At 53.8% G+C, this 113,140-nt stretch overlaps 3 protein-coding genes across 9 annotated transcripts; 2 read left to right on the forward strand and 1 right to left on the reverse strand.

Annotated features, from left to right (window-relative positions):
• Positions 1 to 9,739: 9,739 nt before the first annotated feature.
• LOC149744603 (galectin-7-like) lies at positions 9,740 to 12,077 on the forward strand. Its single transcript, XM_089902913.1, has 4 exons — positions 9,740 to 9,849; positions 10,267 to 10,355; positions 11,074 to 11,275; positions 11,902 to 12,077. Exons 1-4 carry the CDS (start codon positions 9,835 to 9,837, stop codon positions 12,013 to 12,015), a joined length of 420 nt encoding a protein of 139 aa, XP_089759039.1. The 5' UTR covers positions 9,740 to 9,834; the 3' UTR covers positions 12,016 to 12,077.
• Positions 12,078 to 12,183: 106 nt separating this feature from the next.
• On the forward strand, positions 12,184 to 36,504 carry CAPN12 (calpain 12). Its single transcript, XM_089902916.1, is given in 22 exon segments — positions 12,184 to 24,720; positions 25,020 to 25,089; positions 25,273 to 25,396; positions 25,554 to 25,682; positions 26,561 to 26,729; positions 28,064 to 28,138; positions 28,211 to 28,296; positions 28,367 to 28,441; positions 29,065 to 29,211; positions 29,213 to 29,226; positions 29,308 to 29,410; positions 29,412 to 29,526; positions 29,975 to 29,985; positions 30,182 to 30,323; positions 30,326 to 30,408; positions 30,586 to 30,628; positions 30,722 to 30,781; positions 31,307 to 31,364; positions 31,745 to 31,815; positions 31,907 to 31,969; positions 32,513 to 32,591; positions 35,223 to 36,504. Coding segments are annotated over 22 exon segments (2,124 nt in total). The 5' UTR covers positions 12,184 to 24,483; the 3' UTR covers positions 35,393 to 36,504.
• ACTN4 (actinin alpha 4) lies at positions 36,026 to 108,754 on the reverse strand. Of its 7 annotated transcripts, none has more exons than XM_089902885.1 (22): positions 108,503 to 108,754; positions 64,552 to 64,666; positions 64,249 to 64,368; positions 61,037 to 61,123; positions 59,964 to 60,051; positions 57,984 to 58,062; positions 56,702 to 56,783; positions 54,792 to 54,877; positions 51,461 to 51,553; positions 49,525 to 49,755; positions 48,751 to 48,898; positions 45,148 to 45,298; positions 42,492 to 42,600; positions 42,186 to 42,326; positions 41,914 to 42,096; positions 41,684 to 41,818; positions 40,418 to 40,597; positions 39,565 to 39,711; positions 38,638 to 38,718; positions 38,264 to 38,329; positions 37,515 to 37,673; positions 36,026 to 37,382 (listed from the first exon to the last, which is right to left on the reverse strand). In XM_089902885.1, the coding sequence occupies exons 1-22, from the start codon at positions 108,662 to 108,664 to the stop codon at positions 37,224 to 37,226; spliced, it is 2,802 nt and encodes a 933-aa protein (XP_089759011.1). In that variant the 5' UTR covers positions 108,665 to 108,754; the 3' UTR covers positions 36,026 to 37,223. The 7 variants fall into 7 exon arrangements, with proteins under 7 accessions (XP_089759011.1, XP_022441440.1, XP_022441439.1 ...); XM_022585732.2 differs by lacking the exon at positions 54,792 to 54,877 and adding an exon at positions 55,864 to 55,949 and having other exon boundaries at positions 108,503 to 108,753; XM_022585731.3 differs by lacking the exon at positions 38,638 to 38,718.
• Positions 108,755 to 113,140: the final 4,386 nt, after the last annotated feature.

The raw sequence follows: 113,140 nt of genomic DNA on the forward strand, positions 1-113,140 counted from the left end.
TTGCTGGCTCTCCCCTCCTTCAGAAATAACTGGGGCGAAAAGTACTAAGTGTACCATGGTGTTTGTAGGAATTGAAAATCCCAGGCTCTGTCCATGTCAGCTTCTTGGAGACTTTGGGTTGGTTTTCATATACAGCGAAGAAAGTTCAGGGGCTGGATTGGTTTTGTAAATTAGTTTACCAATGAGGAAAATGGCATGTTTTAAAAATCTGACCTTTTTTTTTGGCCCTGCTGTGCTTGACCTGTGGGAACTTTTTCCCCTGATGAGGAGTTGAACCCGGACCCTCGGCAATGAAAGCACCGAATCCTAACCACTGGACCACCAGGGAATTCCCCCAAATGTGACTTTTTCTTAAGCTAGGAAGTCCGCTGGAAACCTTACAGTTTTATTTATAAATATAGTAAATTGTATCGATGCAATCACTTGCTAAGGAGAAGCACTTGCTGTCATATTTGATTCCATTGATAAACTGAGTTCATTAAACCCCTTTAAACATTTTAATCAGAATGCGGGATTTTGACATGTTGAGTTTGAAGTATTTCCACTGTCTCTCCAAGGCCAAAGTAATCTTGTACATTTCCGTCTTGCTCTGTGAAAACACTGATTTGCTGTTTCTCCTCCTCTTCTTCCTTTCCTTCCGCTGAGCAGTTGGGTGCTCCAGCTGTTATGCTGGTGAGTAAGTGTTGCCTCTGGGGGGTGGGGGGCCCACAGGGCGGGGTGAGGGGGCTGAGGGGGCGCCCCTCCCCCAGGGCTGGGTCAGCTGGGGTGTCAGAGGGAGCCGGTGAGGAGGGTGCTCAGCAGAGGCTGGCCCTCAGGAGGCGGGTAAGGAGGGTGGCGGGACAGCAGGGAGCGCAGCCCCGACGTGGGAGGAGGTGTCTGTGCAGGGGTGAGGGTCACTGAGAGGTGCTGGAGCCCAGCGGGGGAGGGGGGCTTCCGCAGGGGGAGGAAATGTCGTGTGGGTGTCAGTGATGGAAGGCAGTCCAGAGCTGCTCTCTCCCTGTCAGAGGACGGACGTATAGATGTGGACCAAAGAAGTGGGCCGTGAACCCTGTGACATCGGGCTGGAAATGGAGGTGACCGTGTGAGCTAATAATTACAAGATTAAATTTATGTTAACATTTTTAGGTGTGATTTGTACTGTAATTATATAGGAGAATTATGCTTCAGAAATGCACACTGCAGGGACTTCCTGGTGATCCAGTTTAAGAGCCCGCGCTCCCAATGCAGGGGGCCCGGGTTTGACACCTGGTCATGGAACTAGATTCCCCCCTGCTGCAACGAAGACCTGGTGCAGCCAAATACATTTTTTATAAAATGCACACTGAAGTATTTAGGGGTGAAGTGTCATGATGCCTGCAACCTGCCTTGCAGTGGTTCACAGAGAGAAATGGCAGATGTGGAAAATATGAACGTGCCTGGGAGCCTGGATGACACCTCTGCAGGCATTCACCGTCCTCTTCTTTTAACTTTGCTGTAAGTGTGAAAATTTTCAAAATGGTGGGGGGATAAATCAAACTTGGGGTTCTGATTTTACAGAATCCGGACTACCGTGGTTCCCAGAAAGAGCATCCTCTCCAACATCCCTACCCCCCAGATGAGGCCTTGGAAAGCAGTGGAGACAAGAAGAACCTCCCTGGAGGCAGAACCAGAACGAGTCTTTGATCTTCATGTCCAGTGGGCTTGATCTTTGCTATGGACCAGTGTCTGCTGCACGTTGCCCTGTTTCCCGTTTCCTGCATAAAAATGCCTTCACCGGGCTTCCCTGGTGCGCAGTGTAGGGAGGCCGCCTGCCGATGCGGGGTACGCGGGTTCGTGCCCTGGTCCGGGCGGATCCCACGTGCCGCGGAGCGACTGGGCCCGTGAGCCGTGGCCGCTGAGCCTGCGCGTCCGGAGCCTGTGCTCCGCAGCGGGAGGGGCCGCAGCGGTGAGAGGCCCGCGTACCGCACAAAAAAAAAAACCAAAAAAAACCCCAAAATGCCTCCACCTTAGTTTATTGGGTGTCTAGGGCCAGCCTTGGCTGGGCGTGACAAAGAGGACTGTGTGTGTCTTCCACCAAAATCCTGGCCTCTGGGCTGGGCACAGTAACCAGATGGGAGCTTAAGGTTGTCTCCACTGGAAGGGGAGGTGAGTGGTCTGGGTAGGGGAGGAAGAGTACAGATGAATATTATTGTAGACAAAGGGCTGCACCGTGACAGGGAGCACCAGTTGACCCTCCAATATCCATTATCACTTTCTCTCTTAATCCTGACTCAGTCCAGGATGGCCATGTGGCTGTTGCATTTCCGCGGGTTCCAGTTACTTTTGTTGTGAAGCCAATTACCCCAACGCTTTGCGGCTTAAAACAGCCATTGTGTGTGTGTGGGCTCATGGCTTCTGTAGGTCGAGGGTTTGGACAGGGCACAGAGGGAATGGCTCGTCTATTAAGCTTCCATGATGTCTGGGCAACCTCTGTTACTGTGGAGCTGGGATCATCTGGGTGACCTGCACACAGCCTTCCTAGGAAGCCTGTGTATCTTCAGAGTAGCCGGACTTCCTTCATGGCAGCTCAGGGCTCCAAAGGCCCGCGCCCTTTCAGCTCACCAGATGAAAGCTGCCTCCTCTTTTCTAACCTGGTCTGGGAAGTCATGCCAAACATCTCCATACTGCACTCTACTTGTTGTGAGTGAACAACTGAGGTTGGCCTGCGTTTAAGCCTCCACCTCATGGTAGCAGAAGTGCCAAAGAATCGGTGGAGGTATTTTTGGTGTTAATTTCATACTTTTGTTATTTTTTTTAAGATTTAATTTAATTTTTATATTTTTGGCTGTGTTTGGTCTTCGTTGCTGTGCGAGGGCTTCTCATTGCACTGCGGTGGCTTCTCTTGTTGCGGAGCACGGGCTGTAGGTGTGCGGGCTTCAGTAGTTGCAGCACACGGGCTCAGTAGTTGTAGCTCGCGGGTTTAGTTGCCCCACGGCATGTGGGGTCTTCCCGGATGAGGGATCGAACCTGTGTCTCCTGCACTGGCAGGCGGATTCTTAACCACTGCGCCACCAGGGAAGCCCAGGTTCTTTTCTTTTTTCTTTTGCTGTACGCGGGCCTCTCACTGTTGTGGCCTCTCCCGTTGCGGAGCACAGGCTCCAGACGCGCAGGCTCAGCAGCCATGGCTCACGGGCCCAGCCGCTCCGCGGCATGTGGGATCTTCCCGGACCGGGGCACGAGCCCGTGTCCCCTGCATCGGCAGGCGGACTCTCAGCCACTGCGCCACCAGGGAAGCCCCGCAGGTTCATTTTTATCAGAGGACATTCCCAAGACCGTGACTTCCCCCCGCTCCCCACTGCCCTTGCCGGCAGACTGGAGGGGCGTGGCCGTGGTGCCCAGTGGGCACACACCCCCGGCTCCACTCCGGCGCCCTCTCCTGGAGGACTGAGGGCGGTGCCCTGGGCTCATCCGCAGGCTCTGTCCCGAAGCCAGTCCGAGAGTGACAAGAGCCACACCTGCAGGTCTGTTCCACTGACCAGCCGCCCAGGACCGAGGTGGGCCCACGGACCTTGGTCTGCATTGTGTTGGCTGCTCGTTCTTGTCTAGGTTCACAGGCCAACAGCCAGTGTCCTTCCTTTCCTTCTCATCACCGCACCAGCGGCTCACTCCTACCTGCTGCCGTCACAGGCCTGGCAACCTCGTGTTCCGGGGCCAGCCAAGAACTGAGACCCCAGCAGGCCCCTAGTTCCCAGTAGGCAAACTCCGCTTTAAACTACTGCTGCCTAGCCGTGTTCTCGAGGCTTCAGAGCCGGGAAAGTGCGGAGCGCATAGCAAGCCGTGGAGCCCTCAGCCCGGGACCCGCGATGCTCCGCGCAGGCGCCGGAACCTCGCTGCATGGCACCCCCAAAACAAGCGAGCTCTGCGCCCACCTGTCCCGCGGACCTGGGCGCACCTCCGGCCACCGCGGCCCAGGACGGAGGCGTGGGGCTCAGCCGGCCGGCGGCGGGCGCTGGGGCGGGCGCTGGGGCGGGCGGGGACCCGGGCTCCAGCCCCGAGGCAATGTGGACCCGCCAGGCCCACCTCCGTTCCCGCTGCCCGGAAAGCCTGCCTCCCATTTTTTGTCCCACCTCCAGAAGCACCTGGTGCCATGGATTCCCGAGCTGTTTGGTGGCTCTGAATTCAATGAGTTTCTTCTATAGTTTTCCAACTCCAGCCTAGGTTTCAATTTCTGGGATTTACTAAGAGGTTACCACGTATCCAGTACCTAAATTTGTCTTCTCTCTCCTTTTCTTTGGCCCTGAGGGTTGACAACTTTAAAAACTCATTTAAAACATACTGGTTAGGGGCCAGACGCCTGGGATCGTTTTTTGGCCCTGCATTCCCTGACTGCGTGATCTGAAGACAGTTGCTTTTCTTGTTATGTCAGTAAAACAGGGATGACAGCAGTCCCTACCTCCTAGATTCGATTAGATGACAGTGAGAAACTAAAGGGTGAATTCTGATCAAGTGCCTAGAGCTGTGTGACACACACCAGGATATGCCATTTGCATGGGAGTAACTGCTGCTAGTGGGTTTTAGGAAGGGAGCCACATTCAAATGACACATTCTCCAAGTTTGATGTGTCAGCCACATGCATTCAGATGACATTTTTGCCTGACCAAACTCGATCTAGTGTTTTGAGTTGAGGAGCTGAGCTCCTTTCCTGTTTTTCTTGCCTGGTAGGGCCACAATGTTTGTAGATATTCAAATGACACAAAGGGTCCACACATCTTTTGTCTTGCCTGACTTTGTTTTTTAATTAATTAATTAATTGTTTTATTTATTTTTGGCTGTGTTGGGTCTTTACTGCTACGTGCGGGCTTTCTCTAGTAGTGGCGAGCAGGGGCTACTCTTCGTTGCGGTGCGTGGGCTTCTCATTGCAGTGGCTTCTCTTGCTGTGGAGCACGGGCTCTAGGCACGTGGGCTTCAGTAGTTGTGGCTCGGGGGCTCTAGAGCGGAGGCTCAGTAGTTGTGGCGCACGGGCTTAGTTGCTCCGCGGCATGTGGGATCTTCCCGGACCAGGGCTCGAACCCGTGTCCCCTGCATTGGTAGGCGGATTCTCAACCACTGCACCACCAGGGAAGTCCCTGTATACACATTTAAATGTTTTACATGATCCTGGAGCCCTCATAAGGAAATAAATGCAAAGAAACAGCTAAACCTTCAAGCTAAGAACAATAAAAGCAATTGTGGAAAAGTAAATAATGTGTGGGGAGGCTAAAGGAAGATAAGAATTATTTTAACAAGGCCTGTTTTTATTGAACTCCCTAGGTCTCAGTTTGCTGATAAAAATTTTACTTTCCTTGGGTCCAAGTAGGGTGTCTTTCACTTAGTAGTTTTTATCTCCTGTTTTCAGGAGAAAAGGGGAGATTAGAATGCCCTTCCTGTATTTGCTGCTTTTCAAGTGCTTTTAGCTCAAAATAATCCTCATGCCAAAGGGGCATATTTTGTTGGTGGTGGTGGTGTTTAATATTTATTTATTTAGGCTGTGCCAGGTCTTCATTGTGGCATGCGGGATCTTCGTTGCAGCATGCAAACTCTTAGTTGTGGCATACGGGATCTAGTTCCCTGACCAGGGATGGAACCCAGGCCCCCTGCATTGGGAGAGTGGGGTCTTACCCACTGGACCGCCAAGGAAGTCCCAAAGGGTAATATTTTGGGTGGCATATTTGTCACCCTTCAACACACACACACATATTTACAACCATCTTCCTTTCTCTCATCAGTCACAGAGGGCAAGTATGACTCCACTCATACAAGGTACCCAGAACAGTCAAATTCACAGAGACAGGAAGTAGCATGGTGGTGGCCAGGGGGTGCGGACAGGGGAACAGGGAGCCAGTGTTTAGTGGGTACAGGCTTCCGTTGGGGAAGGTGAAAAAGTTCTGGGGATGGATGGTGATGAGGGTTGCACAACAGTGTCAATGTACTTGAGGCCACTGAACTGTATGTTTAAAACAGGGTTATAATGGTAAATTCCATGGTTTTCTATTTTAACACAATTTTAAAAAACGTTTTAAAATAATCCTCTCCAAGAAAATCTCCAACTCATGCAATCATTACTTCAAACGGATGCTTCCGTTTCCAGACCGATGTCACAGGGTTCACGGCCCACTTCTTTGGTCCACATCTATACGTCCCTCCTCTGACAGGGAGAGAGCAGCTCTGGACTGCCTTCCATCGCTGACACCCACACGACATTTCCTCCCCCTGCGGAAGCCCCCCTCCCCCGCTGGGCTCCAGCACCTCTCAGTGACCCTCACCCCTGCACAGACACCTCCTCCCACGTCGGGGCTGCGCTCCCTGCTGTCCCGCCACCCTCCTTACCCGCCTCCTGAGGGCCAGCCTCTGCTGAGCACCTCCTCACCGGCTCCCTCTGACACCCCAGCTGACCCAGCCCTGGGGGAGGGGCGCCCCCTCAGCCCCCTCACCCCGCCCTGTGGGCCCCCCACCCCCCAGAGGCAACACTTACTCACCAGCATAACAGCTGGAGCACCCAACTGCTCAGCGGAAGGAAAGGAAGGAGAAGAGGAGGAGAAACAGCAAATCAGTGTTTTCACAGAGCAAGACGGAAATGTACAAGATTACTTTGGCCTTGGAGAGACAGTGGAAATACTTCAAACTCAACATGTCAAAATCCCGCATTCTGATTAAAATGTTTAAAGGGGTTTAATGAACTCAGTTTATCAATGGAATCAAATATGACAGCAACTGCTTCTCCTTAGCAAGTGATTGCATCGATACAATTTACTATATTTATAAATAAAACTGTAAGGTTTCCAGCGGACTTCCTAGCTTAAGAAAAAGTCACATTTGGGGGAATTCCCTGGTGGTCCAGTGGTTAGGATTCGGTGCTTTCATTGCCGAGGGTCCGGGTTCAACTCCTCATCAGGGGAAAAAGTTCTCACAGGTCAAGCACAGCAGGGCCAAAAAAAAGGTCAGATTTTTAAAACATGTCATTTTCCTCATTGGTAAACTAATTTACAAAACCAATGCAGCCCCTGAACTTTCTTCGCTGTATATGAAAACCAACCCAAAGTCTCCAAGAAGCTGACATGGACAGAGCCTGGGATTTTCAATTCCTACAAACACCATGGTACACTTAGTACTTTTCGCCCCAGTTATTTCTGAAGGAGGGGAGAGCCAGCAAACTCGGCCCGCTGGGCATCCCTTTCTTTGTTTTCATCGCAAATGAACTTGGTGGCTCTTAAATGCTGAGGAGTGACGGTGTTTCCTGGGGCAGGTGGAGGGGGACTGGCTGTTTCAGGGGCTAAAACTTGATTGGGGTGGTGGTTGCCCAGGTCTGTGTATTGTCAAGGCTCATGGAAGTGTTCCGGTAAAACCTGGATGATTTACGAGCGTGACCTACAGCTCGAGAAAACAAAAAGAGTATTGGGAAATAAGGACATCCGCCACTTATTTAGAGGTGAGACAAAAATGCTCCTAAGCATGTTATTCCAGAACTGATCGAAGATAACCAGCACAAATGAATAAGAATCCATCCAGGATGCCCATATCTGACTGCTGAGAAATGAACTAGCAATCAAGCTGGTAACACACTCAATGCAAACATATGGCCAAACATGAAGGTCAGGTCAGGACTTGCAGGTCGGCAGCATGTGGGGAAATATCCAACCACAATGAAGAAATCGGGGAACAGATGAGCTAGTGGGATACACAGCAATATACAGAATGAGGTACAGAAAAGGGACGCCCTTAGTGATCAGAGTAATGGAGTCCATCATCCTGGGAAACTCTCCACCCGAGCAGATGTTGGTGTTACCACTCAGACCCCACTGTCCTCTCTATTGAAAGTCCCGATGAGGTGCCCTTGGCACACAGAGCGGCTCCAGCCCGGGCCCTGGCCCATCCTTGCTGTGAGGCCTTGGTGAGAGGCTGGCCCTCTCTAAGCTTGCTTTCTCCTCTGCCAAAGAGGGGTGCCTGCAGCCCCCAACCAGATGCCTAAATGCAGCTGCCCAGCCTCCCTCTCCGAGGCCCTGGCTCCTCCAGCTGCCCTAGCTGTGTGGTCAGGGGCCTGGAGGGAGGCTGGGACGCCTGCGAGGCTGTGGATCAGGTTCTGAGCCTGCTTGTCTCCACCCAAAGTTTCCATTCCTGGCTCTGCCCCAGGCCTCTTCTCCCTCTGCTGGGTGGGGTGCCAATGGGGGTGGGGTGCGGGGAGTAGGGCGGCGGAAACGGAGAGGGGGCTGCTAGGAGGGGCTTCTGCCCAGCTCCCCACCTCCCCGTTCCCTGTCTTCCAGAACCCTCTTTCAGCATTCTCCCTCTGACCCCACCCTTCATACCTGGATTCCTCTTCTGGAGTTTTGGGCTGTGGGGAGTGGAAATGGGCCTGGGTGGAGGGTCCCACTTTTTTCTCTTCCTTGGTCTGGCTGGGGGGCGGGTCGTAGGACACCCCTCCTTCCCCGCCCCTTGTCCTGAACATCGGATGGGAGAGAGGAAGGGTTCTGGGAGGAGGAGGGAGAGAGACTCGAAGGAGAGAAACAGGAACGCGTCGGGGGGTGGGGGGACAGAGACACAGGACAGCCAGAGAGACAGAGAGTCAGAGAGACTAGGGCATCCTGGAGACAGAATAAACCAGAGAGAAACTTCCAGAGATCAAGAAAGCCAGAGACACAGTGTCCGTGGTTCTGCACAGCTGTGTTTTTTGGGCAAACCGCTGCTCATTTCTGAGCCTCAGTTTCCTTATCTGTCAAATAAGGGGGATCAATGGCCCTGCCTCAGTGGCCTGTCTGAAATCAGTGGTCTCTGGCTCATGCTAGAAAGGCCGGAGGCTTCGTTAATGGCAGCTGTGTTATCTTTCATTCCTTCTTTCACCCATATTTACAGAGCACTTATGTGTGCCAGGCACTGCACTAGACACCAAGGAGACAGCCTTGACCATCAGGCAAAACACCCTGCCCCTCTGAGCTCCCTTTTCTGTTATTATTGTTGTTGCCATGGTTATTATTATATTCCAGAAGCATAAACTGGAATGTCAGGGCAGACACGTCCTTAGCCCTAGTCAGCAGGTCCTAACCTGGCAGAGAGGGTCCAGAGTTGCAGCCCACAGCTTAGCCTCTCAGGACTCGAGTTTTCCATGATGAAATGGGCACGAGCGTGTTTTCTCTCCGCCAGTCACCAGGAAGCTAGGGCTGGAGGCATGGTGGCTCAATGAGCCTTCTCTGATTTTTTTTTTTTTAATAAATAAATTTATTTATTTATTTTTGGCTGCGTTGGGTCTTCGTTGCTGCACACAGGCTTTCTCTAGCTGTGTCGAGCGGGGGCTACTCTTCGTTGCCGTGCACGGGTTTCTCATTGCGGTGGCTTCTCTCGTTGCAGAGCACGGGCTGTAGGCCCGCGGGCTTCAATAGTTGTGGCACACGGGCTCAGTAGCTGTGGCACGCGGGCTCAGTAGTTGTGGCTTGCAGGCTCTAGAGCGCAGGCTCAGTAGTTGTGGTGCACGAGCTTAGTTGCTCTGAGGCATGTGGGATCTTCCTGGACCAGGGATCGAACCTGTGTCCTCTCCCCTGGCAGGTGGATTCTTAACCACTGTGCCCTCAGGGAAGTCCCTATAATATTATTATTATTATTGTTAACTGTTCCTATCATTATTAGCTCAGAGGAGAGGGACCTGGGAATCCTCAGGGACTGCAGGGGTGTCAGAGGCCCTAGAAGGAGGGTGCTGGCCAGCATGGCCCCAGGGCCAGGGTCTGTGCCAGGTGTGGGTGGTGGGTGTGGAAAGGGGTGACGGTGAGTCACCAGGGCCAGCCACGCCCTGCTTCTACTTAAGGTCCCAGCAGCCATACCCACCACCACCACTGCCTGTCCGCTGTTCCAGCCATGGCAGGGATATATGTGAGTGCTTCAGGGGTGTGGAGGTGGCGAGGTTTTGGACCCAAGGCTGCACTGGAATGGGGTAGGGGCTGGGGCTTGGCTGAGGTCTCCTGTTTCACGGAGAAAACGGGTGTTCGGGGGTGCTATGACGTTCTGGGCTGTTGTTTCTGGGTTGACCCAATCCATCCCATGCTCCCATCTCCCCCTTGGTGTTTCCCCCTTACTTTCTATCTCTCTGAATATCTTCCTGTTGATTCTTTGTGTTCCTCTCTCCAACCCTTTCCCTATGCCTGGCTCTCTTTCCTTTGCCTCTGTGCCCTTTCTGCTCTCTGATTCTGCTGGTCTGGGTCCTGGTCATGTTCTCCCCGGCACTGACCCATGTGTCTCTCTCCTCTGCCTCCCTGATCCACTTTGGCCCCCGCACCCCTGGTGCTGCAGAAGGTGCCCTACAGGATCTCGCTGGTCAACGGCTTCGAAGTCGGCACCGTGTTGAGAATTCGTGGTGTTGTCCCCAAAAATGCTGACAGGTAAGACCTCCAAGCCTCTGCGGTAAGGGGTGGGAGGTCTCCAGGCTCAGCTGAGCCCACTTCTTACAGCCCAGAGAACAAGCCCCAGGCCAGCTTTGCCCACCAGGATCTTGGAATCTCCAAGCTATTTCCCACCTTCTGGAATCTGATGTCTTTACTCATTTGTCCCAGGACAGTGTACCTGGGGTCCCTACAACCTTCTAAGAATCTGGGAGTTCCAGGGCAATCCAAGGCTCTTACTTATAGTAAGACTTCCAGTCTGAGTCTGAAGCAACTGTGGAAACACAGCCTGTGAGTCAGAGGTGCCCTGGGCACCTGGGAGGCCTCAGCAATCAAACCTATGACTTCCTGGGTCGGGAGCTTCAGGATTTCTGGGAATCTACGATGCCTGGGAATACTGGGGTCCCTGGTATTGCTCCCGGCCCTCTGGGAATTGGGGGATCGGAGGCACCCCGGTCTCAGGACCATGACTCCTCGGCAACTCCCAGACTCCGGAAATGCGGGGAACCCAGGCCGTAGTACAGTGACCCTTGCCTGGGTGGATGTGTATCCAGGTCCCCAGTTGGTTTCTGGATGTCCTGGAATCTGGGCTCCTTGGCCTCCAGTCCACCACCCCTCCTTCACTGGCGTGTGGCTCTCAGGTCCCCGTGGACTTGGATGTGCTTCGGCAATCGGTAAGTCCTTTCTCTGACGCCCCCTCCCATCCGCCACCTAACAGGTTCTACATAAACCTGCTGTGCAGTGACGAGCCAGACAGTGAGATCGTCCTGCATTTCAACCCCCGGCTGGATGAATCCTCGGTGGTCTTGAACACCCGGAAGTGCGGCGAGTGGGGCTTAGAGGAGCTCGGCTTTGGCCCTGCCTTCCAGCGTGGGGAGTCCTTCGATATGCTCCTCATTGCCCAAAAAGAAGGCTTCCAGGTGCGTCTCTGCCACAGGGGTGGCCGCCAACACCCAGGTCTCTTCCCTTGGCAAGGCCAGGAAGGCCCTTGTCGGAGGTGGGGAGCAAAGGCGCGGCCGAGGCTGGGCACGGCGTCCCCAGTCCCTCACCTCCCCTGGCGCAAGCGCACTAGAGGGCAGGCGTATGGCGGTGACAGGGACGCGAGAGCACGAGCCCAAAGGGTGGGTGTCCAGCGGGGAGGCGTGGACATCCCGGACCCTGTTCCCTGTCCACTGGCGCCTGACGTAGTGGCTCTGGGGCAGGGGAATGGATGGGTTGGGAGACAGAACCCAGAATAAGTCCCAGCAGGGAGTGGTCGCTGTAGACCCTCCACCACCCAGGCCGTTCTCCACTTTCAATCTGTGCGTCACAGTGAGGCGGTGGACGCCGGCACCGTGGAGACCACATCCACCGCCAAAGCTTAAAAAGCACCCCCGTGCCAGCAATGAACTCATTGAATCCTCACGGCAAGGGCTTAGAATCAAGAGCAGCCCTTTTCCTTAATGCGGGTTTGCGTGGGTGACGAGGTCACGCAGCGTGGGTACGAGTCGGGAATGACCCCGCAGTCGCCTCGGGAACCATAAACCGTGTCTCCTCGCCCCTGCAGGTTGTGATCGGGGACACGGAATACCACCACTACCGCTACCGGATCTCACCAGAGCGGGCGTTCTGGTTCGAAGTGGGCGGGGACGTGCAGCCGGAGTTGGTGAAGATCTTCTGAGCGCTGGGGACGGGGCACAGGGGTCTTGAGTGACAAATAAAGTCTTAGCCTCTCATCTGTGAGCCTCCTGTGTGTCTGTGTCTCCTTCATATAGACGAGGATAGCAGGCTCAGGGAGGTGAAGACACTGATTAAGGGCCACACAGCGATTGCGTGGCCGGGGCGGGTCCGGGCCTGGATCCCCGAGGGCACTTTTTGTCCCTGGAGGCCTGAGGAGGGTCACGATCTGGCGGGGGTGGGGCTTTGGCTTGCCCCCCTGCAGCACTTTGCGAAGCAGCCAGGCGGTCATGCGGTGGGGGGCGACTTTAGGGAATTTGCAGGGGCCCAAGCCATCCCTTGGCGCCCGCTCCGTGGGTGTAACGGAACCCCCAATCGGTACGTCTGCAAACAGGTCTCTTGGAGACCGCAGCATCGCGGAGAAGATGCGTGAATCTCCGGCTCCCCGCGCCGATGCCCGAGGCTTTATCCCTCTCCGTCGCTTCCCCGGCCTCCCGGCGCCTGCAGACAGGTGGCGCAGGAAGGGGCTTGGAAGCCAATCAGGGCGTCGCCGGCCTCTCATCTGTCCCCGAGTTGGGACAGGTCCCGCCAGTTCGCGCCCCGAGGCAGACGCATACTGCAGCGACACGGGACGCGTAGGGCCGTGCTCCCGTGACCCCGCTGCTGTCTAAAGCGCCGTTCTCACACTTCTTCCTCCTCGGCTCACTCAACGGCCCTGCGACCCCGGCCCTACCCGAGGGATTCTGGAGGGGGAACGGGGAGCGGGGTACATACAGAAGCCCAGTCAGCCCTGAGTGCCATGTGGGGATTTTCTGGTTTCAGGGGGGTGGTTTGGTTGTCCCTAAAAGGCCACTCGTGGGAGAGGAGCCCAGACCACGGGAGCGCCCCCGAATCCCGCACCCACAAGGCACTCGCATCGTATGTGGTTCTCAGCAGCGGACGGAGAGGGGGGTGGAAGGTGCGTGCCAGCAGCGCACCACGTGTTGGAAAGCCCGGAGCCGCGCCCCTGCCGGATGTTTCTCGGCCTGGAACCTTGCGAAACCAGTGACATGTTTCCACCTCCTGGCCGCTGCCAACATTGCAATCTTGGCAATCTGTGCAGGAGCAGGGCCCTGTTTTCCTTGGTTTCACCTTAAAGAGAGGTGGAAAATCCTGTGGGACCACCAAGCCTGGGCGCCAGTTCGAGCCCTTTCAGGACCTGAGCTTTTTCTGTACTTTGCAAACCGCCTATAACTACCTTTCCCCATGCTGGCCCTTCTGAATATGTTTCTGGGCGGCAGTGGAATGAGGGGTCCCCTGCAGAGACCTGAGAAAATCTGGCATCCCTTGGGACTCCAGGGCTCATTGTTAAATGAATTAATTTTTATTTTATGTGTGTTTTCATGTAGTTACTGAACATTAAAAAATGTTTGTAAAGATAATATACTATACAGTTCGAATTTCAAAAAATACAGTGGAAAGTAAGGCACTATTGGCACAATCACAGAGGGGGTTGGATTCTGCCGTTTAGATGGTAATGATTCATCGGTGTTAATTTCCTGACTTTCACCTCTGTCTTACCGTGTATATAGTGGAGAATGTTCTTATTTATACAAAATACAAACTATTTGGAGATAAAGAGGCAGCGTGTTGGCAACTTATTCATAAATCGTTCAAGAAAAAACTGAAGTTTATATTGTACTTAAAACTTTTTGTCATTTCAAGAAATATATATATACATTATATTATAAATGTATGATATGATCTTATATGTAGAATTCCCTAAAGATTCTCCCCCCTCCCCCATTGCTAAAACTTGAATGAATGAATTCAGGAAAGAGGCAGGACACATAGTCAACACACAAAAATCAGCTTCATTTTCCTACACTGAGACTTTGTTTTTGTAACAGAGAGATATATATACTGCTTCATTCATTTTGCTGGCTTCCCAGGACTCCACTGCAAGGAGTAACACAACTAAAGTCACTTGAACCCGCTGGATGTCTACTGGTGTCACATCATCTCCTACCTACAAACTACACTTCAGTGAGTTTCCTTGGACCTACCTACAACAGCCCAAAGCTTTTACCTTTTTAATAATCTCCACTGTTATTAGAAAATATATGCATAAAAAAATAAGGAAAATATATGCACACTTATTGTACGGTTTTGAATAAGAATTTTTAAATCACCCACAATTTTACCACTCTGAAATAATCACACAATATATTAGTGTGTTTCTTTCTAGTCATTTTTCTATAATAATTTATCTACATTGTACATTTTGGGGAAAACTGGAATATATATATTTATATACCTATTTAGCTAACATTTCCTGAGTCCCTACTATGTGCTAGTCACTGTGCTAACCATTTGTTCAATCCTTAAAATGACTCTCTGAGATACTTTTTTTTTCATTTATAGAAAGACAATATTTTTTTATTTTAAAAAATTTTTAAATTTTTTTATTGAAGTATAGTTGATTTACAGTGTTGTGTTAATCATTGCTGTACAGCAAAGTGATTCAGATATACATATACATACATTCCCCTATTTATTTACTTATTTATTTATTTATTTGGGGCTGCATTGGGTCTTTGTTGCTGAGCGCGGGCTTTCTTTAGTTGCGGCGAGCGGGGGCTACTCTTTGTTGTGGTGCGCGGACTTCTCATTGCGGTGGCTTCTCTTGTTGCGAAGCATGGGCTCTAGGTGCGTGGGCTTCAGTAGTTGTGGCATGAGGGCTCAGTAGTTGTGGCACGCGGGCTTAGTTGCTCTGCGGCATGTGGGATCTTCCTGGACCAGGGATCAAACCCGTGTCCCCTGCATTGGCAGGCGGATTCTTAACGACTGCGTCACCCGGGAAGCCCCCTGTTTTAATTAGATTGTTTGTTTTCTTATTATTCAGTTATGAGTTCTTTATATTTTCTGGATATAGTCCTTTGCCAAATATATGTATTGTGAATCTGTAATATGTATTCTCCTCTATGTAAACACAGACTAAAAACAAAAGACGAATTTTTTTTCATTTTTTAAACTGTGCCTTTCTCAGAGCAGAAGTGTTTAATTGATGATTTCCACCATATCAGGGTTTTTTTTTTTTTCTGTTATGCTGTGTGCCTTTGTGTCCTATTTAAGAAACCTTTGGAAATTCCCTAGCGGTCCAGTCATTAGGACTCGGCACTTTCACTGCCAAGGTCCAGGTCCAATCCCTGGAGCGAGAACTAAGATGCTGCAAGCCTCTCAGCATGGCCAAAAAGAAAAAGAAAAAAGAAAAAAAAAGAAATTTTTGTCTACCTAGGGTCACAATTTTAAAAATGTTTCCTTCTAGCTGTTTTATAGTTTTAGCACATATGCTTGGGTCTATGATCTATTTTTAGTTAATTTTTTGTATGGTGTGATGTAAGGGTTGCGGTTCACTTCTTACCATATGGACTTCTAGCTATTTCAGCACCACTTGTTGAAAAGATTGTCTTTTCTCCCATTGAATTACCTTGGCTATTTTGTCAAAAGTTAATTGACCATATATGTGTGTGTTTATTTCTGGCCTCACTAGTCTTCTAACTCCTTGGTCTTTTTGTTTACCTTTATGCCAATATGACACTCCTGATTTCTGTAGTTTTATAGTAAGTCAAAAATCACATAGTGGGCTTCCCTGGTGGCGCAGTGGCTAAGAATCTGCCTGCCAATGCAGGGGACATGGGTTCGAGCCCATGCCATGGAGCATGCCACATGCCATGGCATCCCACATGCCATGGAGCAACCAAGCCTGTGCGCCACAACTACTGAGCCTGCGCTAGAGCCCCCGAGCCACACTACTGAGCCCACGTGCCACAACTACTGAAACCTGCGCGCCTAGAGCCCGTGCTCCGCAACAAGAGAAGCCACCGCAATGAGAAGCCCGCGCACCACAACGAAGAGTAGCCCCTGCTAGCCACAACTAGAGAAAGCCCGCGTGCAGCAACAAAGACCCAACACAGCCAAAAATAAATAAATAAAATAAAATCTATTTTTATAAAAGTCTATAAAAAAAGTCACATAGTATAAGTCTTGCAACATTGTTCTTTTCAAAATTACTTTGTTGTAGGTCTTTTTTGTATTCATACACATTTTAAATTTTTTATCAGCATTTTTAAAATTAATTAATTAATTTTATTATTTTTAAAAATTTATTTATTTATTTATTTTTGTCTATGTTGGGTCTTCGTCGCTGCACTCAGGCTTTCTCTAGTTGCGGTGAGCGGAGGCTACTCTTCGCTACGGTGTGCGGTCTTCTCATTGTGGTGGCTTCTCTTGTTGCAAAGCACGGGCTCTAGGCGCGCGGCCTTCAGTAGTTGTGGCATACATACGGGCTCAGTAGTCGTGGCTTGTGGGCTCTACAGCGCAGGCTCAGTAGTTGTGGCACACGGGCTTAGCTGCCCTGCAGCATGTGGGATCATAGCTCCCCGACCAGGGATTGAACCTGTGTCCCCCACATTGGAAGGCAGATTCTTTACCACTAGACCACCAGGGAAGTCCCTTGGAGTCTGTTTTTAAGGAACTCACTCTAAGACACAGGGCGATTTAAATATATGTTTCATTTAAGTTAAACTCCAGGGGCCATCAGTTGGCCTAAGGTGGAATACACACTTCCAGAAGAGTCAGCCAGCCAAATAGGCAATTACCTCAAGGGCTTCAACTATCTTTGAGAAACACCAGAGACTTCACTAATTAGCATGATGAAAGTTAGAAATGGCTTTTCATTTGCGTATTGAGTGCCTTATTAATAATTAACATAGTGGGTGTTAAAAATGGCCTGTTATTGATGAAATTGGTAGCTTGCAGTGTTGACTAAAGTATTTTAGACACTTTCCACCCTTGTTTGAATAGTGTATAAGAATCTAGTAAACTTTCATCATTTTCCGTAAGGTGAAAAAAGACACCTACAGATTAAAAGCGATTTAAGAGGCATGTCAGTCAACTTCAGTGAATCTACCTTATTTGGGTCCTGATCCAAATAAACTACTAATAATTTTATTACATTTATGAGACAATTGGAAATGTGGATATTTGATGATATTAAGGAATTATTGTTAATTTTCTTCGTGTGACAATGGTATTCAGGTTATGGTTCTCTTTAAGAGTTTCTATCTTAGAGAAATACATTGAAATATTTACTAAGGAAATGAAATGATGTCTGGGATTTGCTTCAAAATTATACAAGAGGGGTGGGGTAGAAGTGAAGCTGGATTTGAGTTAAAAATTGTTGAGCCTGGCTGATCAAGATACGAGGGTTCATTATATCCTTCAGTCTGCTTCTGTTTGTGTTTTAAATTTTCTGTAACAAAAGGTACTGTTTTTAGAGAACAGTGTCATACTGTGGGTATTCTTCTGAGGCTTGCTTCTTCACTGAACATTATGTTTCTAAGGGTCACCCATGCTGCATCTGCAGTTCATTCAATTTTCACTTCTGTGTAGTCTTCCCTTGTATGAATATGGCACAATTTTCTCATTTTGCTGACAAAAGATATTTGAGATGTTTTCAGGTTTTTGCTATTACGAACCATACTGCTATGAACGTTTTTGAACATGTCTCCTGGGATACATGTCACATGCGTTTCTTTAGGATACGTATACTTGGGAGTGGAATTGCTGGGTTATAGCATAGGTATTTGCTGAGTAATGCCAAATTGTCTTCTAAAGTGTTTGTACCAAGTTACACCTCTCCATCAGCACTTCTGTTGCTCCACATCCCTGCCAACACTTGGTATTTTCAGACTTCTTAACTTTCTTCCTCATCTAGTGGGATAATGGTATTTCATATGGTTCTAATTAGCATTTCCTTAGCATATGCATATTAGCATATACTTGTTCGGCAACTGCTTATTCATGTTTTTGCCCGCTTTCTATTGAGTCAACTTGTTTATTTACAGGGGCTCTTTGTATATTCTGAATACTGACCTTTTGAGAAGCAGTATAGTATAATCAGTAAGCCAGACCACCAGATTAAAATCCTGAGTGTGCAACTGTGAGAGCATGGCCACAACACCACACTTCCCTGTATCTCAGTTTCCTCATCTGTAAAATGGGGTCACTATAAACCTTACCTTTTGCTATGGGCTGAATGTTTGTACCCCTCCCCACCAATTCGTATGTTGAAGCCCTAACTCCCAATGTGGTGGTAGTTAGAGGTGGGGGCCTTTGGGAGGTAATTAGGTTCAGATGAGATCATAAGGGTGGGGAATCCCCATGATGGAATTAGTGCCCTGATAAGAAGAGGAAGAGAGGGAATTCGCTGGTGGACCAGTGGTTAGGACTCAGCACATTCACTGCCGGGGTCTGGGTTCAATCCCTGGTCAGGGAATTAAGATCCCACAAAAAAAAAAACAAAAAAAAAACAGATGGGACATAGAATTAAATATAGTGAAAAACTATAGATCTTCCAAATGAAAAAAAATAAATAAAAAAGAAGAGGAAGAGACACCAGAGCTCTCTCTCTGCCATGGAAAGATACACCAAGAAGATGGCCATTTGCAAGCCTGGAAGAGAGCTCTCAGCAGAACCTGACCATGCTGACACCCTGATCTGGGACTCCCAGGCTCCAGAACTGAGAAATAAGCATCTGTTGTTTGAGCCCCCAGTCTGTGGTCTTTGCTATAGCTGCCAGATCATATTTATGATCTCTTGTGCACAGTCACAGCAAGTGCTCAGTAAATAGTAAGCATTTGTTATTATATGTGTAACAAATACCTGCTCTCTATGGTGGGTCTTTTCATTTTCATGATAGCATTTCAGGCAAAAAAAAAAATGTTTTTTTTAATTTGGCTCAAGTGCAGCCTTAACTTGGTGAAACAGGAACACTCTACTTTGCTGGTTAGGTAAGGAAGCAGGAGTAGAAGCCGAGTAACTGGCACCAGACCCCTTACTCCATGACAGTGAAGGATTCCTTACTCCACAGGGAATTGATGTCCTCGACATTCCGGCTAGCGCACCGCTGCAGAAATCATGCCAACTGAATTAGGAAGGTTTCTTTTGGTTGCTAGTGACATAAATAAATAAATAAAATAATAAATGGGAAAAAGAGAGGAGAATTATTGACTCCGTTAATGTAAAAGTCTGGTTTTGAGCACACCCGATTGAGGGGTTGTCTGCTCGCGGGAATCTTGTCACTGGCTCTGCTTCCCTCAGCGTTGTCCTCACCCTCAGGCAGGGTCTCCGGACTACACGGCCAAGGTAGAGCTGAGCCACTCGGGGCTTACATGCCGTCCGCTTAGCGGCCTCAGGGAAATAGAAGCCCTGTCCTGACTCCCAGGTACTGAACAAGGGGTGTGACCGAGGGGCGTGCCCAGGGGCTGCGGTGCTCTGATTGGCTGTTCTGAGTCACATGCACTTCCCTGGAGCTGGAGGGAGGGGCCAGCCCTACCAGAGCCACAGGGCTTGAGAATAAGGGGCCCGTGGGTCCCCAAAACATAATGGGGGTGCTGATTCCGGAAAGAGGTCGGGGGTGCTGGGCTCACAAAGCATCTACTACAGTAACATCAATGCGTTCTTCTTACCTTGGCTGGGGAAAACATATTTGGGACTCCGGATTCAAGGAGTGATGTGGGGAGTGATAATCGAGAGAACACTTGCTTGTGGGTTGTGAGCAGAGCCCTGAAGCATGGCAGCCGGCAGGCAGCTAGGAAGAGCAGCAGCCTGGAGGGGCCTTGCAGGAGGGGCCGGGGAAGGGGCAGGTAGGAGGCCAGGGCATCTGACAGGATTTTTACATCATTGCGAGATGTCAGGTTTTACTAAAAGCTTCCTCCTACTGTTAGTGGTACTTTGGGGCAAATAAAGGGGAGAGGGCTGTGACCTCGCGGGGTGAGAACATGGAGAACAGATAATGGGATGGTGGAAGTGACTGTAGAAATGGCAGAGACAGCAGCCAGAGCCGGTGGTGATAGGTGACCATAGATGGGATCACAGGACGTAGTCATGACATAGAACGTTCATTGAGCAACTACTGTGTGTCGGGCACTGTTCTGAACATGTCCCACATATCAACTCATATGTTTCTCACAACAACACCCAGAGGTAGGTCTTATTATTACCCCCATTGTAAAGATGAGGAAGCTGAGGCACAGAGAGGATAAGTGACTTGCCCACGACACACAGTTCTAAGTGGCAGATCTGAGATTTGAACCCAGGCCCTCTGACTCCTAACCCTGTCACCTGCCTCACATGGAGGGTTGGTCTTTGCAATTCTATAGGAAGAAAACCTGTTTATAACCTCCTTTTTGTGGCCACACAGCCGGGAGGCACAGACAATATCTGTTGGTCCATCTGGAGGGAAAGATCCCAGAGGGCTGAGGGACATCTAGTATCACAGAGGAGACAAGGCTCTGCTGGGGCAGGAGACCCCCCTGCTGAGCGTGGAAGGGCTGTGGGGATAAAAACTGGTGAGTTTTGGCCACTTGAAACCTATTTCTCCCATTTCTTCCAATGGCTCTGCGGTAGGAGACAGACAGGCCCCCGGATGAGCAGCTGCAGCTGGTCTCCTGCTGATGCTTTGAGATGGACACCAGCGGGAGCACCGGGCCCTGATTGGGTGCATTCTTGTGGATTTCCCAGCCCAACACATGCGCAGAGAAGGCCTCAGTCTAGGGGAAGGACAAAAGGAGGGGGAAGAGGCCAGCTGGAATCCATCTTGGCTGAGAGGTGGGCACCCACCACAGGACGAAATATGGAGATGATTGGCCAGAAAAACAACCCAGAAAACTGCCCCTATATGAGTGACCTAAGCCACCCCTGTTGCTTGCAACTCACTCTGAGTTTGCCTGTGTCCTCTGCCACACGCACGTTGTTTCTTCAATGTGTACTTTCCTCCATTTTAGACAGTCCTCTTTTAATCACCACCCTCCACTCTCAGGGAGGAAACCGAGCCTCTCCTGCTCTGTACCCCCGGACCAATCCCCAATCCTACCTCCCTATGCTCTTTCATCCCTACCTCCCTATGCTACCTCCGTATGCTCTTTGATCCGCACCGGTACCCCAGGATGAAAATGCTAGTCCTGCTGAGGTAACCCATAGTGGGACTTCCTATCACCCAGGATCAGGGAGAATATGCCCTCTTAGAGAAGTGGCAAATGGCGAAGGCACAACCAGAGTACATGTGCCCTTCTGACTCAAGTCCAATGCGAACAAAGGCTGGGATGATTTTCTGAAGACCCTAGTAGATTCAACCCCTAACCCTGGACTTTGATTTAACTTGGAAGGATGTCCAAATAGTACTATCTACCAGCTGTACCCATGAGGAGAAACACAGGATTTAGACAGCAGTCCAGGGGTACGCTGATCAGCTCAGCAGGGACCAACCTCACATTTATGATGTGGGTGAGGACGCAGTCCCAAATCAGGAGCCCACTTGGGATTATAATTCCCTGGGGGGGAATGAAGGCCAGGAACCACATGGTCCAATGCCTATTAGAAGGAATGAGAGAGACTTCCCTGGTGGTCCAGTGGTTAAGACTCCGTGTTCCCAATGCAGGGGGCGCGGGTTCAATCCCTGGTCAGGGAACTAGATCCCGCATGCCGCAACTAAGACCCAGCGCAGACAAATGAATAAATGAATATTAAAAAAAAAAAAGAAAAGAAAAGAAGGAATGAGAAAGTGCGTCAGAAAGCCAGTTAACTATGAAAAGGTCAGGGAAGTGACCCAAGAGAAAGAAGAAAACCCAGCTCTCTTTCAGGGACGGCTTGTGGAGGCTTTTAGAAAATTTACTAACACAGACCCCTCCACTCCCGAGGGTCAAGCTCTGCTGGGACATTTTGTCAGTCTGCCCCAGATATTAGGTGACAACTCCAAAAGTTACAATTAGGCCCACAAACCCCTATGCACCAACGCTTAGAGGTGACCTTTGGGGTATTTAATAATCGAGATCAAATTCAGGAGGAGGAGAGAACTCAGTGTGAGAAAAGGCAGGCCAAGGCTCAAGCTAAACAGGTAACAGTTGCTGTCAGCCATGCCTGGGAACCTCAGGGCAACCCAAAGGGGACAAGGAGTTTCAACCATCAGTCTCGAGGTAAAACCAACAAGAGGGAATGCTTCAAATATATGTCAACTGGCCACTGGGCCTGCAAATGCCAGGAGCGCCCCCAGGCCATGCGCAGCCTGCAAAGAGACCGGTCTCTGGAGATGGGCGTGCCCTCAGTCCTGAAGGGGAAAGGTGGCTCTGCTCCAGATGGCCATGCTGGACAACTGAGGCGGTCCCAGGGATTCTGGTGGCTCCCCCATGCCCCCTCACGAGCTGTCTATCTCTGTCGAGGAGCCCCAGGTGGTCCTTGATGTGGCAGGTAAGAAGATCGAGCTTTTAAATTGATACGGGAGCCACTTATTCTGTCTTGATTTCTCATGCTGGGCCTCTTTCCTCTAAAAGTTGCACAGTTAACTGGTGTTGACAGAAAGCCTTGAGCGCATTACTTCCCTGGGCCCCTCGCTTGCCGGTTCGAACAGTGTTTGATCTCACATGCCTTTCTAGTTGTTCCTGAGTGTCCTGCCCTACTACTGGGGTGAGACCTTCTGGGCTCCCTTGGGGCTATATTAGGGTTAAGGGTGGGCCTAGGGCAGCCCTTTATCTTGACCCTGGCTAAGGCAGATCAATGGGAAAAGCAAGGGCCTACTCGAAGGCTGATCTTCAGCTCTTGCTTTTTTAACCTGCTTGTTAAGTTTGCTTTTTCCAGGTTACAGCAATTCAAGATGATGGTGATGCAGGGATTGCATCCACTGCCTGAAACCAGTCCTGCCGGAATAACAGAAGTTGCCCTGGGGCCCCTAACAAGGCAAGGTAAGAGCTCCCTGGCCGCAATTAAGTCGGGTCTGTGAACCCAATGTCAGCCTGAAGAAGCTACAGAAGATGAACCATTGCCCTTCATCCTCCCAATAAGATTTTTTTGAGTCCACATCTCTCAGGAGGGATTTGAGGTAGGAGATAGGCCCCCGGATGAGCAGTTGCAGCTGGTCTCCTGCTGCTTCGAGATGGGATACCAGCGGAGGTATTGGGCCCTGACTGGGCGCATTCTTGTGGATTTCCCAGCCCAAAACATGTGCAGAAAAGGCCCTCAGTCTAGGGAAAGGGCAAAAGGAGGGAGAAGATGCCAGCTGGAATCCATCTTGGCTGAGAGATGGGCGCCCACACCAGGACCAAATATGGAGATGATTGGTCAGAAAAACAACCCGGAAAATTGCCCCTATAAAACAACCTAAGCTGCCCCTATTGTGTGCAACCTCTGTTGCTCTGCCACGTGTACTTTGCTTCTAATAAACGCTTTTATCTTTTTCGTAATCTTTGTCTCTTTGCTGAATTCTTTCTTCAAAGAAGACAAGAACCAAGGTCCTTCTTCCAGCCACTCCACCACCAGAATCAGCTACAGCATCCTTTTGGGGAAATACTATTCTACCGAACCCTGAGCCACAGGTGGGCAGGATGGGGTGTCATAGTCACCGGTGGGCCTTGCCCCAGCCCAGGACAGGTAGGTGCAGAGCGGCCCCTCCATGGTCAGCTCTGCCTGGGGCGACCAGGCTGAGGTCTGCCTTGTTGGGGAGGGGAGAGATGGGGGTCCCACTTTGGGTGACTGAGGAGTTACAGGGACAGGGAGAAAAATGGAGAGGGACAGACAGTGAGGCACATACAAGAAAGACACAGAGAAAAAGAGACACAGGAAGAGATATAAAGAGAGAGATGGAGGGACTTCCCAGGCGGTTCAGTGATTAAGACTCCATGCTTCCAATGCAGGGAGCATGGGTTCGATCCCTGGTTGGGAACTAAGATCCCACATGCTATGCAGCCCGGCCAAAAAAAAAAAAGAGAGAGAGAGAGAGAGAGAGAGAGGGAGACAGCGGGAGATACAGAGAGAGATACAGATACAGATAAACAAAAAATGGAGAAAGACAAAAGGAGACCAGAGAGATGGACAGAGACAGTGAGGTCAAGATAGAGAAGAGAGATAACAATGGCAGGCAGAGAGAGAAACTGTCAGATGGAGAGACAGAGAGAGAGACAGCAGTAAAGATAACTCCCTCCAGGATAAAGCAGGCTATAAAAAAGGCAGATCAAAGGCACTAAAAAAAAAAAAAAAAAAAAAAAGATGCCTCTCTCCCCACCCCTGCCCTTCTCAACCCCACAGAGGGAGGCCTGCAGGGACAAGCTGGCAGAGATGCACCGCCCACACTGACCTCCTTCTAGGCACTCCCACAGCAGCAGCCGGTCCTCCTTCAGCTCTGCCCACCTTCCCTCCTGCTGCTGGCCAAGCCCATTAAGCTGCTACCCTAGCCACAACTGAAGGCCCCACGCCCTGAGGAGGAAAACACTGAAGAGGCATCCTTGCTCCCCGGCACCCCAAACCATCAATTAGTATTAACGAGGGAAGGTTCCTCTCTGCCTAAAGACCCCCATCTGGGCTCAGATGGAGGGGAGGCCCCACCCCCATGACTCAGGAGGTTAAAGGGCCTAGAGCCGGCCTATGAGCCCACAGTGTCCGGATGGCGTGTGGCAGCAAGAGAATCACCATCCAGCTGGTGAACCAGGAGGCAGGGCCTGGAACCAAGGGCCCAAAGCCCTCTCGGGGCCAGAACTACAAAGCAATCCGAGCAGCCTGCCTGGATGAGGGGATCCTGTTCCGAGATCCCTATTTCCCTGCTGGCCCTGATGCCCTTGGCTATGACGAGCTGGGGCCCGACTCGGAGAAGGCCAAAGGGGTGGAATGGAAGAGGCCCCATGTAATGTGTGGATGGGGGTTGGGCTCCTGGGTCTGAGGAAGGAGGCTGGGGGCTGGGCTCCTGGTCTGAGGGAGGAGGTGTCACTGTGGGACCAGCTCAGAGCAGGTTCAGCAATCCTGGGTCAGGGGAGGCCCAGGGAAGCCAAACGGCTGCCCACAGGTTTTACAAGCCTCTCATGGGGTTGGAGGCGCTCATTACTCCAGAGCCGCGAGGGCAGGAGGGGGCCCGGGCATCTGACCCCCCAGCTGCTTCTTCCCTCCCCTTCCTGGCTGAGGTCTGGATTCCCCCATCTCCCCCAGGAGTTTTGCGCTAAGCCCCAGTTCATCTGTGAGGACATGAGCGGAACAGACATGTGTCGGGGGAGTCTGGGTGAGACCACTGAACCCATGCTGAGCCCCCAGATCTGGCAGGTTGCAGAGGGGAACCCGACAGCTCCGCCCTCAGCCTCCCCCTGCCCTGTCCCTGCCCCTCCCTCTCCCTCTCAGGCTCTCCTTTCCTGGTGCCTCGGTCTCCCTCTTTCCACCCTCCCCCAATCCCAGCCTTTCCTGCCAGGTAACAGCTGGTTTCTTGCAGCCGCTGCCTCCATCACTCTGTACCCACGACTCCTGTCCCAGGCGGTCTCCCCGGGACAGGGCTTCCAAGATGGCTACGCAGGCGTCTTCCGCTTCCAGGCAAAGCTCGGTTCCTCTGTTCATGCCTCAGTTTTCCCCAGGGTGACATGGATTTCATAGCTGACGCTGTCCCCATGGGGCTGTAATTTCCTGACTGGTACAGCAGGGTCAGGCGTCAGAGGTTGGGGCCCAGCAGGGTTGGAGGTGGGAAGCCGAGCCCAGGCCCCTCCCCTGCTGGGTGGACGTCGTGGTGGACGACAGGCTGCCTGTGCGTGAGGGGAAGCTGATGTTCGTGCGCTCGGATCAGAGGAACGAGTTCTGGGACCCACTCCTGGAAAAGGCCTACGCCAAGTAAGGACCCCGACGCCACCAGGGGCAGCCCCAAGTCCCAGCCAGCAGGCCCCAAGCCACAGGGGACGCCTGGAGCACCCCCGACTTCTGGGATCCTCTAGACACCCCACCAAAGATCTCAAACCAAGGTACAGCCCACAGGACCCTCATGTCATACCATCGCCTGAGGACCTCCAAATCATAAACACCTCCCTGATTTTTTTTTTCTTGGGGGGGCGTGCCTTGTGGCATGCGGGATCTTAGTTCCCTGACCAGGGATTGAACCCGCGCCCCCTGCATTGGGAGCCCAGAGGCTTAACCACTGGACCACCAGGGAAGTCCCCCTCCATGGATATTTCACACAAAATATTCCTAGATACCAACCGAACACTCTTAATTCTGAAGGAGACGGAAATCTCGTATCAGGCCCCGGAGTCACCAGATCTAAGTAATCCCCTTGGGGGACCTGTAACCTCAGACAATCTCTCCTGATCCCTTGAGAAACCCAAGACACCTCTAAAATATTGGGTGTAATCCTGGGACCCTTAAATCTTCACTTTTCCCCATTCTGCAGCTCTGAAATCCCTGACAAACCCCCTAGGGATCACCCCCCAAAGCAGACATCTCCCACAGACTCAAAGTGTCAGACACAGACCCCAGGATGCCCAGAATTCTGACAGAGCTCTTCTGTGACCCCCAAATCACGCAGTCCTGGTGGCCCCAAGAGCCACCAGCCAAATTTCTCAGGGCTTACCAAGGGCACCCTCCTTAAGAGTCTGCAAATTTGGGGGACAGCCCTTGGGACCTCACAGCATGAGACAGAGGCCCCCCACATTCCCATGGTTGCCCAAGATACTCGCCCATACCTCAGACACCCCACCCGAGACCTGCTTCCACAGGCTCCATGGCTCCTATGAGGTGATGCGAGGCGGCCACATGAATGAGGCTTTCGTGGACTTCACAGGCGGTGTGGGCGAGGTGCTCTACCTGAGGCAGGACACTCCAGGCCTCTTCTCTACCCTGTGCCATGCCCTGGCCAAGGGGTCCCTCGTGGGAGCCACTGCCCTGGTGAGAGAGTCAGACTAGACTCCCATGAAGACCCCCGCCAGGACCAGAGTGCAGTCACAGCTAGAGAGGGGTGGTGTCCTGTGTCTTTCTCGCCTCTGCTTTCACTGTTGGCTTATTGTCTCTCACAAATCTAATTCCAGCAAGTCAAAAGGGCATTTATTTGCTCTCATGACTAATTAAGCTTCAGGCACAGCTGGATCCAGGTGCTTAGTGGCTGTTGTGAATGTGTTTTTCTATTCTTGCTTCTGGGTTAGATTCACTCACAGGCAGGCTTTCCTCTCATGGGCACAAAAGTGGGCCCCACAGCTGCAGGTTCCTCCTACTGCCCCCGGGGGATGTGTGTGTGTGAAAAAAAAAGTGCCTCTTTCTGAGAATTTCAACAAAAGTCTCAGGACTGATTTTTCACGGGCTCAGTTTGGGTCATATGTCCATCTGTGACCCAATCACATATTCATTCACTGAGTCAGTCTAACTCATTCGTTCATTCATTTATTTAATCCTCTACTCAGTTACTGAGTGTCATTTGCATTTCTCCACCTCTTTTCCTCTCTGTTCTGTATCTTTCTCTGTCCCTGTGTCTCTATGTCTCTCCTCTTTATTTATATTTTTAGTAAATTTTTTAAAAATAAATTTATTTATTTTTATTTTTGGCTGTGTTGGGTCTTCGTTGCTGCACGCGGGCTTTCTCTAGTTGCAGTGAGCAGAAGCTGCTCTTCATTGTGGTGCGCGGGCTTCTCATTGCGGTGGTTTCTCTTGTTGAGGAGCACGGGCTTCAGTAGTTGTGGCAACGGGCTTAGTTGCTCCACAGCATGTGGGATCTTCCCAGACCTAGGGCTTGAACCTGTGTCCCCTGCGTTGGCAGGCGGATTCTTTTTTTTTTTTTTTTTTTTTGTGGTACGCGGGCCTCTCACTGTTGTGGCCTCTCCCGTTGAGGAGCACAGGCTCCGGACGCACAGGCTCAGCTGCCATGGCTCACAGGCCAGCCGCTCCGCGGCATGTGGGATCTTCCCAGACCGGGGCACAAACCTGTGTCCCTTGCATCAGCAGGCGGACTCTCAACCACTGCGCCACCAGGGAAGCCCGGCAGGCGGATTCTTAACCACTGCGCCACCAGGGAAGTCCTATGTCTCTCTTCTTTAAATCTGTTTTGGTCTCTTGTCTCCATCTGCCTCTCTCTCCTTCTCTTGCCTTCACTTGCCAACTCCCAGCCTCTCTCAGAGCCTGGTGCCATTCAGTTAGGTGCTCTGGGTGACTCCTGCTTTGGTGAAAGGAGGTGGGGATGCAGAGGGGAGCCCTGTCCCCTGCTATGGCTCACTGTCCTGTCCTCTTCCCAGAGTGATCGGGGTGAGTACCGTACAGAAGACGGGCTGGTGAAGGGACATGCATATTCAATCACAGGCACACACAAGGTGAGGAACCCCCAGGGTGGGCTGGCAGGGGGTGTCCAAGCACCAAGCCCCCACTGACCACGTCTCCCTTAGGTGTCACGGGGCTTCACCAACGTGCGTCTGCTGCGTCTGCGGAGCCCACAGGGCCGAGTGGAGTGGCCTGGGGCCTGGAGTGATAGGTGGGATGGATCTGGGGTGGGTGGGTGGCTCGGTCCCACCTGCCCACCCCTTACGCCTCGGTCTCCCCAGATGCCCATGCTGGGACGTGCTCTCCGCTGAGTGGCGAGATGCCTTGCTGGTGAAAAAGGAGGGTGGTGAGTTCTGGTGAGTGGGGCAGGGTCCCCGGTCTGCTTCGGGGAGGGGCGCCAGGCCAGCAGGGTCAGGGAGGGGGCAAGTCCCGCTTGAAGGGACATTGGAGAAGTTCATGGGGGTGGGTCCTAACGGGGAGAAACTGTCCGTGTCTGTGGTAATTCGGGAGCTGGGTTCTATTTCGGGGAGTCGAATTAGAATTAGGAGTAACATTAGGGAACTTGGAAGCATAGTAATCTTTGGAGGGTTGAAGGGGGATGGGTAATATTTAGGGCAGTTGAGGGAGGCTTGGTGACATTGGGGCATTTCTTGAGATTTGGCAATATTGAGGGGCTGAAGGATACTTACTGGTAATAGAGAATCTGAGGGTCTTGATATTTGGGGGTTGAAGGCAATTTGACCATATCTGGGGGGAGTTTGTGGATCTTGGCTATTGGTAGGGCATTTCTGAGGACTTGGAGAAATCTGAGGGAGCTGGAGGGCTCTAATTTGAGGGTCATTTCTGGAGACATGTATTATTTGGGGGACTGAAGTGTACTTGGCGACATTTAAGGAATTTAGGGGCTTTGTGACTTGGGGGGTCATGAGCTATTTGGGGCAGGGGCCAGGCCAGGGTCTGACTGCCGGCCACCGTCCAGGATGGAGCTGCAGAACTTCCTCTGCCACTTCGCCACCATCCAGGTCTGCTCGCTGAGCCCTGAGGTGCTGGTCCGCAGCCCAGCTGGAGGCAGCAGGCACAACCACACCTTCCAAGGCCGCTGGGTACGCGGCTTCAACTCTGGCGGGCCAGCCTCGTGCCGGTGAGGCCTGGAGGGGCCCCGGAAGGCAAGCAAGGGGGGCCGCGGCAGGCTGGGTAACCCTGTTTCTTTGTCCTTTACTAGAAACCTTCTGGACTCACCCCCAGTTCCGGCTGACGCTGCTGGAGCCTGACGAGGAGGACAAGGGGCCCTGGGAGGGCTGGGGGGCAGCAGGGACGCGGGGCCCCCACTGGGGGCCGCACCCCCAAATGCACTGTGCTTCTGTCACCCATCCAGCGCAACCGGCGGCGCCTGAGGGCCCAGGGCCTCACATACCTGACCGTGGGCTTCCACGTGCTCCAGGTGGGACGCCGGGCTGGAAGAGGCAATGGGGGGAACACAGAGGCATGGAGGTGCAGGAGGCCAAAGGGGGGATATGAGGGGGTAGAGGATGGGGGCCGAGGGTCAGAGTCAGGAGACAGCTGAGGAAATCGGAGGTGGGGGTCAAGGAGACACCGAAGGGCTAGGGAGGGCGCAGAGGGAGAGGCTGGGGGTCAGAAGGGTAGAGGGGTGAGGGGTCAGAAAGGAGACAGAGAAAGGGCTGGAGGAAAGACTGAGGATCAGGGAGGGGACCGAGGAGCAGAGGGCACAGATGGGAGGGAGGGGTCCGGAGGGGCTGGGGCAGGGGCTTTAGAAGGGGTGGGATGGGAAGAAAAGGGAGGGAGGGGTGTGGAGGGAGCCGGAGCGGGGGGACTCTGAGGGGTAGCTGCCTCTGCCTGGCCCTGACTTCCCTTGCTCTTCCTTCTTACAGATCCCAGAGGAGGTGGGTATCAGGTAGGACCCCAGATTCCATCCATCTCTGAGCCAGCCCCAGCAGCTGGGACAACCTGGGGGCCTGGGACGCGCTTGGGGTGATGGGTGACCAGTGAGTTTGGACAGGGCGGTGTGGAGGATGCAGTGGGTCGGAGGCTGGGTGGGGTGAACTTGGAAGGCGGTGGTCACGCCGCCCTGCCCCCCCGCTGCTGGGACTGTGGGACTCCCCGCGCAGTCGCGAGCTCTTGCGGGGCCTGCTGCGCGCCGAACGCTCGCCCTTCTGTGCCCGCCGCGACGTGAGCCACCGCTGCCGCCTGCGCCCCGGCCACTATCTGGTGGTACCCAGCGCCCCCGCGCCGCCCGCGCCGCCCGCGCCGGCGACGAGATCGACTTCACGCTGCGCGTGTTCTCCGAGAGCCGCCACACCGCAGTGTGAGCCGGGATCCCCTGCTCCGCCCCGGGATCCCCTGCCCCGCGCCTGGGTCAGCCCAGCCCCCCCAGGATCCCACCTAGACCCCACCCGAGCCTCAGCTGAGACCCCGTGCGGCCCATATCCCCAGCCGCGGGGTGAGCAGTCCCCTCCCCCCATCTCCCGTCTGTAATTTGCAGGGAGATAGATGATGTGATCAGCGCCGACCTGTGTGCCCTCATGGTGAGGCGCTGCTCTGGGAAGGGGTGCGAGGGTGTGTGTGTGCTGGGGGGCGGGGGTCCTCTTGGCCAGAACTAAACACCATCTACCCCACAGGTCCCCTACATTCCCCTGGAGCTAGAGATGGAGCAGCTGTTTCAGGAGCTGGCAGGAGAGGTGAGGAGATGGGGCAGGGCTAAGGGGGTCCCTTCCCTCCCCTCCCCTCGCCATGTACCCCTCCATCCCTTTCTCCCTCATCCTAGACATCTCATTTTGCTTTGATTTCTCAGTCTGTCTGTGCTTAAATCTCATGAGCTTCTTTTCTCAAAATGCTCACAGCTCTTCCCTGCCTCAGAGCCTTTGCTCAGTCTGTACCCTCCCCCTGGACTGCTTTCTCTCCCTTCACAACCCCTGCCAGGCTAAGGCCTTATCTTTCCAACGTGCCCTGATCCTCCCCCAGGCTGGTCAGCTGCTTGTCCTCTGTGGGCTCCTGCAGCCCAATTCTTCCCCATTGCAGCCCTGACCACTCTGGGGACAGGTCTCACTCCCTTCCAGGACCAGGAGCTCTGAGAGGGCAGGCCTGGGCTTCTCTCAGTCCCTGCCGTGTACCAGCACCACCCAGCATACTGTCTGGGCGGCCCAGGGCTGTTTGCTGAATGACTGCCCGAGTGCAGGCTCACAAACCGGCTCTCTCCTTACCAGGAGGAAGAACTCAATGCCCCTCAGCTCCAGACCTTATTAAGCATTGCCCTGGAGCCTGGTGAGTTGGGGACCAAGAGTGGACTCCAGAGCCCCCATGTGTGTTAATCCACGATGCTTCTGGGAGTCAGGCCATGGGAACCCTGGGCTCAGCCTGCTGGCGTCTCCCCTGTAGCCAGACCTGTGGGTTCTGTGAATAGGACCCATGGCCAAGTCCATGGCCACGTATAAGCCCATCTTCCTTTATGGAAGTGTAACTGTCCTGAGCACAGACCCAGAGCCCCGTGCCTGGGTTCAAATCCCAGCTCTACTAGTTTCCAGCAGTCCCATGGCTTTCTGCACCTCAGTTTCAGAAAGGATTGTTGAGGATAACAATAATCCCTAGCACTTACACTGACGGCCGGTACGCAGAAAGTACCTTTTTTTTTTTTTTTCCTGTAGCCAGGGCCCATGCACGGACTCCCAGGGGAATCGGGCTCAGGACCTGGGAGCGGCTGCTGCAGCGTTTTGGGGTATATGACGGGGGGGCATTGCCTGGGTAGGGAGGGTGGCCTCCTCTTCCCTTCTGGGGACATTGACCTTAACCAGATGCCGCATCCCCAGCATGGGCGAAGCCTCGACCTGTACCACTTCCAGCAGCTCTGGGGCCACCTCCTGGGGTGGCAGGTAAGATGGGGGCTGGGCAGGGCACCTCCTTCTGGAGGGAGAGGCACCTTTACTAACATGGGCATAGGTGCTCTGTGGGTTAGCAGGGCCCCAGGGGAGAAGGGGAACTTGACCACACCACGCCAACCTGGAGGCATCTGGGTGGGATATCCCTGCCCCATACACCCCTTTGTTGTCCCTCTACTTATCACTGGGAGGCGATAATTCCCCGCCCCGCCCCTGCTCTGGATCCCTGTGAGGAGATGGTCCCAGGTCTCCCCACACTGCAAGTGGTAAGCCACTGTTCACTGAGCCCTCACTAAGCCCTTTGTGGTTAGAATATCACCTTGTCCTCACAACACCCTTGTTACTGCTGGTACTGTTATTCCCAATTTACCGAATGGGAAACAGACACCCAAAGTGGTTAAGCTGCTTGCACAGGGCAGCCAGGAAGAAAGGGAGGTGGGTGGGAACTCAGGCTCTCTGGCTCCAAGACCCACTTTCAGCCTCCTTCAGGGTGCCTAGGGGCCTGGGGGTGGGACTGACCAATACCTCCCTGCCCAGGCCACATTTGACAAGCTCGATGAGGACGCCTCTGGAACCATGAACTCCTATGAACTGAGGCTGGCCCTGAACGCAGTGGGTATGGACAGAGGTCCTGCGGGATCCTGGGGACAGATCTGCTCCCCCTCCTCCCCTGTACTCCTCCCCCACCATCCACAAAGCCCACACCTCAGTTGCCCACTCTTGGCAGGAAATGGGTGACCCTGAGAGAGGCCCAAAGGGGAGAATCCTCTGTGTGGGGGGAGGAGGGCACTGAGGGAGGGAGTGCGGCCCTCCTGGGAGGGGAAGGGGGGGTGGGCGCTGGTGTCTGAGAGGCCCCAGCTCCCAGGACCTCATGGTAGAATGTCCTGGACTCCTGGACTCCTTGGGTGGCCCTGGGTGCCTGGAGCCTCCATTTCCCTCTCTGTAAAATGGCTAATACACAGGGTGGCCAGGAGGAGCCTGTGGAATGGAGCCCACAGGGTTTAGTGCTGGGGAATGCAGCTTCCATGACAACATGCCAGAGTGCCCAAAGGAAGGCTCCCACTGAAAGGCTGAGTTCTTCCAGGAGACGTAGAACAGCCCCATTCCATTTGTGTGGGAGCACAAAAATCCTAGCCAATGAACAGAGGCAGAGAGCAACTTTTTCCCTGGGCTCTACAGTTGGAAAAGTGCGTGTGATCTGTCCCCCACCCCACCTTGCATGGACGGGGTGTGGTCTGGGATCAGACACAGAGCTCCGAGACCCCCACCCCCACCCCAGGGCTCACCTGCCACAGCAAAGGGAAGGGTGAGACATGGGGAGATGGGGGGCTGGGGGGTGATGTGACCCAGAGTCTGAGAGGCAGGGGGAGACCCTGAGGGGGGAAGTCAAAGGTGCAGGGAGGTGCAGGAAAAGGGAACTCAAGACAGGGGGGAGATGGAGTCAGAGAGAAGATTGGGAGATGTGAGCCTGAGAAACAAGAGTCCCAGGTAGGCAGAAGCAGAGGCGAGAGAGGGTGGCGGAAGGTGGAAGGCTGTACTGTTCACGCGGTATGCCCGAGTGCCTGGTACAAGCCTGGCGTTAGTCTAGGCAGAGGAGCGCTCTAAGGGGCTGACGTGCTGATGGTACAGACACAGAACAAGCAGAACGTCTAGCGCAGATGGTGAGAAGTCCTACAGTGGCAAAAGGAAACAGGCCATGGTGCTGGGACCCGCAGAGGGTGAGGTGTGGGTTGAGACATGGCGGTCAGGGAAGGCCTCACTTGGGTGATGTGTGAGCAGAGACCGGAAGGAGTGAGCCTTGGGGACTCCGGGGAAGAGCGGTCCACATGGGGAAAGTCAGTGTAAAGGCCCTGAGGAGGCTGGTGTGGAGGCAGCGGAGTGAACGAGGGGCCCAGTGATGGAGATGACAGGGGGCCAGTGTGGCTGGAGCCAAGTGGGGAGGGGGAGGTGGTCAGAGAGGAGATCGGTGGAGGAAGACAGGAGAGCCCCACGAGGCCTTGGGAGGACAGCTCTTTAAAAATTCTTAAATATGTATGAGAGGGAGGAGGGAGAGGCAAGTCCGGGGTCAGGGACTTGTGTGTGAGCCTGGAGCTGACAGGCAAGGGAAAGGTGGTGTGTATGGTGGAGGGAATACCAGGGAGCGGGCCAGCTGGGAGCAAGGTCCGGAGACCTAGCCAATCCTGGGCTGGGGGGACGGACAGGAGAAAGAAACTGCTCCGATCCAATCCTATCCTCTGCTCCACAAACACCCCCTGAGCCCCGCTCTGCTCCAGGCCCTGTGCTGGCTGATGCTGGGGATTCAGTGGTGACCAGAAGCCCTTCCTGGACCTCACCCACCACTCACTCCCCTGCCCAGTGCAGGCGCAGCCAGACCCACCAAAGACAGTGACAGCCCAGAGGGCTCAGGGCAGGGATGTGGAGGCCCAGAGGGGTCAGGGCAGGGACGTGAGCTGTGGGACCCCAGAGGAGGGGCTTGATGCTGCTTGCTGGGGGCTGAGTGTCTGAGAGGACTTCCTGAAGGAGGCGTGTATCAGAGTAGGAACACTCTGGGCTGAGAGGACGTGGTGTTCTGGGCAGAGGGAACATCAAGTGCAAAGAAGGCAAGGCAAAGCCCAAGGTCAAGTAGAGGAGAGGGAGGCGGGGAACAGGAGATGAGGTGCAGCCTGTGCAGGCCACCAGGCGGCTTGGGACAACAGGGGCCCTGGGGAGGGGTAACCAGGAGGTCATGGTCACTAGGGCCCAGTAACCGAGGTAAGGGCTTTCACAAGGACTGGCTTTTAAAAGCCTCTGTTGGACGATTCCTCATCGGAGGTGATTTCTGAACTCCAGAAATCACCCCTGATCTGGAGCATCAAGAAATTGACTCCATACGGGGCTGACGAAAATGCTTTGCTGCACAGAAATATTCTCTAGTGTCTATTAGCAGAAATCCTGCAGAGTTTAAAGGAATAATAATACAATAGTTATGATGTGCCAGACACTGTCCTAAGCTCTCTACATATAACATCTTCACACGACCTTATAGGGTCAGGGCTATCATAGTCCCCATTTGACAGATAAGGAAACTGAAGCCCAGAGAAGTGAAGTGAGCTGCCCGTGGCCTCACGGCTGGGATGAGGCAGAGCTGGGACTAGAGAGGTGGGACCAGGCCCCCCTGGTGTCTGCCTTCCCTGGGAAGTCGGAGGGGTGGTATGACCCTGAGGTGGGGCTCCCGGGGCAGCCCCGTCTCAGAGGCGGCCTCCCCCAGGCTTCCACCTGAACAACCAGCTGACCCAGGCCCTCACTAGCCACTACCGGGACAGCCGTCTGCGCGTGGACTTCAAGCACTTGGCGTCCTGCGTGGCCCAGCTCATCTGCATCTTCCGTGAGTGTCATCCCTGGCACTGGTGGGACAGAGGGAGGATGTCTCCATGGTAGGTGGACCAGGGAGGTGGGCGCGCACCCTGCCCCTGACAGGCCACTGCAGCCAGCACCTGCATGGGGGCGAGGGGGTCGTCTGACTGACCCACAGACAGCTGAGCCTGGGCTGCAGGGAGGGGTGGCACGGGAGTGTCAGGAGTCCCCTGCCTCATGCCTGCTGTTTCCTCTCGCTCAGTGGATGGAGGTGGCCATCTTCTAGGACCTCAGCCTGGGAGCCCTGCCTTTCCCTTCTCCCAGCCCGGACCAGGGTTTCCTCTACAGGAAGGGGGCTGATGCCCTGATGTTAAGCAGTGATTCAGAGCGTGGCCTTGGGAGCCAGCCTGCCTGGAGCTGACTTCCGGCCCCCCCCACTCACCAGCTGGGTGACACTGGGCAAGTCACTGCACCTCTCTGGTAAACGGGCATGGTAACAGCACCTTTCTCATGCAGGCTGCACGAGTTAGCCCACGTTACACGCTTACAACAGGGCGTGGCCTGGAATGGGTCCCCAACAGCACTCCTACTTTCACACACTCATGGGAACAGGGATCGGGGCACTCCCACGCCCCACCTCACTCTGGCAAGAGGTGCTCTATCATCGCTCTCCTAAGAGGTGGAGAACAGATAGAAAAACAGAGGACACTGTAGGAATCCTTCTTAAAAATATTACATGTTTTATTATCCTGTCCCCAGAAGGGTGGTTTATCCAGAAACCGAGAAAAAAAATAATCGGAATAAACTCAAAAAAAAAGGGGGGGGGGGAGGTGGTGGAGTGAAACCATCCACTAACAGGCAGCTAGGCCAGCAGCCCACCCTCCGCCTCGGGGGGGTCCCCAGAGACCCACACCGACGGCAGACATCAGAGAAATCAGTAAGGGGCTGGGGGAGGGGAGCAAATCAGCTATGTCTTCATTATGAGAGCAAGAGGCGGCGAAGATATGCTGCTAGGTGAATATATATTTATATAATAAATCCGTAAGTTAATAAAGTAAATAGTAATTCTCTGAAAGGTTTTTTTCATAGTTTTTTTTTTTGTGGATTTTTGTGTGTTTTTTTTGTGTGTGTTTTGTGTGTGTGTTTTTTTTCTTTTTTTCTTTTTCTCTTTGCGGGTGGAGGGGGTCCTTAGAAAATCTGAGAGATACGCAGGTCCAGACAAAGCAAGGTGGGGGCTGGCTGGGAGGCTGGTCTGCCCAACCCCACTCCTGGTGCAGAAGAGGGGGGACTGAGCTGAACCCCCTCATCTCCTGGCGATGCCAAGTGAGGGGAGGGGACCAGGGAGCAGGGAGCAGGCTGGTCCTCTTTCCTGCCGGGCAGCTGTGGCGCCCTCTACGGGGCCCACCGCAGGCCCGGGCGGTTCCTGGACAAGGCACGTCGGGCTTTGGCCTGGATGTGGGAGGCCTTGAAGGGACCTCAGGGGAGAAGAAATGGACCAGGGGGGCGGTGAGGGGTGGGCGTTTCTAGGGCTTGGAGGGGGCCTGTTTTGCTGTGAGGATCCACTGTCCCCTCCACAGAGTTAAAAAAACAAAACAAAACAACACATCATATATATTTACCAGACCAGAAGCGCTGACCCCGGAAGCCTCCCTCACCCCCCGTCCAGGGGGAGGGGGAGATCCTCCTGGCCCACTGACAAAGAGAGAGGAGAGAGCCTGCCCCAGCCCCTCCCTGCCCACCCCACTCCCGCCCAGAAAGGACTGACAGAGAGTGCTTTGCATAGATACAGAGTCAGAGGAGCGGGGCCAGGGGGTGCCCTTGCAGCGGGGGGGTGGGGTGGGGCAGAAAAGCTCCCCCAGCCCCTCCTGGAGGCTGTGAGGAGGGGTGTTTGGTCAGGGTTTCTCTGGTGGGGGCCTCACAGGTCGCTCTCGCCGTACAGGGCTGTGGAGAAGGACTTGTAGTCGAGGGCCCCGGGCACGGCATCAGGGCCCTGGTATGGGGCCATGCGGGCGATGCAGTACTCCGCCTGGTCGGGGGGCAGCTCTCTCCGCAGCTCCTCGGCTGTGATGAAGTTCTGGGGGCGGCAGGGCGGGAATCTGGGTCACCCCCGACATGGACGCTGGCCCACCGGGCCCCTCACGCCCAGCCCTGGCCGCAAGGGCCCCTCCCCGCCGGCCGCTGGGTGCCTCCCAGGTGTCTTGCTCACCTTGTCCCCGGCCAGGACCTTGAAGGAGGCGATGACCTGGTCGGCCGTGTCTGTGTCGGTGGTCTCCCTCGACATGAAGTCGATGAAGGCTTGGAAGGTCACGAGGCCGCTGTGGTTGGGGTCAACCACGCTCATGATGCGGTTGAACTCGGCATCGCCCTGCGAGGGGGGTGGGCAGGGGACAGGCGGCCTTTAGCGGGGCAAGGTGGCCGGGCCGGCCCGGTGGCTAGAACCGGGTCAGGAGAGCAGGGCCCGACCCCAGCGCACACGACAGGCGTCGTCAGCCCGCCTCCAAGGGTCTTGGCTCCCCGGCCGACTGCCCCACCTGCCCCAGACCTGGGGCGTGCACCCTCTGCTCCTCCCGTCCCGCGTTTCTGGGAAGTGGGGAGTTGGGGAGTGGATCTAACAGGCCTACTGCTCCTCAGCCCTGGCTCGAAAGTTAGCTCCAGAGGGCGAGGAAGAAAGAAAGAAAGAAAGAGAAAGAGAAGGGGAGAGAGCTGGAGGCCTGACCTCCTCTCTCCGGAGACTTCCAGGAAAGGAGGTGGGAGGCTCAGGGAGTCATCGGAGGGACCCCAACCAGCAGATGCAGCAGAGGAGGAGGAGGGAGGCCAGGCCATGCTGCTCTGGTGGAGGAGTGTCCCCGAGGACGCGGACATTCTGGAGGCGGTGAGGAGGGACGGAGGAGGGGGAGGGACGGAGGAGGGGGAGGAGAAGAGGCACAGCAGCAAGGGCAGGCAGAGGCGGCATACCAGGCTGTATCCCGTGGAGATAAGCAGAGCCCTGAAGTCATCGGAGTCCATGCTGCCCGTCTGCTTCTGCTCGAGGACGCAGGGACAGCAGAGGAGACCGGGCCCAGAGTAGGCAAGAGGGGCCGCCCCGTGTGCACAGCGGGGAAACAGGACAGTGGCAGGGAGCGGGGGAGACAGAGGCGGCCCCGAGAGACCAGGTAAGGGGGAAGGTGTCCGGAGAGACACAGGGCAGGGAGGAGGCAAGAGAGCCCGTGAAATGGCAAACATGATGGCAAGGGGTGGGATGGCCAGAGGGAGGGGAGACAGAGAGAAGGAGAGAGAGAAAGAAAAGAGCAGTTAATGCCACAGTCCGCTGGGGCCCAGGGGGCGCGTACCTGCCGGTCATTCTCCACGTCGTAGCCCAGGCTGATGAGACAGGCCTTGAACTCCTCCGGCCCCAGCGCCCCGCCGTGGTCCTGCCGGCGTCCGAAGGCAGGTGTGCACAAGGGGCGGTGTGGAGACCAGGCCGGCACCAAGGCGGGGAGAGGGGCCCGGGTCACATGCAGAGGGTGGGGGAAGGGGACACACGGGGGAGGGAAACACAGAGTTAGAGGTGACGTGGACAAGGTGATGGCCAGGCTGGGGCAGCTGGAGGGGCGTGGGTGGCCTGGAGGGCAGTCAGAGGCCTCCTCCCGGCTCCTCTGGGCCAGAGCAGGGGTGGGAGCTGAGAGGTGCAGGATTGAGGCTTGAGTACCAGGACTCCTGGGAGGGAAGGGGGGAGCTCTCCTCACCTCCAGGATTTGGTGTGGGAGAAAGGGGATTGCACCCCCTCCTGCTGGGCTCCTGCCTAACGCCCAGAGCACATGCTACCCACAGAAAGCAGGCAGATGACACATCAGGCCCGGCAGGGCCTGGGGCAAACTGGTGCTCAGGGCCCCTCTAAAGGGGCTGCCAAACCAAATCTGACGTTTAAGGACACTGTGTGTATGTGTGGATCAGATTCTTGGGTCAGGTCTCAAATCCCTGGTGTGCTGGGACCTGTCTGTTCAGGGTTGCATCGGCAGGTGGGCGAGGATGCATAGCCCCGGGGGCAGGGCTTGGGACTCCCCTTTCTCTTCCTGAGGGAAGCTGCCCACGCTGTGGGTCGAGGTGATGCACCTCTGCAGCCCCTTCAGTGTCTGGGGCCCTGCCGGCCCCTGTGAGTGGCCTCTGATACTCAGCAACTGTGATGTAAACAAACGGACAGATGCAAAGACGCAGGGGGCAGGGTGGGAGGTGACAGTGGGGAGGGATGACAGCAAGGGGCAGAGGGAGCGGCTCACCTTGTCGAAGTGATTGAAGGACGCCCGGAACTCCTGCATCTGTTCTTGGCTGATGCCTTTGGCATCGCGGGTGAGGATCTGGTTCTCGACCTCGTTGATGGTGCGGGCGATGGTGGTGAGCAGCTGCTCCCAGCCCACGCGGATGTGCTGCGGGAGGAATGAGGGCGTGAGTGTGGGCTGGGCCGGCAGGTGGGGATGCTGGGACCACCGCAGCTGTAGCTGAGGGGGGCCCGGAGCTGGCTTCTCCTTGTGCGGGGGTATGTGTGGCCTGGAGTCAGACTCACCCTAACTTTCTCCCAAATGCCAACCCAGCCCCACACTCTGCCGTGTGGCTCATGTACACAGGGACACAGGCACGGTGCCCGCCTATTGCCTCTGCCAACCAGCGGGGTTCACGTCACACCGATGTATGTCCCAGTGACGGATGCGGCAGACAACCGGGTCCTGATACCTGTGCCAGGATCCACAGGGAAGCTTTGCAGAGACATGTTGGGCAATGTTTAACTAGCTTTCTGGGGAAACAGCCCTTCGCCCCTTTTATTTGGTGGCATCTTCCAATCTGCATGGTCTAAGTGCTGTCACCACGGACCATTTCAAGCTACCAATATGATGGCAACCAGCCCTGATGCTGTAACCTGGCGGCAGCAAGCCGGTGCACGGGATTCCCGCACATGCTGGCTGGATCTGCGTCCTCAAGTGAGGATGAAATGGCTGAGGACACACTGGGGGGCAGGTGCTGCCTGCCCTCCCAGCTCTCCAGGGAGCTTGTCTTGAGATGTGTGTTGTCATGGTGATGGGAGAGTAGTGGCCCGCAGCTCGTGGGAGGGCAGGCGGGGGGGCGCGGCAGGCTTGCCTCCATGGTGTAGTTGGTGTGCTTGTTGTCGAAGATGAGGGCCTCCTGGATGAGCTGGTGCTGCTGCTCCAGCAGGTCCAGGTTCGGCTTGTAGTCCACAATGCTGCGCTCGTACTGCTTCAGGTGGCTCAGCTGGTCCTCCAGAGTCCCATTCATCTCGATGGAGATGCGCCCGATCTCCTGCACAGAGGGTGGTGCTACTGGGGGGCGGGACTGGCAGACCCTCCGCCATGACCAGCCACCAGGAGGCGGTCTGTCGCGGGCCGCCCCAATGCCAGGGCGCCTCCAGCCCGGGGCCTCTGCCCAGGGGTCCCCTCCGGGAAGGCCTGCTGCTTACTGTCCCCTCCAGCCCACCCTCCAGTGTAACAGCAGCCACGATGCGGTTTCTGCACCAACGCTCCACAGGGCTAACCTCGCTGCTCCCCGCTTGACTCCCTGTGAGGCCCAAGACTGGGACAGACCTATTCCACAGAGGTGGAAACTGAGGCCCAAAGAGGGCAACTTATGACATTAAGAGGCAGAGCCAGGATCGGAACCCAGGCCTGGCGACTTCAGAACCCGTGCTCCTGAGCACGAGCACCCCACGCCTCGCTTCCCAGGGTGACCAAGCCGTGCAGGGGGCACTGAGCCCCGCGGCCGACCTGCCCGATCCTCTCTCGGGCTGTCGTGAGTTTCAGTGAGGCCGCTTCGGTCAGTGGGGTGCCTAGTGCACAGTGAGCACACGTAAGTGGTGGCCTGAGCCGCAGTCGGCATGGTTATAAGCCTTCCCGTGGCTGGGTCACGAGGGCAGAGTGGGGGCGCGCTGAGGGTCTGAGCTCGGACCACCTTGGTCACAGCTACACCACAGTGCTTGTGATGCGGCTGGCATAGGGCGGTGCCCAAAAGTGTCTGTTGAGGGAATGAAGTAATGGTCTTCCTCATCCTTTTAGGGGTGAGAAAACTGAGCCACAGAGGTTAAATTGTGCCTGACTCCCGATCGGAAGTCGAGGGGAGAGTCGAGACTCGAACCCATCTCTACCTGACCCCTCAGCATGGCTTCTCTCTGGATGGTGCTGCCATTTCCATGAATATGTTATTGATGCTCCTAATCCCATGAGGCCACGAGAGCTGGGTCCCAGATCCACCAGGCCCCCAAGTCCACCGGCCCCGTGGAGCACTGGGGCCCCCCCACCAGGGGCAAGCAGCCTCCCGTTCAGTGGGGGCTCTTCCTCAACTCTGCCCTGAGACTCTCCTGGGCCCAGCAGGGCTGGGGCGACTTGCCCTCACCTCCATCTTAGTCTGGATCCAGGGCCCCACGATGTTGGCCTGGCTGGCGAACTGGCGGCGGAGGTGCTCGTTGGACTGCTGCTTGCTCTGCTCCTCCAGGAGGGCGTGGTCCCGCTTGGGCACCAGCTGCTGCACCTGGGGAAGGGGACGCGGGCAGGAGCAGTCAGGGGGGCGGCCGCCTCGCCTGGCTGGTCCTGCCCCGGGCCTGCCGGTGGGTGGGTGCCGCCCACCTTCTCCCACTTGGAGTTGATGATCTGGGGGGTGACGGTGGTGTAGGGGTTGCTGCCTGACAGCTTGATGTGGTTGCTCTCGGCGATCCTCTGGGCCTCCTTGTGGATGGCCAGGATGGCCTCCCGTTCCCTGTCGGCGTCCGGCAGTGTCGACTTGAACTGGTCGTGGGCTGAGATCAGGCCCTGGGGGCAGGAAGAGAAGGGATGAGGGCATGGCCCGGCCCGTGGAGGCCCCACGAGCCACGAGAAGGGCGGGAGGGGAAGGGGCGGACCTCGATTTCCTCGATGGTGTGGACGATGAACATGTCCTGGAGGTCCTCCATGGCGCTCTCCATCCAGTTGTTGAAGGGGGCTGCCCGCTTGGCGTACTCCAGGTGCAGCTGGTCAATGGTCTCCAGCTGCTTCTCCGTTTTCTGGTGCGTGTTGGGAGGGACGGGGACAGAGGAGGGAGGTCAGTAGGCTAGCAGGAGGTGTGTATGGTGGAGAGGGGTCCAGGGGCACCAAGGGGTCAGGGGAAGACCCCTGCTCTGAGGGCAACGAGGCACAGACCTCAGTGGGGGGCGTGGCTCCCTCCTCACCTCCAGGGCTTCCCTGCGACTGTGGGTCAGAGAGCCAAGGGCATCCCACTGGTCGCAGATCTTCTGGCAGCGGGTGTTGACGTTGTGGGAGTCGTAGTAATCCAGCTCGCTGTGGGCCGGGCAGAGGGTGGTGAGATCCAGCAGGGGCAGTCAGGGGGTGCTGGACCCACCCGCCCCCAGGTGTCCCAGGCCCTGGTACCAGGGGATATCGACACTTAAGCACATCAGTCATCAATCACCCCTCTGGCCTGGGGCAGGAGGAATTGCGGGGAGAGGATAACAGAGCTTGCTGTCACTGGAAGCTGACGCAGGGCTCCCAGAGTGTGGCCCTCGACCATCCCTGCAGGCTGGTGAAATCTCAGGGGTCGAACCCAGACCCCCAGCAGTGGAAGCACAGAGTCCTAACTATTGGACCACCAGGGAAGTGCCCTGGATAATTTTCCATTTAAAGAAAGTCTAGCAGAACACACTGGTTAGAGAATAAGGCTCCGGAGCCAAGTTCCCTAGGTGTGAATTCCAGCTCTCCGATTTTGAACTTGTGTGACCCTGGGCGAATGAACTCCCTCTGGATCCCTCGGTTTTCTCCTCTCTGAAATGGGGGTGGGGTTATCATGGAGACCAAGTTACTTAGCTCGTGTGAACTGCCGAGAGCAGTCCTTTGCACCCAGTAGGTAAAAGGAGCAACAGTTACTCATTAAAGGTTGTGTATTTACTTTAATGGGTATTAAGGGGAAAATGTACAATTAGCCTACAATCTCACTGTACGCGACTAACGATATATTCCAGAAAAAAGAAGTGAGCTGATTAGGGAATGGGTATTATCATTGCAACGACTGAGGTTGGAAACACTAAGCTGACACCATAGTTCCCAGCCCCTGCCCCTTATTCCCTCTCCAGCCCCAGCATTCCTGCCTCCTGGGGTCCACACTTGGATACTCTTAGCAGCAAGGCTCCTAGGGAGTCAGTGTACAGGTCTGGGGGAACAACTATGGGGAGGAACACGACATGGGAACCAGGACACAGGGATTGTGTCGCCTGCCTGGTGAGCCAGACGGGCAGGCAGGATACAGGGGCCGGGGGAGCAGGCAAGGGCTGGAAGAGGAGCAAGGCTGTGCTTCACACGGGGACCAGGCAGCCCAGGTTCCAGTCCTATCTCACTCCCTAGCTGTGTGACCTTGGGCAGGCCCCTTGGCCTCTCTGTGCCTCAGTTCCCATTCTGTGACACAGGATTGCTGGGGAATTAAATGAGCTGGTACATGTAGAGCACTAAGTGCCCTGAGTTTTTGTCATTACCATTAATCTACGCTCAGCCGGGCTGTCTATCCAGGCTCATCCTGGCCGGCCCTGGGCCCTCAGACTCATCTTCGGGGGAACAGACAGCACCCCAAACAGCCCTCCCTTTCTCCTCCAGGGCTACTGTCCAGAAAGCTGCCTCGGGACCGCCTGTTCCCCGGCTCAGGGTAATGGGTTTCACATGGCTGTTCCCAGTGCCTGAGAAGTGGGCTGGCCTAGGATCTCCTCCAAGTCTGTTTCTCACTGGCTTCCAGGAGCTCGCCTGTCAATGGGGGTGGGGGTGGGGGTGGGGGACCTGCCTATGCCCCACCCCACAACCCCTGAGGGTGGTGGACGTCTGCGTCTGTGACCTCACTCTTCTCGGCCCGGGCTTGCCAGGTACAGGGGCTCGATCTTAGGGGAGCTGCAGGACTTCAAGGGGCGCCCCCAACAGTGCTCAATGGGGACACCGTGTCCCCGGTACTGTGAAGACCCAGTGGTACTTCTGCCTCTGGGTGAGCAAATGGGGAGCCCCCAGAGCAGCTGGGCAGTGTGGCGGGCGTGAGTCAGGAAGGAAGCCAGCCCTGCCCGGTGTGGGGCTCCACCGGGCATCAGCGCTAGGCCCCAGCCTTGCAGGAACAAGGAGAACTTTGGGGATGACTGTGACAGGGTAGGGGGTGTCTGTGGAAACGGCAGTTCCAGCCAAGGATCCTATTTTTGAGCAGACGGCTATTTTGGGAGCCCTGCCGCCCTCCAGGGCCTGTGGATTTTCCATGAAGTAATGGCCTGGGCCTCCCACTCCCTGGGCCCTGCTTGCTGCTGACCGCCGCGCTGGTGGAATAAGGCCCCCTTTCACTGGCTCTGGAGGTTCAGCGTACTAACAGTTTGCACAAGTTTATCTGACTGGGGTGGGAAGGGAGGGCAGAGGACCGACTGCCTGGGGTTCTTACAGTAAGTGTATTCTGAGCAGGAGAGGGAAGGGGCCGGGCAAAACAATGGGCTCTCTGTGCAGCCAGATTCCCTCAGGGAGCGGGGGGGGGGAGCAGTGTGGGCTAGGCCGCCCACCACATCAGGGGGCCAGGGGGTCTCCTTGGTGTGGCAGGCAGAGGAGGGGGAGCCCCAGGGACCCCAACAGCCTGAGGAATCAGGACAAGGGGTCAGAGACCCCCCTTCTGCTGGAGAATCTAGATCCCACTGTTTCTCATCTGGGGTAAAGACAAGGTGGGCAAAAGGCATCATCCTGTAAGGCTCTTCCCTGGCATCTGAAAGGAGGGTGTGAGGGTGAAAAGGGCTGGGGGACCCCATTCCACCACTGCCCCACCGCTGCTCTGGACTGGGTGCTGGAGGGGAAGCAGGTGACAGGGAACCACGAGCCCACACGTACTTGAGCTCCTGGGCGATAGCGGCGATCTGCTCCACGCGGTCCTGGTGTGCGGCCAGGTCGCTCTCGAAGGCCTCGTGCTTGCGGATGAGGGCTTTGATGTCCGACAGGGTGGCCGTCTCATAGTCCCGGTGCTTCAACATCACCTCCTTCCCTGGGGTGGGGCGGAGGGCAGGGGGTGCTTCGTCAACAGCGCCAGAGGGATGTCCAGCCAGAGGGAGGGAGACGGGGTGTGGACCCCACGCCCCGCCTTGCCGAGGATGGTGCCATGAAAGCTAGAAACTTCCAGAGCCCTTTTCCTTGCCCTTTGCAGGAATCTCTATGCCCAACTAGATCCTGGATGGAGCTGGGAGACACTGTGAGGCTGGTGGGCCTGAGACATATCCCAGTTCAAGCTGTGGGTTCTAAACTTAGTATCCTTTATTGGTAGACGTTAAGAATTTGGATTGTGCTACCAGGGCTGGAAATGTGGACACCTACCTGCGGACCGCTGTGATCTGGAGAAGCAGCTGGCGTTGCAGCCGTGCCTCAGCAGTGGGGGGAAGGGGAAGTCTGAGTCCGGACTCTTCCAGGAGCCTGACCCCTGGCACTTGGGCGCCAGGCCCCCTCGGGGTGGGAGTCCTATCACACATCTATTGCTCCACACTATCCTAAGGGCTTTCCATGTGCAGCGAGGCAGGGCCCATTGTCAGGCCCTTTGAAGGAAGGGAGGAACACTGCTATTAGTTCTGGAGCCTGGCTAATTATACACCCCAGGACAGAAGCTCAAGTGAGCCCTGCAAGCACAGTAAGGTACTGCTAAGAACCAAGGGGGAAACGCTGGCCGGGAAAGGTGACCGGGACCCCCAACCCCTAAAGCTACCTCCAGCTACCCCGGAGCGGCAGCTCAGAGACCCCTCAGCTGGCACCAGGAAATCCAACCAACAGCCGCCTGCCTAGAGCAGGAGATGGCAGACAGCTTCTCCCCACCTGTTCTTCCTCTGTAAATGCGGCCAGTGCCAGCCCAAGGTTAAAACCTCAATGAGGGGATGTTGAGAAGGCCGGGCACCAGCCAGTCCCATCTGCATCTCAGCCACCCCGTGGACAGGGCCCGGCACTGGCGGACAGGAGGTGGCAGCCTGGGAGACTGAGTGTACTGGCCCTGCCACTCCAGCCCCGGGGCAGCAGGCTCAACCACAAAGGCAAGCTTGCAATTCCCTTCTCCAAATTGCTTTCTCCCAAGGGTGGGAACCAGAAATAGTAGGTTACCACTTTTCTGCCTCAGCAGAGTTTCAGCAAGGGAGCTGCCAGGGGTGTGCTGGGAAGAATCGGGAGGAGGGGGCCACGGCCACGGCTGCCTGGGATCCAGGCCAAGGGGCAGCCAGGCTGAGGGGGGGATGGGGGCTCAGTTTTGCTTTTCCCCCAGACAATCTAAGACCCCGTGAGAAGCATCCACATGGGTGCTCACTCCTGCAGGCTGTAGGGATGGTGAGGGGACAGAAAGTGATGGTGGCTCAACCCACCCTCTGCCCCCAGCCCCCCACAGGTGAGGAGGCTGCTACAGCCGGCTTCCAGGGGTGTAGAGGGGTCGGGAGGCTGGTCTGTCCTCCTGTTCTGCATAATTGGGTGGTTCAGAGGACAGAGGCTTCAGGCCTTGGGAATGAGAGTGGACAGGCCTGCCTGGGGACTCCGGGCTAATGCAAGGGGCAGGGCCAGATGCCAAAGTGCCTGTGGGGAGGTAGGGGTGGGGCAGGGGCGTGTGGAGTTGGGCCCTGGCTAAAGACTGGGCCACTTCTCCTAAATGTCTTCAGGTGAAGGCCGGCCAAAGTGGTTCCCAGGGAAGGAGTCACACCCACACCCCTCGGCCTCAGGAGACCATCTTCTCAGGGCCTCTTGGAGCCCCAGAAGAGAGGCTGGAGGGCTGATAAGAGGCCCCCAGAAGGGAAATCCACAGGGAGGACACTCGGAGCCTAAGAAAGGATGATGGAGCTACAACACGTGGATAATGACAGGAGACAGCTCAGTCCAAGCGTGGGACACGGGTGTTGTAAAATCCACTTACATGTCCAAGGGCCCTTTGACAAGAAAGATGTCAAAATCTGCAGTTCCCTGGGCAGGGACCTCACCTACCTGGAAACTGCTGAGCATAGCGAAGAGGCTCAAGAGGTGTTTGTTGAATGAATGAATGAATGAATGAATGAAGAACAAAGGAATAAACTAAATGCCAACACCCCCTCCCTCAGGTTTGTGGGGGCAGAGCCCACAGGCGCCATTTCTGTGAGGCAGAGGGAGGTGCCTGCATCCCTGGCCCAGGCTACCTTGTCCTCGGCTCGCCTTCTGGCTTCCCCTCCTCTGCATTCCTTCCCTGGCAGAGGAGGGATCAGGGTATTGCTCTGCATCTGGAAGCTGCCGTTGGAAAGCAGCTGGCCTGAGCTAATGTGAGGAGGGCATTAGCCGGGCTGCGGCTGGGGACACAGGTGACACAGGTCCAGGTCTGCGGATCCTGCAGAGTTGCGTGTCCGCATGCCGGCAAGGGTGGAGCGGGGCAGGCTCCGTATGGGTGCCTCTGGGTGGGTCTCAGCGACTGACCAGGGTTGGGGCTGCCTGCCAAATAGCTGGGTGGGTGGGGCCAGAGGAGCCCCCAGGGGCTCAGTGAGGATCTCATGGGGACCTGGGAGGGTGGGAGGGATGAAAAACCACACTGACCAATGCAAGGAAGTGTGAGACCAGCTGGGCAGAGTGGTGGCAGGAGGGCCAGGGCAGGGAGGGCAGGAGGCAGACAGAAGTGGGAGGGTGGGAGCCCAGTGGAAGGCGCTCGGCTTTCCCAGGCGCTGGCCGTTTCCCGAAAGCTTTTGGGCCCCTGGGATCCAGAATCTCAGCCGTGCTGTGGGTCCCGACCGAGGGCCAGGGACATGATGGAATTCCACATCCCGAGCCAAGGGAACAGGCAGCTGCGAAGCTGCCGAGAAACCGGAATCACCGCTGCCCTTGTGGGAGTGGGCCCTCGGGGGAGGCACCGGGACAGGGCAGAGGTGAGAAAGAGCTCCCACGGCGGGCCACACCGAAGGGTGCGTGGCTGGTGGTCAGTGAGCAGCAGGTGCAAGTCGGGCAGCAGGGCCGGGAGGCGGCTCCCTGGCCCGTTCTAAGGACCGTGCTCAGGACCACAGACCATCCAGCACTGGCTCTTCAGTGTGAAGTCCACTGTCTCAAAGGGTGCTGGGCACGGAAGGCAGGGTGTGAATCCAGGCTGCCAGGGAGGGGAGAGCATACCCCCACGCCCACCCTGGCCCGGAGGGCCGCCATACTCAGGGGAGACGTGGCCGAGGGGCAGGGACAGGGGCCACCTCCCTGTGCAGCTGGCACAGGGTCCAGTGACCCAGGAAGAAGTCCACCTGTAAGTAATCTCTGAGGCCAGGGCAGATTGGGCGGACCTGGCCCCAAACTGTTCCTTGCTGCCTGGAGCTGGATGAATCCAAAGCGGCATTTGTGACATGCATGTTCTCAGGCAGCAGAAAAGGGGGCCTGACAAACAGACGCTATGCTGTGTGTGTGTGTGTGTCTGTGTGTGCGTACACGTGTGTGTCTCTGAGAGACAAGAAAGGAGGGAGGGAGCTGGGAGGGTCATACCGTCGGTCCAGGCCTCGTGGATGGAGGCCTTCTGCCGGAACTTCTCTGCCAGGTGGTCGAGCCGCTCCAACCTGCGGATCTCGTTCAGCAGCCACTCCTCGTAGCCCTTCTCGGCCTGCTCCAGGTGCTGCCAGCCGTTGTTGATGTCCTGTGGGGGCAGGAGAGGGCAGGGCTACCACGGGGAGCTGGGGCACACAGCAGGGCAATGCCTCCCTGAAGGTCGCCTCCCTGAAGGTCACCTCCCTGATGATGACGGGAAGGCAGCAGAAATGGGCCGGGGTCACATCTCTCCCCGGCTTTGCTGTATCTGCGTGCCTGGACAGGGCCCAGCACACAGCAGGTGCAGTCAATACTTTTGGAGTAAATGAATGAGTGAAAATGAACGAATGCCATACGGGGCACTGGGAGTCAGAAGGTGACTGTCCAGTGAATATTGTCCCTCCCCTGAGAAGGGGCCTCAAGCACTGGAGGTCCTGGAGTCACAGCCAAATGAGGGTCCAAATTCAAACAATTCCACACAAACTATGGTGTGGTTTGGGGATGGGTGTAAAAGTCTGGGGAGTGATGGGGGGAGAAGGAACACAGTAAAGTGTCAAGTGCATGCCCCACCGCACTCTGCACTCCGAAAGCTGTGCATTTTAGTTAAGAAAGACCATGCTGGGGAAATAAGCCTGTGAGTGGTGAGCAGCTGCCCCTCAGCTGCTCCCTCACAGGGAACCTGCAGCGCCACACACCTCCTGGGCCCTGGCCCGCCCTCAGCCCCCCGGCTCTCACCGAGACCATCCTGCCCTCGGAGGGCATGAAGGCGGGCCGGTTGCTGAGGCGCAGCTTGGTCTGCAGCGTGTTGAAGTTGATCTCCAGCTGGCACTTCTCCTGCACCTTGGGTGGCTTATGGACGCGCCGGTAGTCGCGGAAGTCCTCCAGCTTCTGCTGCATCTCCTGGATGGTCTTCTGGGGCACGCGGTCCTCCAGCCAGGGGATGGTGCGCCGGATCCACTCCAGGAGCTGTGGGCCCACAAGAAGCTGCGGTGGCCTTTGCAGGGGACCCTCTGAGCACAGATAGGGCCGCCCCCCGCTCATGGGCACAGGGGACCTGGATCTCCAAGGGTCCCATCTTGGGGAATCACCCCTGCTCCCCAGCTCGACTTTTCCATGATTCCCGATGGGAATCCCATGACCAGGAATTCTGGGAACACGTGCCCCCTCTGAACCACGGGGCTGTTCTCTGGCTACTTCCTGCTCCTGCCTTTGCTCTTGGCCTTCCTTCCCTCATCTAAGCGGGGCAGCCTCAATTCAGACGCCCCTCCTGGATGGCCGCCCCCGTTGCAGCCCCATGAGAGCCCGCTGTCACCATCTGCGCCGAGCTTCACACTGAGAGCCTCACTGTGTCCTGGTCACTGACTGTGCCGCCTCAAGGGCAGGGCTGACTGCACGCCTAGCTCACTCTCGGGTGGTCAGTGCCATGCGTGGGCCCTGGGACACAGAAAATTACGAAGTACAACTGAAAAAGAAAGTGACCTGTATGAGCCACTCATGTCTTTGATGGGCTGAGACCAGGGTACAAACAAGCAAACAAACTGGACATTCTAGAACAATCCTAGGAGAGGAAAATCGAGTATTGTCCAGCACAGATAGGCCTGGGGAAGTGGTTCCCAAATGCCAACCTCTGGCAGGATGAGAAAACCAAGGACAAAGGTCTCCGTGTGTGTTGACATCTTGGTGCGTGATGCTAACTGCCCTCTCTTGGGAAGGGCTGGGATGCTAAGATATAACCTTTTAACCTTTCCTAGGTGTTAGACACGATGGTGGTAACAAACGGTAGCTTTTTCTTTTAAAAATATCCTTAACTTGGCAAAATAAAAAGTTCACCACTCTAGGATGGCTGGCAAATACTTTCCCAAATTTTCCTGGTCTGTGAAATCTCGAAGTCTGGGAACCACTGGTCTAGAAGAGCAGTCAAACTACTCCTCTTGGGGAGCGTAGATGTTTTTATTTTTTTTAATGTGGAAATTTTAAAAATAAAGGGGAGAATCTAGGAGAGATGTACTAAACACCCACATTCCCAACTGACGGTCCGGGTTCAGGTTCTGGAGCAGGGCTGCCTGGGTTTGAACCTCCGTCCCACCAAGCCGCATGGTGGTGGGTTTGTGCCTGACCCTCTCTGGGCCTGTTTCCTCACTTGGAAAAGGGGGTAATAGGAGTTCCCTCCTAACAGGGCTGTTGTGGAGATGGTAGATCCTGTTCGTGAAGTGCTTGCACGGGGGCCTGCCATGACAAACTGCTGTCCTGTCACCATATCAGCTCTCGGGTCTCTCTCCATCCTACGCAATCAGTCTCTCCACGGGTGGGGCATGGGAACAAGAATTTTTAAAAAGCTCCCCAGCTGATTCTAATGCAGCCGGGTGTTCAGAAAACTCTGTCCTTGAGTTATCTTCTGTAGAAACCCAAGCTCGAGACCCCAGAAGCCAGCCAGCATAGTGACACAGCAGTCTGACCCCTTAGTCTTGTAAAATCAACCCGAAAGGTCACATACTGGCTTGGTCAAACTCCACAGCCTATATAACCTTACGACCTTTTCTAGAAAGTCTCGTTGCCATCCCTGCTCTCCCCTCTGCAGATGTCCCATGACCTTTGGCAGAGAGTAACAAGAGGTGACCTAATCTTTCAGCGCTGGCGGGGCCACCAGGGCAGGGGGGAGTGACACACTCACGTCGCTGGCCAGCCTCTCATAATCTTCCATCAGGTGTTCATTCTCCTGGTTGACAGCCAGCACCTTGCAAATCCGGTTGGCGGCAGTCTCAGCCTGGGGCAGGGGAGGGGAAAGCACACAGTCAGGGCTGCCTGGGGGCTGCTGACCCTCCCTCCTGACAGGCACGTCCCCTGAAAGCTGGCTCATCCATGGCCCACACAGAAGTCCCCAAAGAGGGAAGGAGAGGAAGCACAGCTTCAGCAAGATGGGGCCGAGTGGCTGTGTCCCGACAGGCCTTTCTGGGGCCCCCAAAGCTTACTGCTGAGGCCCCCGCCAGGGGAGCTGGGCCTGTGGGCTCTCTCGGCTTGGACCGTGGAGGTGCTGAAGGGGACTACGGAGCCGTACGCTCACCCACTGTGGGGGAAACGGACTCACAGGCCCTCCAAGAGGAGGGTTGGGTGAGGCTGGGTAGGGTCCTCCGCTAGGCTAAGGACCCTCCCCTTGGCTGGTAAGGGAGACCGCGGGGAAGGCCGAGCGCCAGAGAGCTGTGGCGGCGGGCGGGGGGGGGGGGGAGGTGCTGGCGCCCCCCAGAGAAGTCTGGTGGTCAGTGCACAGGCAGAGCATGCCCGGCCCCTTCCTAATCCTCCCCTCGAGGAGGCTGCTGAAGGCTCAGAGGGCGGAAGTCACGATCCACAGGGCGGAGGGGAGCCAGGGCTTCGGAGAGTAGGGAGCGGTGCAGACAGTGACTAGTCTCTGCCCAGAACTACAGGACAATGTCCTGCTTTGTCCTGCTGGGGGGAAAATGCAAGGACAGGAGAAGGAGGGTGAGGGATGCCACACAGAGACTAGGTACCTTTCAGGAAGCACAGAAAGGGTCCAAGAAGAAGAGTTGAAACGGCAACAGAACAGGAACAGAAATAGTGAGGAGGGTCTACAGAGTGGTGGGGAAGGAAAACAGAGAGGCTTGGGGATGGCTCCAGACCTGGCTAGCTGCAGGCACTGACGCCCAGCCTCCCACTTCCACACGCTGCTTCTGGGACAGGTGGGGAGGTGAGTGGGGGACCAGCTGAGAGTGGTGTACGCGCACACACACGCACACACGCGCGCGCGCGCACACACACACACACACACACACACGCTGCTTCATGCTGCAGGACACAGGCCAACGGCCACAGGCAGTGCTCCTCAGAGGTGAGGTTCACGAGGGCCTCGGCCAATGAACACCCGGCCCCTAGTGAGTGCAGGAAGCAGAGCCAAGATCGCAGCTTGTGGCGGAGTCGCGGAGGTGAGTCCCTGACCGCAAATCTGGAGAGACAACCGACACCCCAAGCTCAGCTCCACCGCGCTGTGCAGGCCCGCGAAGGTGCGGGCTGCTGGTCACAAGTATTTTGGTTCGCCACTGAATTCCTGGCACCCAGCTCAGGGCTTGGCGTGTTTGAGGTACTCAAGAGTTGATGAATGAATGAGTGAGCAAAGGAACAAGGAGCAAATGCTTTAGTGACTAGAAATAAACTATCAGGTGAGAACGGGCAAACTTGGTGCTAGGGCTAGGGTTGCCCTTGCATTCACCAAACAAAACAAAACCCAGAGAGCACTCTTTTAAGAGACTGGATTGAACCTCTGGGGAAAAGACAGCCACAATAATAAAAGCATTACAAGGATGTCCTGGGAAGTAAACACGGGCCGGGGCAAGCTGGGCTTGTAGCTGGAGAGGCCTGGATCCTGCACGTCCCTTGGTGACGGGCAGCTCCCAATAGGCCGGCCTTTATTTCCTCCCTCACGAGAGGGGCCCAGCTGCCTCAAAGACTCCCAAATGCTCTGACCTGGGCTTTCCTGCCAGTGTCCCCTCCCACAGATGCCTCAAGGCCTCCGGTCCCCCACACCAGAGCTCAGCTCTAAGCATGAGGGGGCAGTTTGGGCAGAGGGAAGACACTCCCTCGAGGGCAGTGTGGTGGGCAGCGAGGCTGGCTTGGGGCCCGTGGAGGGGTGAGGCCAACACAAACGTGCTGTTAGTTGGGGTTTGTGGCGAGGAATCTATCACCGCCCACCCCCACCCAGCCTTCCTGCTAGGGTGAGGGGTCCCCTCCACTCTCCCTGCCTGTGCCCCCCCACAGAACACTCCGAACACGAGCTCCGACCACCTGCTGGGGAGGTGGCACGGGAAGTGGCACGGTGGGCAGAGGCGGGCCACTCTGACTGCCGGGCCGCGGGCGGGGCGCTTAAGGGGCCAGGCACCGTCCTGAGCTCTTCACCCGCATGAGCTCACTTCATCCTCAGGACAGCCCTGAGACGGGCACTAGCCTGCTCCATGCTTTCCACGTGGGAGAACGGAGGTGAAGGGACTTATCCGAGGTCACACTGCTGAGAGGCGGCCCAAGCAGATGGCCCGTAGGAAGGCCCCCACTGGCCTTGAGGCTCTGAAGGAGGCAGCAAAGTCCCCGCCCCGTGACTTCAGTGTCCTCCTCTTGTAAATGGGGATAACGGCACCCACCCCTCCCGGGGGTGGGTGTGCAGGGGACTCTTAGAGCCTGTGCACATGGAGTCCTCGGAGCAGTCCCTTGCATGCAGTAAGTGCTCAATAAATGAGAGCTCATTTCTTCTTGTTCTCCTCCCTGCCCAACTGCCAACTGTGACACAAAATCAAGCTGCTGGGAATACACTGCTGGCCAAGACCAGACACCCAGGAGGCAAGTGGAGGGGACAGAGCCGGCCAGGCCTCCACGTGGGGGCAGCTGGGCACCGTCCTGTGGAAGCAGAGGGCTCCTGACAGGCGCAGCGGGGGACACGTGAGGTCAGCCAGGCTCGGGGAGGGCCGCTCCTGGGAGCAGACACTTCTGACGGCCCTACCTGTGTCCGCAGGGCTGCTGGGGACAGCGGCCTGACGATCTGGGTCAGCAGGAGCAGGCCCAGAGCCTTTCCTGGGGCCTTTGGGAGGGGACAGAGCTGCAGAGAGGGGCAGCAAAGCCAATGCTCCGGGCAGAGGCACAGCCAGCGCAGCAGGCAGGTGGCCGGCACGGATCACGGAAAGGGCGGGGCGGCCGAGCACAGCAGCACAGGCCCAAGCTGCGCTCTGCCATCTAAGGTGACACTGGGATTCAACTGCCTTGTCTGAGAAACCAGGCTGCCACCACCCATCTCACAGAGTGGGCTGTATTCACAGAGAGACTACCTGTGGTGTCTCGACACTGGGCCAGCACCGGCTCAGTGGTGGCAATGGAGGCCCACAGTCACAGGAACCTGCCAGACTGGGTCGGTCCTCAGGCCGCAGCCCGGGCAGGGGGATGTGGGGGTGGAGGGGTGGCAAGGGCGAGTCTCCAGCCACAGCAGTGAGGGTGCTCCCGCCCCAGCTCACCTTTTGAGCCCCCGAGAAAGCGTGGTAGAAGCAGGACACGTAAGTCATGATGGCTTTCTCATCTGGCCTCAGAGTGCCTACAATATCTGTGCAGAGAGAGAGAAAGAAAGAGAGAGAGGCAGGAGAGAGTGAAAGATGCAGGAAGGCCGGCCGAGGCCCGAGGTTCATGCGGGAGGAATAGTGCTTGCTCTGGACTGGAAGCCAGACCCTGGCTCCGGCCTGGGTGGGCATGTCTTGCCGAGGTTTTGTAGAGGGGAAGGGGGAGGGTCCGAATAAGATGGATTCCTTTTCGAACCAGGCCTGAGTTTGTGAAACACTAGCAAGGAAGCCTTGTTTAGGGCTGGAAGGATCAGGTGTTATTTGATCTTCCTGGAAACGTAAGTAAGATCATGTCCGGTGTGACCACCTACCACCTTAGCATAAACCCCTAGCGGTCTCCTGAGTCCCCAGAATAAAACCCAAACTCCGGACCCCAGGCTACAACGGTCCTACATGGCCTGGGCCCGTCACGTTTTCCGACCTCATTTTCCTCCCCTCTCCTACTCTTCTCCAGCCATTCCTTGAAAAAGCCATGCTTATTTACACCTCAGGGCCTTTGCACTTGCTCCCCCCTCTACCTGGAACACTTTTCCTACAGATCTTCACCAGGCAGCTCCTGCTCATCTTGCCTCCCCTGACAGCCCCAGCGAAGCAGCCCCCACGCTTCCCCATCCCACCATCCTGTCCCATGCTCTCGACTGCACTTATCACATGAAATTACTCTATCTGTGGACATGCCTGTTGTCTGCCTTGCCCACTAGAATGTAAGCTCCATGAGAGCAGGGACCATGCCTGACTCAGTCACTGACTGTATCCTAAGTGCCTGGAACAGAGCCTGGCACAGGTCAGGTCCTCGATAGACAGTGTGGGCAAAGACTAAATGGGCGGAGGTGCCAAGGAGTCAGGGGGTGGCTTCCAGTCGGAGAGAGACCGCTGCCGTCTGCAAGAGAAATGAGGTGAGTATGGGAGGCGAGAGGCAGCAGCGGCATTGGGCAGTGGCAGCGAGGTGGGCCTGCCTGGCCCTGCCCGGTACCTTCTGCGCTCCTGAAAAGGCATGGTAGAAGCTGGACACATAGGTCATTATGGCCTTCTCGTCGGGCCGGGCCGTGTTCACGATGTCTGCAAGTGAACAACAAGGGTTAAACTGCCCAAGCAGGGGCGGGTGGGGCTGGGGCGGTCACCCACTGGATCCATAGGCTCCCAAGGCCACAGCCATCCTGGGAGAAGGACCCTCAGAGCTGATTCCACGGCCCTTGGCGACTCCAGTGGGCTTGGCTTGGCCACACCCTTGGCCCCTCCATTCCCCATGGTCACTGGAAAGGCCAAGCCTGTGGGAAATGGATTAAAACGAGGCCACTTCCTCTCTCTGAGAGTGGCCTCAAGGGGCTGCTAGACGGTCAACCCCAAAGGCCACCAGAGGCCAGAGGCATGGGTCCTGGCTGGGGGTGGTACATGGCTGGGAAAAGGAGCAAAGCCGGAAAAGGAAAAAACACTCCACTTTGGTGGGCTCCAGACTCCGAGGCTGTGGCAGGCAGGGAAGGCAGAGGCCTTGGTTATTTGCAGGAGTCAACCCTCCTGGCGACCTCCCTCGCCCCTCCGGAGGGAGGGGTGGGATCAGTCAGGAAGGCAGGGCACCTGGGCCCAGCCCAAGAGGCAGCCCCTGAGAGCTGATCCTCTTCAAGGACCTCTTCCCCACCACCTGCACCCCTGGCTGCTCAGGCTGCTCCTGCTCTGGCTCCCTGGGTGACACCACTGTCCCCAGTTCACGCTGATTCATTCAGGCGTTCTGGCTGGCTCCGCCAGCTCCCTGAGGCTACCGCAAGACATGCCCACAAAACAGGGTGCTGACTGAACAAAAGGGATGTACTTACCCTCTGCATCCAACATCTTGGGGATGTCTAGGTATTTCTCAGCCACTTCAAAGGCATTGTTCAGGTTGGTGACAGGGTCGTCCTGGGGGAGGGAGGTGAGGGAAGGAGGAGAAACTTGGTCAGGGGCAGGATGCACAAGCAGAAGGAACAAGGGCTGGCCCGAAAGGGAGGGATCTTGGGAAGGGCTAGGACTGGAAAGGGTCCTTCAGGCAGTTCTCAGCCACCTGTGCTGCTGCAGGGATCAGTGGGGGGAGGGGCGATACCCGGGTAAAGTCAATTCCTACCCAAAGGAATGCCTCTGGAAATCTTTGTGGGGCAAACTGTGGACCGTTTCTCCAGAGACAATGCAGGCGTGCTCTTTTCTTAGAATTTCCATCCATCCCCAGACCCCAGATTAAGACCCCTGCCCTGAAACCCACACTGTGGTCCAGACCTGAGAGAGCACTGGGTGTGGGGGGTGGGGTAGGGAGGGAATGGAGTGCATCCACGTTCTAACCTCCCTACTCTAACTGCCCCGCTGCTTACAGGATGAAAGGCACTTCACCCTGACCCTCCCTCACATGCCTTCACCTAGGCTTTCCACCTAGAGCCCAATACGATTACTCACTGTGGACTGAACGGGCTAAGTGCAGGCCTGTGCCTCCCCAACCTGGGATGCCCGCTCTCTGGCCCTCAGCTGCCTCCTCCCCAGAGGCCCTGCCCCCACCGGGCCAGCTCAGGTGTGCCTTCCTTCCTCTGGAGCATTTGTCCGGCCCCATCCCCTCTCCACTCCCACGCAGCCTGAGCACATGCACAGGGCCCTGTACGGCTAGTTTGCTCTGGACGCAACTGTCCTGTCTTCCCCGCGAGGCTGGCAGCTCCTAGAGGGCAGAGCCTGGGTCTTACATGCTCTGTACAGGCAAAATACAACAGGACCCCGCACGGGACAGGGCTGCCGGCGGTGATGGTTTAGAATTCTTTACCCCTCCCCAAATGCTTCCAGAATCTAGAGGGTTAAGGAAGGGCGGCTATTAAGCATGGCCGGCCAGGCCCTACAATAACCCCAGGTAGCTGCGATGACCAAGGAGGGAGAAGGGCAGTCCCCAAGGGGAGCAAAGGAGGCGAGATCAGCCACTGAGCCTGGGGTCTGCTGACAGCTGGCACAAGGCCCTCCCAGTCTGCCCATCTGAGCACAGAGTCCAGCTTTGGATGCCAGCAACAGATGGGCTTGGGGGCGGTGGCCCGGAGCCAGGGTCAGACTCAGGGTGTCTGTGGGCCACTGAGGGGAGCAGGAGACACGTACCTTTCTCAGCTTGTCATACTCAATCAGCTCTGGTCTGTGCCGGTGGATCAGGGCATTGAAAGCAAGACCGTCCTTCCAGCTGGGGATGGAAAGGCCAAGGTTATGAGTGGAGCCCCCCCACCGTCATGGGAGGGCTGCAGGCTGTGGGCACCCACAGGAATGATTAACTCCCACTCAGTGAGGTGGTTTAGAGTATGTGCCTGGCACTGTAGGCAGACGGTGTGGCTGGCTGGCCGTGAACCTGGCTGCTGGAGCCAGACCATCTGGGGGAAATCCCAGCCCTTCCACTCGCTGTCAGTGTGACCTTGGGCAAGTCCCATAATCTCCTGCTACCTCAGCTGCCACATCCGTAAAATGGGGATAATACAGTACCTACACTTCATTGGGCTGTTGTGAGGATGAAATGAGTAAATATGTGAGGCTTTGGCCTGACCCGTGCTTTGAGTGCTCGTTACCAGGGTAGCTGTGACCTGCTGAGCGCTGTCCCTGCAAGGCCCCACTGAGCCGGGCAGGCCACTGCAGGCCCTCTGCACCTTAGCTGACCTGACCCGTGGGCTGGCTAAATGCCGGGATGTGGCTTGACACGAGGGGCTCTGTTCAGAGGAAAGTGACAGCCGGTCACAGTCCATACTAGTCACACTGGCTCTTTCATGGGTCAAGGTTAATGACACCTCCTCAGAAAGACACCCCCCCCCCCGCCCCCGACTGTGGTACTCTTCCGGTTACTTTCTATCACCTTATCCTACTTTGTCGTCTTTCTATGACTCCTCTCACTACCTGAAATTACGCTGTTGGTTTCTTCACGCCTTTGTGAACTACTGGTCCCCCTGCTGCGGTGTTACCTTCCAAGCGTGGGGACTTTATTTTGGTGCTGCTGTATTCCCACTCTTGGCATGGAGTAGGCATTCCATAGACATTTAGTGATTGAATAAATAAACGAGTAAGAAATGCACAGGAACTTCCCTGGTGGCACAGTGGTTAAGAATCCGCCTTCCAATGCAGGGGACGCGGGTTCGATCCCTGGTCGGGGAACTAAGATCCCACATGCCTCAGAGCAACTGAGCCCGCAGGCCACAGCTACTGAGCCCACGCTCCACAAGGAAAGATCCCACGTGTGGCAACTAGGACCCAATGCAGCCCGAAAAAAGAAAAAGAAATGCACAGAGGACCAGCCAGCTGGTGGCAGGAAAAGGAAGGAAACACACAGAGGAGCTCAAGGGAGGGACCAAATGCTCTTAATGGCAGAGCACAATGGTCCCCAACGTCCAGTGCCAGGGCTCCAGGAAGCCTGAGGACAGCAGGACCTCTGTGGATCCCATGAAGCCCCGTTCTTCATTCCTGTGTGTGCCCTCTCCCTGGTCCGTCCGCCCGAGGAGAGCACCAGAGGCTCAGAGAGGTGAGGTCACAGAGTCACGCCAGACCTGACCTCGGGGCCGCCCCCAAAGCCTGCAATCCTCACCCCCGGGCCATGCCACGCCACGCTCCCAGATCTCGTGTGGCACTGACCACACTCACCTCATGGACACACTCACTTCCCGCCCTCAACCGAGGAAGAACAGGCTCGTGCAGGCCGAGTCTTGTTCCTCTAGTGGACACAGTACCTTTTCCCCAACACTACATTCACTAGCGACCGTAAGGACGGCAGGTCCCTCTTGACAGGTCAAAACAAAGGAAGAGCTTTGTTGTTGCTTCTGAGTTACCTTGCTTGGGGAAAAAGAAGATTCTAGAGGGCCTGCCAGAGTGCTGGGCCTTAATGCCTTTAGCCTGGGACGGCGAGGTGACTGCTGCCTCCCCCAGGGGATGCAGGGACCTTCCCAGGGGCTCACGGGGGCCAGTGGCAGGGGGAGGGGCCGCTGAGAGCTGGCACCTCACAGACCATGACAACACCACAGGAAAAGAGAGAGGGTGGGAGGACCGCATCTCAGGTCCCAGGAAGCAGAGTGGGAATGATGTGGGCCAGGTGCTTTGGCCGGCGCTCACCTGATGTGGAAGTTCTGCACGTTGACGTTCTTGTACGGGGCCGTCTTTCTCTGGCACCACAGAAGGAGCCCTTCCTTGGCAGAGGTCTCTGCAAAACACATGAGGATGGTGAGCACTGGCCCAAAACTAAACGCTCAGAACCCAGTCCCGGTGGATTGCACTTTCGGCTCAGGCATAAGGGTCGCACAGGACCTGGAGGAGAGGCCCTTGGACGGAGCAGCAGCAGTGCCCCTTCCAGACGTGGGTGGGCACCTGCTGATCCTAACAGCACGCCAGGCCCCGAGGAGCAGTCCCTTGCCTGGGGTCACCCCAGAAGTGGCAGTGACAGGCCAGTGTGAGGGCCTGAACCGGCGCCATGTTTCTGACCCCAAAGCCTGTGCCTTTAGCTGGCAGGACACACTGCCAAACAAGCCCCTGATGCGGGCCTTGGCCTCTTCTGAACGAGCGGCATGAGCGCTGGGCCTGCCCACTCAGGGTCTCTAGATCTGGCCGCAGCTTCGAGGAAGCGGGGAGGGAGGGCCCCAGGAGGTCCGTCCGTTCCCCGTGGACAGCTCTGACTGTCCTCAGCACACTGGGAGTGCTACAAGTGACCAGACAGATGCGCTCCCTGCTGTGGCCTGTCACCGGGAGCCCCCTCTGCACACCGGCCCTGTGGCTTTTCTCATCCTGTGGTGGCCTGGACCAACCCCAGGTCCATGGAGGCCAAGGTCCGAGGGTGGGAGGCTGAGTGGAAACATAGGTGCTGACGCCCAGGAGAACGAGGCCAGGCCTGACTCTATCACTAGTTTGCTACTTGACTGTAAAATGGGGCCAATCATGCCCACTTGACAAGGGTGGTGTGAGGGTCCACTGAGATGGGCGGCTGCGGGGGGGACCCTTCACCTGCAGCCTGGGCCAGCACCTCTGCTAACCACCCCCAGGCAGGGCATGTGAGTGATGTCTGGACACAGGAAAGAGCCTCAAAGCTTGAAGACAAAAAGCCCGAAATCCTAACTAAGTCCCCCCAACTCGGGTGGAACCAGGGTGGGGAGGAAAGGCTGTTCTTTGCCCGTGAGCAGGTCCTTGGCTCTCACCTTCCACAGAGATGTCCTGGATGGCGAACCTGAGGATGATGGTCCAGATCATTCCCAGGGTCATCTTTGCGTTGCCGTCCACAATCTCTGCACACGGGGAAAGGGGGCAGAGGGCAAGAAGGTTGTTAAAACCAGAGTGGGACTCCCCAGGCGGCCCCCGGCCCTGTCCAGAGATTAACTCCAATCATCTGAAAGAGCTGCCTAGGCCTGTCCTCCACCACCTTCACTGGGAGAAGATGTCCCCTGAGCACTCCGGGAAGTGCTGTCCCTAAAGCCTTCTGCTGCCGGGCACCTTCGGGCTTCCATCCCCGTGTATTCTCGGCCACACAGGCCTCTTCCTCTCTGGGCAGCTCATTCTCTTGACCCAGCTCAACGGACCGCTCCCCGCTGAGCCTCGTCCCAGGTGTTGGGCCTCCGTTTCCAGGACCCACCACACCTTATGGGCATGTCTCTTGAGAGTCTGCCCACTTCCTTCCAATCCCACTGCCGCCACCTTCGTCCGAGCCACCGTCGTCTCCCTCAGATCCTCACGTGCTGCCTCCTCCATCCCCACTACGATCCACCCCACGCAGCAGGCACGGTGGTCACTGGAACAGGTGCACTGGATTTGTGTCGGTCGCCTGCTTTGTGTTCTGGAGTCTGGCTTACAAGGCCTGTCCTGCGTGACTCCCACCTCCCTCCTCAGCATTCTCCAGCTCCGTCCTCTCAACAAGCCAGCTCTCTCTTGTTTTAAGGATCTCACACCTTCTGGCCCGCCACAAAGCGCACGCTTCGACCCTTTCCTCACATGGCCGGTCCTTCCCAGCCTGTAAGGCTCTGCTTATATGTCACCTCCCCAGAATGGCTTCCCTGACCGTCCCGGTGCCTCTCTCCCCAGCACCCTGCTCTTCCCCTCACACACTGATATGTGCTGGTTTGTCTACTTGTTCACTGTCTGCCTTCATGATCACCTCTGCACCCCCAGCACCTGGACCCGGCCCTTGAGAAAGACACGGTGCTGCAGGAAGGGGAGAGTGGGTAGCACAAGGTCCAGCTGATAAGTGCGTGCTTTTTTAACTAACCGAAAACCAGCCTCTCTCCCAAACTTCTGGGAGTGAAAGAGAAGGGTTTGGACCACAAGTTCTTCAGCTTCAGCAACTTAAGAGAAAAACCACTTCTGCAACGCCCAGGCACCGTGTGTCTGCAGCCAGGTGAGGGAGGTGCATGCAAGCGGCCTCTTCCTGGGGCCCATGGGCCCAATGCGCCTTTGGCGGTCCTCTCAGGCCTGCCACCCCCACGCCTCTCACACACCGGATGCAGGAGAGAGGATGCGGAGAATGGAGGGGACACTTCAAGAGAGCTTGCTCACCGGCCTCGAGAACAGAAAACTCTAGGTGGGCTTGATCTGGGAAGGAGGCATGATGGTCCCCCAGAGGGTGGGGCCCAGCCTTCCCCGAGGACATGCTCGCTAGGAAAGGGTGGGTGCTCTTTTAGCCACTGGAGAGGCTCCCCACAGCGAAGCCATGGGCTGACGGCCGAGGGCAGCTCTCGGCTTGAGGGTTTCAGGAGAGGAGATATGCGTAGCTGGCCGCCTGGAAGCAGGGGAAGGACACGTCTGTCCAGCTCTCTCCCAGGGCTAAGAACCACCACGGCCGGAAACGAGGCCGAGCCTTCCCAGCGTGGGGTGAGGGCGGTGATTCATTCAGGAAGTCTACGCTGCGTTCCTCCCGAGGGCCAGGCACCCCAAAGCCGGGGACGGACACAAGCTGGAGAGGAGGCCGCAGCGCCCATACCCAGCCGCTGCCATGAGCAAGCTGGTCATGGAGGACTCAGAGAGTCCCTGTGAGGGGAGGAAGATGGCCGCTCTCATGACACATCCACCAGCTGCTTCTTGGACCTGCAGCTGTGCCTCCGACTTCCAACCCCTCTCACAACCCCCACGAGGAAGCCATGTTCCTGCAACTGCCTAGATGGTGTGGAGGGACAGGGAGCTGGGGGCGGGTGGGGACTGGGGTGCTCAGGTATCCCAAAGCCCTCAGAACGGCTCCAGTCGGCTGTCCTCCAGAGGCCCGACGGCCACGGGGATTGGGAGTGAAGCAGCTTGGGCATGAACGGAAAACATTTTTAGACTGAGTTTTTCTCCAGATGAAAACTGATGACTGCCACGGGTCTCTCCTCTAACCCCTTCTGTATTTACAGGCTAGCATCTGAGCAAAATAAATGCAGCTGTGAGAAGCAGAAGGCTGGAGGGGAGCCAGGAGGAAAGATCCATGCAAGAACAGAAAATCTCAGGGTCGGATTGAGTTCAGGGTTTTGATTTTTTTTTTTTTAAGCAAACACCAACCACCTCAACCGTGGCATACGAGGCTTGGCAGCCCTCCCTGGAGAGGTCCCGGGTTGGGGCAGAGCCTTGGAACGCGGGATGTGCATTCTGGCCTGGAGTCTTGGCCAAATTCTCGGAGCCCTGTCATTAGCGGCAATTAGTTTTCTTTGTTTTTCTAAAAGCTGGGACAACATGGATATGGGGGTGTAGGAAACCCTGCTCTGATTAATGACCAGAACTGGGAGGCCAGGCTGATGGGGAGCTTCTGGGCTCTGTCAGGCCTCGCCTGGTCTCCAAAGGCGTCTGTGAGACAAGAGCCTGCACTGGAGGGAGGGCACGCTGCTGCTCTAGGGAGGGCTCGGAGACAAGGGTCACAGTTCCAGGTACCCGCACGGGGCGCAGAGGATCCCGGGTATTCTGTCAAGAGGCCACACTCTCCCAAGCTGTGCAGCCAGCAAAGTCTGCTCACTGACCTTTGGGCTTACACTCCCTGCCCCAGAGCCCTGACACCGGGCCTCAAGCGCCCTCCCCTACTCTGAGCCCTCCTGCCTGCAGACACCAGACAGGGCCTAAGGGCGAAGGTGCTGCTGGCTCAGAGAGATGCCGTGTCACGTGTTGGTCTGTGTCCCTCAGGCCCGGCACCAGGAGGGCGAGTGAGGGTGTCCCGGGTCCAAGTCAAAGCCATTCCTCCCCCTGTGCCCCTCATGACCGGGTGAGCTGGATTTCCTGGTCTTGGGCTGGATTATCCTTTGGGGGAAGGGAGGGAGGTCTGTGGGCCCAGCATCACATCAAGGGCAGTCACTGTGGTCGCTGCTTGGTGTATCTGGGCTTTAGGCACCCCCAAGTGCTCTCTCTGTCACCAACACAACTTCTGTTCCCAAGGCAGAGGTCGGGCCCCATCTGAGCTCACCTTCCGCCCCAATGGAGACCAGCTTGACTCCTTTGCTGGCGATGAAGTCCAGTGCCTTGTTCACATTGTTGATTTTGTGCACTCTCATCTTGCCCCGCTCCGGCTTAGGTAACCGCTCCCCTGAGGGCCAAACACCGAGAAAGAGAGGGAGGGAGAGGAGCTTCAGGGCCCCCGCTGCTCCCCAGAACAGGCCCATGCCGGCGCAGTGCTGCTGCAGCTGGTAAAGGCCTCGCTCTTCCCTGAGCAGCAATGGGACGGCGGGGTGGGTAGCATCCCGTGGGCACCCGCAGGAGGGGGCCTCACCTGAAATGACCTCCAGGAGGAGCATGAGCTTGAGTCCGTCTCGGAAGTCCTCGTCGATGTTCTCGATCTGCGTGCCGGCCTTCCTCAGGTGGGAGTTGCACCAGGCTGTGAAGGTCTGGGGAAGCAGAGGAGAGCGTGGCTTGGAGGGTCGGCGTGTTCGTCAGGGCTCTCCAGCAAAAGGGCCGGGTCACAGCCCTGACCCTGCGACAGCACGGCTGCCACTGGGCCCTTGCTCAGGGCCAGGTCCTGGGCCCCACCTTTTATCAACAATGACACTGCTTCTGGTCTTTACAGCGACCCAGGCAGGTGGATCTGAGGACACTGAGGCTCAGGGCAGTTACCAGACTACCACTTGGTCAGCCAGGTGACGAGTGGCAGAGCGTGGACTGGAAGCCACGTCGGCCAGCCTCAGAGCAAGTGCTGGCCCCACCACACCCTGAGTGGGTCCACTGCACGCATCGGGCAAAGGTGCTGACGGAACCAGGTCCTGAGCACGGAAACAAGAAGCAGGGGTCCAGCTCCCGCGGACACGTTCTTCTGGACAGACACACCAGCCCTCCATCCCCCTGAGCGGGCAGAGCAGACCACAGGTCCCCACGGCCCTGGCTCCCTTCCACCTGCCCCTCCCCTCAGGTAGGAGCAGCAATTTCCCCATCACTGGCACAGAGATGACTTGGGACAGGAAAGCAGTTGGAAAACAAGCCTCCTGTAAATTCAAGGTTTGCTCAAGTCAGTCTCTCTTCGAACTACCAGTAGCCCAGTGGCAACACCTCCCCCAAAGGCCGGGCGCACAGATCCTCCGAGCCTTGTGGCACCCCTACATATGCTGTTTCCCTAGAGGCCAGACACCCTCTATTCCCTGGAGAACATCCCACGCCCCACCCTTCCACATCTTAAGATCCAGTGTATCTCAGAGGGGGCTGGAAGGCAAGTGGGAGGCAGGCACCCACCCCCACCAGGGTTAGGCAACCACATCTAAGGAGGAACTGCCGGAGGATCACAGGGCACGCGGGTGCTGGAAGGCGAAGGGGCCTTTTCAGGTGGAGAGGCCCGACGATAAGAAGCCCAAACCCCAAACCAGAGCACAGAATGCCCGAGTAGTAACCACCACTCAGCCCCCTGCTGGCTGGGGCGTGTTATCAGACTTCAGCGCCAGGGGTGCACGTCACATCAGTTGAGGTGCATGTGCCCAGATGCCTTCTGGGGAGACAGGCCCCTGCAGCAAGATCTGGGAAAAACCCCACGCCTGTTTCTCACGGGAGTCCCCCCGCTCTGCCCTCGTCAATCTGCAGGGCCCAGCGTGGAGGTGGGCCGACAGCCAGGAACGCGCAAGAGCCCATGTGCACCCGGGTACCGGCAGAGGCCATGTGGGGCTGAGGGGCTTCCAAGGAGCCTCTGGCCAAGGACCATGTGTTTTGACAACTGTCACCAGCCCTGCTCATTCAGAGACTCAACACAAGGCCCCTCCCAGACAAAGAAGCCGCCTGATTAATACGCTGCACCACAGGTACAAGGTTTCCTTCCAAACCCGAAGCGGGGGGAGGGCTGCGAACGGGCAGGGCACCCCGCCCGCCTCCCGCCAACACGAAGAAGAGTTCTTCCACCTCGGAGACGGACACCCACGTGAAGCTGTCTCCTCAGCGACGGGCACCTTTACCCCGCTTCCGCCTCGCCTCAGCCTGCACCCACCCATCCCACAAAATCAGTCCCAAGTGCGGCTCCTCTGGACGCCCCCACTGACCTGCTTGCCCCACCCCGATTCTGACTCGGACGCCCCCTCCTCGTGCAGATCTATCACAGCACCATTCTCTCTGCTTCTGCCTCCCCACAAGCATGAGCTACTTTGGGCTCTGGCCAGGAGCAGGTTCTCAGCAAGGCATCCGCCTTCCCTACCTCGCTTCCCACGCTCCTTCCCCTCTGCAGCTCTCAATTCAGACAGACCAGGGCTACACCACTCATGTGAGCAGGTTACCCAACCTTCCTAATGTCAGCTTCTTCATCTGCAACCTGGCGATGAAGACACCACCTGGGTCACGGTCAGTGTGAGGGTTCGAAGCGGCAATGCCTGTAGAGCACACGGCAGGTGCTCATAAGCGGCAGCTCTCCGCACAGCCCGTGCTTCCCAGGATCTCCTCCTCTCTCGACACCTGGCCCGCCTCTTCCACTGAGTGCCTTCTCCGTCCCCTGCCTGCCCCCGCCACCGCGCTCAACCCTTGGCATCTCTCTGACAGCATTCTCCAGTCATTTGGGGTCTTATTGCATGTGTGCGTGCTCCCAGGGATTAAGTCTCACATCACACATGCATTTAGAATGCCCAGGGCTTCCCTGGTGGCGCAGTGGTTGAGAGTCCGCCTGCTGGTGCAGGGGACACGGGTTCGTGCCCCGGTCCGGGAAGATCCCACATGCCGCGGAGCGGCTGGGCCCGTGAGCCATGGCCGCTGAGCCTGTGCGTCCGGAGCCTGTGCTCCGCAATGGGAGAGGCCACAACAGTGAGAGGCCCGTGTACCGCCAAAAAATAAAATAAATAAATAGAATGCCCAAAGCACAGCAGCCTCGGTGGTGGGCAGCGGGCGGGCGGGGAACTCAGCCACCCTGTAAAGCAGAGGGCAGCAGCAGGCCAGGCTGGGGCAGGAAGTGGCAGGGGATGCTGGGCCTCTGCTAAGGCATGTGCCTGAAAGATGCTGCGGGGCAGCAAAGTGGCCCATTACGTCCCGTGGCCGAGGATGCAAGAGGGCAGTTCCCAGAGGGCAGGCGTCCCTGGTGCTGCGCTGCTGCTGGGCTGAGATCTAGGTGCCTGGGCTGCAGGCAGAGGTGGGCACGTGTCTGAAAGGCAACCCTCTCCGCCTCGGCCTGCCTGGGTTACACCTGGGGTAACCCTTCAGGGTTAGAATGCCAGCCCCTCGGCTTACTTCTGTGTTTCCAACCAAGTGACTTGGCCTACTTCCACCTCAGCTTCCTTCTCTGTAGGATGGACTTATCAGAATCTACCTCCTGTATTTGCTGTAGGGCTAAATGGGGGGGAATGCTTTAAAACATCTGGCACAGAGCTTGGCATCAAGAGCCAGATGGACTGAGCATGCGCACACATGCAAACACAGCCACCCCGGCTGCTTCCCACTCCATTCCCAGGAAGGATGGATGAGAGCCCGTCTCTCTGCAAAGGCCCTTACCCCACGGCCATGGGTGGAGTGGTAACAAGATACAGCAGACCCTCACTCCAACCTGTGGAGGCTCTGAACGAACCTCGCCTCATTGGGTTCAGGCAGTCTGTCCTCAGAAGGTCACGGCACCGTCCACCCTGCAAACATGAGTCCCATCTCTGCACCTTTGCTCATCTTCTCTGGGCAGGAAACAAGAGCTCTGACTTGGGGCTCACACAGACCTGGATTCCAATCTTGCCTCGGCCACTGAGGCCACCTGCCGGCGGGGTAACCTCGGGCAAGCAATGAGCCTCAGGTTCCTTGTTGGTGAAATGGAGGCAATGATCTCCCCTCTTAAATGAGGATTAAATAAAACAATGCAAGTAAATCACTTATGACTGTGCCTGGCACAGATTAAGTACTCAGTGTTATACAAATCTCAGGGAAAGGACTATTTTTAAATAAATGGTAACTCTGCCCTGTACTTCTGTCTCCCTGGCTGGAAGCAGGCAGAGGCCCAAGCAGAATACAGAGCAGGTGCTTAGGGGAGAATATCCACTGGCCTGGCCTCGGCAGTGAGGAAAAGCCTGTGGATATTCTCCTGAACCTGACACACGATGGGAACCCCGCCGACAGGCCTCTCATCCCCACTCCATGGCCTGCGTGGCCCTGTTTTCTCCTCTTGGAAGACGAGGAGCATCTACTGACACCGGAGGCTCGCCGAGTCCTGGGCTCGGGGCTCGGGGAGCGGGAGTCACGAGGCCCTCCTCGGGAACGAGCCCACCGTGCGCAGCCACTGCTCCACGCGGCATGACTGGTGAGTAGGAGCTGGAGTTCCAACGGGACATGAAAAATTCATAGCTTCTTCTACTTGGCTACAAAAATAACATTCTGCTTACTCACTCCCTCTCCCTACCCAGTTTAGACTGAGATGTGTGGGGTGGGTAGTGTGGAGGGTGGCTGCTATAGATGGACGTCTCGTGGGCCCACTGTACCCCCTCCACCATGCAGATTTGTCAGAGCACGAGCTATAGGGCCCGACTGCCCGAGCGTGGCAGGCCCCACGGGCTCCGCGATGCCCAGGTCCCTGTGGGGCGGGACATATCCACTCCCACGACAAGGGAGGATTTGCTACATGCCGAGCCAGGGCCAGGCCTGGTGCTGAATCCACAGCAGTGAGCAAAAACAGACCCAGGCTGCACTCTGAGGAGCTCCCCCTCTGATGAGGAAGAGGACGGATCTCATTAACCAAGCAACTACTCAACTACAGAAGAGACACCCTTAGGAAAAGTGGTAACAGTAACAACCACAGCAGATACTTCTACAAGCTAACTATGTGTCGGGCACTGTTCTAGGCACTTCGTCAGATGTTAACATCTCTCATCCACAAAGCTACTTTGTGAGGTAGTTGCTATTTCTGGCCCATTTTACAGATGAGGGAACCGAGGGTCTGACAGGTGACATGACTTGCCCGCAGGTAGTCACGCACCTGGAAAGTTGTGGAGCTAGATTTAAAGCCAGGTACTCTGGCTCCAGCAGCCACACTCTGAGGTATCAACCTGCATTTGTCCTCTTCCCTCCCACTCCCAGAGAGGGAGCTGAAGAGAGCGTTTAGGATGCCAGGGAACAGCTCCTGATCTACTGGCCGGAAGGACATGGGCAAGTTTCCCTATGGAGAATGAGTAAGATGAAAATAAGGGAGACTTTCCAGATAATGCGAACAGCATGTGCAAAGGCCCTGTGGCAGCGAGAACAGAGCCCGGCTGGAGAGAGGAAGGAAGGGAGTGAGGGAGAGCAGGCTGTGTCATGAGGCTGGCAGGGCCACCCTCATGGGGCTGCTGCTGTGTGGGGATTGACCCAAAGGGGGCAAGGGTCAATGTGTGATGACCGGGGAAAAAAAGAGGGTAAAGGGCCTCTACGAGAAACTTGGCAGGAGGAGGAAGGCAGAGGAGCCGTGTTGGAAATGCTGACAGTTGTAACCAAGCAAGGCAAACTCAAGGTTTCAATTTCATTTGGGAGGGTCCGGAGCTACTGGCCCTCTGTGGGAGAAGGGAAAGGCAAAAAGCATCTCAAGCTCATCTGGGTTTTATTGTCAAGGTCATTTTCCAGGGGCAGTACTGATTCTGAGTGGTGGCCGTGTCCCCAGCACCTCACCTAAGAGGCGCTCGATGCAATCACCAGGCTGACAAATCCTGACTTGGAGGCCCGATTAGGCACTGGGCATGGGAGGAAGCAAAACAGACCCAGAATTTACATTCTGATGGCGGCGGGGGTGGGGTGGCCAGTAAATGCTAATTGCTAGTTCTTACCATTTACACACAGCAAGTGTTTAAAACCTCCAACCCCATGGTCACGTGAGATATTATCATCTCCATTTTACAGATGAGGAAACTAAGGCAGGGAAAAGTTAAGTGACTTGCCCAAGGTCACACAGCTATTAACACAAATATGGGGCGGCCACTCATTCCTCTGAGGGGAATGCTACCTACGGGCCTGGCAAAGCAGAGCCCGCAGAACCTAGTCAAGAAGGGCCCCGCCCAGCCTCAGTCCCCAAACTGGAGCTGAGCTCACAAAGCGAGGCAGGCAGGGCTGTTTCCCTAAAAGCCTGCCTGCCTCTTAAAGGGTGGCCTGAGCCCAGTGTGGGAGGCCAATGCTGGCCGTGCTGCTCCAGGCCTGGCCCTGCCATCCTGTGAAGGGAGCTTGCACCCAGCCCTTGACCTATCCAGGGAGGAGGGAAGGATGTGGACTCGTCTGCCTTTGAGAACACACGTGAAAAAAAACCCACAGAGAATAGCCTTCAAAACTTGCCTCTGCACACTGGCAGCCTGTTTAAGATTCTTTTCTGGTTGTTAAAATAGCACAGGGTGTAGGGGGGAGGCGGGGTGGAAGAAGAGAGGACAAGCTTGTTGGTTTGTTTGGGATCCAGTCACCACTCCCTGTGCTGAGGCCCGAAGCCCATGCACTGGGGAAGGCAAACCTCAGAGGACACCGCCCCCCCCAGCTGTTTCTGCTTTGTCACTGTGTGTTGGGGGAGGGGGAGAAGGCCTAGCATCACTGGTCATAAAGTCCTTCCTGTGTCACAGGGACCCCTCCCCGTTGCCAGGATGTGGGGTGGCTGTGTGAATGAATGATGCATATTGTTCGGGAGGTGAACTAAACAACCAGGAATGTGGCAGCAGTGGGCTTTAATGAGCTATCATCGATGACTCCCTCCCCCAACCCAAAGAGGTAAACCCTCTTGATTCTGGGGCAGTCACCAAGGAAGAAACAAACATTCGAAAGACATGGGGCAACCCAGTGGTATTCCAGCGGGCAGACTGATGCCAAGGGCAAGAAGGAAGGATCCTGGTGGGATGCGGCTAACCCAGCTGAAAAAACTTTCCTTCCCTTTTCTTCTTACCGACTACGTGTCACAAAACATGTTCTTAGTACTGAAGGGGGTGGCGTGGAGGGAAATGTCAGTTGGAAGCTGGAATTCCACTAAACCCCGACTGAAGGGAGTCTTTTGCAAAGTCAGTTTGGACCTAGAAATGGGCTCACCTGCGACCTCAGGCTGGGGCAAGCGTGCTGGCTCTGATTATTAGCACTGGCGAAGGAGAGCTCCTGGACCAGGGTTGGGGGCTGCGCTATTTCTACCCGCCAGCAGATGCTCACATGTGGATTCCATTGACTCCACACTGGACAAGACTGTAGGAAAAACTGTTCGCTGTCTCGTGCTGCACCCCCCGCCTTCCGCTGTGTATACCGCCCACCCCCTTAGCAGAACATCACAGGCCAGCAGCCTGACCCAGAAGGACCAGCTGCATATCTTTGCCGGAGGACCAGGGCTGGCTGGAAGAACTGCAAACTCCCCCAGGGCACTCGGAGGCAAGGCAGGGTTCCCTAGGGAGCTGGGAGTTTTCAAACCTCATCTCTGCAATACCGTGTTGGGTTTGCCGCTCCGCTGGGGCGTTGGCTGCTTTGAGGGGGAGGGCGCCATCCTGCCTCCTGAACTCCCACCTTGCCTGGTGTGGCCTCTGACGCTGCTCATGGTTCCTGCTTCCACAGGACCTCAGGAAGGGTGTCCGGGGCTTGGACACAGGGGAGGGACAGCTATTTATTCCTAGGGTAGGCACCCACCCTTCTTATCACCCATCTGCCAGCTACTGCCAGGCTTCAGGCAAGGCCTGGCCCCAGTGGGGCATCTTCTCAGTTCCTGAAAGCAGAGACTGCTCCCCTGGCCCCTGGGCTTCATCACCAACTATAAAGGTGCTTTCAGGATCCGATGGCTAAGCCTTCCGGAATCTGGGTTACCAGCGGCCCAGGCAAACAGGCGATTGCCCTGGCAACATCTGCATGGATCCATCCAGGAAGTCTGTGAAGCCTCTGGAGCGGTTTTGAGATTATACATGTGAGTGCTATTTTGAAGATCCACTGCCTTTACCAGATTCTGAAGATAAAAACCAGGGACCAGGCTGAGAGAAGAGAAAATGATCCGGTCACGATGACATGACCACAATTTAGATGGGTGCAGCAACATGGGACTCAGATAGCCCTGCCAGCATGGGTCATCGGGGCCAGTGGTTCAGCAGCACAAGGACACATTAGCTGCCCGTTCAGGAACCAACTCCATATCCAGCCAGGGACAGAGCAGGCGTGCTGTGTGTGCCTGCCCCATGACAAGAGAACCTAATTTGAAAGCAATTACAGGGAAATATGGAATGCTTCTTTCTTATGTCCTGGCCTGCTGTTGCCTTATTCGGAGTTTTCTCGGCCTACATGAAAAAGCTGACTTCCCAGTCGGAGGAGAGGTATAAATACCGCAGAGTGGAGTAGAGAGCATTCCAAAGGTCCTGCGTGTCCATCCAGAAACCAGCTCTTTCCCCCACGACCCCTCCCAGTAGCCAACATTCCTGCGTCAGCCAATCTCCTGCGAGGCACCAGAAAACGTGTATGTTATTGCTGCAACAGGCTGATTCTGGAGTGTAGTCCCTTCCTCCTGAGAAACGCTGGTCTAAGACTTTCTTCTAGCTCTTTACAGCCTGCTTAGTTCTCATCACTCAGGGTTTCCCTCATGCCATCATCCCAGGGTGCCTTCCCTGACCCTGCTATCTTCACCATGCTGTCACTTCCCTCTGCTTTGTTTTATTCACTGCACTTACTGCTATCAGAAATGAGGTTCTCTGTCCATAACCAGTCTCCCTCCCATGTGTAACATAAACTCTATGAGAGCAGGGTCCTATTTGCTGCAGGACCCACTGCCTGGAACGGTGCGCCTTGCACATAGTAGGTGCTCAGTAAATCCTAGAATGAATGGAACAGGGTTGGTGCTTCTCATGGCCAGCCATTTAGGACTTCTCATGGTTTCCAATCCCATTTTATACTGGTGAGGGTCCCTACTTAGGGATAAGTCTATTTTGCTTTCAGGAGTTCACAGAAATAATCCTAGAGCTGTAGACGTTCAAAAAACAAGCCAGGGAAGACAATGCCCTCGGCGTGCCATTCCAGTGGAAGAGAGGAGCCCTCAGCAGCCCTCTTCGCTCAGGCATCTGAGGCCACTGGACTTGCAGAGACCCTGGTTCATGGGGTTCGGGTCTGGGCCTAGACAGGGGCGGAGCAGTAGGTGGGCTAGAAGGAGACAGTTTGAGGAGCTGACAGACATGTCAAGCCATCAATCTGCCAGGGTCTACAAGGGTGAGGAGAGGACAACATGGCACAGTGCTCCAGAGCAAGGGCTCTCGAGTCTGAACAAACGTGGGTCCGAATCCTCACTCTGCCACGCATTGTGTGTGGCTGCAGAAAATGAACTTCCCCTCTCTAAGCTTCAAGTTCCTCCCCTGTAAAATGAGGGTAACAGACATGACGGGTGTGGGCACTCAACAGGATAACACAGAAGAAGCACGGCACACAGCCTGGCAGACAGTGAGCACTCAACAGAGGTTCTAGTCATTACTATATTATTCCTGTTCCGGAAGGTGCCGTCGTTGGTAGCAGCGCTGCAGTTGTTGAAGCCACACCTCCACCCTAGGATTCGCCAAGTTGACGGGCTGCTTTCTGGTGGCTGACATAAAGCGGTCTTCCCCCAAACCTCCCTTCCCCTTTGCCTGGCCTCTTGACTACCAAATGAGTAAAGGAATATAATGATAAGATCCGGTCCTTCCTGCTTCCAGAGATCCTTCAAATCCTGGCTTTACAACAGAATTACCCAGGCACTTTTCTGGTTCATTTGCATTTTCTCTCTCTAATATTTACTGCTTTAAGCCATTAAGCTTTGAAAAGGCAATTTGTTATGCAGCAGTAGATAACTAATACAACATAGAAGTAGAGTAGCTGGATCACAGGCGTGCATGTACTCTTTTTAATCATGTTCATAGTTTGGAAAATCAAATTTTTAATTGAATTATAATTCACATACCATAGAATTCACCCCTTTAAAATATAAACATCAGTGAGTTTTAGCATGAGATTGAAAAACTATCACCACTATCTGATTCCAGAAAATTTTCATCACCCCAGAACTGTCAGCAGTAACTCCCCATTTCTCCTCCTCCTCCCCGCCAAACCAGCCCATGACAACCACTAATCTACTTTCTGTCTCTATGAATTCGCCTAATCTGGACACTTCATATGATTGGAATCATACAATATGTGGCCTTTTCTGTCTGGCTTCTTTCATTCAGCATGTTTTCAAGGTTCATCCACAGTGTAGTACATTCCTTTTAGACTGAAGACTCCATTGTATGGACATACCACATTTTGCTTATCCATTCATAAGTTGATGGACATTTGGGTTATTTCTACCTTTGCTATTATATATATCTGCTATTATGAGTAATGCTGCTACAAACATTTAAGCACAAATTTTTGTGTAGATATATATTTCTAGTTCTCTTAGGGATATACCCAGAAGTGTAATTGCTGGGTCATATGGTAAGTCTATGTTTAATCATTTGAGGAACTGCCAGACTGCTTTCCAAACAGGCTGCACCACTTTACATTCCCACCAGCAATGTATGATAATTCCAATTTCTCCACATCCTTGCTAACACTTGTTATTATCTGGCTTTTTGATTATAGTCACCCTAGTGATTGTGAGGTGGTACCTCATTGTGGTTTTGATTTGCATTTCCCTAATGACAAATGATATTGGGCATCTTTTCATGTACCATTTTCTAATTGTATATCTTCTTTGGAGAAATGTCTGTTCTAGTCCTTTGCCCATTTTTAACTGGTTTATTTATCTTTTCAATATTGCATTGTAGGACTTCTTATATATTCTGGACAATTGATCCTTATCAGGTGTATAATTTGCAAATATTATCTCCCATTCTGAGGGATGTCTTTTCACTTTCTTAATAGTGTCCTTTGAAGCAAAAAGTTTTTTTTTAATTTTGGAGAGTATAGTTTATCTATTTTTCTTTGGTTGCTTATGGTTTTGGTGTCATACCTAATAAACCACTGCCTAACCCAAGGTCATGAAGATTTATGCCTATGTTTTCTTCTAGGTTTTATGGTTTTAGCTCCTACATTTAGGTCTTTGATCCAGTTGGAGGTACTTTTTTGTATATGGTATGGTCCAATTCCATTCTTTGCATGTGGATATCCAGTTGTTTCAGCACCATTTACTGGGAAGACTATTCTTGCCCCAATGCATATGTCTTGGACCCTTGTTGAAAAACAAAGGTCAATAAATGTATGGGACCAGAAAGCTTCTTAAAAATGCCTGAACTTGGGCTTCCCTGGTGGCGCAGTGGTTGAGAGTCCGCCTGCCGATGCAGGGGACACGGGTTCGCGACCCGGTCCGGGAAGATCCCACATACCGCGGAGCGGCTGGGCCCGTGAGCCATGGCTGCTGAGCCTGCGTGTCCGAAGCCTGTTGCTCCGCAACAGGAGAGGCCACAACAGTGAGAGGCCCGCGTAACGCAAAAAAAAAAAAAAAAAAAAGCCTGAACTTCATCCCAGGCCAAATGAATCAGATTTCCTGGGGGTGGGTCCCGGAATAACGATATTTTACAAATGCTCTAACATGAAACCAGGGTTTGAGTCTAACGTGAAGCCAGGGTTGCGAACCACCACCCAAATCTAACCCCTTGTTCTAAAAATGAGGGATCTGAAGCCCAGGCAGAACCGGTGAGCCTTGTCACTGCATCTGTTAGACTGGACTGGACTCTTGGAGCTAAAAGAAACCCCAGAGAAGCAGGGGACAGGCAGCCCAGGGTAGGGAGGTGCCCCAGTCTGAGCCTGTGTCTGTTCTCAAATGGACCTTTCCAGAGCCATCTCACACACGGAAAACCAACCAACCAACCCAGAGCTACTCAGATTACACTCCAAAGAACTGGGTCCTCCCTGAGGGGGAAGAGCCTGCCCTCCCCACACAGAATCCATAGGGAGATAAGGGTCTGAACTACAGGCAGGTGGGGCCCACAAGGTAGACGCAGGAGGCAGTGCTCCGCTTTCAAAGGAGGGCTTTTCAGCAGGAAGAGGAGATGGGTGAGGCCTACCTTGAAATTAGCTACCTTTAAAAGAGAAAACTTCCACTCCCAAAAGGCAGTTTTAAAATTAGGGCAGCAGCAGAGGTTGGGGCCCTGCCCTCCACCTCTCCTCTGGCCCCATCTGGCATTTTGCTGTGAAACAATCAAGCACAGGGGGCCCTTCACCTGGAGAAGAGGGAGTCTGAGCTACAAAAACCCCATTTATTTTCAATGGTTTACAGCTGAGCTCGGGTTTCCGGCTTGGGAGGGGAGATTAAAGATCGTCTGGTTTAAACTTTGATCCTTCAAAAAGATAGCCGAGTGAGCCAATTCTGGCCTCGAGACCGTGCGGCTTGGAATCCTAACAGGTGCCTAAGAGGACGGGTCTTTAGAATCACATCTTAGCCTGGACAAATCCGCCCATGGACTGGCTCATCGAGATAACAGGTGTTTGACATTTGAGGAGAAGTCAGAGGGGGCGCTGTGCCCCTTCCACCCTGGGCCACGGTGGCCCACCCTAGGAACTCCCGAACAGAATCTAGAGGTGCAAAGAGTGCCACAGGCCAGGGGCACCTGAAGGCAGGGCAAACACTCCCATTCCCCCTGCCGCCTTCTAGCAGACAGCTTGTTTTCTGCAGCAATTTACATGATCCACAAACTAGGCCTTGTTGGCGGAAGGGCAAGCAGCTGTGCCGGCCCTGACACCTTTGACAACTGAAATTCCTCCTCGGTGACCCTTTTCCTTTTCCCTGTTTTTGGGACGTTCTGATTCACCGGTCTGCCGGTCAGGTCAGAAGCCTTCTCCTGCTCCAGTGAAAAGCAGGTCTGAGCGACATGGCTAGAGTGGAGTGGGTTGGGCTGGAAATCTTTGCTCTTGAGGTACCAGGGGGAACCAGAGCCTGGGCCAGCACTCACAGACATGCGCTGTTTTCTATATACTCTGTCCCACTGGCTTCCCACTCTCAGAGCCTGGGCGTAAGACGATCCCTTTGAGAAGCAGGGAGAGTGTGGAGACTGAGTGAATACAGGGCGTTTATCTGCATGATCAATTCCCCTCATCTCTGAGTGGGCCAGCACTGGCAGGGGGCCTGAGGAGGTGCCGGGAGCTCGTCAGCAGGCCTGCTTTTTGCTGAGGCTCATACTGGATAAGAGTGTGAATGAATCCATCGGTCAATCTGGGAGGTGCCTCAGACCAGAAATTCCAGGCTTGGAGTTTAAAGTTTGCCAAGAGGCAACTGGAGGTGTTCAGAGTTATCCACTCTTGCCATCAGCCTTGCGTTAAGCCGGTGCTGGCTCTACTTCCTGGCGTGGCACTAGAATGGTGCTTGGAGTGGGTGGGGAGAAGGCATCATTTCTGTGGGTTAAGAAATCACTCTGGATTTGGAGTCTCTCTTTTTTCCCTTTACCATCGCCACTCCATCTTAGACCCCTTGGACACATGAGATGGACAATATGAACAGTGTCTTAGGATTTAAAAAAAGAAAAACCAAAAAAAAAAAAAAAAAAAAAAAGAAAAACCAAAATAAGGTTCTATAGCCAAAGGGTAATTTATAGGATTGGGAGGAACCAGTAAAGAGAGACTGAAACCTCTGACTCATAACTGCTCTATTAAAAATGGTGAAACCGTTTGCCCTGGCAGAGGGACAGCACTAGACTCTCACCCTGGCTCGCCCAACCTACAGGCCTTCCTGGGGCTGGTACTAAGGCCTGGCCAAACCACACAGCAGTCATAAGGGGCGGCCGTCTCCAGAAGCAGTGTGATGTCAGAGGACAAAGGGGCCTCTGCCGCGCTCTCGCAGAGCTGACTCCTGGCCCTGTAACAGCAGAGGAGTGGCTTGTTCTGCATGCGTGTGGGTGTGGGGGGCGGGTGGGGGAGGAAAGGGAATGAGGTGCCACTGGGAAGTTGTGGGTTCAGTTTTCCAGGGAGGGACTCTGAGTACCAGCTCAATCTGCCCCATTAAAGCTACGAAGGGGTTGAGCCTCAAAGGAAAACAGCAGAGGTGTCTTTATGATTGGGTGGGGTGTAACCTGACATGATTGTACAAATGACTCACATTTATTGAGCACTTACTATGTACCAGGATTTGTTCTGAGTGCTCTACATTTTACAGATAAGCCAGCTGGCAGGTGTCAGAGCCGGGGCCCACATCGTCTCCTAACCAACCTCAAGTCTGGCCAAGGCTACTTTCTGTTTCTGGTTCTCACTCTGTCAGGCCCCCTGTGAGGCACCTCACATAGTTTCTCTCATTTGAAGGAAGACACAGAAGCAAGCAGGTCCCGGAGACCCTCCCCCAATTTCACCAGCCACCAGCACCACCCAGGGTGGCAGGCTTAGTGCAGAGCTGCAGGGTGAGTCATGGGAGAGGGAGGGCAAGTCAGGTGACCCAACGAGAATCAGAGCTATGCTGAGGTGGCCTGGTTACCTTGACATTCCTGAGATTCTGCCAAGGTAAAAAGTAACCCGAGGAGTTTGCCTTATATGGGCACAATGACAGATTTCGACTCGACAACATGTTAACTGACCCTGTATCAAATCCGTTCCCGGATTGCATAGGAGACGCCCGATAAAGCTGCTCTGATAGTATAGGAAAAAACAATTTATGACGGGCTAGCACCGATGACTCATAAAACAAAGGCGCAGCCCAACTGCCATTGTGTGCCTTTTAGGGAAGGGGGGGGAAAGGTTGGTGGCTCTCAGGCCAAGTGGCTATATCACTCTCTTCCCAACACATGGTAGGGGAGACCTGGCTTCAACCCCTCCCTCTGTTCACAGGGCCTGGCTCAAGGCAGGGCCTGGAGGAAATCGATTTCAGGCTGGAGCAGAATGGCAAGTCCTGCCTGTGCTCAGAGAGCCCCAGCCGCCTGCTTTCTCCCGGAGGAGCCCAAAAGAGGAGAGCTAGGGGACAAGATGGTTAGGTCCGAGTGCTCGGACACTGCATGAGAACCAAAGCCCAACTGGAACTCAGGATTCCAGCGTCATCCCAGCCTGCTCAGAATGCTGGCATCAGATCCTTCCTCCCCGGCATCCCCAGCTCCCAGTAGGGGGAGACTCACTGCTCTGAGTCTCTCCCAAACTTCATTCACTCATTTCAATTAAAAAAATGTATTGGGCAGCCACCACATGCTGCCATATTCTGAGCACTGGAATTAAACAAACATCCCTGCCCTCATGAAGTTTACATTCTAGTGGAGGAGATGATACATAAGAGGATAATGGGACTTCCCTAGTGGTGAAGTGGTTAAGAATCCGCCTGCCAATGCAGGGGACACGGGTTCAAGCCCTGGTCCGGGAAGATCCCACATGCCGTGGAGCCCGTGCGCCACAACTACAGAGCCCGTGTGCCACAACTACTGAAGCCCGTGCTCTGCAACAAGAGAAGCCTGCGCACCGAAACGAAGAGTAGCCCCCGCTCGCTGCAACTAGAGAAAGCCAGCACGCAGCAACAAAGACCCAACGTAGCCATAAATAAATAAATAATTTTAAAAAGAGAGAAGAAGATAATTAGACAGTGGTGGTGCAGTAAAAATAGGGTTATGCAAGCAAGAGTAACCGGAGGAGGGGGCCAGCCGGGGAGGGAATCAAGTTCAGCCAGCCAAGGAAGACCTCTCTGTGGAGGTGCTATTTGAGTCTGAACCAATAGAAAGGGCAAACCAGTTGCCAGTAGGAGGGAGATCATTCCAGGAGGAGAGACCCCGGGTGGGAAAGGCCTCATGGGTGTGGCCGGAGCAGAGGGAGCCTTACAGGCCCTGGGGAGGAACGGTGGGGAGTTTGGGTCTTATTCTAAGAGTGGCAGGAAGCTCTTGTGGGGGGAGTAGTAGCATGACTAGATTTACGGGGTGGGAAGACCCCCTGGTGGCCGTGGGGATGTCAGGGTTACAGCAGTGAGGATGGAGAGAACCCTGAAGGCAGAGCCGCTAGGACGCGCTGTCCTTTGTCAAAGCCTGCTCCTCCACAGAACCAGGAGGTGACCGTTATCCCACACGGCACGAAGCTGCACCCAACGTGCAGACCCAGGACCCCCCCACCGCGGCCCCAGCCATCTTCTTTAGAAACACACAGGCCCCAGGGTGAACCACAAAGGGACAGTGGAATGCCTCTTTCAGCAGAGAAGCGGACGTGATACCAAGGAGTGATTTTCACACAGCGTTCGGAAAAGAGTTCTGCCGTGAGGGCTGCCAGCAGGGAGGGAGGCTGCCCCCACTCACATTAACCTCAGCAGCTGTTTAATCGATCTTATAGTATGGCAGCTCCACGCGAGATTCAACTTGAAAGACAGCTGCGCCACTGAAAAATGTCACTGCTTTAAATCTTAGATCCCCCATGCAAAATCTATTCCAAATGGCTGCAGCCCCTTCCACAGTAGCCCCTACATCCCACCAGATCGAGGGGAGGACGGGGCTCCGCCAGGCCAAGCGATGGAAGGGGAAAGAGAAGTCTCTGGTTCCACTGACACGAAACCCCGTCAGTCTCCTCGCCTGCTAAAGCCTTTGATCCTCTCTGCTCCATGGGTGGCAGGCGGCTAGAGGAAGGCAGACACCACATGTGCTGCCGTTTCAGTCTGAGATGGCTGGGGCCTGCTCCCTTCTGGAAGGTGGGGCAACAAAGGGAAGATAAGAAGGCCTGTATCCCAAAGTTCACCCAGCATCTGGCCTGCTGCCCACAGATGGAACCTGTTGGAGAGAACCAGAGAAAGGCAACAGGAATTCACAGCAGAGCGGCCAAAGCAGGCAGCCGTTCCCCTGGTGGGAGCAGACCCTTGCCATGAGTTTCTAACTTCCACAGCATCCTCTCCTCTTGGACGAGAAAACAAAGAAAAAAGGAAGAGCTAAAGGCGGAGAGAATGAGAAATCCTCTGTTTACTTAACTAAATGTCTATGAAGGTGAAACTGGCCTTCAGGTAGCTTCCCATCTCCTGGAGGAACTGAGATTCAGGATGAGTAAAGAGAATCACGACCAAGAGTCTAGGGAGATGTACAGAACCTGACATTCTGGCCTGGAGGAGTGCACGGTCTGGCCGGAGAGGGACACTGGTAAGCCAGTCACTGCAGAGCAGCGTGATCCGAGGGCAGCAGAGGTCAGGTGACACCTGATCCAGGCCGTGAAAGAGGAGCACTATTCTGATAGGTGGTGACCTGGGAAGAAGGTTGTTCCACGTGGTGGGAACATCAAGAACAAAAAAACATAAATGTGCAAGAAATGTTTGGGGAACCCCTAAGGGAAAGTGGCAGGAGACGGTGTCAGCTGGGCTCAGAAGGTAGAAAGGCCGAGGAACTCAGAACTTGTTCTCTGGGTATCGGAAGGTTCCTCAGTGACCTGCTTAGATATGGGTCTCAGAAAGATAATGTTCATGGAGCAACTGAGATGAACTAGGAGACTGGAGTGAAGCCAGCAGGAGGCCGCCGCAGGAGACCCAGACATGGCATAACAAGGGGTGATGGTGATGATGATGGAGCCAACGTCAGAACACTTCCAGTGTGCCCAGCATGGAGCAAAGGACACACAGTATTAACTCACCGAAGTCTCACCACAGGCCGTGGAGGCAGACATTATCCTCACGGAGTGGTTAAGGCATTTCCCCGCAGTCACGCAGCTCAAGGTAGCGAAATGGCGGCACTGCAGTTTACACACAGGCAGTCTGACTTTAGAATCTGTACTTTTACGCACTTACTATGTGGTCCTGCATGAGGACAATGGCAGTAGCAAAGGAAAGGAGGAGAGATAATTGAGAGAAAGAAATAAGTAAAATGTGGTGCCCGTGACGGGGTGAGGAGTCAAAAGATGATTTCAATGTTTCTGGCTTGGATGTCGGACCCGGGTACAGTGAACCCAGGGAGAGGGGCTCGAGAATGAGTCTGGTTTGGGACACGCCGAGAGTGAAGTACATGCTGAACAACCAGTTGGTGTGCAGAAACTTATGTCTAAGATTCGGCAGAAAGGTCATTTGTTTGCACGTGCATTCATTCAGTCACTCATTCAAACATTTCCTGAGCCTCTCCTAGGGTCAGGCGTGGTGCTGGTGCTGGGGATACAAAGAGAAATGAGATAGGGTTCCTCCACGAAAGACCTCAAGTCTAACAGGGGACAGAGACATGTTAGCAGACAATTGCACCAGAGTGTGAGAAGGGGGTCAGGACTAGGGACGTGGAGTCATCCACACTGGTGTGGGACCTAAGGCCAGGGGAAGGCGGGATAAAATCCTCCTGGGAAAAGGATGTTGTGAGATGTCCCCATTTCAGAGGTGGGAAGAGGGAAAGGATTCAGAGACAGAGGATGAGATGGTGGAGAAGTAGAGAAGGTGATGTCAAGGAAGGCAAAGGGGAGAACTTTTCTTTTTCTTAAGGCATGCTCAAAAGCATCCAGTACAGTGGTGTGCTGTTCCATCAAGAACACAGACACCCATATCCATTAGAGAAACACACGGAAGCATTTATGGGTGATGTCTGGGTTGTCTTTAAACAGTCTGAGCGGGGAGTGTGTTGGGAGAAGCTGATGAAACAAGTTTGGCAAAATTTTGGTAATTGGTGATGCTGGGTGATGGGTACACAAGGATTCCCTCCACTTTTGTATATGTTCATAAATGTGTTGGGTTTTTTTTTTTTTTTTGAAAGGACCATGCACTGGCAGAGAGGTTGAGAAGAGACAGCAGGGACCACTGCCTGCATCCCCAGCACCTAATACAGCGCCTGGCACTTAGGAGGCGCCAAGCACATCCAGATTAGGCAGTGCTGCACCCACACCCTCAGGGATGGTAATTAGCCAGTCTCTGGAGACCTCTGAGGGCAGACTCAGGGGAGCTGCTGGGGCTGAGAAGTAATTGGGAAGTGAGGAAATGGAATCAGCCAGCAGAGGCTTACACATTTTTTAAATGCACCAAGGCCAATAGCCAAGCACATTTCTTCTCCCCAGTATAGAACCCAGCTGGTGAGCCATCCAGCACCACTCTACTTTCCTACAGGAGAGAGACAGACCGGGCTGCTCCGAGGTGAACTTCTCCCCCACCCCATGCCCACCCCCAGCTTCAGATTCCCACCAACTTCCCCGCGTTCCTCTCCTCTCATTATGTGGCAAAGGCTGCTGGGCAAACGGGCCCTTTTCAAAGGCATATCGGAGTACACCTCACTATCGTCAAACGAACAAGCCATCTCTTTCCAGCTTTTCTCCTCTCCTGCAGAACAAAGTTGCATTTAAAAGGAGAAACAGTCTCAGGTTTTGTCTCCCGAACAGAGAGAAGGTCCCAGGGGCCTGATTCGGAACACAGAGCGGCTGATTCCCCGGCATCGCTCACACCGACAGCGAAGGAGGTGTGGAGGGACGTGGCAGACCAAGCCCAAGGCCAAGCCTGACAGCAGAGACAGGGCGGCTGTGTCGTTCTGGGTCCCATGGCCCAGAGAGCGCCGAGGAGCTATCGAATTCTGCTCAACCACACCGTGTAGCCTCTATCTTTCTCTAGATTTTCCACGGTACTGACTTCTCTGCCAATGCCCCATAAATAACAATGGCCACCAAAGATAGCCCAGACTGCGCTTCCTTCCCTGGTACTGCGCATCTCCAAGCTCAGCTCAGGACATGGAGACGAGTGGGCTGCCCCAGAGCACGGTACCATAGTAAGCTGGGTTTCAGGAAGGTGGGCAGCCAGTTAAACCACAGGGCTACGTTTTTATGTTTGTAGCTATCTCTAGAAACAAAACACTTTATTGTCTCTTATTATACTAAGTTAATTTGCAATAGGTAGCAATCTCTGTATAAAAGAGATAAGTTTAAAAGAAGAAAAATTTAAAAAGGTCTCTCCCTGTGTTTAGCCTCGTGTCTCATTTTTTTGAGGGCAGGGGCCTTCTCTTGTGTTGCATCCCTGATGCTTGGACCAGTGCCTGGCACACAACACATGGACACCTAGCTTGGTATTTGCACAAAAAGGGATGAATTTTATCCTAACAATGTTTTCCCCACTCTTCAGGTGACAGTGATGTCTCCCCTCCTTTCTGCACTTGAAAAGCATCCTGTTTGTGGCTGGTAACTGGCAGGCACTGATGCAGAACTCTGTCAGAACAGCTGGCTGACCCACTGGGTCTGGAAGTGTCCTGGGGGAGGACGTCTTATAACCTTCCAGAGCACACAGCTTACCGCAGGGCCAGCTTTTAGTTGGGACTCGACTGGCCTGCAGGGTGTCAGTGACTTGTTTCTCAGAGAAACTGAGGGTGATCAATCTTTGCCCCTAACACCAAGCTGTTCCATAGAAGGCACTCAAATAAGTGGGTGAACAGATGGGTGGCAGGTCCATTCCACCTGCCTGATCAGCTTGCTATTAATCCATTCATTCCATAAATATATATTTACTGGAGCACCTATATTTGTCAGACATTGTTCTACATGCTAGAGACATAGCAGTGGACAAAACAGACTCTGTCTCTACTCTCATGGCCCTCACAGCGTAGGGTGGGGTGCGGGTGGTGGAGAGATCAAAGGATGGTTAGAGTTAAAAGGAGAAGCGGAGGTGAAAAGTGTGCCCCTAGGACAGAGACCTAGCCTAGGCTGGAGGGGTTGAGTATGACTTCCTCACCAACAGTGGGGAAGATCTAAAGAATTAGGAGGAGCTGGGTGGGGATTTGGCGAGGGAAAGAGGATTCCACGGGTAGGAAAGAGCATGGAGCAGAGAAGCAGCTGGTGTGCCTGGAGCACAGTGATACAATGGGAGGGGGAGAGAGGTGAAGCTGGAGAGGAAGGAACAGATCCTGCAGGGCCCAGTAGGCTTCCAGATTTGGGATACGGATCAAGATTTCAAGCAGGCTATTATCTGGCTCCCATGTGGAGAATGGACGGGAGGGGCCGGGGGTTGTTGCTCAAGCTTCAGCATCAGTGCCTGGGCCACACTGGTTCTGCTGCTGCACAGGGACAATGAGGCTGCTTCAGGGGAGCCGGTGGGACCTCAGGGCTTCCTGAGATGAAAAGCAGAGCAGAAGGGCTGCCTGTTTACCTTTCACATCCGGCCCCAGAGGCCCTGCCGGGGTGGAAGGCTTCCCAGAGGGAAGGACACATGGGGCGCTCTGCAGGACACAGTCATCTAGCCTCCTCTGAGGGCCGGCAGGGCCCACTCTGGCCCACTTGCAGGACACTGCTGTACAAAGCATTCGGCCCCTCCTGGCTTAGTTTTCTCGCCCAGAGTCTGCCGCTCAACCACAGGGGCTCCGTCCTCCACCCTGGGTCTGAGACAATCAGGGATGAGCAAGAGATTGCTGCCTCTTTCTAGGAACCTTACTTCCAGGCCCCCTTAAACGCTTAACGCTTCCATATCTAGCAGTTGAACTTGTTGGATCTCAGGGTCAATCTTCAAAGAGCAGCTGGCTTCAACTTGGACACCATAAGACAGCTCTATTATCTTAATTCTCTGGCTGCAGTTTCCTAATTGAAGAAAGGCTCCCTGGTCCCCAAACTCACCCAACCAATCACTCCAACTGGGACTCCAGATCCCACAGGATGAGACCTCAGAAAGACTCCATCCCAACCGCCCACCCCAGTAGACAGAGTAAGAATGAAAAGAGCCGCCAGGTACTGATCCTCCTTACTAAATCCTGACCCTAAGGTAAATACATTATCGGTCCCATTTTGTAGAAGGGACCCAGCTTCGGCCTCTGCTTGGCAGGGCCGTGCACAGCAGGAGCCCCTGCGTCCAGGTCTTGCTCTCTCTCTGCTATGAAGCCTCTTGATTGAGTGATGAAGAGTTGGGCCCATCCAGCTGACCCTTCATCACAAAACTCTGGCAGCGGCTGCAACCTCTGCACCTCGTTAGCCAAAGTGTGCACAACAGCAAGACAGACTTGAGCCCTTGATGGCTGGAGGCCTCCACTGTCAGCTAGAAGGAAAAGGAAAGTGGCTGGAGATGTTCACAAAGATCCTCCCTCTTTTTTTTTTTTTTTTTTTTGCGGTACACAGGCCTCTCACTGTTGTGGCCTCTCCTGTTGCGGAGCACAGGCTCCGGACGCGCAGGCTCAGTGGCCATGTCTCACGGGCCCAGCCGCTCCGCGGCATGTGGGATCTTCCCGGACCCGGGCATGAACCCGTGTCCCCTGCATCGGCATGCGGACTCTCAACCACTGCGCCACCAGGGCCCAAGATCCTCCCTCTTAAGAGATATTTCTAGGCTTATTAAAAAGCAACAAAGCTGAGAAGGCGACACCCCAGCCAGGTTGGCTGTACCCTCACCATGTGCTTTTCAAACTGGGATTAATTCTTTGGCTGGCTTCAGACCTTCAGTTTCAAAAATATCTAGTTTGTGCTTGTCTACAAAGGAATGTAGCTGGACACCTCCCACCAGGAACACAGAAAACAACTCCTACTGCCATCACCTGTTCTTTGAGGCCAGGCCATATATAGGCAGACTGCACCCAGAAGGTTTGGCCAGAGAGCTAAGTCACTCCCCAGCTCTACACCACCACTTAGACAGGTTTTCCCAGACATGTGGGTCAGTCAAATGTCTCCAACCTAAGACGTTGTGGTAAAGATGAAATGCACAGCTCTAGGCTACTGAAGCAGGGATATCACCACCTCTGTCCTCTTGCCATACCCCATCCTGCAGGACCCCAAGCTGTAGGTGTTTTGATATGCCTGAAGTCCAAGCATCACCAGGAGTCCTTGAATCTTACTACCAGGGGTATATAAAGTCAGAAAGAAGAGAATCAATCACTCAGCCCTGACATGGGAGAAATAACCTAAAAGAACGAAGAGCATGGTTTGATTCTTGGTTCTGTTGTTTATTGGCTGAGTGACCCTGGGCAAATCACATAACCTCTCTGAATCTCAGTCTCCTCAACCATAAGGTGGGGATAAAAACACAGTTTTTTGTTTTTTTTTTGGAAGCACTGTGTGGCTTGCAGGATCTTAGTTCCCCAACCAGAGATCGAACCCATGCCCTCAGCAGTGAAAGCCCCGAGTCCTAAACACTGGACCACGAGGGTCCCAAGGAATATATTTTATTTATTTATTTTAATTAAGAAAAAATTTTTAAAAATTAATTTACTTATTTTTGGCTGCGTTGGGTCTTCCCTGTTGCGCATGTGGTTTCTCTGGTTGTGGCGAGCGGGGGCTACTCTTTGTTGCAGTGAGCGGGCTTCTCATTGTGGTGGCTTCTCTTGTTGCGGAGCATGGGCTCTAGGCACATGGGCTTCAGTAGTTGTGGCATGCAGGCTTCAGCAGTTGTGGCTCACGGGCTCTAGAGCACAGGCTCAGGTAGTTGTGGCACATGGGGGCTTAGTTGCTCTGCGGCATGTGGAATCTTCCTGGACCAGGGCTCGAACCCATGTCCCCTGCATTGGCAGGCAGATTCTTAACCACTGCGCCACCAGGGAAGTCCCTCAAGGAATATATATTAAAGTGCTATACGCTTTACGAGCTATCGCGGGATCTGTCCCAGCAGCAGAAAAGGACATACTTCCATGGAGTTCCACTTGACGGAGAGCCCCATGAGGGCAGGGATGGTTCTGTTTTTTTTTTTTTTTTTTCCCCACAATTATATACCCAGTGCCTAAAACAGTGACTGGCCTGAAGTAAATATTTGTGGAATCAATGCTTTCTTGTTCATTTGGGAGAAAATCTAAGATCCTCACTGGAGGCATGTTCTGGCTGCTGTCACCTTTCTGATCTCACCTCACACCACCCTTCCCACTCGCGGCCCCAGGCACCCTGGTCTCATTCTCTCCTCCCACGCTTCTCAGGTCCTCCTGCCCGGGACACTCTTCTCCCAGGGTGGCTCCTGCCCAATCTATGGCAAGTTCCCCACTGTGCCCTCTTAAAGGGCTCTGCTCTTTTCCTTCGAAACAAGGACCACAATTTGGAACACTATATATTTGGGGTTTTTGTTGTTTTTGCTGCTGTTTAATGCCTATCTTCCCCACTGGGCCGTAAGCTCCATGAGGACAAAGAGGACTATTTTGTTCACATCTCTTTACCCAGTATCTCGTTTATGGCACGTACTGGATTAATGCTCAGTAAATGCTGAGCGCATGGACAACGCCATCTTCTTCATCAATTGTGCTGGGATCAATTATTTAAAACTGGTGAGAGGGCTTCTCTTCCTTATCAGTCTGTTGCCCAACCTCTCCTCCCCTCCATAATTAATTTCCTTCCTCCTCCACTCATTCCAAATCCACCAAAAAGGACACAGATCAAAAAAACAGAACCTCGTGTAACAAACACCCCTGGGTGGTCCACATGGCTAGCAGCGAAGCCCATTTATGAGAACTCCTACCAGTTTGGTCTCTACCCTAACGCACCTTGGGCTGCCAATCTGCGGTGAGCTGTAAACTTTCTCAGCCCAGTCACTATGGTACAGCGAGAGCCCTGCTGGAATAACGTGATGGCCAGAAGGGGTGACTGAAGTCTTCTCCACCCAGCTCTTTTCCTGGGTGGAAAGCCCTTTCCCTTGCGGAGAGAGTTTCCATCCACCGGAGAGGCAGTGAGCAATGTGAAGTATTACAACCATTTTTCCTCCAGCTATTTCTAGGCACACAAATAACATCTAAGGACTCAAGGCCAGCTTGAGAAAACAATTGAGCCAGGAAATACTCAAACCAGCAAGGAGGCAACGGAGCCCAAAAAAATTAAAGTTGAGGGCAATGCCTTTATGGGGAGTTTCCTGGATTTTCCCAGACAGACAGATCCAATGCAAAGTTTGATAAGGATCTTTCTCTGTGGGGCCATTAATCCAATAAACAGGGAACTTAATTAGAGCTTAGGAAAAAAAGCTGCATGAACTCTTCACGGATAAGTGTCTTTTTTTTTTTTCCAAAAGTTAACAAATTTATCGCACACCTAGTAGATCCCGTTTTCCTGAAATCCACCAACTCTCTCATCAGCGATTAGTGCTGCGTTCTGGCTTTTCTGTCTACACAGACCTTAGAATTGATCTCTTTCACAAGACCCGGACTGCCAATATCTTCCAGAAGTCAAGTTTAGCTGAACAATCCTAAATGAGCATTTCTGCACAACTGCCACTTGGGTGCAAAATTTGAACTGGCAGGTAATTTTGAAGGCTGGCATTGTTCACCAGGTTATTGTGTGCGCAGAATAGCTGCCTTTGTAGGAAAATTGTTTGGGGCCTTCTAAAACAAAAACAAATGAAAAAAACTTTCCACTATTTCTGTTCACAGAAACGTGGAGCCAGGTCCTAAAAATATGTATATGGTGAGAGAGATTCTGAGGAGCCAACTCTTTTATCTACAGTAATGGGAAAAAGGAAAGAGTCCGGAGATGGAAAACCAGCCAGGGCAAGCCCTTTTTACCACCATTCATTTCAACCACCGTTTATCAGAGCTGTCACCAAGGAGCAAAAGAAAATGGATTTTCTCCCTCCCAGTAAGAGATTAAGCAGCAGCAATCCAGTCAAGAGGAAAGAAGAAACTAAAGGAGAGTCAGAGACAAAATCAAGACCATGCAAATGTTCAAGGTCAGAGGTCACAAATGGGTACCTCTGGGGACCAAATAGGCCCCATTTTGTATGGCCTGCAGATTTGGAGTTTTGTTTTTTAAGCTGAATTAATTGCCCCATAAAACTCTGGATTTCCAAACTTCTGGAAAATAAAGTCCCAGAGGCCCACAAGCGGAAGCTGAGTAGTGGCTGCCCCTGTCCCCACCCAGGCTACTTTACTGGTTTTTGTCACCTGCCCTACGATAACCCGAGACAGCAGTCTCTCCGCTCCAGAAGAAAACCAGGAGCCCTCACACCCATTCCAGCAAGGCCCAAGTGACACGGCCACCCACCCGGAGTGACAAGCTACATGCCAGGACAGAGCCAGCCCTGTCCTCACTATTCATGAAAGAGGACTGAGGGCAGAGCTGCCCCCACTCAGCTTCCAGCCTCCTCTGACCCTCCCTCCTGGATCCCACCATCTCCTATGCGTCCACATACAGCCTGAAACCCCGGGTGGGGGTAGAGGGTGTTATGTGGTCCCCAACTCCCCCAAGCAGAAACACTAAATTTCCTGGGGGACCTAGAAGACATGCTTTCCAGGCACTCTATCCAAATGATGGGGCTGGGAGGCTGACATGGGACAAATGGAAAAGAAAGGCATGGTCAGGAAAACGTTAGGAACACCAGATATATCAGCTCCAACGGGCCCTGGAGGAACGACCCCCTTTAGCTGCCAACAGTTTCCAATTGGTGCTAAGAGCGAACAGCTCTTGCCACGAAAGATCAGAAAAGCACTAAAGTTTTATACATTGGAGATTTTTGGCCGGGCTGCAACTATTACCTCTCCCCCTTCCCTCAACTCTTGCTTCAAGATACCTAATGAGCAAGTGAGCCAGCATTCCAAGAGACGATTTCCACAGTGTCCCCAAAGAAAAAAATCCCGGGGCTACGCCCACGGGGTGTCAGTGCTGGTACTGTCCCCAGCCCCTCAGAAAGCAGTACTAACCTCACCAACTTCCTGAGGCCACACGGGGCTCAGCTTCCTGGTAGTTACCACAAAACCGTGGCTCTAAGTGCACAAGGCAGCTCCGGAATGGAGCAGCAGCTCGAGCAACCCAAGGGCAACCATCTCCCCAGGCAATGGTTGTGGCATCTGCCACCACCCCCATCACCATCTCCACCAGCTCCTCCCCAGCTGCCTCCTATACACACTCCGTCTTAGCAAAAACAGCAGGTCTGCAGCTTCTAGACCAGGCCCCTGTTCACCCACTCCAGACCAGACTGGGCCACTGAAGCTTTTCCCACACAGAAATTCTAGAGATGCCACTGATGGGGGACACCTGCAAACTCTGGTTTCCTTGGCCAGGAGATGCATCCTTCTTGCCTAGGTCTGTCAGCCCTTTCCAGCAATGTGCCCTAAGCCAGGATAGTTCCAGGAAAAGCTGGATCCCAAGGCGACTCCTCAGCCCTGGGGAACTTATGAAACTGCACACCAAGAACCAAACACTCAGGATTCAGCTGGCGGTGGATTTATTAGAGAGGTAGCCTGAACACCTGAGCTCCTAGTCGCACATGGCTCGTTGGGAAGATCCTTTCTGAACCCAGGGAGGCAATGTCAATGGGCCTATTTAAGTTAGACTGCAAACTCATTTAACCTATTGTCCACCTTCCCCTCCAGAATGGAACTACTATGAGGACAGGAGCTAGGCTGGTTTTCTTTCCCACTGTATCTCTAAATCTAACCCTGTGAATGTCTGGGTAAATGTCAGCCGAGTGAGAAAAAAAAAAAAAGAACACTAACAGATCACAGGATGTGAACCACAGGAAACTTATGGCTCTCTTATTCAATCCTCAAACTTCCTTCTGAAGCTGTTAGGATGTTTTTTAAGGAGGGGAGGGTGCAGTGGGGCACTCTAAACTGTATCCTGATCCTGCATTAGCATTTCAGAAGTTTCAGCAAGAGACTGAACTGTGCAAAGCATGAAACAAGACACTGCATTTCAACCCCATCTGAGTAAATCACCCATGGGTTATTTGGAATTCTAAGGAACAGGCACCTCAAAAGACATAACCCTCCTTAGCCAGGCCTAGATCTCCTTATGATTGCCTTCTGCCTTATAAATAGTAAGTCAGCTTGCATATTTGGCATTAATGTCTTCACGCGGGGCTGGTTTGAGTTTATTTTTGTTGCTTTCATTTTAAGACTCTGTTTATGCCTCTCTGTTAGACTTCCAGCCAGAAGAAGAATGACAAGATGCAAAGTTTGTCCTTTTTTTCAGAGATGCTCCAGACGCTTCCTGGAGGCACATGGGAAGGTTAACAACTCATAGATGCCAACTCACTGGCACTGGGTGGTTTTCCAAAATGATTTTTGTGGAAGAGATAGGAACATTAACCTAGTCCTGTGTCTCCATTTCCACATTTCTTAGCAACGGACTCTCGTCCTGAGAAAAGCAGTAGTGAGCATTTACCTGGTGCCTAACTCCCTGCCTTGTGGGCCACAAATCCCAGACTGTAACAGCCAGTTACCCAAGAAAGCATTAAATGAGGAATGGCTCAGAAAAGGCTGTGTCTGAAAAAGCAACAGCATTTTGAGGAGCAAAAATAGTAACAGAGAATTTTTTTAAACTTGGAAAAACAAGGAAAGTTGAACCTAGCTAAGAATATTTCAAAGACCCCCACTTGTGATTTCTCTCCCGCCCAGATTTTCAATTGACTTCCCTCTTTTAGAGACAACTAAACACACACACACACACACACACACACACACACACACACACACACACACTTTTCTAATCCCACCAACCCTCCTCCTCCCCCAAGGCCAGGCTTGGTGGTGACAGCTTCGAACAATGACATCACCCCAGGTTTGCCTCTTTGGCAGGGTCACCAATATTGTTTGCAGTGAATTTCCTGTAAAGGCTCTTAAGACAGGAAACTAGTCCTGTGCCTTGAGTCCTCCGCCTGTTCTAAGCCATCCTGTCAAGTCAAAACAAAGGCTTTTTTGTGTTTTTTCCTTAAAAGAAATAAAATAAAACTTCCCTGCCCTTTTAATGAGCACCTTAATTATAACAAAAGAATTAGATATATTTATGGATGACCTCATGCCTGCAGATAATTAGTGATTTGAAAGACCCGGCACATCCCTAGACCTGGTTCCTTCTCCTTCATCCCCTCCCCGAAGCGTTCAGGTTAATTACTAAGCTTGACCTTCCAAAACAAGTAGGTCTGGCTCAGCAGAGAGGGGCTTGTCCCTCCTTCTCCATGGAGAGAATGGAGAATGGAAACTGAGTCGGGAGAGGGTTGATTTTTCCAGGATAACGATGTAAGAGGGGTGACAGGTTTCTGGGGCTCTAAGTGTCGACAAGTTTTCATTAACGCCAGGGCTAATTTAACCCTGGCACCATCGAGGGGAAGAAAACTGCTCATCTCAGAGGCAAAAAGTGTTTCGATTTGCAGAGTCCCAGTTGCGATGGAGGGGAGGTGTCTCCGAGTGGACTCGTCAGGTTGTGCTTTCACGTCCCCAAGGCGCGGCAGGTGCGCCTGACCCTCGCCTGTTACTTTCCACACACTCTTGTGGGCGAAAGGGGCGTCAACCGCCTGATTTGGAAAGCGCAAACCAGGTGGCCCTCCCGCAGGGTCCCTCCTGCTGCGGACAATGGGCAGCTCCAGAAAATGGGCCCCCCCAACCCCCACCAGTCAGTTGTCCTTCCCGTTGTCGTAATATTTTCCAAATTCGCTTCGGGCCTGCGCCCTGTTAGGGGAGAGGCTGGGAGGTGGACATTCTCCTCATTCTTTTGCCTTATTAGGTTGTGGATTTGATTGCTTTTGGGGGGGACAGGGCCTAAGTTGAGGAATGGCATCAGGAAGTGACCTCGGGGAGGGGGCAGGAGGCAGGCGGAAAAGAGGATGGAGCCGCAGGCGTGAGAAGCGCTGGGGAAGGAGGCAGCATGGCTCCGCAAAGCCTTCTGGAAGGTCCCATATTCTGGGCCAGCAGCTAAGCACAGGTTCCTGCACACCCCTAGGCCCCGACTGACAGCATTTCTGGGCAGTTATTTTGGGGGTTATCAGTGGGAGGCCGTTCTTCTTTCTACATCATTACCACTTGAGAGAAGGCGGCCTGGCTCGAGGCTGTGGGTTGTTTCTAACTTGAGCTGATAAGGACTTTTTTTCTTTTTTTTTTTTTTGTTTTGGGGGAAGGGGACAGGGAAAGAAGCGGACCTGAGGAAGAGCCCCTCGGCTGACTCCAAACTTAGTAACAAGCTGAGTTACTCACAAAAAAGCCTTGCTGGCACTGCCTATGGCTCATCCAGACACAAAACTGTTTAGGGCTTGCAGCTCAGAAACAAGAAGCCACGTCCCGGGTAATGAGGCCCAGATGGACCCAGAGGCTGGGGAGAGGGCTTCGTCATGTCACCTGCATCTCACATTCGGGTTGCCACTTGACAGTGAATGCTGCTTTGAAGTCGCTGGCCGGGTTTAGGGTTCAGAGCTCTCTGGGGGAGGACTTTAGGAAATGGGGTGTACATTTTGGTTTTCCACTGAGCTGCACATTTCTGCAGACCCTTTCAACTCCTTTAAAGAGGAGACGCAAGCAGCAGACCCCACGTGGATGTAGGATGGTGAGCTGCTGAAAGAATTTTGAGAAGCTACGTTTACTGAGCACTGACAATGTGCCATGCACTGTGCCAAGTGCTTCATACACACTATTTCTCTTGTTTAATCTCAGAATCATCCTGTGAGGTAGGATGATGGCCCTTTTCAAAGGAGGACACCGAGGCCTAACCCCTGTCACCTGCCCACAGTCACACAGACAGCAGGTGGAGGAGATGGGTGCAGAACCCAGTTCTGTCTCCCTCTGAAGGCTGTGATCTGACCCTCTCCCCACCCCACACCTCTCACTCCCTCCTGGTTCTGTGGCCAGAAGCGCCCTCCCACAGGAGCTTCAGCGCTCTCAACACCCCCTCCTGGGCTGCAGCTGCTTGAGCCAGGAGACAGCCTGGATCCCAGTGACAACTGAGCCGTCTCCTATCGTCTGGTGGGCAGGCTGGGTGCTATCGGCTCACCCACCGGCTGAGCAGGCATCTCCTCCCAGAGCCTGGCTTCACGCAACAAACATTCTGATCCTGAATATTCTTCAACGTCTCCCCCAGAAACCTCTCCCAAAGTGTGGGTAGAGCAATGCATTCCCCAACTGCAACTAGTGAGCCACGGGTTCTCTCCTGGAATAAAGTCCACCTCCCTCCCATCTCTGCCTTTCAAAAGCGGGGAAAGAGGCACCTCTTAAAGATTAAGGCAGACCCTGACTGGAAGCCATAACAAGCTGGAAAAGGCAACAGAAGCTGGCTGTACTAACATCCTGCAGCTCTTAACGGCAGAAACACTGCTTCAGTGCCCAAGCTACACAGACTGGCTCGTTCCAGGCGACACCTGCAACCCCACCAAATCCTTCCACGGCAAACCTACTGATCCCGGGCAGCCTAAGAGATGGAGGCCAGGTTCTACTGGATGATTTCAGATTTGCATGAGCTGTGCTATCACAGCTCTCAAGCATCCTCTGAAGGGAGAAAAAGCCCAAACTGAAACCATGCAAAGAAAGGGGCATGGGCCAGCTACCCCAACCTTATCTCATGGTGGGGCCAGAGTGCAACTCAAGTATGTCAATTTGGGGAAAGCAAATCAAGGGCACTGCAGTATTTGAGTCACACATTTGGCCATGAGCATCTGAATGAGGAGGTTTCTTTTTTTTTTTTTAAACAGACGAGTATTCCTTGGGATGGGAACTCTTAAGTTGCACAAGCCAGTCTAAGGCATTTATTTAAAGAAAAGAATAGCACCTGGAAGCTGCACTTGGCAGGCAAGAATAAACTCTCAGGACAGAACACTTGGAGGCTACCCTCATCCAGGGATAGCGTGTTTACTGTGGCACACCAAACCTGCCAGCCTGCCGGGACTCAACCCCATTCATTTCCATGATCAACAGAGAATCGCCATTCCCGGCTTTGAGTGTCATCTGAACTGGAAGGCAGTGGCAAGCATCACATACCCAGAGGGGCCGTAAGGCACAAGGCTTGAAGAAACCCTTGGACCTAAGAAGGGGGTCTCTCTCTGCTCCTCTCTTTCTGAAGCCTGCACTTATTCTAAAGGGACCATCAGCAAGCTGAAAGCAAAGGCCTCAAAAGGATTAGTCAGAGCAGCTGCCCACCTGGGGAAGGGTCTGGCCTGCCCCCTAGAGCCCTGAAAGCGACAGGACCTGCGAATGGATATGGATTCAGAACCTGGGGTCCTGCAATTCAGAAGTTCCAAGGCATGGCTAAGACATACTGAACATGGTGCCTCAAATGGGAAACTCCCCATAGACGATACTCACTGAGGGAAGGAACTGGTAGGACTGCTCATGAGAGGCAGCTAAGGAACCTGTTCAAACTGCACATGCGGGACGGGATCCCCCTAACACTTGCCCCCAGAAACCTGCCCGCGGCCACACTCACCTCCTTTATGAAAGTTTCCATGACTGACCCCACCTGCCCTTATTCACCCCCTTTCCTCTCCTGGGACACAGCTAGAGTGCGGTGGGCTTGTCCGTGGGCCGCTTAGTGTCCTCCTGAGGTCTCATGTGGCTCTGCTCTCTCCCCGGCTACACCACAAGCTCCTTGAGAGCATGGGCCGGGTCTCCGGTTTCTCTCGTACCCTCAAAGGCTCAGCGCGGAGCTCCGCTCTGCAGAGGGGCCCAGCGAGGGCTGTCGTCTGGCCCTGGCGGTCATGTTTCTACCTGAGCCCAGGACTCCAGGGCCCATGAAGCCCCTACTCATGTTACACAAGATGCTGGTTGGTGTAAAAGCAGAACCACTTTGGTCAGTGGCCCCTAATTCTGCTACCCAAGTGACGACTGCTGAAGTCTTTCAACAGACCTTCCAAGTCTCTCCTGTGTGGTGCAAAGAGACAGCTTCCCCCCCACCCCACTCCCACAAGAAAGCCTTTTCTATCCGCAGGAACAGCTTGGAGCAGGTTCAGCTCAACATAAATGCATAATAAGCCACCCACCGTGGAAACTTACAGCTGTCTCCCAAACGTGGGGTAGGACTCAGTATAATCGGACACATTTTCCACTCGCCATAGACTTTCTTTCCACTCTGAATCAGTTTTATAAAGGGGAAGTTTTATTTTTATATTTAAGGAGGTAAGGATAAAAACACACACACATCTCCCTTCCTATACAGCTACTTAAAAGATTTAACAAGTTCACATGGGTATGCTGCCAGGAAAATGGAAACCTCACCATCTTCTTTCCAGCTGAAGCAGCTGGGCTGGCCCGGCCATTACAGGACACCTTCATACTCATTCGCTCCTTTGCATTCTGTCAGAAGGCATGATTTTTGCTGTCGAATTGCATCTAGGGCAGGGCAGAGAGAATCCCAGCCCATGTTCACAATGGACACTTTATGATCCATGAACTTAGCTTCTTGCTGGGTGCAGTGTGTGCAGTCAGAAGTGCCCATGGAATAGCTCCGAGCTCTGTCACCATTCCTCCCTTCCTGAGTAAAAGCCACACAACTAGTTTGACAAGGTGTGCCTTCCAACCTACAGCCATGGGCCAAATGAAATCTACCACGTTCCTGGACTGGCTTCCAGCGGGGACAGAAAGCTGCATGCCTCAGAATGAATCAGCCCGCACATCTGTCTTTCTGAACTAGAACCACCCTAGCTACAGCCCCACCTGACCAAAGGAAACGAGGCGGAAATACTGAGTAAACGGAAGAGATTTACAGAGGAAGGGGGACCTAGAAGAGCCAGTTTAAAAAATCAGGCTTCTGGGCTTCCCACTTCAAAGAGGGAGACACAACATTTTACCAAAGATGCTTTGTAAATCAAGCAGCCTCCTGATGGGACTGAAGGGAGCTGGAATTTGTTCATGGGGTAGAAGCTAAGAGAGAGACTACAAAGCCATATGAGTACACAGTGCCATAAAACTCCAGATTCAGAAGTTACCAACACTTTAATCAAACACAGGTGTCTTCTGCAGCAGTGATCACAAAGATAATTGAAGCTTTTGTTCGGTTTAATGTTCTACAGTCCTGGGGTTCCCACTTCAGAAGTCAGTTCTGGTTTGGCCTGTCCAGTGGGCCTGAGGGGAAAGGGTTGCAGGGCCAGAGTTCTGGAAGCATGAGGTTCCTGGCCTACTGGAGTCTAAGAAGAACTGAATTTGCAGACCTGGGCCTCATCACCACTTCCAACAGCAAGGCTCTAAGAGATCTGGCTGTGGCCATGTTTTCTACGTGCCCTGCTCTGACCGTTCTGACCCTTCTGCTCCTCAGGGCCTCCACACTTTCGTTCCCGCTTCTTGGAACGGCCTTCCCCCAGTGCTCTCCTGGCTCCCTCTTTCTCATCCCCTAGGGAACAGCTAAAATGTCATGTCTTCAGAGATCTTCCTCTTGATCTAAAGTACCTGCACTGCCCTCCTCCCTGCAGCAACCTCTCTCCAGGCCATTCCCAATCACTAGACTCTAGTGTACTGTAGAAATGAGAGCGCAGGCTTGAAAGGTTCAAATACTGGCACTGTCACTTAGGCAAGTGACTTCAACTTCAATGGATCCATTTCTGCACCTGTCCTGTAAAGGTAACAACACCTACCTACCTCTCAGGATTACATGAGTCAATACACGTAAAGCTCTTAGAATAGTGTCTAGCACAGAGTCATATGCTAACTGTTATTATTGTTATTAAATTCATAGTGCATAATCCCATCTGAAATTACCTTGTTTTATTTACATGCTTGCTCTCTGTCTCCCCCGCCAGCCTGTGAGTAGATCAAGAACGTAAATGAGGACTTCCCTGGTGGCACAGTGGCTAAGAATCTGCCTGCGAATCTGCCTGCCAATGCAGGGGACACAGGTTCGATCCCTGGTCCAGGAGGATCCCACATGCCACGGAGCAACTAAGCCCGTGCGCCACAGCTACTGAGCTTGCGAGCCACAACTACTGAACCTGCGTGCCTGGAGCCCGTGCTCTGCAACAAGAGAAGCCACTGCAATGAGAAGCTGGCGTGCAGCAATGAAGACCCAATGCAGCCAAAAATAAATTTAAAAAAAAAAAAAAAAAGAACGTAAATGAGTTGGAAGATGGTTTGCATTTGGTCATCTGATTTCCTTGGTGGCCACTGGCCAATCCCAAAGTGGGGAGCTAGGCTCCCCAAAGACCCTCAACTGCCCACACTCTGACATAACTGAACCCACAAGGCCTGAACTGCTACTCACAAGTCTCATGCTTAAACTATGCTTGGAATGTTCGATAGGAACATACACTTATTTTTAGGCAAGAAAGTTGTCTCCTAAACTAACCCTGTGGCCCTGGAGCTGGCCGTATTTGGCAAGGCCTGCCTTGTGGCTGTTTATTAAAGAGGCCCAGAACTTTCTTAAGTCTAAGGTAGCTGCGAAGAGAACGCAATGAGCTGGGAGTCTTGTATTTTTATGGTCAAAGCTTGTTCCCTTTGAATCTCTGGGGTGTTTCTGTGCAGCGGGTAGGAGCCGAGTGCCGCTTCCTGACCTTCCACAGCTTTGGGCCATGATGCATCAACCACAGTCATCCCTAAAATGGTTCACTGCTTTCAATGGATTGAATTCTCTTCCGTGGGTTGTCCCTGAGTCAGTGAGTCAGTGAGTTAATGAAAGTTACAAAGGAAAGGGAAAATTCGAGTGCCCAAACGGTTAAAAAGGTTCCCCCACCCCAACTGGTCTAGGTATTTCCTCTCACTCCACCAGCAGACACAGTGCTGGGCGACTACAGGCCTGACATCTCTGAAAAAGACATCTTGATACAGACCTTTCTGTCTTACAGAAAGTCAAATCCTACCAGACTTGGCAGTGAAGCTCAAACGATGACCCCACCCACACCCCATCCTGCAAAGAAAAAACTGCCTGACGATCCTGGTGATGTTTACGGGCTGGACACCTTCCAGGATTGGTTAGCAGACAGCCTGTAAGAAGGGGTGATTCATCACACTGCCCTTGAACTAGCCTGGCAAGCCAGCTGCTTCCAGACATTTTGAATTTTGAAATGGAGCTTATTTCATAGGCCAGAACTGGAAGATCATACCAGCCTATAAAATTAAAAAAACAAAACACAAAACTGACTCTTCCAAACATAATCTATGCCAGCAGCAGCCAAAGAAGCATTTAATATTTTCATCAGACACAGAGTTTAATGTAAGATACTCATTTCCTTAAACGGGGGGGGGGGAAGGGGGGATGATAGGGAGAAAAAGGCTTATTTATTGTCAGAGTTGGAGTAGGAAGGATGTGGAGTTTTTTTTAAAAATGTTATCACGGAATGAACTGTGCTTGGGATTTGCTGGAAACTTCAGAGTTCTTTTTAATTTGTCAGTGTTTGCGGAAACAGGCAAAAGATGCAGGCACATTTTGCCCTGCTATTAAGAAGTCACATAGCTGAAATTCCAACTCTAAATGCCTAGAGAAAAAGCACACATCCCAGCCACAAAGCCAACAGCGGCTTTCATGGTGTACTCTTCTCTCTCTCTCTCTCTCTCTCTCTCTCTCCCTCTCTCTCTCTCTCTCCCCTCTCTCTCTCTCTCTCTCTCTCTCTCTCTCTCTCTCTCTCTCTCTCTCTCTCTCTCTCTCGTGCAAATACACACCCCTCATCAATAAAACGGGCTGGCCTGACTCCTGCGCCAGGGAACAGAGGCCCCTCGTCCCCCTCCCCAGCGTGGCCACCACTCATGTGGATATCTTCTGTGAGACTGGCTGGCAACAGCCTATTTCTGCCCAGTAGCCCAACATTCCACAACTGGTGCTGCCTCTAGTACGGAGCCGCATCCCCAAAACAGTTAGCAACTCAGTTTCCACGGCGATATCAACTAAATACCTTTTACCCACACCCTGATTTAGACCGATCCTAGAGCGCTGATGTGTTGATGTTTGCACACGCGCATACCGAGGCCGGTGACACTGGTGACACTGACTGAAGCTGGTTTCCAGCACTGCCCCTTGGGGCTTGGTAAAGGGAAGCCTGTCTTTTCAATAACGCAAGCTGAAGACCCACAAACCCTCCTGGCGTGACACCCCTTCAAGCAACCTCCCAGCGTGGTGGCTGGTTGTTCAATCCCTTTCAAGCTTCCTCCTGTGATGCTTCTCCTAACCTCAAAGTAGCCTGCTCTGCCACTGAAATGAAGTGTATATTAAAAAAAGAAAGAAAGGAAAAAGAAGAAATGCATTTATTTGGCTTCCTGCAATGCCCCCATCCTGGATGGCTGCTAATTAAGGCATTCTTGGAGCTGGAATCCTTACTGGTCAGGAGGTAAGATATGGAAACCCTTCATCCTGGGCTCTTTGGAGATTAAAAAACCAAATGTGTTCCCTTCACATGTGGAGAACAAGGAGGAAGGCGTACTGCCTGCCTTCCGCACTGCCTCCCATCCACCTAGACTGTGGCTTCCACCCACTCTCAACAGCCATCAGGGAGGGGGAAAAAGATGAAAAGAAAAACCCACTAGAAAGCCAGTAACAAGACATCACTCAGCCCCACATCTTTGGGGGGAAAACATTAAAAAGCATAAAACAAACCACAATGTCTTCTTTATTCCTGCCCAAAGCTGAAGACACAAATGCTGTTGTATTGATGGTGTTCTAGCATCCCATTCAATCATTTCAGCACCATCAATGATATTTCCCGAGATGACTTCACTGTGTTCTGTGGAGTTGTAACTACCACTTCCAACTACTTCTGCCCCATGTCCATAGTTCCATAGGAGACAAAGAATCTGTTCTGCTCTGATATTTGGAAGCAAAACATTCAAATCAGCCCTTCTTAACTTGGCAGGAGGGTACTGCCTTCCTTTCTGAATCTAGGATGCAAACCCAGACAGGGTAGCAGGGTGGTTTATTCATGGGAGCAGCCAAACTTTAAGTGTATATGTGTTAGAAAGCTGGAGCCTTAAAAAGAAAAAGCGATGTGAGGAGCAAGGGATAAACCCACAATTCTTGTATTTAGAACATGGCCCTAGTTACTTAAAAAAAAAACCCAGAACCCAAGAAACCTTAACATTTGAATGCAGAGATAAACCCAGTGCCATCCAATCCTGTTCAAGGGTAGTACAGTGGGATGCCGGGCAAGCAGGATGGGCCGTGTGTTCCTGGGTAAGTCACTCTGCCCGCCACTTGCGGAATGTTTCAGGGTCAAGCGAGATAAAGTTTTTTCCAAGTGCGGCATGCACACGTGGGAGATTTTAAGGGTTATCCACACTCTCCATTAAACCTTGAACAACAGCGAGAAGGTTATTCCCCTTGATTCTCTTGAAAACATTCTGATCAAAGAGAAAGTCTCTGCTTGGTACCTGGGTCTCTAACACCTCACCGACACTTGCCAATCTCCTTTCAACAAAGGGAGCATGCCTCAAGTCCAGAGCCTGCAGCAGGGATAGTACCTAGCTAGAACTTAATAGCACTGTTTTGTTTTCAGCCTGTTTACTTTTGCAGTTTCCTTCTATTTATGGCCAGGGAAGCTAGGTTTTCCATTTGCAATGCTCATATAAATTTCCCCTTTAAAACTTAAGTTAAAAAAGGCAGGGACTTCCCTGGTAGCGCAGTGGTTAAGAATCCGCCTGCCAATGCAGGGGGCACGGGTTTGAGCCCTGGTCCAGGAAGATCCCACATGCCGCGGAGCAACTAAGCCTGTGCACCAGAACTACTGAGGCTGCGCTCTAAAGCCCGCGAGCCACAACTACTGAGCCCACGAGCCACAACTACTGAGCCCGCGTGCCGCAACTACTGAGACTGCATGCTGCAACTACTGAAGCCCATGCGCCTAGAGCCCATGCTCCGCACAGCAATGAGAAGCCCATGCTCACTGCAACTAGAGAAAGCCCGCGCACAGCAACAAAGATCCAGCGCAGCCAATAAATAAATAAATAATTTATTTTTTAGAAAGGGCAAATTGACTTGAAAGAATATTATTAAGTATATAAAAGCAAAAGTGGCTAAGGAAAAATCACAAATGACTGAAGTTTAGGAAGTACGGAGACAAGCATGGGGTGGGGGTGAGGAAGGCTGCTCTGGCTGGAGAACCACTGTCCCTTCTGGAAACACAGGATGGTCCCTCGCTCTTGGGGAGATGGGGCTCATCTCACTCCAGGAAGGCAGGAGCCAGTACAGAAACAGGTGACAAATAGCAAATCCCAAGTAAGCTCTATTCACTCACTTTTAGATACCACTTCAGTAAATTACATCTAAGAAAAAAGTCCACTGGCCTCTTCCGGAGTAACTCCTGCTCAGAGTAAAGAGAAGGCAACCAAGTTACACCAACCAGCTTTTAAAGACTTTCCATGGACATTCCAAGTTAATGCATCTGTTGTTTACGATGGAAAGGGGAGGGGGAGGGACATGAAAGAACAACACAACCAAAAAAGGCACAACACCAAGACAAATGTCTCTGGGATTTTTATAATCCCAGGGAGACCGCTTCTTGGACAAAACTTCCCAAGCACTGATAAAAGTCACTCTTGCCAGTTAAATGTATGCAGTTTTCACTTTCTGGAGGAGGCGGGATCCTCCTCCCAGCCGCTGGTTAATTTTTCCTCCCAATACGATCACTCTTTAAACAGAGGCTGGAATTTTAAATGATTCTGTTTCTCTTAACTCACTGAACCCTACACTCCCTGATACCTGGGTTACTGACTAAAATGTAACTCATAAACCTTCCTGAAGAAAAGCAAGTGTTACTTGTGCCACTTTCAGACACTTTATAACAACTTCTGGCGTCTAGACAGGCAACACTGTAAAACTAAGTTTCCTTATAACCGCACTTGATGCTTTGATGTTTCAAAGTTTAACCTCATCCTAAAGGAGACTGATTTTGAGCTCTCAAACTACCCAGGACATAAAGGCTTCTTTCAAACCTCCCTGGATGACAGGATTTGTAGCTGCTCAAGTAGAAGCTTCCACCCACCTTTTAGTAGGTCAGTGTTTCAATTACCACTGCCATTGAATTACCAACTTGCTATCACTTGCCTCCTATTTCCATGAAAAAAGAAAAGGGGGGGAAGGGAGACTTAAACAAGGTAACGTGAGTGCGTTTGCTATTCTGTAAAATAAATAGGTAAATAAAGGCAACGGAAGGGAACTGACCATGACTGATGAAAACACAGACATCACTAAGTGAAGGAAATAAGGATAAAGCTGGGGAAACCATTGATCTGGAATATACCAAATGCCAGACAAGAGATAAACATGTTGATAATTCAGCCATTCAGAAAACCTGAATGAGCAAGTGATACCAGAGCAAACAGCTGTTCCTTATTTTTGCCCTTTCCCTCTCCCCTCCCCCCAAAATAAGAGCAAAGGAATTTTTTTTTTTAAAGAACAACCCTAAGATCTGGTCAAAGGCTTGTACAATTCCCAGCACACTATAAATCAATATGGCAAAAGCCAAAAGCGTTCATCTCAACAGTCTCAGAAATTCCTTGAGCCTTCCCCAAATCAATTCCTTTCTGGCTCCATTCTCTTCGCTGTCATCTGCTAGACCAGCACTGCCAAATAACCTGTACTACTCACTCAGTTAACGCTGTAGAAGGGTGCTGTCTGGCCAAAGTCAGCCGTGACTGGAATATATGTTTAAGTGGCAGAACTCCCCACCCCAGAGGCTTCAGATGGGAATCCAGGCTTGTCCCCGCTCCCCTGACATCTGATTAAGAGGACATTTTGAGAGTGCAAGCCTACATTTTAACTGACCTCCCGTACTGCATCTCAGGAGTTTAATAGCACCAGCAGCACCTGGATATTAAAACCCCACCCTCATTTCCGGGGTTGTTTTCCTCCAACACTTTCACCAAACTTTTCCCACAAGGCATCCCACTCTAGGCCAGGCAATCGGCTGCCATTAAATGAAACCATTTAGCACCAGTTCCAACTGGAGACTGAGTCAGCTCCCGGCTGCCAAAGCAGCTTCCTTGTTGGTCTCAGGGAGGGTGTTTCAAAAGGCAGAGGGCAATCCTGGGCCCACGCCCTGGAGAGCACAGAATGAGATGAAGCAACAGGCGCCACTCCATGGCACCAACCAGATTTCAACTCTCAGCTGAATGAGTGTGAGTGAGTACACGGGGCGCTGTACACCCAGGCCATCCTCCCACATCTCATCTCTTCCGCAGTCATCAGAAAAGCCCTGTTCTTAAAACACGTGGTGGGGGGGCGCGGAGGACAGAGGCTAGCAGCTAATAGCTTCCCCTACCTCTCTTCCCAAGAAGGCAAACAGGATACCTGCCGCCCTCACATATTTACAGTCTTTAATTCTAGATGACAAGTGAGTTTAGGTTTTTTGGGGTTCTGTTTTTGTTTTCAGTATGTAACTTATTCAGTTTTTAAAACTGCTAAGGATCTTGCTAGTCTCAGCCAGGTCCTAAGACGCAAGCAATTAGAGTAATGGAACAAAATAACAGACGGCTACTTTGAGGTCTCTATCATCAGCCTAAGGAAAAAACAAAACAAACAAACAAACCCTACTTGGAGAAAAACAAGACACCATCAGAACTTTCAAATAATTAACTCAAATCTAATAGAGCCTGAGCCAAAGGTCAGGGTCTAAACACTGAGGCCCTGTAAGCAGTGATGTTTCAATGAACAGGCAACCTTAGCAAAGGAGGCAATTCCTCTTGCTGTGATGAGAAGTTCTAGATCAGCTATCAAGTGACCTCACCTGTCCAGCAGAATGGGGGGGCAAGGGGGGCGGGGCAAGGCTACCCAGGCCCCTTTCAGAAACTGGGAGAGAGAACTCTGGCCCAGAGCTATAATTGCTCAAGAATTTGCTCAAAGGCCAGACCAGTCCTTCCCCCACACCCCTGGAGAAAACAGGCAGAGCCTTCCCAGATCAGAACTGTTGCATAAGCTACTTATCAGGTAATGCCTTGGTTACAAGGGTCCTTAGAAGGGCTTCAGGTAGAAGTGAGAACCACCAGGAATCACACGCCCCCTCTGACTTGGGCCAAACCTTGCTTAATTCCTAGAAGAATTCAATTCCACACGCTTTAAGGGCCTACAGCTATCCTGGATGATTTTTAGGGTATGAGAGTACGCACAGGACACTCACAGGACTGCCACTCTCCCTGTGACCAGTGGCTCAGCCTTGAAGGGGCAAGAAGGGCAATCTGTCATTCACTAAAGTGACACTGCAGCGAAGAAAAACCCAGCCAGCCTGTCTGGGGGGGAATGGGGTGGGGGGCTCCTCTTAGAAGGAAGACAACAGCACAAACTTGTGTATATGTTCCTTTCAATTACTCCTTCTCCCATTTCAGAAAGGATCCCCACCCCATAATAGGCAGGTGCACAGCAGTGAAGCGACATTTCCCCCCAAAGTACAGCTATGTGTAAGTATTTGTCGCAGTTGTATAAAGCAGGACACACTAGAATCTGCCCATTATTGAGAATCTAAAACAGCTAGTATTAGAGGGGTTGTGAGCCACCCTTTCCCTGAACCTCGCCTGGTCCTTGTGGAAGGGAGGAGGGAGGATGATACAACAGCAGCAAGGCCTAGGGGTTCCGGTGAGTCCCCTAGGGGGTCCCACCCAGGCCTGAATGGTGCCTCAGCCTCACCCAGCGCGCAAGGCAGACTATAACCACGAAGGAGCACACACCCTAACTCCCAGAAGGGAGTGGAAGTGAGCTAGCAAAGGGAGTCACTCTGGGAGTCGTAGAAGTCAGGAAGGGAGGGAAAGGGAAGGTCCCCACTCCCACCACCTGAGTAAAAATTCTCCCCAAGCACCTGGAGCTGGAGAAGACAGATCCCAGACATGCTCAAAAACAACCCCGTGGCCCCCTGTTCCCCTCCCAACTTTCCAAGTCTCCTGGCAACTCTTAACCTTTTCCAGCCCGGCACTGCCTCCGGCAATAAATTACTGTTGAGACTGCAGGCTAGGTCTCTCCCCTCAAAAAGAATTTTATGTCAGATTATCTCAACCTGCCCACCCGGAGGAAGGTGGGGCAACAGATAAGGACACAACCATCAAGCCGCCACCCGCACCCCCCCCCCCAGCTACTGATGAGGAAATTCAAGCAGAGGTTGGTAATTTACCCAAGGTCATGCCAAGCTCCACCCCAGGGTGCCTGGAACAGCTGCTCCCTTCACCCTTTCCCCTCCACACTGGGCTGCCTGCACGGAGCCCCCAAAGCACCAACTCACACCCTCAAGAGGCTTCCAGCCACACTCGCCACTCAAGCCCCTTGCCTGAGTTGGCCCCCATGATCCTGAGGAAGCTCCACCAAAGCTACCCTCCCGAAGTCCCAACACCACACACATCCGTCCTTGTAGAATCAAGAAGGGACCCCTTCGACCCCTCCTCATTTCACAGATGACAGAACTGCCCTGAGATCAAGGGTCTTGCCCAAGGCCACAGAGCTGACAACAAACCTAGGAAGAAAATTCCGATCTCCGGAACATATTAAATGCCTCTAAGTGCAAGTACTTCCCACCCTCTTCACACACAACACTTTTAAACAGCCCCCTCCCAACACACACACCCACTCAACACCCCCCTTTCTTTAGTTCTTGCTGCACATGCCCAAACCCTCTCTTCTATCAGCTTGGAGCTCTCCCTCTCAACCACCGTGGATTACACACACACACACACACACACACACACACACACACCCCACCTTCTCAACATGCCACCTGAAAACAGACCCTGCTTTAGAAAGAGCTCTTCACCACCACCCCCAAAAGACACAATTCTTCTGGACACTCTCACCTCTTCCACCCCAAACAATTTATTCTCCCTTCACAATACACACACTCTCTCCAGTCTCAGGACTGCATGTCCAGAAGCCCCCACCCCCAAATTCCTTTCTCAGTCTATCCATCACACACTCCCTTTCTAATGAGACTTTCATTACTACTCTAACCTCCCTCCCACCACCCGCCATTCCGCTCATTCTCTCCCGCCATCCTCACCTTGTCCAGGCTACCTTAGCCTCCGGCGCCGCCAACCCTTTGCTGAGCTTTGTCTACGTCCCATCAGTTCTTCAGAACCCCTCCTCAAAACACTCCAGATACTCCCTGTATCCCCCCTTCGGCCTCTCCTCATCAATGAGGTCTCGGCCTCATCACATTCCTCCTCTTCTTCCTATCTCCCAATCTTCTCCTCTTACCCGTAGAACAGCGCACCCCAAATAAATCTCACCTCCTTCAAAACCTCCTATTCACAGCTCCCTAACTTCTCCCTTCAGACCCGGAGTCCCGGAACTCCTTAGCAGCCCTCCCCGTTCTCACCCCCCAAGCTCCGGGTCCTTTCACACCCACTTCTTTCCTCAGCCCCTCTCCTCCTTCCACCTCCCCAGTCTCCCCAGTCCTCCCACTACTCTTCAGACTTCATAATCCCTTCCTTGGTACCCCTACTCCATCTTCAGACTTCCAGAATCTTCATCCCCTTTAGAAGTCCCCCAACCCGGGGCTCCCACAATTCCAACCCTCTTCAGAGGATTCCGCAATCCAAATAACCCCCTCCATACTCGAGCTCTTCAGACTCCCCCGATGCCTAATTCTATCCTGACCCACAAATTCCAGACTCCCCCGTTTCTCTCTGAACACCCCCCAGTCCATCCTGACCCACCAGTCCCGCCTCAGACCCCATTCCATTTTAGAGTCTCCAATCATCTCGCCGGTTTCCCCCAATTCCCCGCCCAGACCCTCCTATTCCTTCATCGGGCTCCCCGATTCCTTGTTTTAGATTTCCATATTCCCTACTCAGCCGCCAATTATTTTTTCAGACTCCCAATTCCCTGCTCAAGTTCTGCAACTCCTCTTCAGGACTCTAAACCCCTTCCCAGACCCACCAGTTCATTCCCAGGACGCCCAGCTCTCACCACAGACCCTCCAATTCCGTCTCAGGACCTCCCAGCCCCTTTCCGGCCCCCAGCCTCCCTCGGAAGCCCCCCCCTCCAGCCCATTCGGCCCGCGGGCCGCGCACCTTGCGCTGCTGCTTCTCCCAGGCCGGGTCCAGCAGCAGGTCCCGGTCCCAGTCGTCCTCCTGGGCCATGTAGTCGCCCACGCTACCCCCGCCGCCGGCGCCATTGCTCCCGCTGCTGGGGCCGTATTGGTACGACTGGTTCGCCGCGTGGTAGTCCACCATTCCGCTGCCTCTCCCGAGCCCGTCCACTCCCGCCTCTGCTCCCGCCCCTCTGCCCGAGCCTCCGTCGCCGCCGCCGCCGCTACCGCCGCCGCTTCAGCTGCTTCAGCCCGCCCTCCGCTGACGCCTGCGCACTGCTCGCTGCGCTTGCGCACCGCGCCGCCGCCGCCGCCCTCTCTCGCGCGCGCGCCTCCTATGCCAAAAAGCACTGAAACCCCGCCTCGGGGAGCTCGGAGCCTGCGCAGAGTGCACCTCCCCTCGGCCCTTCAGCTCATGGACGAGCCGCGCCCCCTCTCCCGCGTGAGCGCGCGCGGCCTCTGCGTGTGGGCGGGGCCAGAGCATGGATGATTCGTAAGGCGGGTCTCGACATCAGGCTTGAACCTGCTGAGGCGTGGCGTGTATTCCCATTCAGTAACAGAAATTTAACAAATATTTATTAAGCGCCCTCTGTGTGCGTTGCCAGTAAACAAGAGAGACAAAACTCCCTGGCCTCATGGAACTACCTTCTAGTGAAGGGAGACAACAAACAAAATTTTAAGTACATATATATTACAGGGGTGTTATGGAGAAAAATCAAGCAGAGCTGGAACGTAAACGAAGTACTCAGAGTACCCTTTGCGGAGAAGGAGAACATTTGAACAAACATCTGAGAGATTCACGAAATGAACATGGAAGTTAGATAGGCTGGAATAGATACTGGCTGACGGGAAAGGTAGAGGATTTTTTGGACTTGTCTATCTTCATTCACTCAACAAACATTTATTGGGCACCTACTGGTGTGCCAGGGCCTGTTCTTGGGTACTGGCGATATGGTGCTGAGCATGATAAATGTGATTGGTTCTCAAGTGGCTAATATGGGGGAGGGTGGCGCAGCAATAAATAAATACAGATAAATGACATTGCTACATTGAGGCATGTCAAGTGTAAATATCCAAAGCGGAGCTCCTCATCTTCCTCTCAGACCTGGTCACCCCACAGTCATCCCCATCACAGTCAATGGCGCCTCCATCCTTCCAGCTGTGCAGGTAACAAAGCTTGCAGTCCTCCTTGGCTCCTCTGTCTTCACACCCCACATCCAGTTCTTCAGGAAATTCTGTCAGTTCCATCTTCAGAGTATGTACGGAATCCACCCACTTCCCCTTTCCCCCACGGCCACACCCTGGTCCTGTCCAGACTCGCCTTGTCTTCGCTTGGACCACTGCAGTAGCGTCCTCACCATCTCTCTGCTCCTCCACTCACCTCCCAACTCTCCTTCTCACAAGAAGTCAGAAGGAGCCTGTGAACACTTGAGTCAGATCAAGTCCCTTCCTCCCTGCTCAGAACCTTCCTTTGGTGCCACGTGTCAAAGTCAAGGAAAGGAGGAAAGGCTGCCAGAGTCTTCCTTGCCCTGGTGCACCCCAGCCCAGCTTTTGAAATAACCGAGACTCCTGGGGCCTCAGCCAAACCCACAAGGTCTTCCACGTCCTGGTCATCCTGGTCCCCATTCCTATCCCAGCTCACCTCCCACTCTGCCCCTCCTCTCTGAGCTCCCGCCACACTGCTGGCCTCCTAGCTGTTCCTCCAACACACCGGGTATGCTCCAGCCTCAGGGCCTTTGTATACGGTGATACCTGTTACCACTGTTTGGAACACTTTCCCCAGATACTGGATCCCCAGGGCTCATAGCCTCCTCTCCTGCAGATCAGCAGAAGTATCACCTCGTGAGACCTCCCCCGACCACCTTTTCATAAGTAGCATCCCACACCTTCCCAGCTTTATTCTTTCCAGAATACTGATCACCATTTAATATACTACATGACTGGTTTATTTATCATGTTTATTTGTCTCCTTCCCAACAACGTCTGCCCATGAATGGTGAGGATCTTTTGCTTTGGTCACTGCTGTATCTCTAGCCCCTGAAGCAGTGTCTGGCACAAGACAGAAGCTTATTAAATCCCAGATGAATGAACAGACTTAAAACCATACTGAAGAATCTGAGGAGTTATTTTGGTTTTTTGGTTTTTTGACTATTTTTTGCCTGAAAAGAAGTTTTGATTTTATTCTAAGTGCAGTGCAGACATATAATGAATTTTATTCTAAGTGCAATGGTAAGTTAGGAGAGGACTGCAAGCAGGGGTGGGGTCTGATTCAACTGTCCATAGGGTCTGTCTGGCCACACAAGGGGAACAAACTGTAGAAGGTGGAGTGAGTTCAGGGAGCCCAGCGGGGAGGCTGCCGCGATGGTCCTGACGAGGCTGGACAGACAGACAAGAGGGTGAAGGAGGAGAGTGCTAAGGAGAGGCAGTGGGAGAATGTGGGAAAGTGGAGCCTCCAAGACTTAGTGTCATGAATTTGATGGGGGTGGGAGGCAGGGGTGGGAAAGAGCAAAGAATCAAGACTCAAGATGGCTCTAGGTTTTGGACCTAGAGCAACCTTGAGGGGAATGGGTAGGTGTTAGGGAAGGTAAGAAGGTAAGGGTTTGACTGAAGCAGAGCCTGACCGGCAATACAAAAGGACTGTGTTGCAGTCATCTGCTGGGGATGGGGATTAGAAGACACAGCTTCTCCAGGTTATGGGAGCTACCAGGATCTCTCCTCTCCTCTCTCAAAGGCACTAGAAGAGATCCAAGGGCAAGCAAAGGAAGGGGATGATGCCTAGGTGGCAGCCCACTTTCCCAGGTAATGCCATAACCTGGCCAAAGACACGGGTGTTGGCTGTTTCCAAAGCTGGGCTGGGCTGGGCTGGGTCTGGCTTGGGGCAAAGCACCCTCTTCCTGCCTAACCTACAGAACAAGCCCAGGACTCTTGTGCTGGGCTCGCTGGGCAGGGAAAGGCCACTCAAACAATGGGCCATCTGCCCCTCCCTGCGTGCTCCCGGTTGACACTGAGAAACCTCCCAGACCAAGGGCTCAGAGATGAAGTGGATGTCGACGTCCCCAGCCAATGAGGTTTAAATTAAAGGCTCCCTTTAATTGCCAGCTTTGAGGCCACTTCCCAGCAGCCATCCATGGACAGTGCAGTAATAATAGCTACTGTTTATGGAGGGTCAAGGTGCAGCAGGCAAGAAGAGGGGGCAGGGAGAGATCCCTGAGTGAAAGGGTATGGCCAGTGGGCCCTGGCATTAGGTTCACCATTTCCACATCACCATTTCTTGGAGCTCTCGAGACTTCAGTCAGAACTTATTAAATGCTGTATCCCATTACTGGGAAATCCCCGGCAGTCTAATGGTTAGGATGCGGCACTTTCATGGCTGTGGTCCAGGTTCAATCCCTAGTCAGGGAACTAAGATCCCACAAGCCTCACGGTCAAAAAAATAAATTAAATAAATAAGTGTTGAATTAAAACAAATAAATGCTGTATCCCATTATTAATGCTACTTAGATGAAACAAAGGAGAGAGGGCTGCATCCTCTCAGGGTAGGAACATGAACAGGTCCTGGGATGTCTAGAGGTGACTGTGGAAGCACCTGAAACAGCAGCCCTAAGCCCGAGCCACCATGACAGGTGACAAGTTGAGCGCATTAGCTCACAGCAATGACTGAAGTGGGTACTCTCCCCAGCTGTAAAACTGAGGCACACAGGGGTTGACTAACACACCCAAAGGCCACTAGGCTGGTGTTTGAACTCAGTCGTTCCGCAGAGCCAGGCCTCTTAGCTGCTCAAAGGATGATCCTCCTGGAGTAAAAGCAGGTTGGCAAAGCAGGGCAAGTTGTGGCTTCCAAAACAGATAAAGGTCATTTCCTCCTCCCCTGCAGGGTGGCCATGGCCCATCGTACCCTACACAAGGGCAATGCTACGTGGGTGAGTAGGAGTGTGCCCACCCAGAACGGGTGCCTTTTGCTGACTCACACAACCAAATGGGTAGGTAACAGCATCCCAGTCTCCCCTCCTTCTACCCCCCTAGAGCTAGCTCCCAATTCCTGAGCTGCAAAAGCACCCTTTGTCCCCAGGGTTTGGGTATGCCCTAGTTCCTGGATCCTGCTCAGGTCTGATCCCAGGGCAAAGGGTGTCCCGTCCGGCCCTGGCTCCCCAAGTCAGGGCCCTCAGAGAACGATGGGTGTGAGTGCTGGCAAGTGGGGAGGGCTGGGAAGGCTGGCAGCTCAGGCTCACCTGCCCTTTCCGTGGGCAGAGTCCACACATATGGTCATTTGAGAATGAGGCGCTCCCTCAGGGGCACCAGCAATCTATGTAAAGGGATGTGCATCTATTGTGGCATTTGATTTCCTCCATTTTCCCCAGTCACTGCTGTCCCCACTCCTTCTTCCTGCAGGCAACAGGCTCACAGGTGAAGACACCTGCCCAAAGTCACTCCACCTGAAAGTCTGGAATACCTTATAAAATGCAAATAACCAACCTAAGGTCACTCTGCCAGAATGTCTGGAATACTTTGTAAAATGCGAATCATGTGACATGTGCTAGGCCTCCTGGCCACTGTAGGCTGGGACTTGGCATGGGGTAGGGGTGGAATGGCCTGGCCTCAAATCCCAATTTTCTTATAAAGT

Source organism: Delphinapterus leucas, chromosome 20, assembly GCF_059928025.1.
Source record: "Delphinapterus leucas isolate spDelLeu-1000000601 "Yukka" chromosome 20, BTC_Dleu_Yukka2, whole genome shotgun sequence".
Taxonomy (NCBI): Eukaryota; Metazoa; Chordata; class Mammalia; order Artiodactyla; family Monodontidae; genus Delphinapterus; species Delphinapterus leucas.

Coding starts and splice junctions, on each gene's coding strand:
- LOC149744603 (XM_089902913.1), top strand. Junction 10,356..11,073: donor GTCCCCAAAAATGCTGACAG/GTAAGACCTCCA, acceptor GCCACCTAACAG/GTTCTACATAAACCTGCTGT. Junction 11,276..11,901: donor CCCAAAAAGAAGGCTTCCAG/GTGCGTCTCTGC, acceptor TCGCCCCTGCAG/GTTGTGATCGGGGACACGGA.
- ACTN4 (XM_089902884.1), bottom strand. CDS start 108,664: ATGGTGGACTACCACGCGGCGAACCAGTCGTACCAATACGGCCCCAGC. Junction 61,124..64,248: donor GGTCTCCATTGGGGCGGAAG/GTGAGCTCAGAT, acceptor CCCCGTGTGCAG/AGATTGTGGACGGCAACGCA. Junction 55,950..56,701: donor CAAGATGTTGGATGCAGAGG/GTAAGTACATCC, acceptor GTTCACTTGCAG/ACATCGTGAACACGGCCCGG.